The 144,179-nt window shown below is 40.4% G+C and overlaps 1 protein-coding gene across 1 annotated transcript; it reads left to right on the top strand.

Annotated features, from left to right (window-relative positions):
* The first annotated feature begins 34,948 nt into the window (after nt 1–34,948).
* On the top strand, nt 34,949–37,674 carry LOC148020517 (jasmonoyl--L-amino acid synthetase JAR4-like). The gene is made up of 4 exons (XM_087698280.1): nt 34,949–35,415; nt 35,516–35,620; nt 35,806–36,617; nt 36,762–37,674. The coding sequence occupies exons 1-4, from the start codon at nt 35,123–35,125 to the stop codon at nt 37,373–37,375; spliced, it is 1,824 nt and encodes a 607-aa protein (XP_087554406.1). The 5' UTR covers nt 34,949–35,122; the 3' UTR covers nt 37,376–37,674.
* The last annotated feature ends 106,505 nt before the right edge of the window (nt 37,675–144,179 follow it).

The following is a 144,179-nucleotide window of genomic DNA, read 5'->3' on the forward strand; positions in this document are numbered from 1 at the left end:
TAAAGTGTTGGGCCGCCATGAGAAGTATGGGTTCCAACGGAAAGGATATCCTGAACTTCCAATGACTTACCGATTCCTAAAGATCCATGACCCAAAACCTTACTATTACACAATTCCTGTAGATAAATGCAATACAACATTGTTCTCCCCAAACTAAATGTAACAATTGGCTTATCATCACGTAAAATGTTGTATTCGAAAGGGCTATGCCCATGTAAATACAAATAAAGACTTCTTTTTATGAATGTCTGGCTGTGCATAAGAGTTGATAAAAAGTTAAGTAGCTACATTGTTTACGAGATAGCTGAATTAAAGATAAGCTAACGTCGATTATCGTATAATAACGTTAAGAAAACCTTTATTCATGCATAACCCCATGTATAGGTTCCTAATTCGCCTCCTACATCAAGTATTGTTGTGATCCAGGAGAAGAAGTTCCTTCTCAAGCAGATTAAGCCACCCGAGTTTGACGGGAGAGGAAGATTCGTCTAAGTTGATGCTGAAATTTGGATTGAATCCATGGAGGATTACTTCGAAGCAGTCGGTACTGCACCCGCCAATCAAGCTACGCTCGCCAAGTTAAAAATCACCGGCGAAGCCAGACTTTGGTGGAAGCAATGGTGCAGGGATCAAGGGATCGCAGAGGGATCCGTTACCTGGGAGAAGCTGAAGAAAGCCATGCAGGGTAGATACTTACCACCTGCATATCGCACGCAAAAAATGAATGAGTTCTACAAGCTAAAACAGCTAGGACTCACTCTTGACGCATACTACTCTAAATTCGTCTCACTTTTAAAGTATGAGCCACAGATGGACATGACACAGCAGGTGTCCACATTTTGTGCGGGCTTAAATCCACCAATAAATACCCGTCTCAAATCTATGCATCCATCAGATCTTTAGGATGCACTCATTCGAGCAGCGCCTATAATTCAAGAGGTACAAGTTAGACCAAGGGGTAACAAAACTTGGTATTATAATGATCCGAACATAGGAGCATTCAGACCTCAAATGAAGAAAGTTCAAGGTCATAATCAGGGACAAAGAAAGAAAGCTAGGATGAATAATGTCAACAACTTTGTTCCTACTCAAAGTAATGGCCGAAACCTCCGTTGTTTCCACTGCAACGAACCCGGTCACTTCAAGAGGCAATGTCCCAAGCTTGGTGGAGGACATCGCCAAGCGCCTTTCCAAGGAATAGGCCGTGGTCAAGGAGCCGCTACCCGAGGAAGAGGAATAACCACCTGCATTGCCAATAGGCAAATGTGCAAAGAAGAAGAAGAGGAAGATCCGACCATGGAAGCAGAATTTGAAAGAGCAACAATCCATGCCGCTTTACACAAAAAAGGGCCGAATCGCCAGTTCTTGGTGATTCAGACACCATCGGACTATCAAGGTGAAGGTTTCAAGACCTTGATTTATTGTGGCAGTACACATTCCTTTATCTCACCAGCATGTGCAAAAAGATTAGGAATAACCACAGTAGAAGCACCTACCCTACTTGTGGAATTGGCAAATGGTCGTGAGGTTACTTGTACCAGGTAAACTGCTAAGGTGGAATTCTTTCTGGGAGGAAAGAAGACTTCGGTTAAATTCAGAGTCATGAATTTAGGTATCCATGAGTGTCTACTCGGAATGGATTGGCTTAAGCCCAACGACGCCCACATTCACTATGGAAAGGGTCAAGTTTCCTTTTGAAACTCTGAAAGGGAATTAGTCACAACTCAAGGTGAGGCAGGAGTGCCAAGAATCCAATTGGCCAAAGTATCTTGGATCATAAAAGGAGTCAGAAAAGGATTACCTATTTACTTGATCAAACTCAACAAGTTAGATCAAAAGCAAGAGTCTCATGAAGGATCTTCTTGGCTAAAGGAATACGTAGACGTATTCCCTGAAGAGTTGACTAAGCTTCCGCCTCAAAGAGAAGTGGATCATGAGATTAGGTTAGTGTCTGGAGCTGCACCAATTTCCAAGAGACCTTATAGAATGTCCTTACCAGAGGCAATTGAGCTGAAGGAACAACTCAAGCAACTGTTAGATCAGGGCTACATCCGGCCTAGCAATTCACAGTGGGGAGCTCCATTACTATTCCAGAAAAAGAAAGATGGGACACTTCGACTATGTATTGATTACCGAGGGTTGAATCAATCAACAGTCAAGAACAAGTATCTTATTCCTAGAATAGATGAGCTTCTTGAACGGGCAAAACTCCTTGTATTTCAAAGATAAATATAATGATATGTTAATAAAGAACTTGTTTGATATTGTTTTTCTATGTCACGTGATAAGATTACGTGAAGGAACCAGTGCCTAATGGTTTAATTAAAGAAGTTGATTGTTACATGTCCAACTAACATGTTAGATAATTACCTAACTAAAACAAACCGAGGAAAGTGCGGAGGATGGGCCATGGGTCTGTCCTACGGTTGGGTGGTCCTGGTTGGCTGAGAACTTTTCTCAAATCTCGAAGAACAGCAGGATGATCGTCAAAGGACACGAACAACGAAAGCGATGACCTAGAGTTATGTCTTACCCGATTTACACTGTTTTAGGGGAACGGAATGGGACTATGCCTTATGGCAGAGAGGTTGAGCTTTGCATCCCTCTCGTTTCCCATTCTCCTTGAACCAAGTGCAGCGTGAATCCGCTTCAGACCTGGCGTTTCTGCGTAAAGTAGTTCGCTTGGGTCTGACGCTAGTTGTTGTTAGGTTAGTTTTTCTTCTTCTTCTTCCTTCATACTCCACTGATACACCACAATTATCCTCTAAAGTGATAAATACCTTTTGACATATTTAGGACTCTTCACACACACTCTCTACTTCATTTATGCATACATAGGATATGACTTATCCTATGCTTTATTTCTCAACAATGCAACAATGTTTCCTATTAAGCAAATACTTTTCCAAAGATCCCTGATGTAAACCTAGCTACTAGGAGAGACTAGATCACAAAGTATTGATATGCATCTTCATAATGTATCTCTACCAATCCCCCTTACAATAAACAACATTAGATGTATGTGTGGCCTATGAAATCAATCACCTTTTAAATCATTTATATCCTAGCCCTAATTCAAAACTTGTTTTTGTAAAAAAGCTTAGGCCTTCGGTTGAAAAATGTCTAGATAAGAAACCTTTACAAAGGATCAACGTAGAAGACATATTATCTTTCTTTTGCATAGCACCTTGCTTTGGCATACCCATTGTAAAATATGATGGGCTATGCTTAGAACTTGACTGATAAAAATTTTGAATAAGTGTTGGAGTACTATAAATTTTAAGAGTATCTCTTTCATTGTGTTATGTTCAAGATTTGATTCTTATGGCTTTATCTAGTGAATAAATTATTAGAGACTTGTATTTTAAATTATTGATTATAACTTGTGCAATGATGTTTGTTGTGATGGTCTTAAGTTCAATCTAGTGCCTATAACATTAAGCCAATCATCTAAACATACTTCCTTCTCTTACTTCCATGCCTTGGATATGAGCTATAGTATTAAGCCAACCGTCTAAACATACATTCACAATCTTACACTTATAGCCCTAAACATCAAAAAGTAAATACAAGTGTGAAAAGTATATTTACAATCACATTTAATAAATCATTTATACAATTTATAATATCATATAAATGAATGCTTAAACCGTTCTACTCTTTACTAACAAACACTTTAAACCCATGTCTAGTCTCTACACACACACACACATGCACGCATGCACACACACACACACTTGTGTTGAAGCATTCAATTTGAACTTGAACTTGTGTTGAAGCTTGTGAGAACATAAGGAATCCATGCCTATAAAGTTATTTTTCTTATCGAAATGCTTTTTGATCGAAATGTAAGCAAGATTCGATCATTTTTGTAAATATTGATGTGTCATCGAGTAATATGATCAAATATATGGAGCCAACGTAAAATTTGGCCATTATTCACGTATAAATGTTTTTCAAATAACATAAAATGTAACCTATGACTAGCTTGAAGGGGATATTGTAGCTTTGGCTAAAGCACTAAGCAAAGTCTTGTATGTCCTGGCCACAAGGTATGGCCCTATTGAGCACACAAATAAGTTTACATTCTATAGGATAAGAGACGAGAAATACCAAATTTCCCTAAGCTTTATGGTGCTAATGGGTTGGAGTTGGTCATCAAAAATTTCTAATTCTCATCGTTTCCAAATGCTACTACATTTATAAGGCCTCAAGTCATCTCACCAAATCTTGTCCAAATGAGAAGAAAATTTCTCAAGAAGCCAAGCACGTCATCAAATTGCAGATAGTGGAGGTAATTTAGGGGATAAGAAGAAGGAAAATGCTCAAGAAGACAAGCATGTCATCAAGCTGTAGATAGTGGATGCAATGTAGGATCCCTTAAACAAATAGAGCAAGAACCTTCTAAAAAAATGAAGCTCAAGGGACTAGAAGTGGCAACGAAGTAGTAATAGTTGTAGTGGTGGAGAAAGTGCAACAAACAAGCAACCTCCATTAAGAAGTAGGTGATGGTGGTAAGGGCAAAGAGAATGAAAAACCAAGTTTCCAGCAATCTAGAAAATTCATGATGAAACCCTCCCTTAAAAAACTTGATCTCGATAGTAGCCACTCATGGAGAACAATATGTTAGTAGATTTGGATGTTGATTATGATTTTCTTTAGATGTGATGAAGAGTAAGGCAACAAGGAGGGTTTATCATAATTTCATGGAATGTTCAAGGTTTTTATAGTGAGAGGACAAAAGCACCCTATATTGTGTTGGTTAAACAATTAAGGCTGATGTGCTCACCTTATAAGAGGTGGAAGTAGGAGAAGATCTAAAGGAGAAATACAAATGCAAGGACACTAGCACATGGTGGCCACCACAGCAACAAAATGATAGGTTGATTGTGGGGGGGGGGGGGGGGGGGACCATCATGTACATCAACGTTGAACTCAAGCTAAGGAAGGAATTGCTTGAAGAGAAAACTATTGTTGAAGCCTAGATTACAATACAAGGGTAGCCCTACAGGAGTGCCTAGGAGAGATCTTGAACCATGAGCATGCCTTGCTGGCTCGTGATTGCAATATGTCAACAATCCAATAGGAGAGAACCTATGCAAGTGTTCACATGGCTGGGGTTGAAAGAACAGTGTGGGGGAGATTGTAGATGATGCATGAGCTCAAAGATGTGGCAACCATGATGCAAGGGAAACAACTAGTGTATAGATGGCACAATCACCATAGTGGTGTCACATGGAGGGCTACCTGACTTGACAAGTTTTACTTGAATGATGCTTGATGGTGGGCCGGAATGAGCATTAGGTATATCGCTCCAATGGATGAATTGGATTCATACCATGCAAAATAATCAAGAATAATGGATCCCATGCAAGCACTACACCCTTTAAGTCAAATGTGTCCTTCTTACTTTTAAATGATTACCTCGATAATTTTCACCATAGCTTAAATGCTATTATACATATGGTCCATCTACAATTTTCATATACCCTTTCACACAATTATAAATATGGAGTATATAGAAAAACCCAATGAGCACATGTTTGTAAAACTATGTCTTCAAAAATAGTTCTGCAATCACAATAACATAGTTTGAGGCAACAAGATGTTTAGAACATGAAGGACCAAGTGTGACTTGTATTAATAGAAATATGCAAAAAGTGTAAGAAATATAGTTACATGATTTTGAAGCCACCTATTGTGGCTTGTGATATTATCTAACATGCTATGTCTTATACTACATAGACTGCTAATCATATCACCTTTGAAGAGCTATCACCATCATCCCTAGCTCCCTCCTCATTTGCCTCTTTATCATCCCATTCAAAATGACAAGGAATACAATAGGGTGATTATATGGATATGGAAGAGAAACTCATAAAATGAAGTCCCACCTAAAATCAACTTGCAAGTGTACTTGGAGGAAGTTATAGCTTTTTTGAAGGTTTTGGGATAAATATGACTGAAGAGGATGACATGGCAAGCTACATGCAAAACTAGGGAGAACATTCTCCTCGATATAGTTGAGTAACTTAAGGACTTGATTCTTCATTGACTTGTCCAAGTCTTAGAAGATTATGCCATGATGAAAGATTAGAGCAAGTTTGATGTGGCAAAGGTGCAACTCAGACTCAAATAGGCGATTCATGGTGAAGTCCCAAACCAATCCAATTTCAAAGCATGAGATCTAAACAAAAGAATAGCATGGTCATGATAGAGGATGAAGAAGGCAAGCTATGCACTAATAATCATCAAATAGGCACCATATTTGATAAGTACATGTCTAGAATTGTAGGGTGGGCCACTAAAAATAGTGAATAAGTCAAGGAAAAGATGGAGACCAATTGAGCTATGTCCATACACAAATACCCACAGAGAAGAGGATGCTTCTTAACTAGCCTTTCATTGAAGAGGACTCTGGATTAGAAGGCTAAAGTAGCAAAAACCTTGGAGGCCTAACAAATTACTCGTAGAGTTTTACAATACCTTTTGGGAAACCCTAGGAAAACACTTGTGTACAATGCTAAACCAATTCAAGGAAAATGAGGAGTTCCCAACATATGTGAATAAAGTTCTCATTAAGGTGATTCTCAAGTTTTATACAAGAGCCAAGCCAAGTGATTGGCAATCATCGATTATGCGAAATACTTCCTACAAGATCATGGCAAAATCCCTAGCATGATAGATAATTGTTTTTCTTCTAGAAGTCCTACATCCATAACATCATGTATTTATACATAAGAGGAGGATACAAGACCCAATTTTAAATCTAATCACATCAATTGATTATGCATAGAATTTTAAACAAACATATGAACTAATCGATATGGATTTTCAAAAATATTATGAGAGGGTATCTTAGAGCTTTATGTTGAGAGAACTAGGGGCAATGGCTTTGAAGTTAACTTTTAAAAGATGATGAAGGCACTCTTCTCCCCACATGACTACTAAGGTGGCCATCAATGTATACATTTCAATTAGATTCAAACTTTAAAGGTCAATGAAATAGGGTTGCCCTCTAGCTCCCCTGTTATTTGTGATTGCCATAGAGCCCCTATTAAGGGCTATCTATAGGAGAATGGAGCACGGCTTTCATAAAAGGCATAAATCTCCCCAACTAGGATAAGTTCTTGATGCAAATATTTGCTTAAAATTTTTCAAAACTTCTCATGGCTAAGGAGAGGTCAATGAGAGCCCTAATTGAAGTCTATGAGGACTTCTCAATTGCATTTGGTTCCAAGGTCAGTCCTAATAAGAGCAAGGTCCTATATCTAGACTAAAAAGAGCCACCTCAATGGCTAACTGGCCCAATATTCAAGGTGATCATGCATGGTGCATTCATCATGTATCTTAGATGCCCCTTTGGGGTAGAAATCACCATGTTGAAATATTTGACTTGTCGTTGGCTTAAGTGAAACTAAAGCTTCAAGGGTGGAACAAACAAACAGGTAGTTAGATTGGGTATTCTTTGAAGTATCGTAGAATCATACAAAATGTTCATGGGATTAGTGCTAGCCTTCTCTAAAGCCTATTGGACAAAAGTAGAAGCCCTCCTTTGAGACTTGGTTTGGAACTATGGGGTTAAAAATAAAATGGTGGTTATCAGTTGTTGTTGGGACTAATTGACAACCTTGATGGAGGGGGGTCTTCGAGCTCTACCCCGAGACCTACAGACCACTTATTGCTCAAGTGTTTCGAACCAAGCGGCCATGGCTACCTCTCACATAGCGGACGTGCAATGCCTACCTTACGGGTGTAGTGAGCTTACCTTGATGCTCGATCGAGTACCCTCCTCTTTCTTGCACACCGGTAGCTCTACGATCCTTGAGGCAAGCTCAAGCAACCTCAATCCCTCTCCCATGAGCTTCATCCTCCATAGCCACACGTGAGACAAGAGAAGAGAAGAGAGGAGGGGAAAATAAAGAGAGGAGATGGAGAGCTTCTTCTCCAAGATCCCTCACTCCCACACAATCATTCCCTCACTCCCTCACACTCTCTCAATCCCTCTCTCAAGCACAAGCAAGACGGCAAGAAACAAGAGGAGAAGAAGAAGAAGAAGAAGCTTTGGCCCACACACAAGAATAATCTTCTCATTCACTTTTCAACTTTATATACATGCCCTACTTTTCATGGGCGATCATCCCCTTTTTTACATGGCCGGCCATTAGCCTAGGCCCATTTCTCATTTCCCACCGTTCTAGTCTATCCTACCCCCAACTAATGCATACAATTTGCACAGGACTGAGCCTGGCGCTCTCTTACAAGGATTTGGTATTTCCTTTTTTCCATTTCCCGCTCCTCTGTGCTGCAGTAAACATTACCCCCCTCCTAGATGATGCTGTCGCGAGGTGGAACTGGTGGGTAGATGACACTGACGCTTGTGAATGAGAAGTGATGGGGTTTGATGACAATGACCAGGAGAGATGCCATCGTGCTTTAGGCTCCATGAAGATACTCGGCATCTTTCACACTGTTGTGGCGCTCCTTTAGGTAGCCGGTTGTCCTTTGAGTATCCGAAGCGCTTGAAGCAATAAGCAATCCCTTAGGAGGATGGTATTGGAGGGATTTATTCTGGAAAAACCCCCCGAACACTATTTGCCTTGAAAATCCATGGCTGTGGTTGAAGATCCTTGTCTTGGAGTAAAAGGTCTTGAGTTTGGAGTTGAAGGTCTTTAGGCTTGTGGAGTTAATAAGCGATCCATAGATCTTGAGGCATTGGGCAGGGATCGCTGGATGATGAGGTTCCAAGATCTATGCCAATGGCAGATCCCTCACTGGGGTTTCCTTCTGCTTGATTTGGTTTAGTCATGGCAACCATCAGTAGACGGATGTTTGGCAACATGAAGTGTGTTGAGCCCTTTAGACCGTCGCAGTGAAGCTTCAAAGTTGTGGGAATGGAGTCATGTCCGACTCATGGAAAAATTCCTTGTCATTGGATGATGTAGTGGATGATCTTCTTCAGCCAAGCAGTCAGTTCTGTAAACACGAACATATCCCGCAAGAAAAGTTGTGTGCTTCCTAGGGAGTGTGTCTGTCGCACTGTGTAGTGCATGGTGCCTGTGCCAGTGGAACTGGGAGATGGGTCTAGCCCTTGGTAATGTCCCACTCTTGAGGACCCAGTTCGTGTGTCATTGGAGACGTGGTGCAAAACTTAGGGTGACAGGTCTGAAAGTCCTGCCCTTGATGCACCCTAAGTGTGACGTGGGGGAGGGGCTAGAGAGAACCCTAGATGCAATGAGTGTGGTGCATAATAACAGTGAAGGGAGACTGCAAGCACATGTGAAGTGTCCTCCTTGTCAACTTGCTTAGTAGTGAATTCACCTTTCAGCTTTGCTATTTTTGCTCTTGCTTTGCTCTCCAGTTTTTTTTTTTCGAATAAGAATGAGAGAGAGGGTACATTTGGCAAGGTATATGACACCTATTAATCACGGGGCAGTCGCAAGCATTGTGATAAGAATGCACAACTTTGTAGGTATTCTTTAATATCGGCTTTAGCTCTCAGGGGAGTGGTGGACAAGAAAGGGTGATTACACCTTGCAAAGCGGGTGTCACTCATATTTTCTAAGAGCTCTAAATAGAAGGAAGGGAGAAGAGTATCCCGCATCATTAACCTAGTCATAGCTCTACTATCTATTCCTAGGTTAATATCAAAGAAGAGTGGGGGGAGATGGTCTTCTTCCGCTGCAGGTTTCTGGAGTAGCAGGAATTTGATAAGTCGAAGGTAATTACAAGTGGTCAAAAATACGGGATCAAGGTTGGAAGAAAAGTCTACAAGAAAACGGTTTATAGAGGGGAGTATATCCTCTACCCTAAACACTAAGCACTCCTCAGGGCTCCTAGCATTTACATTATATATTTTCGGGAAGTCATAATCCCCATGTAAATCTCTATCATAGTCCACTCCATGCCTACAGGGGTAGGGCATGTATATAGGATCATTGCGCTCTTCGGGGAGTGGACTACAAAATGCGGTCCATGCATCAAAATTGGTGTCCCAAATCCTCCTCCGCCATTTCGGCTGTGCCTCGTAGCCTTGGACGGTTTTGGGAACCAGATTGACCTTATCTTCCCAGTACTCCTGTGGCTCTTGTCGCCACCTAGTCATTATCATGCTCCTCTCTTCTATCCATCTGTTTGCAAGTTCGTTAGCTAGATCTTTGATCTTGGCTACGACTCGTAGAGGTAGGGCCCGGTCCAGAGAGCATGGGAAAGAAAATGAAAGCTCAAACGGCCTTTTATATAACTCTCGCTGATGCCAGATGACCAACTCCCGGGGCCAGTCTACAGGATGTGTATCATTTCGCAGTGGCATGGGTTCCTCAGGGAGTTGTCGTGGAAGTGTGCATGCTCAGCGTTGGGCCTCCTCAGCTAACTCTTATCTCCTTCTCCTTGCTGCAACTATGTGCTCATGTAGATGGGCATCTGCAGGTTCTTTCTGTGGGATATCGGGTTGAGGCGGACTCGGCATCCTTTGTTGCTCTTCGTCATCATCTTGCTTGAAATCCGGACTCTCTTCGACATTTCGCTCAACCACGGGTGGGATGACTAGCGGTGGTGGTGGTGGGTGCTCCTGCTCCTGAAAACCTAACTCCTTGAGCTTAGCAGTGGAAAGGCCCGTACAGCATATGTAGTAGAATTGTTGCTCTTTAGTGATTCGTGTACTTGTTGGAAGCTCCCGCTCTTGAAGATCGTATCTTAGAGCTCGGGTGGTTAGCTCCAACTTTCTTTTCACCTTTTCCACTGGATTATCACCCTCAGCTTGTGTGACGTGGAGCACTGTGTTGAGGAAGGCCTGCCACTGTGTTTTAGTGGTTATTTCTGCAGCCTCAACCCTAGCTTCTGCAAGCATTCTTTTGCATTCTGCCACCGCCAGGCGTTTGGTCAAGTCCCTCACCCTGTCAAAGTTTTTCCTTTCCCACTCCATAGCTCTTTCCTCCAACCTTTTCCTTTCTTCCTCCAGTTGGCTCGCAAGGGTGGTTACTACCTGCTCATTTGTTAAAAACCATAACTGGTTTCTTTCTCTTAACTTCCGAGCCAGCTTCTCTTCAGCAATCCCTTTGGCTTGATCGACAATGCTGAGCCTTTGGTATACCTCGGCCAGTATTTCTGATTTTTCCTGCACCAGCTACTATTGGCTTTAGATTTCAGCGAGAGGAATAGCCTTTTTTGATTGAAAGCCACGGCCATGAGGGCCTCTACATCTTCCTGGGAGGTCTCCAGCACATCTTGTAATCTTTGCACTTCATCTTGTAACCATTTTGCTTCAGCTGCTGAGACTCCTGGCCCTTCACTCTTCAGGAACTCGATTTCGCTTATTAACATGTTATGTTCTTCTAGCTCATGCCACGACTGGGGCTCCGTGGCATGTTCTTGTGGTATACTGGCTTCGCCTTCCTGAGTCTCCTGGTTCAGCATTTCCACCTGAGCGACCCTTTGCTATAGATCATTGTATTGCTGCACTAGTAGCTTTAGACTCCTTTGTTCTGCCACCAGGTTTTGCTCCTCATCTTCCAGCCTTTGTCTAAGGCGGCTTTCATTGTCCTGGGCTTCCTTCGTTTTTGCAGCTAGTTGGTCCTGCAGGGCCTTTATTTCTCTTCGTCGGTCGGCTCCCTACCTTGAGACTTCTAGCCTAAGGGCCGCTGACATTTCTTTTTCTTTCTCTAGCTCCAACAAGGCCACTTTCTTCTCTTCTTTCGCCTTATCTAGTTGTGTCAATAGCTCGGCCACATATGCATCATAGTCAGTGTCGGCAAGCATGGGAGTATGGGGCGTGGTGGTCGATGCCTTCAGTCTTTGTCGTTTAGGGTCTTGCCGTGACTCTGCATCTGCGGCAGTGGGCCTTTTCAATCTGGTTTCTGGCACGATTTTGGCCACTTTGCTCACTAGCATTTGCACCATGTTCATGAGTTGTGCCATGTCGAGGGGAGATGTGGGTTGTGCGGTGGTTGCAGTTGTGGTTTCAGCCATTATCGGGACAAAGGAGGAAGGAAGTGGATGTAGTAGGGACTTGCCCTTGCCTACAACCACTGGAGCTGCTTCCACACTTGCATTGGCTTCGGCTTTATGGCGGGGGCTCATGGGTTCGAGCTCTCCACCCCCATGGGTCTCTTCCACATATCTTCGTGTAGCTTCTACCAACTCAGCCAGTTCCTTCAGTCGCTGCTCTTCAGCTTCTTCTTCCGCCCTTCTTTTCCTGTCCTCTTCTACCTTCTTCGACTCTTCTCTTATCCTTGCAAGCTCCTCTTCCTCTTTCCTCCTCCTTTCTTCCTCAGGCCTCCTAGACTCTCTTTGAGCCCTCTTGATTTCAGCTCGTTCTTCTTTACTTAATTTCTCTTTACTTTCCTTTTGTCTCCTGTCAATTTTCTTTTTTTCTTCGGGTTTGCTCGCTCGTGTAGGTGGCATCTCCTGTTCTCCCTTGTCACTTATTGTTCTTTTGCTTGATTCCCCTCCTTCGTGGTGAGGTGGGCTTTGATGCGGTGGGCTCTGATGCACAGCTTGCTCCTCCATGACACCAGCATCCTTTATTGCTTCATCTATGATGGCTATCAAAATACCACCGTATCTTATTGTAGCTGCCTTTGAGGCAGGTTTCTTCCTTGTGGAGCATGCGGTTGAGGCAGGGGATTCTCCTCCTGCTGGTGCTTCCGCTGGAGTGAGAATGGCAGCTGAACTTTGAATGGTTTTCTGCATGAACCCATTCCAGTCTACCTCTTCAGGGACTCCTGCTGCGATGCTTTCTAACAGCGCGACCCCGATCCTGTTCATCAATGCATTGTACTGTTGGCCCAAGAAGAGTGTACGGATCATTTTCGCTTGCAATTTCACTGTTGGGTCCGGGATGTTAGCCAAGCTAATTCCATCCATAGTGTGCACCTCTTCTTTCTTTACCCCCAGCATGGCGTAAACATCCCGTCTTGGTCGCCTCTCTTTCTTGGGTACAAGCCCCAGGGCCTTTTCTACAATTGCCGCATTGAGGGGCACTTCAATTCTTCTTTCATGCTCCCCTGTCCTTACTGTGATAGTGCCACAGTTCCTGCCCTTGTCGAAGTTCCTCAGGAAATCCGCACACATGCTGTAATCCACGGCCTGCCCTACCTTTTTCACATACTTTTGGAGGTGGCATCTGTCCACCAAGTCTTTGATCGCAGGTTCCTCCATGATGTCCTCATCCAGATTCAGTGTGTGCTTGAAAGTGAATCGACTGAATCCTCATGTCTCGACGTTGATGCCGAATTTGGTCATCTCTTCTTCAGAAAATGGGAGTTTGCCCCCTTTGTCTTGTCCTGCCATGGTGGTGACCTGTCAACACACCATGCCAACATTAATGCCTAAAAATCGTCTTATTTCTAATCAAAACTCAGTTTTGAGAGAAAAAATGTATGTGTCCAAAATTGGCATACTGAATTTTAGAGATCGGCCCACAGCAGCAATTGCTATTGTTTTCCCTTGCAGTATTCTTCCATTGAAACTTAATTAATCATAACATTCTGCTAGCTAGATAGCATAACTCTCATTTTGCTTTGCTCTTGCTCACATTGTTCCCCTCACATTGCTCCCCCCCTCGGTCTTGTATCTTTCAAGGAATCCTTCCTAGGATTAGCACCGGAGGGACATGGCAAATGCTGTTTCGCATGGGTTGACTTACTTGGCCAATAACCAATCATAGAAGCTTGGATTGTATTCGAGTTGGGCATGACAATCAAGAGCAGATGGTTGGATGGAGACTTGGGAAATGTAGGTCAAGACATCATGGAAGAGATCTCCAATATTAAGGCGGCTGGCAACATGTAATTCCTCTTCGGTGAGGAATTGATCAATGTAGGGGTGAGCGAGCACCTCGTCGTCTAAATGCTGGTTACGAGCGATGGCCAAAACCCTAAACGATATAGGTGCCACATAAGTAGGGTCATATTCGAGAGTTTTAACGGCCTTGTGTTGCTCAGCATTGGTCATTATCCGGTAACCTTTTGTCTCCCATTGGATTCTTAGAGTAAACCATTACTGCAAGAACGTGGAAGGCGAGCTTGCCATCTGCGTGAGCTCTTGCAACTCGTGTTCAGGAAAAGAACGAGGAGGCTTATGATATGAAGTGATGAGTCTTCTAAGGGCAGCTTGTTCCTTTGAGATTTCGTCGTTTGCTATCAGTTCGGCAGCAATTTTGGGGAATTTAGTGGTCATAAGTTCGTATTCTTCCCAAGTGCATGGTAATGCACGAACATCCGAAGCAAGTGTTTTGTCAAGAAGACCTAGGTCTAACCTCTCGTAACTTCTAGCGAAAGTAGTGAAAGTTTTGTCTAACATCTAAAAGCAGGTTTTAAGTCATCCCCAGAAGTCGCGGCGAGGTCTTTAGCCAAGGAAAGGAAAGGTCGTACCATGTAGGAAGGTTTAAGACCTGCTAGTGGTGACGATCCAAATGGACTGGATAGCGGCAACTCTGTCATTGGTGTCTCAAGTGTGGCTGCGCACTCCAAAGCACTGTGAGGTGCTGTAGAAAGCTCTGGGGGCATGGGAGTCGTGCTGGGTTCGGAGTGGGCACTCATGGGGGTGTTTAAGTTCTCCAATTTAGGTAGGTCTAAGGCTTGTGGCATTTGCTTTGGTCGATAGATGAGCTGGGGCTTACTAACCACAGTGGGCAATGGTTTGCTGACTATGTCTTGGGTACCATGTGTGCAAGCCTCCCTCGCTGGGGTGAGATTGCTTATAGATGAGCTTTTAAACTTGCCGTTTTTAGGCGTCCAAATCCAGGGATTGCCCTCGTAATATCCTTGTGCTCGCAAAAGATCTTTGGGGATCCAACGCGGCGTGATTGTGTGTCTACGTTGATATCGTTTAGACTGCCTCTTAGGCCGTGATGGTTGATAGTTTTGGCGTTTAGAATCACGCTTGGGTGGTCTACCCGGATGTGGTTTTTGCTGTTTTGGCACCCATATCAACTTGGACTCCTTGGCCTTGTGAGCACTCTTGGTGGGTTTGGTCCTAGGGTCAAGAGCCTGGCACGAGGCCATAGTTTTCTTCTGTTTAGACTCGGCCTAGAGTGTGATCGTAGGGGTTTCTACCGGTGGCGTCGTAATGGTGGAGGAATCAAGACAGCCCCTGCTGAAAGTCGTCACTATACACACATTGCCGATAGCAAGATGAATGCGGTTTAGGTTGTAATCCACATTACAATTTGTTTGCTTCTTAAAAGTGCGACCCAATAGTGACACATTACCGACTCTTGTAGTGTCAGACACATGGAAGAAAGCTGGTAAAATTTCAAACTCGATGGAAATGACTACCTTGCATTTGCCTAGGAGTGAATAAGCAGTACCCCCAAACGGGGTGAGTTTGGCATTAGTGGGCTGTAGTTTTGGTTGACCAATGCATGTCCAATGGTCATGCGTCAGGATGTTGTAGTCAGCACCTTCATCAATCAAGGCATCAAAAGAATACGTCACTCCTGCTGTGACTGTGATTCGCAGGTATGCCGGTGCCACTGCTTCTTCATCCAGATCTATAAGGTCAGTTACAGTAGCCATGCAGCCAGCCGTTCATTGGAGGTTCTAGCATGGGTGGCTCGTGTAATGGATGGGAAGGAGGATAGTACTTCTTCATGCGGCTGCCATTAAAAAAGCCTATTCCTTCGCCTTCAAGCATCTCCAACTCAACGTTCCCCGTTCTACCAATCATGCGTACCCTGAAAGGCCCTAGCCCCCGAAACTTCATCTTATGTTTTATTTCCTTTTACAGAGTATAGTAGAACAGGGTCCCCTTGTTCAAAGTCTCGTTGTTTGACATGCTTGTCAAACCACATCTTTCGTCAAGCCTTCTCACAAATCAGAGAGTGTGTGGCGAGGAGTCAGGTCTCCGTTAGGCGTTCTAGCTCCACTAAGCGGTTGGTCCAAGCCTCTCTTCCCTCCCAACGCTCCTGGACTACTAGTCTTAAGCTAGGGACGAAGAATTCTAAGGGAAAAATGGCTTCAGTTCCGTACGTCAGCCTAAAAGGTGTCTATCCTACTGCCGTTTTATAAGCTGTGCGATAGGCCCACAAGGTCGCCATTAGCTTGTTGTCCCAGTCACTTCTTGAAGTAGACACGACCTTTGTAAGCACGTTGACAAGGATTTTATTTGTGGATTCGGCTTGACCGTTAGCCTGAGGGTAATAGGGAGAGGACTTCCGATGCATTATTAGGAAGGTAGAGAGCAAGTGGGCAATCACTTCATTAATGAAGTGCGTGCCTTGGTCGCTTACAAGTTTGATTGGATAGCCAAATCGTGAAATGACCTGCTCTCACAAGAACTTTGCAGTGGTCCTAGCATCATTCTTCCTCGTGGCTCGTGCCTCTGTCCGCTTCGTTAGATAGTCGGTTGCCACTATGATGTAGCGAGCTTGGGAATATTGTGCCGCAGGACTGATCGGTCCAATAAAATAGATGCCCCATTTTTCAAAGGGTTGTCGGGCTATGATAGGGGTTAACTCCATCTTGTCTTTCCTCACAGGCACTTTTGTCCGTCGACACTCATCGTAGTGCTTCACGAATTTAGCTGCATCGCGGAAGAGGGTGGGCCACCATAGCTGGGATTGTAGCACTTTTCGGACTTTCGTGTCGCCGCTAAAGTGTCCTCTAGCCATTCCTCCATGTGCTTCGTTCAATGCATCATGCATCTCGTGCTCACACACGCACCTGCGCAATAAAGCGTCTTATCCCAACCTGTAGAGTTGGCCAGCTATCAGTTGGTATGGCTGAATTTTCAAGATAAGTCTTTTCAGCCTGGCCTTCTCAATGGGTCGCTCAGGTAGTCCATTTTCTAGCACTTGCACTATGTCATCAGCCCAATACGGCATCAGATCAACTTTAAATAATTCTCTCTCACTAGACAGGTTAAAGAGATGAGCATCCGGCAAATCGTCAGGCATGCCTTGTCCAGCGGCTTCTCCTGTGGGTATGCGGGACATGTGGTCAACCATGTAATGCTGCTTTCCTTTGCGTACAACCACAGAGAAATCAAACTCCAATAGAAGGAGTAACCATCTAGCTATGTGTCCCGTAGCGCAAGGCTTGTTCACAAGATACAGCAAGGCTTAATGGTCAACAAAGAAGACAAAGGGAGTGGCCAACAGGTAATGCCTAAATTTCTTTACCGCAAATACCATGGCCAACCCCTCCCTTTCTGTCGTGGAATAGTTCATCTCGGTCTCTGTGAGCTGCCTGCTGGCAAAACTCACCGTGTAATCCAAATTATGTTCACCAGGTTGGCATAGCACGGCTCCAATAGCGAACTTAGAGGCATCTATGTGTACATGAAATGTTATGTTCCTGTCTGGGGCTCGTAAGATTGGTGTAGTCGTAAGAGCCTTTTTCAACTCCTCATATGCGCACTGGCATTCCTCCGTCCACTCGAACACTACCAATAGCTTGTACAATGGTCTAGCAATTAGTGCGTAATTTAGTACAAAGCGTCTATAATATCCAGTGTGTCCTAAGAAGCACTGAACTCCCTTGTAGTTATCGGGTGGCAGTAAGTCAACAATGACTCTGACTTTGGAAAAGTCAGTAGCAATGCCGTTCCTTGACACTACGTGCCCTAAGATGCATCCGTGTTTCACCCAGAACTGGCACTTTAAGGGGTTCAAGGAGAGGTGGTACAACCTACACCTTTCAAAGACAACTCTCAATTTCTCCAAGTGTTCGGCCCAACTAGAGTGTAAACATAAGCCGTCTACAAACACTTCCAGTTCGCGCCTAAGCATGTCCTTAAAGATAGTGCACATTAGGCATTGAAAAGTTACAGGTGCGTTCATTAGCCCAAAAGGCATGACAATGTAGGCGAACACACCCCATTCTTTGGCAAAGGCAGTCTTGTGCCTGTCATCGGGGTGCACTTGCACTTGATTGTAGCTCGAGAAACCATCCAGAAAACTGTAGGTTTCTTTTCCTGCTACCCTCTCAAGCATGTGCTCGGTGTAAGGTAAAGGATAGGTATCCCTCTTCGTAGCGGCATTCACTTTCTTGTAGTTCATGCACACTCGGATTTTTCCATTTTTCTTCATGACAATCATGATAGGTGATACCCAATCTGTGTGCTCGATCTCATATATAAATCCTGCCCTCATGAGTTTATCAATCTCCTCTTTTACTGCATGGGCATGCTTGGGATTCATGGGGTAGGGTTGTTGTTTCATCGGCACTGCATCCAGGGCCATTGGGATATTATGAGTCACGACCCTAGGGTCGACCCCCTTAAGTTCGTCGTCCAATGTCCAGGCAAATACGTCAATGTACTCTTGCAGGAGCGCGACAAGTTTGGTCTCTTCATCCTCTGCCAAGTCATCTGCAATGAACACCGGTCTTGGCTTTTCACCTTCCCCAGCCAAGTTAACCTCCTTGACTTTGGCGGGTCCTTCGATCGGTTCATTAGTCTGACCTTGTCTTTTTGCACCTAACAGAATCACCACTCTGTCACCCTTTTTAAACTTTGTAAACCGTTTGGGCAGATCCTACGATTTCTTCTGCCTTTCTGCTTCTGAGTCCCTTGCTTGCTTTCTGGCCTCCTCTTTTAGCCTCTTGCGCCTCAGGTGGACTGGCAAGTCTCCCTTGGTGCGTTTGATCTTAGAGGGTTGCGGTATCTCGGGATCACTCTCAATGCTGACTTTCGACTCTGAGTTAAACTCGCATTCCTCACTTGAGGAAGGTGTTTCCCGAGGGGGTCATAGTTCCGTAGGTGCATCCGTCTTGAGCACTAGGATTACCCATGGTTGTGCTACTCTGGCTTGCTTGTAATCCACGGCTTCTATGCGTTCTAGCCAAGATCTGTCACACTCTATCCGCATGACTCATTTTTCGTTCCGACTGCTCCCTTCTTTCCTAGGCCTCGAGTCTGCCCTGATTTGTTCTATCACTTTTCCTTCCGTGTCGTACTCTATTGTGTCTATCTCTTCTTCACTCTCTTCTCCCGTAGAGTGACAGTCCTCATACTCCTCATCATCCGAGTACTATCCTTTTGACTGCTCATCATCCCCTAAGCTTCCCTCTTCAATCTCCTTGTCATTAGTAACTAAAGCCCAGTTATATAACAAATTCAGGTCGTGGACCTTGGTCCATTTCCATTCTGGTTTAGCTAAAAGATCACGTAGAGGTTTTAAGTTAGCAGCCAAATTGCCGTCCAATTTATTGGTCAGATACTCTACGACTTCCTGAAGCTCTAATTTGTTGTTGGGGATGTGGGATGAGGCTGGTTTGCCCGAGTTGAGAGAACTTCCTGCCATCATGCAAAGTGGCACAACTAGCTCCTCAATTGGCATGGTTGCGGCCTTAGCAGCCTGCCGATATGGTTCTTCCTCATCCGAGAATGGTAGGTCAATGGTCGCCAAAACGTGCATCCAATCCCTCTCATCCTCAAGGCAAGGAATATATTTAGCGAGCGATCCATAGGGTTTGGTCGTTTGAGTATCACTGTTCAGCATAGCCGAGATGGCAGCTAGGTCAACAGGTGTCATCTTCCAAGTGTCCATCTCTACCCTCACTGCACTGGTTCTATTCTCTAGGAAAATCAACCCATTGCCCCAGTCCTCTATGACACGTGCATTCCTCATCCAAGGTCGGCCTAATAGTATGTCGTAATCCACTCCCTTCATGGCAATGAAGTTTATCGAAAATTGCACACCGGAAATCTTTACTGGCCAATTCTTTAAGACCCCAAATGGTCTTAACCTCATTCAGTTTGCTAATGTGACATTAAACCTAGCAATCTCTATAGGAGGGTTTCCCCATGCCTCTAAGACTACATGGTTTAGCATGCTAACACCGCTGCCTATGTCTACAATTCCTTTTCGTGTCATGTCTCCTAAGGCTATGACGGGCAAAACTACGTGCATTTCAATGCCTTCCCAAAAAGCATTGATTGATGTGCAAAGACTTAGGATTTGAGTGTAGAGTTAGACTTGGGATCCATGTAACTGCATCATGATCTTGCGGATCGGCACCCGCAAGTCCTGTGTGTCCCTCGATCAAGTCTTTTAACTCCTGCCACAAGGAATGATTTTGCCTAAGCAGATCTTCCAAGCTTAGATTTACTGGAGTGGACAACAAGGTTGTGAGGAGGTTACTGGACTCTTGTCTTCCTCTGAGGCTAGCAGTTCTAGGCCATGCGTTCTGTCTGCCCTGGTAAGTCTCCCCCCGGCCTTGCTGTGCCGAGTCGCTCCCAGTGGTGCAAGTATGCTCCCAGCCTATGGTTTTGAGGGTGAGACTGGTGTGCTCACACTGGAGAAGTCGTCCATAGGATCTTCCAATATGGGTTTAGCATCCTCGAGGTGCTTTTGGGCATCCTTGACCCACTCCTTGACCTTGGCTATAGTCTCGAGTTGCCGTTTGGGGTGGGGATATTCCCCTACCTTGGCACTCCCTAGCTCAGCTGTCTTGGGAGCCGAGGTCTTTGCCTTTGCGTCTGTGACCTTCTTTCCCGTTACTAGCATAGTCGTTTCCTCGGTTTTAAGGGTTATCTTTGCATCGGTTCTCTTTTTCCGTCTCCTCCGGCTTTTCTTCCCCATTGAGGTTGCATCAAGGTTACTTGGCCCTGGCAAGGAGATACCTGCTTGTTTCGTTTGAGCTCGCATCATAGCATGTAGTGGGATGGGTGCGTCCCCACTACCAAACGTTTCCACTCCAAAGAGCCCCAAAGGCACCGATGGCATGTTGGCAGAGCTGGTTGATGGCTTCCGCCTAGGACAATCAGGAAACAGATGTGTGATTCCACACTTTGCGCATCGGAGATCCGCTTTGTCCTTGTTAGCTTGTTCTCGCTCTGGGCAGCGTGATGAAATGTGGCCTGGGTGGCCGCAAGTCCAGCATGTGACTGGATCCCAGCTGGGCCCTCCAAAGCCTTTGCCTCTTCCTCTTCCTAAAGTCATCACCGGCACTGTGGCCGATAGTCCATCAGGACTGGGTTGTCCTCCTCATCATAGGATATGTACGGGTTGACGTATGTTTCTTCCTCATTAGGCTCCTCCACAAAGTGAACAAGAGCATTGCTAGATGGGTGGGTTACAAAAGGCCCTGGTGGCTTGGGTATACCAGTTGGGTTCATCTCCAGCCTAGGCACGGCAGGTCTTGAGTCAGTCGGTGTTGGAAGAGCTAACTGGGCTCCCCTGCCAAAGAAATTAGGTGGCCTATTACCTAAGTATGGAGGGTTGTACTACTGCGTGTATGGGAATCTCCTCGGAATTCTGCAATGCACTGCATCATGCCCGAATCTACCACAATTTGAGCACGGCCGAGATCTAGGATCTTGGCACTCTGCTGGGAGGTGATTGCCGCCGCAGTATACACATTGCACATGCAATCTCACAGGCTTCCTCATGAGCTCTTGTAACCGTGCAATCTCCATTCTCATCTCTGCCATCCCTTGGTCGTGGTCTACACTCTTTCCCTTATCCTGCACACTAGCAGTTGCTTTTTCCCCCAAAGTGGTTGATCTCTCAAGGTCCCTCTGGCTTGCACTATCTCGGTTGGTAGTCCTCATGCTACGTTCCCTAAGTTGATCATCCATGTGTATTGCCTCCTCAAAGACTCGAGCTAGCACGTCTCGTTGCAAGGTGGAGTTACTGGCCAAAGCCTTGTAGAGCTCCTCACTCCGAATCCCGTTCATGAACACTGTAGACACTGCCCTCTCGGTAGGTCGCTCATTGGCAGGGATTCTCTTGTAGAGGCTGTGCACCTGCGTGACGTAATCCCTAACGTCCTCTTTCTCCCTTTGACTGATATTCATCAACCTAACAATGAGGTTATCTGAATACCCTGCCTCCGAAAACCTCTTGATGAAGAGGCCCATAAGACGAGCAAAGTTTGTACGTTCTGCGTCATCCAAACTAGAATACCAGGTCCTCCCCTTGTCGCCTAAGCACAGGCCGAAGGCTTGAGCTCACTGCGCAGGGTCAGTAAGACTGCTCGCCTCACATACTTGCTCGAACTGCTCCATGAAGCTGTACGGGTCACTGCTAGGTTCGTATTGAGCTAGTTGTTTTGCTACTATGGGGATTCTAGCCTGCCCTTTAGCCCCTTGCATGACTCCCAATCCTGATAGTAGCACGGTGGCTAGGGCAGTAGCGCTCTGTTCCACGGACGTATTGTCCATGAGTTTCTTTGCCACCAGTTCACTCAATGTCATACCAGCCTCTGCTGCCCGTTCCCTCTCTACGTCCTCGGTCCGGACTTGGCCGCCCCAGCTAGGTCTAGTACTCGTCTAGCCTCATACATATCTACGTCTTGCTGTAGCCTTCTAGCCCTTTGCTCATGGTTGTAGGCAATTATGCCTTCCAGCGCTCTCTTGATAGCTCTTCTCTCTTCTTCCAGGTTAGCTACCACTTCCTCTACATGTTTGCCTTGGATCACGGTCCTGGTGAGTAGATCGTAGTCGTGGACCAGTTCCTGGACCGAGGTTGGAAATTCTCATGAGTCTAATTGGTCTTCCCCTTGTTCACCTCTTGATCCCGACATTGTTTCTGCTTCCAGCTCCACGAGGTTGTCAATGAATCCAATCAGCTCCGGCAGCATCCACTCCTCTATCTTGTTGCTTCCCGTGTCTTCGTATCTTCTCCAGGTACTACTAGTAGGGCACTCATGCACCTGTCTAAGTCTTGGGGACTTCTCCTACTAGTGGGTTCCTTAATGTTATTAGATATCCTGGTGTGTTTCTTGTTATTCAAAAGCAACTGCGATCCTTATTCACACATTGTGCTTAGTGCTTTCGTGGTGCTTGGTGCGAAAACATGCTTTTCTCTTTTCTTGCTGTGCAGACTTAGTGGGGCACAAGAGTGAAGTGCCGATGCAGGAAGCGTTTAATGCGAACTCCACCTTGTTTCCACCCACATTTCCAGTCTAATTTGAGTTCTCAACTCGGTTCCCGGCTATTCTACAGTCTTTCTGCGGGTCTGTGCTGCATTTTCTATTCTGCCCTAAGTTCGATTGGTCTCTGAGGTTCTAATGGTCAAACTCGGTCTTGGGGGTGTTCAGGGTTGCGTCCTGGGGGTCAGGTCTGTGGCAGGGCCAACAAAAGATCCTTATCTTTTCCTTCTAGCAGGATGGTCCGATTCTAGGAATCGGACAGAGCTGGTCCGACTTTAGGAGTCGGACGGTCCGATTCTTGCAGTCGGACAGGTCTGGTTTGACTCTAGTAGTCGGACGGGGTTGGTTCGATTCTGGGACTCGTCCGACCCTGGTGGTCCAATTATGGGAATCGGACCAGGAGGGTGGTCCTATTTTCAAAGTGGTCCGATTATGGACTGGTCCGAGTCTGACTACAATGGTCCGACTCTAGTGGGCAGTCCGAGTGCCATGTGGCACGTCCGATCGGGGTGTCCGATTCTGGGAATCAGACAGGGCTGATCTGACTCCCTCAGTCGGATGGTCCGATTCTGGGAATCGGACAGCCCGACCCCAGGACTCTAGTGGTCCGATTCTGGGAATCGGACCACTGCGAGCTGGTCCGACTGCGTCGGCAACGGGCGCGATTCCGACGCGTTTGGATCCATCTTAATGTCTGTTGCACACAATCACTACAGACTTCCCATATTTGATTAGAGCACTATTGAAAAACACCAAACTCACCTGGAGCAGCACGAATCGATGGCACCCAGAATCATGGTAGCGCTCTCTCTTCCTGCCAACCAGAAGCTCTCTCTCTCTCTCTCTCTCTCTCTCACAAGGCTAACCAAAGAAATGAGGTTTGTCCTGGCCTCCCAAGCCTCTTAAGGTCCTTTCCTAGCACTACAAAACCTTACAGCCAGTTCCCTTCGCCTGTTTCACCCAGAAACTTAAATCTGGTCCCTTGTTGTCCCTGTTTCCAGTAGTAGCCAGAACCTCTGTTTTCTCTTTTCTTAACCTAATCTAACCTTAATCTAGTGCAGCCAACATGCAAAACAGAAATGCAGAATGGTAGTCCTAATCTACTACTTCCAACAAACCCAAATACTTACTTGTTTCATGGATTAAACCCTCCTAAATCTCCTAGTTATCTCGAGCACCGGTTCAGGCTGCAAAACCTACTTCTATGCTCGATTTGATGCGCGTGGTGCTCAAAGCTCGATTCCGTCTATCCCGACAATGGAACCAAAATGGAGGGGGGTCTTCGAGCTCTACCCCGAGACCTACGGACCACTTATTGCTCAAGTGTTTCGAACCGAGCGGCCATGGCTACCTCTCACATAGCCGACATGCAATGCCTACCTTACGAGTGTAGTGAGCTTACCTTGATGCTCGATCGAGTACCCTCCTCTTTCTTGCACACCGGTAGCTCCACGATCCTTGAGGCAAGCTCAAGCAACCTCAATCCCTCTCCCATGAGCTTCATCCTCCATAGCCACACGCGAGACAAGAGAAGAGAAGAGAGGAGGGGAAGATGAAGAGAGGAGATGGAGAGCTTCTTCTCCAAGATCCCTCACTCCCACACAATCACTCCCTCACTCCCTCACACTCTCTCAATCCCTCTCTCAAGCACAAGCAAGACGGCAAGAAACAAGAGGAGAAGAAGAAGAAGAAGAAGCTTTGGCCACACACAAGAATAATCTTCTCGTTCACTTTTCAACTTTATATACATGCCCTACTTTTCATGGGCAGTCATCCCCTTTTTTACATGGCCGGCCATTAGCCTAGGCCCATTTCTCATTTCCCACCGTTCTAGTCTATCCTACCCCCAACTAATGCATACAGTTTGCACAGGAGTGAGCCTGGAGCTCTCTTACAAGGATTTGGTAGCGTTTTCGCACTTAATGGTGCGCTTTTTACTCTTTTACTCTCCTTGGGCGACTCTAAGACTTCTTGAGGGTCGTGCTCGTGCTTTTAATTTCTTCCAGGGTCTGGTTACCAGTTAAGGCGCCTTTTTCTTCTTTTTGTCCTGCGCCTTTTGCTATTTCCTTTTTTCCATTTCCCGCTCCTTTGTGCTGCAGTAAACACTTGAAGAGGTTGCTTCAAGTCTTGGCTTAAAGATGATGAAGGAGAAAGCATATCATATACTATTCATTCTCCTTAAGAGGATAGAAGAAAATCAATACTAGATAGTGGTGGTTCGACGCCTACTTGAGGCGAGCCCAACCGTACCACAAGGGATAGTAGGTTTGAATTGGATAGATAAACTCTTTGCCACTAAGATCAAATTTTCTTTAAAAGGACATGATGCCATCAAAGCCCTTGTGAGCAGTTGGAGAGAAGTGATTAGGCAAGCTGATTGGTGTGGAGAGGCTAGAGCTGCGACCCCTCTCTTACCCAATCCATCTAGTATATGCATGAAGCCTATGAAGAAGATTAGCTCCCTTTTAGGATATGTCCGAGATGGCAACAAGAATTACCTGAAAAAGGAGTTAAGAGATGGAAGGACTTATAAGATTTTGAGGTGATGCAATTTAAGTCAGGAGATAGCATCAAGCAAGAATACAATCGGACAAATAAAGAAGTTGAACGGTGTTTTTATCCTAGAAGTAAGATGAGTGGCCCATAGCCAAGGTGATTGTAAAGAGAAGGATCCAATCATACTTGGAGACAAAGGGAGTTATCAAACTATAACCTGACAAATAAAGAAGTTGAATGGTCGCAAAAGTTTTTATCCTAGAAGTAAGATGAGTGGCCCACAACCAATGTGATTGTAAAGAGAAGGATCCAATCGTACTTGGAGACAAAGGGAGTTGTCAAACTACACATAATCAAAGGGAGAAGCTCCTTTAAGAAGCAAGATCAGAGCCATGTTTTGAGGGTGAAATTTAGATGGGATGATATGTTTCCTAATGAGACAATACAAGCCTACACCAAGAGATATAAGAGTGCGGGAGTCCATGCCCTCCAAGCCACTCAATACATTCCTTTAATGAGTGTTGTTCCAAAAATTTCCTACAAAAGGCAAGATCAGCAAGTTCAAGATGGTCAAGCCTATGTGCTTCTTCTATGCACAAAAGGATGAAGACATATTTCACTTGTTTTGGGGGGTGTAAGCATGCTCATAGGATTTGGAGAGAGTTTAAAAACTTATGGACAAAGCAAAATTTCATAGTATTGTTAGATGCAAGTAACCACTACTTGGTGACAAAGGCAATATGAACTTGGAGAGCTAGAAGCTCTGGGCCATCACATAAGGGACATGTAGACAACTACTTTGCCAGTTTCCCTAAGGAGGTTAAGCAAATAGAGGATAGCTTGTAAGGTTGTGGCAAATTTTTTTCCTTTTTTTTGAGAACAATCCAATTGGATGTTGTAATACTTTTTTTACTAGTTACTTCATATATAGCAGTTGCATTGTAAAGAAAAAAAAAACATTGTGCTTTGTCATGGATATCCTCTTTCCATCCATTGTCATACTTGTAGATCGTTTCCAAGGTAATATTTATCCTAATGAGATAACTTGTCACACTTGACATTTCCAAAAGTAGCCACAATTAAGAAATTCTCATATGTGGCATTCAAGCCATCATATAAAACCCATTGTACATTTATTTAAGGAAAGTTTAATACCTTTAACATAGGAAGTGTTGTTTTATTAGAGCTACCTCAATGAATAGTTTTTCCTTACATAGTTTAACTACCTTCTTTCTAGCATAATGTGTAACAATGTATCCCCTATGCATTAGGTCGACATATAAACAATTTATTATTAGTCGGTTCATAGTATAAGATCCATGTATGAACAATGATCTTTTAGAAGGGGCCTCTCCTTGTACTCACACCAAGAAAAGCAATAGGGGAAATTTGTACTCTCAAAGAGACTCTACATAGATGGAGATCCCCTCTTCTCCTCAAAATAGGGGCGTGGTGAAATTTTACAAACAAGCTCAAATTTTGCTTCTTCTTTGACTCTTAGAGTGTAGTCTTCTAGCCCTTCCTAGTAATATATATCATGCATTGGGATTCTTCACATATTAGAAGATTCCAAGTTGATGTGACATATCAATATGACATCCTTATAGAAAGAGCTTGAAGAGTACATTATAACTAGCAAAGAAATGGCAAACTTTTACCTTACTTTTGCAAAGTTTCACCATGCCCCCACTTTTTAGGAGAGACACGCAATGTATGTCATCATTGAACCCCTTTGAGAATCCAAACTTTCCCGAATGGGGCTCTCTTTCAATGATCCAATGCACTCAAGAGGGCTCACAAGCAATAGGGAGCAAAAGAGAGGAGCACTCAAGTACTAGTTACTTACGCAATGCACAAACCATAAGATGTTATTCCTTTCATTGTTTAGAAAAGGAGATATAGAATGTATGGCTAAGGTTTTCCTTTTCCACCATATTGGTAGTAGTTTATCAATCATAAGGATTTTCAATTTGTGGGATGCTTTTACGATATTGACTCTTGGTGTTAGCAAGAAGGTACAACAAGTTAGGCTATTATCTTTGTCTTGGTCTCACTTGCACCAAATAATGATTGGATTTTGAAGGTAGTTAGAAATATGCAAACGCATGGTATATGGATAGATTAAAGAGGAAAATGTGTGTTTTATTCATGAAAAACTCACATTAGTTCTTGTACACATATGATATAGTGGGTTTATATATAGTGTGTCCTTAAGGTTATATATTTATCCATACTGAACCCCTTGAGAGCTATTTACATTTGTGCTTATGTTTTAAAATGTAAGAGACAATTGTAGAACGAGCAACACAATGTCCTATACAAAAAAGTAATAGAAAGGGTACAATCTTGCCATTGAGATCTTCTTGATGATGTTTTGGGAATTGGGGCATCATAAAACTTAGAGAATTTTTGAATTTTCTACCCAATTCCAAAGACTTTACAATCTTCTAATTCTACCGACTCGATAGAACAATAAGAGTACTTGGTAGCTATTACTCCAAAATATGGTTTTATTTGCTAACATTCACCAATTGGTATTCCTAAACAAATTTAAACTTGGAACTTTAGTTGACTCAATGACAAGGATATTGAAACAAGATTCACCACACTTCAAGAAATCAAGGATTTACCAACTATTCCAAGAATATAATATAGTTTATAACAGATGTTTAGATGAATTAGACTAATCGATAATGTTTGTTTTGGACTTTTTTAAAAGAAAGATTTTGAGGATGTCACACAATAAATTAATCATTTTAAAACATATCAAATTGTTGAAATCATCTCGAGTTATTGCTACATCAAAATAAATTGATATACGAAGTACGAATCATTCAAGCTATAGAAACTAATCAAAAATCACTTTTAAAAATAATGGTTTGCAAAGGGATTCACATGGGAGGAGTGTAGGTTGTAGGATAGATAGGGGTAAAGAAGAGAGAAAGAAAGCTATGTGTAGACCCTACGATGTGAAAGTAGTTTAGGTGCAAGGAAGTGGTTCACATGGGGAAAGGGCAAGTTAGAGGATAAAGATAGGGAAAGGAAGAGAACCTTGGGAGAAATAATATAAATTGACACTTGTGTGACATGAAAAAAGAGTGTTAGTTATTGTGGACCCAAAGTTTTAGTTCCAACTCTGCTAAAAAGAGAATTTGGTCTATGATAAACCTCGTTTGAGATCACTAAATCTCAAGGGGGATAGATTGATGGGATGGATTCCTTGAATATTGTATAGGTCAATTGTCTCGTCGAGAGCTTATCAACTACCACTATATGTACATATTATGCTCTAGCCTTTTGAATCGTACTTTTAAATAGAATTTAAGGACCAAAGGGTTAAAGAAGCATATTTCAACCAATGTCTTGTTTTTACACCCTTGTTTGTCCATCCATGCGATATGTGTGTGTGGGTGACTAGGCAACCTTGCCATCGATAAAGACAAATTGTTGCACCTTGAGTGTAGTTCATATGTCTAGCTAAGGGCCTCATGCTACTTTGAGGTATATGCTTACTTTTTCAATTTGGACATACCCCTTTTGGGAGAATAATAAACTAGAATAAAGCTACACACATGCATTGGGTTTGTATGTCGAGTGAATTGGTTGAGAAAATGGACATAGCCCCACTAGTGTTCATAAAAAGGAGAGGTTTAGTGTCAAGTAAATTGGTAAACCTAAAGGAAAATCTTGAACGATATTTCAAATTTTTGTTGCAAGGTGTACGAAAAAAAGCTTCAATAATCTAGGAAAAAGTTTTGCACATCAAAGTAATTTTTGATATTCATAAACACTGCCACACAATTGACCACAAAAGTACACATCAACATGTTTGGAGTGGTGTTCATACGAAAAACAAGGTCTAGGGTCAAGGGATTGCTAAAATGTGGAAAAAAGCATCGGCTTTTTTTAAAACAGACCATTTCCTAAGTCTAGAATCTTATAAGGTATATGGTGATTGAAAAAGCTACAAAATCTAAGAAAATACTTGCAAATTGTAAAGGCCAAAAGTTATGTCAAATGTGGAAAGTATTCTTGATAAACAAATGGAGCTGCGAAGAGCCTTGAAATGTTTGGAGTGAAAGTTCGAGTTGCCTTTGAGGATGGACTATGAAAGTCTTTGGGCCAAGTGTCAAACCTAAGAGATCATGGCTTACAAAAGGCAATTTGACGTGTGTATTAGTAAAGGAAATCCACAATGGACTTAACAAGAATTCATGGCTTAGGCAAGACAATTTGAGGAGGAGTGGGAAGTCTCACGTGGACTTACAAGAATTTCAAGGATTGGGGAAATTTTCCTTCCGGTAAACAAAGGAGGAGGTTTGGACGGATCTTAGAATGGATGGGAGTGTTACTTGGAGGATGGACAAAAAACGCAAGTTTTCGGGCCAAAATGTCAAGCCTAAGAGATCATGGCTTACAAAATACAAAGTAACGTGTGAACGAGAAGAGGAAGGTCACTCTACAGACTTCACGGCTTACAGAAGCCAATATGACGTGCGGAACACTCCGGAGGGACGAGCAGAGGAAATTCGCAAATGGACCGACTTACAAGGTTTGCTGATTCGACTGGTAGAGCATATTCGGTTGTCGCTGTTGTTGTTGTTGTTGTTGTTGTTGTTGACGGCCGTCGCCTGCTGGTGCTGGTGCTGCTGCTGCACGTTGGGGAAAGAATGTAATGGTGTTTAGGTTGATTGGACCCCCCCCCCCCCCCCAAAATGCTTTATATCTTCAGACTTGCTACAGGCCCTCGGGATATATATTACATGGGTTGCCCACGTAATATACCTCATAAGTTATAGCATCCGGCCATGCTTCAAAGCACGTTTCACAAAAGTTCTCTTTTTCACAGGGAATAATAAACAGCCCTTCGCATTTCAAAAAGGACACAAAGGAAAGTAATAAATAATATGACTCAACCAATTCCATCAATCAGAAGGGGGAGAATGTTAGCGTTTGTACGACGCAGGTGGCTTTGGCTTGGCTTTTGCTTTATTTATAAATTTAAAAAAAAAACCCCCCCCCAAAGGCGAATCGATTTGTTATCAATGTTACTATCGGAAATCGATTTCTTCTTTCCAACGCGAATCAAACTTGCCTTGGCTTTTAGGAAGGTTTAGGTTGGATTCATACGCCCGTCGCCTACACATACTTCTATAATGTATACATGGTCTCTTTGTGGAGAGTTTGCTTGTAAGATGTGTAACAAAGATCTCACATTGTGTTGAGGGCGTCTAGGGGTTTTTGCGCGGTGTGTAACTCGCCTAAGTCAATGCTTGATAAAGGATTGACGACATGGATGGATCTATGGAACATTAAAATAAGTTTTTTTGATAACTTAGAAGGTCTCCAATACAAATGTTAGCTCACTGTCAAAAAACTATGTTGGTTGTCTCAAGTCATAAGAAAAAAGATTCCTGGCCCACCAACAAGATTGTTGTCAATAAGCATTTCAAAAAGTTTTTAAGGCTATCAGTTGGATTCAAGGTGGAAGGAAAGGTTCCTACTATGCACCTTAGGGCCAATCTGTGAGGATCTCACTTGATATCATGCATGTTGTCAGAAGTGCTTCCTAAGCAGTCAAATTCTAACCTGGAAAAAACATCTGAGTAAGGTTTGTTGAGCCACTACTTCAGCCAAGCTCAATTTCTTGTGATGGTATGTCCTGTTAGGCAAACTACCAACTTGTGACACATTGGCGAGGAAAATGCTATGTAGCCCAATGTGTGTCATGTGTGGAAGGAAGTGGGAATAAATTGTCCACTTGTTTTGGGCTTGTGTTAAAGCTGAGCTGCCATCAACTGCAGCTAGCAACATAGAAATAACCGTATCTTTTATAGGAAGAGGTATTATGAGCTTTTGGATTTACTCTTGAGCTGTATGAACGAATTGAAATTGCTCTTTTAGAAAATTAAAGAGCAATGCTCGTGTTCGTTATGCCACACACAAGTAGCAACTAGACTCTTCTAATGTCTTATAAGTAAAGCTAGTCCCTTTTATAGTGAGGAGGAGAGGTGCCACATGGAGTTTCCTTTATTTGCAATACTTCCGGGATAACAAGCCTCCGTGTGGCATGGACCTGAGTAACCTTGAATTTGGCTTTAGGGCCTGGGGGTTTGCTGTAGTCGCTTTACTCTGACGTGATATAACAACCGCATTATTGATGTCCTGCGCCCAACTTTCTGATTCGGCAGGCGGGACAATTTGTATTTGCCGTCTGCCTAAATAATAAACGCACCATAATCAATCGCTAAGTGGACTCGTGAGGCGTCACTCGGGAGTCGGGAGTCTTCTCGAGGCTAGGGCCCAGGACAGAGAGGAAGAAAGACATGACTCTTGACCGCCACGTGTTTGGGAGGGAGCATCGAGGGCACCAAGTCAAGCACGGGACTCTGCACTTTAGTCAAGGCGCACTTTTCAAGCCGTCAAGAGACACGGTCACGCACGCGCGCACGCATTCTGGGATTGAGCATGGTCATGTGAGTGAGTAAGACCTGGCCTACTACACCGAGAGCCTGAGAGCCTGAGGCGAGCGATGGTAACTTATAAGAAGTCTGCTGATGAATATGATCATCATGAGAGGCGCGAATCGCGACGAGAGAGCGCGCGCGCGCGCGCGTGTGTACACGTGTCTGTGGGGGTGCGGTCGGAACTTCCCAGTTCAGTCCATAAGCAAGTAGCAAGAATGGTTCTGTAGGGGGCAGGGAACCGCCAAGTTGCCAACCATACCTTCAAAGTGGGATAAATAATTGAGTGGGAGAATATTTAGACCTACGTTGAAATAGCAAGTTGCAACGCAAAAGGAGGCTTTAATTAGCTTCCCCAATCAATTTGCATATTGTTTTTCAATTTCTGATAAGCAATCTATGCATATCAGGGGAAGAAATTGCTAACTGATTTCTTAAACGAGTATTTTTATCATCATTGCGGAGAGTATATACTAAGCAAAGAAATGTACATCGCCCCCCAAAAAAAAAGGCTGACAGTATATTAAATAAAAGAAATGTACAGAGATTTTTTAATTTCAATAATGCAAGCTGACACTATATTAAAGTAAAGAAAGGTACCAAGTTGCCCTTACAACTACGTAAATTCACAAAAACTCCCAACTTCTCGAGGGTTATGATTTTCTTCGGCTAAAAGAAGGATGGAACAAGGTGTGTCCTTCAAAATGGGGATCTACCTCGGATAAGAATAGTTACTTACCCCTCCAGACTCCAGTCTTCACAAATTGGCTTGCCCTTTAAAATCTAGCACTCTTGTAGATCCTCTATGACTGCCTCAATGATTTGCAAGGTTACGTACGGCTTTGTGGATTTTGACCAATGCCTGGACCGAACGTTTGAAAACAGAAATTCTCTCTCCCCCAAAATTTCGAGAGTATTTTAAGAATTCAAAAAATCCAAAGATTTCCAGGAGTTTTAACTTTTGATCCTCATCCTAAGGGTAAAGAATGCTCTCAAATTTTCAAGGCTTTTTCAACATTATCCTATGAGGGCTAGTAAGATCATCTTAGTTTTTCATGATTATGTCAAATGAACTAAAGGTTGGAATATTGTTTGGTATTCTCAATACAACTCGAAGCATCCTATGTAGATGTGACATTGTTGATAAAACCTAATCAAATATATAAACTAGTTTCGTGGAAGCACAGCAATGGTCGTGTGGACTCGTAATATACCCTTCTTTTTCATTATTTTCTTCTACTTCTTGTTTCTATGGTGATTACTTTGACCCTTGCTAGGTTGATGAATCATCATCATCACCACCACCACCCCCCATGAGTTTTCACACCTTTATTTCTTGTCATAGTTTCTCATTCAACTCTTACCAAGTCCATTGATAAGTTAAATGATGGAGTGGATGAAGGGATAAAATGGCATAAAACGTTTGCAATCTAGGTTCATTATAGCAAAATGTGTGGAAAATTATCTAATATTTTCCAAGCTCTTTCTAAGTCCTCGATCAAATAATTAATACAAGAAAGTTAAACCTCGTAAACATGGTTACTATCGTCACAATATGTGACAATGTGAACTACGAAAAATGAGCCGATCAGATACTTATATTCACGACAAGTTACCTATTGCAAATCTCCTTTGTTTAACACTAAGATTTGTTAGTGTCTCACTTCACTTGGATTTTAGGCTAGTTCAAAGCTCCTTTTGCAACCAAAAGTGTTTTAGGTGGATGAACAAAGGCAATTCATGTGACATCATGTCCTTATCGCATAGGACACAAGGTGCATTGCAAATAGAGTAGTGATCTCAAGTGAAACTAAATGAGGCATCAAGATAATGTTGTTTTTTAAACAAATCAATTGCATTTTGGCTCACGATTACTATTTCCAAATGGTAAAGGACACTTGGATAAATGTGAAATCAAGGCACATAACTTCCTAGGGAATAATTAGAGATGCTAGCTTATTTGTTTCTATTTGTTCTCACCACGCCCTAGAACCTTGGTCATTGAGAGACATCGTCGCATCGCTGGTGTAAGGCATACTTGACCGATATTATGCATTCAAGTTTATCTCTGCCTTGCTTCTACATGAATTACTTTGGTCAAAAGTTATGATTTCCATCACTTCCCTTCTATCATGTGAATTAGTCTAGCCTAAAGTACTTCCATCACTTTCCCTTTAATCACAAGCATCCTAAATCCAAACTCTATGGTTGATCTATATGGTCTTATATGTAGTGGATCTTACTAACATCTTTGTTTATACTTCCTATTTGGGACATACTTCATCTTAAAAGGAGCATATATTATTTAATAAATATAGTTCTCTTACTCTTCAATGCATATTAATAATGTTATCTATACTGCTTAGCCTTCCTTAAGTTTTTTGTAACCTAGTAGAAGAACTAATTGTCATATAAGACGATGGAGTCCAAAACGTTTTTTTAAAATGTGGGAAGCAACATCATGCTATAAAAACATCGTTAGTCAGCTACAACACAGATTGCAAGACATTGTTATCGTTCCATTTTGAAAGACATTGTTAAGATAGATGCTATTCTCAAGTATATAAAGAGAGTCAATTTGATTGCTTGCATGAACATTAACATTGAAGAATTCCATAAGATCAATTTGGATTTCTAGAGGACCATAAACATTGTTTCTAATAAGCTAGAACCAAGCACACATAGCCATTTATGTACAAATATTATTCTTTTAAAGAGCATAGAAAACCTCCTAAACGACAAAGTGGTGTGTACATCCTTTGCATTGAGAGTGCCCTTGGCCTTCATCGCTACTTGATTTTTTTTAAAACCACAAGCATATATCACAATATTTGTTTGTTGTGTGCACTCTCGTGTCCTTTTAACAATTTACCTGACGCTAAGCTTGGATTTGACAAAAAGGCGGAGCATTGTTTATCGGTACGAGGCCTCGGGTGATTTTGATCTAAGGAAAGAAAGATTTGCAGCCGCCACCATATTATATTTTTATGTCCAAGTCCATGCGACGCCACGCCTGTTCCACACACACACGACTTGAGACTCGTTCACCCTCGCAAAGCAGGTTCTGGACTCGGGACTCCTTTTCCAGCTTTTCGTTGTTTTCCCTACCTGGTCTGCCACTCGCTCTGAAAGGGCCGCCCGAAGACATTCTCCTCTATAAAATACTACCTTCGCACCCTATCCCTCATCTACCATTCAAACATCTTCACACTCCTAAGTTCGACGCACCCCTGTTTATCATTAAAGCTCTTCCTTCTTAAGTCCATTCCATCTTTCATCGTCCCGCAGCCCGTTCAACATCCTCATCATCATTGTCATCTGTTAACAGTAGCACTCATCAATATGCCCAACTTCACTCAATTGGATCTGGTCGGCTCGGCCATAGCCCAGTTCGAGGAGATGACTCGCAAAGCAGAGCAAGTTCAAGAGGAGGTCTTACATGCAATTCTTGAGCGGAACGCCTGCACGGAGTATCTCAGGAGCTGTGGCCTCCATGGCCGCACAGACGCAGAGACCTTCAAGACGCTTGTACCCATAGTCACCCACTCAGATTTGAAGCCCTATTTCGACAGGATAGCCCAGGGCGACCGGTCTGCAATTCTGACGGCGGACCCTATTCAGACGCTCTCATTGAGGTATCAAGTACTGCAACCTTCGGTAATTAATTCTGATCTGCATATTAAGCGATTTGGTGTAAGAAGCATTGACATTAAGATTTCTGCTTTAAACTGACAGCTCGGGCACCACATCCGGCGGGCAACAGAAGTACCTGGTTTTGTACAAGGAGATACTGGAGGCGAGTGGGCTTTTTGCAAGGATTTCCGGCGCCTACAGAGCACGGTGAGTAATGGACACAATGCTGTATCTATCCATTTACGATTTGCACATCTACATATGTGTTTAATGCTTCTTAGGTTTCCCGACGCCAAGATATTTCCACGTCGAATAATCACAACAACACGAAGAATAACGATAGGGCTGCTAATAAGTCTTGTTCTTTTGTATTCTCGGTTCTGCGTATGCAGGGCATTCCCCGTCCGAGCTGGTGGCCGAGTGATGGAGTTCGTGTTTTCCGGGAAGCTGTCCAAGACGACCAACGGCCTGACGTGCGGGACGGCCACGACGCATCTGTTCCGGAGCAAGGAGTTCAAGCAGAAGCCCGGCCTGGTGAAGTCCTGCAGCCCCGAGGAGGTGGTCCGGGCGTCGGACCACCGCGAGGCCATGTACTGCCACCTGCTGTGTGGCCTCCTCCTGGCCGGCGACGTGGAGTACGTCTTCGCGGCCTTCGCCTACACCGTGGTGGAGGTGCTTCGCACCTTCGAGCAGCAGTGGCGGAGCCTCTGCCACGACATCCGCCTCGGACAGCTCAGCCCCTGCGCCGTCAAAGAGCCAGCCCTCCGCGCCGCCATGGCCAGGCTGCTGCCCACCTCGCCCGACCCCGCGCTGGCCGACCGCCTCGCCCTCACCTGCGAGGGCTTGGCCGCCTACGGCTGGCGCAACCTCATCCCGGCCATCTGGCCCAACTGCAAGTACATTCTCTCCATCATGACTGGATCCATGACGTCCTACCTCACCCGGCTGCGTCACTACGCCGGCGACCTGCCTCTCGTCAGCAGCGACTACGGGTCCACAGAGTCGTGGATTGGAGTGAATGCGAATCCCAAGGCGGAGCCCAACGATGTCACCTACACAATGGTGCCCAACGTTGCTTACTTTGAGTTCCTCCCGCTGCAGGGGAACGACCACGATGGTGGCGATGAGAGCACATTAGAGCCAGTTGGGATGACGGAGGTTGAGGTTGGGCAGGAGTACGAGCTTCTCTTGACGACATATGGAGGTAGGATTAACGTAACTGCTAAACATTCCCACCCCTCTCTAATCTCGTGATGGTCAGATCAGATGGCGATGCCGAATTTTCTTTTCTCTTTTTGGCTTTTTGGGGTGGCCTCGGCGACTAAATCTCCTAATTATGACGTTGCAGGGCTGTACCGTTACAAGCTCGGGGACGTCGTCCGGATCACGGGCTTCTTCAACTCCTCGCCTCAGCTGGCGTACGTGTGCAGGAAGAACGTCGTGCTCACGGTGCACATCGACAAGAACACAGAGAAGGACCTGCAGATGGCGGTGGACAAGGGCGTCCAGGTGCTGGAGCAGAGCATGGCCGGCCCCGAGGATCAGGAGACCGGGCTGGCGCAGCAGCAGCAGGAGGAGGACCAGATGAGAGTGGACTTGGTGGACTACACCAGCTACGCTGACCTGGCCACCACGCCGGGCCACTACGTCATCTTCTGGGAGTTGGGCTTCTCGAGCAATGCTGACGTGGCGGAGAGGGTGCTGCAGAGGTGCGCGACTGCCATGGATGCGGCCTTCGTGGACCCAGGCTATGTGGGGTCCAGGAAGGTGGGCACCATCGGGCCGCTGGAGCTGTGCCTGGTGAGGCCCGGGACCTTCCGCCTCCTCCTGGAGCGCTACATGAGCACCTCCGGCGCGGCCATCACGCAGTACAAGACCCCCCGCTGCACCACGTCGGACGACCAGCGCCGAATCCTGCGCAGCAGCGTCTGTACGGCCGTCTTCAGCTCCGCCTACCTGTAGCAGCAGCAGCCGCCCCCCACCGTCGGATGGAAAATTCTCCTGTCCTCCCCGCCCCCGTTCTGTAAATTTTTTTTTCCTTTTGGTTTTTCTTTTTTTGACCCCACGTCATAACTTAAGGGGTCTAAAAGGGAGGAAAAAGATATATTTTGGGGTCCTGTGAATGAGACACCATTGATCGTGGACCTTTTTTGTAAATGGAAATCCTCTCGCGACTCGCGACAGCGAGAAATGTAAACACCTGTGGTTTTCTTTATTTTCCTTGCGGGAATATATAAATATTTTTGTCCTTTTTGAGAGGCTTCGCTGTCGAGCCAGTAAAAAGGAGCGATTCTGCCGAAACATCACTAGTATTCGTGTGGGTCGGACGAGTGTGAGATTGGCGAGAACAGTAAACTTCAAAGGTGTGACGAGTAAATTTGGGGGGCCTGTAACTGTGCTTGCTGGTGCGTGTCCCATGAAATTATTTCCTTTCGCACACCAATTAAAATGCGAAAACGAAAACGTGCAAATGTTTTGGAATCCCAGGACAAAAGGTTGCAGCATGCAAGCTCATAACCTCCAACATGTCCTACGAAGAAAAAGGGAGGGTTAAACATGGTTTGTAAAGGAGAGGTGAATGACGTGGGCGAGGGTAGTGGGGTGGGACCTTAATTACTTACTCTCCCAATATTTATTTCATACAAGGCGGCAAATCAAGGGGCCAAATGGACACTTAGAGCTACTCCTCATGCAACTCTCCACATGGGATCTTGTCAAGGAGAACCTCCTCAAACCATGGAAGAGAATGTAGCCATGGACAAAGGGAGTGTATGAGAATGAAACACGGAATTTTGCTGCAATATCCCACAAACGAAAGAGGTGTGAAGAAATGAGAATGAAACACGGAATTTTGCTGCGATATCCCACAAACGAAAGAGGTGTGAAGAAGCAAATAATGGTGAAAGTTCTAGCTCTCGATAGAGCTACTAGTTGGAGCCATGGATGCATCAATATAAACGCAAGAGAGGAGAACAAGCTTTCACTTGATGCAAATCCCCAATCTGTGTTAGACTTGCTAGAATACGGAGGACATAGCAAAACAAACATAAAAAATGTTTATTTTGCCATGTCCTCCATATTCTTACAATGTTTATGTACTGTATGCACATAAAACATACTGCAACAAATGTTTATTTTGCCATGTCCTCCATATTCTAACAATGTTTATGTATTGGATGCACATAAAACATACTGACAATGTTTAAAAAAGTAGATTAAAGTTATATTGGGGGCAAAAGGTCCTTTGAAGTGGTATTTGATAATAAGAAGCTATGCAGAAGGTGCTCGTTCAAGGCATCTAGTTATGGGACCTCGAATTGTATACATCCCATGCAGCCGATTAAGACAAGCAAAGACTCTTAGAAACGAATGCCTCGGATGGGTTAAATTCATACAATGTCTAGCATACCTATGAAATTTATGGCCTTATTGCAAAGGGCTTGGCGAAGCCTTCATACATACAACATTTTGCATGTTCAATAATGGGGAAAGACAAGATGGAGTATTTTATCTAGCTATGGATGTATCATCAGTGGGAGAACTCAAATTTCGATTGGTATGGGGTAAATTTGTAGGAGCCTGGTACAAGTGAGGCATGTGGGGTTAGTATTTCCAAGGAATGTCTTGTAGTAGAGGAGAATGAAGTGGCAAGGCCATCTTACATTCAAGCCTCATGGACTAAAGTGGTTGGGAAAAAGCATCGATTGGGAAACAATGACATAAAGACAAAATCTCAATAAAATGATAATGAGGAGGGGGACATGTAGTTAAGAGTCCTAAAGATAATACGATTTTGCCTTTGAAGTAAGGAATGCTGATCCCAAAAATCATTATTGTTAGATTGCCTCAAGTTAGAAAATTTTTGGAGAAAGGTTTGCAATTCCCAAAAATAGTAGGGGGAGAGCAAAATTCGTGCAGCTCAACAAGAGTCCATTAGAGCAGTTGGACTTCATGGACAAATTCAAATGGCATTTGAATTTCATGGAAGCAGACAATCAAGTGCTAGAAATCATGAGTGCTTTGGTACTAAGATTAATGCAGATCAACCCCTAACCCTACTAGGCCGATAATGTTTTGGCCCTAGGGTTCCTAGCTTCCTTGCAGAAGTCTAGCTTTTGGTCATCCGATCATTAGGGTGAGAACCCTATATCATTCTTGCACGGCCGATCTGACAATCCTAACATTTTCAAGAATGTGGATAGGATCTTTGGGATTGAAAATATTAGATCGACAACCCGAGTGTGATACTAGGCAGAATTTTATCATAGATTAACCCTACCTAGCACATTGAGGTGATCGTCATACACTAACTAATCATACCTTTATGATTCTCATGTAAGCTATTCAACTATATGCGAATTACTTAGTTGATCTAGCTAACCCACGATTAGAGACGATCATTCCTTTTAAAGATGCAAATACTTTCTTCTAAATTAGCAAGCACTTTTCTAGAAGATAGGTGAGATGCATCATTCCATGCGAGTATGCAACTTCAAAGCATAGACGTTCTGCTTTTATGCAACTTAGAGATCATTCTTTTCCTTGCCCTATACTATAATAATTGACATTTAGAGCTAACTCTTACAAACCCTACGTTGATGCAATGAAGTCAAAGCTTTAATATTTTTAATGAAGATGCATTCAAACTTTGATAAAGAACTCCATGCGTGAGCGAATACCATGAGTCCATCATTTAATTAATCCTTCCTTTAGCACTTATCTTGACCCAAAATGTAACTATCTTCGCATGCAAATTTTCAAGGTACAAAAATCCTTTCCATGCATTGCAACTATTCGGACATCAATTAATGTCCGTCTATGATTACCTTAATCGCGAGACACAACCAATAATTAATTACATAAATGCATTACGAGTTCTATGTCCTATCCTTTGCAAAATGCCACAAGGACACCCTCGCACAATTTGTTCTTATAACTTATGCATCATACGATGAAATTTGTAGCTACTCTTGACCACGGAGGTGCAAGCAAAATACAAGTGCTCGATATGCCACTAAGCTTTATAAATTGAATGAGTAAATGCATTTAAATTTCCCTAAAAAAATAAACATGCTTAATGCATCATTTTCATGCGAGAATATTATCGGAACCTAGGCATTAAGATTCGGGGCGTTGTCCACTCTCGTACTCGGGGTGGAAGCTCCCGCGTGTGCGCCTCGCGACTTTTGCTTAGGAGTCATTGATGATGTAGATCTTGACTCAGCAAACTCTCATTGACCTTTATCCGATTTCCAAAACTCCCTTCTGCCCGCGAATTTACTCCTCTTCGCAGGAATCGGGCCTTACAAACTCGGTTTTAAAAACCTGATAGGTATGGGTGAATAAGGCTTATGGAAGCCTTAATGGAAGCTTCTAATAGAAGCTTCCAAACTTCTGTTTACTTACAGATGATGTGGAGAGAGGAAATGATTGGGAAGATGATAAGGATGGAGGTGGAGATGACGATGAGGACGAAGATGATAAGGATGGAGGTGGAGATGACGATGAGGACGAAGATGATGATGATGATGGTGATGCAGGTGGCGTGGCCAATGGTGGCGACAGTAGTCGATGGTGGCGGGCAGGTCCTCAGGCGGCATCAGCAGCACATCCTCTCTCCTCCCCCCCTCAAGCTTGGGGAGGGGGGAGGTCATATAGTGTGGAAGGGGGGGGGGGGGGGTAGCCACACAAGTGGCGGGTGGCATGTTCCCCTCTCCATGCTCCTCTCTTCTCCACACAACTCATACTCATGCTCATACTTCCTCTTCTCACCATGCAACGGCTAAAGGGGAGGGGAGTTTTAATTTAAAAAAAATTACCAAAAATTTATCCATTATCTCTTTTCCCCCTTGAAGGGGTGTTTTCGCGTGGAACTACAGCTTTTGAGCCACGGCCTCTTATGCACAATGCGAGCTGGAGTTCGTTGATGCACATAGAGGGAGCACTTAGCCATCAACTTTTATCGTTGTGGAGATTACTTTGGACTGCTTTTGCGCGAGATTTAGGGTCTTGAATGTTTCATAGTGAAAATATTACAGATTAATATAAATTAAATAATAAGAATAGAAATATATAGTTCTATAATAAACTTGTCAAACATAATCTTTATTTTGCTTATGAACTCCTTTACTTATTGAATTTTTATTATATTTATTTTATATTTAAACATAAGTTCATATGCATTATCTTTGATATATACTTTGAGGGTGGATATGACAGGCAACAAACAAAGAAAAATAGAGATGGACAAAGCGAGATCATAGTAGGAGCTTATATATTTTCTTGATTGATTTTATGCATGTTTGTGGGTGGATGTGGGGGACAATAGTACACAGAGAGAGAGAGAGAGAGAGAGAGAGAGAGAGAGAGAGAGAGAGAGAGAGAGAGAGAGAGAGAGTACATGTGTATGTGTGGAAAGGGAGGAAGTGTTCAATAGGTGAATGAAAAAGCATATAATTATACATTGGAAGACATTGCAAAAAAGACATTTGAAATTGAAATTGTACACACACATATTACACATTATGTTTATTATATATGACTTATCATTATCTACTACATTATTAAAAACTAATGGGTTTTCACAATGCCTTTATAGATTAAGGAAAAATCCAATTTTAGAAAACACAGCACTTGGTCATCCCTCCTTTCGGGCGGCTTTTGAAAGTTACTCTATTTCCCAACCAAAAGTCTAGACATGAGCCATACTCCATGTGAGTGCGGTAAGTATAGATGGTTTGTCTTAAACAAAGCTATCAATGTCTTACCCTTTTTGAATGTTCAAAAAGGCTCAATGGCAATCCCTAATGTGTCATTACCTTGTTCTCTCTCTCTCTCTCTCTCTCTCTCTCTCTCTCTACACACACACACACACACAAAATCTATTGTTGCAACATTTAAAAAAAGCACACATTTACCTTGATTAACTTTGCTTTCGCTTGAAACCCAACTTTTATCCTCTTTTTAAAGCTTTTGCATATTAATTACATAGCTTTGTTGCGATCAATTGTCGTATCACTTTAGTATGAATGTATTTATATATAATTTTTAACATTTTAATTAATATAGTTTTCATATATTCAATCTAAGAATTGTTGGATATTTTACACATAATACAATTTCCAATCACATGAATCAATAATCTCATGTAAGACTATATTCTAATATTAAATTGATAATTTATGTGATATAATTTTGATCCACATACACACATTTTTGTAATCTAAAAAGCTACCCATATAAAATGCCAATTATGGGTGTGTGTGTGTGTGTGTGTGTGTATGTCTCTCTCTCTCTTTCTAGAATTGATTTATCACTCATTTCATATAGATGTCTCTTTTTTTAATAATTATGAAACTAAGAAAGTAATGAATTATTCAATCTTGACAATTGACAATCATCTAAACTTCATAATATAACAAAAACAATTGGACTATTTGCAATGAGACTCTTAAAATTCCTTAGTTATCAATACAATATAGGCTAGCTTGATAAGTTGAATAAAAGTTCATATTCTAATTAAAATGACGTTTTCAATTTCTTTAGTTTGAAGATGTTCAATCAACAAGCAAGCTCTTTTTTTGAAAATAACAGATCAATGATTGTACACTTCAAAGAAGGAGGTGTCAAAAGGGAATTGTTTAGAAACATGGGCTAAAAGATCCTTCCTCAGCTGGTTAGTATTTTGTAATCGTGTAGGGGCTTTCAAGTGTCATTGATTCAATACAAAAAACTGTATCATGGAATGCCAAGAAACTTTAGGGCGTGCATCCACTTTGCAAGAATAACCTTGGAAAATCTCATCTATTTGCAACTCCAAATATCAGACATAAATAATAGCTTGTAAAATAATGTCCCCCACATACCAATACATATTCTCATCGTCCAAAATTAGAAGATCACCTCTAAGATACATGTAAGACATTAGCTTAGTGTCAGGTATAACTAAATCTACAAAGACCATTTGCACAACCTCTGCTAGGAGATATGAGGACCAAGCACCACTCCATCTGTCCTCCTCTGGATGATGCAAATCTAGAGTGGACAACATATAAAAGGCTAGTCTTTGCTATCGATATTACACAAAGAGAGAATGATCTTGTGGGGTGTATTCCATACATTGCTAAAAACAAAACCACAAAAGGTTAGATTGAAGCCTTTCCACCTTAGCTTGGAGTAAGGGGCACAAGGTTGCATTACACTGGAGAGTACCCAAGTTCGTAGCTGATAAAGAAGGTATTGATAGTACATTAGGACTTGGAGGAATGGATCGTTATTGAGCCAACTGTTCTTTAAACTCCTCAGTCTTGGTATTTTGATGCTCAACTGTACAATTTATTGATTGTAGCTCAATTTTTTGGGAAGCAATTAAATCTTTAAGTGTTACAATATAGGCATGGGAATTCACCCTAAGCAAGGGTCTATGAAGGAAGATGGATGTGAATGGCCTTAAGGGGTAGGGGAAACCCTAACCCTAGCTTGGAAGAGGCTATATAAATAGCCTATGGGTCACTATCAAGTGTGAGATAGAGTGTACCCAAGTTGTACTCCAAGCAACTTAGTAAGCAAGATTTTGTTCTTGTACTTTGAGCTCTCATATCCCTCTTGTGCACATTCTTCTTGTTGCAAACTCTGATTTTCCACATGGTATTAGAGCCTTCTTTGATCCTTTCAGCTTCCTCTATCCTCAGCTTCACTAAGTGCACATGATTTTCCATCATCTTCATCTTTTCCCTCTTACCTCCATAGCCAAACCTTGACCTCTTGACCTTAGAGGACTTGGGGAAGCCAAAGGAGAGCATTTCAGCTCCTGACTTCAACTGACGACTTCTTCCCCAACACAAGGTGACCTGGCATGGCACATTAGAGGAGGGAAACATTGGGTGTTGTGGAAGGCGGCATTGTGCAAATCGCGAAAATGACGCAGATCTGCATGCGTCATCTCCCAGAGCTCAGCATGGCCTATAGATGGAGAAATCCTCCTAGCCACCATGGGGCTTTTAAAGCTTCCCCTTTTTGCTATCTCCCTCTAAGAGGGTTTGGATAAATTCCTCCTATGGTGGTTGCAATTAATCAAACCCTAATTGCATGTTTCTTGGCAGCCATAGCTAGAAAGCTTCAACCTTTTCCATTCTTTAAAATTTTCAATTTTTGAGCTAACAGTGATTCTAATCAACTGATTGATATTCTCCAAAGTTAGCTGAAGATTTGAAAGCTCTATTTCAAAGTTTCTTACCCTTGGTGGACCTCTTTAGTTCATCAAATAATCCGCATGTCACATCTAAAGTGGCATAAAACTTTGAGATGAGTGCTTGTAAGCACTAATGTGGCATTTGACAATCATGTTGCTAGCTGGATGTTGACTCAATCTGGTGTTTTTTAGCAGAAAAATAAATCCATCAAGTGCTTTATGTCATTAACCTCTTCTTGCTTGGTTGTAAGGCAATGTGTACAACTATAAACACATAGATCATATCCCAATATCAGTTTGTTGCTCGTACATAAGAGATATGAGTGTTTTTGTACTCTCCTCTAATTAATCCAAGAGTATAGAGTTGATCGATAAGCCGTGCTCCACTAAGAACTCTTCAAATAGGCCACATTATTAGGAAGAGCTCGAAGTCCAGTCAAAGCTCACCTGGTTGAAAATTAGGAAAATAGTAATGCCTAAATCAAGGGTTGTTTGAAGAACAAGACCTCCTAAAACCTATATTGAGATATTGCATATGTATGATTTCCAACTGTTTTCAACTCTACAACTTTAAAACTTGGCTATTAGTTCTGCTTGGCCACCTATAAAGGACTAGACACTGCCATTGCTTAAGGCAATTGGTAAGGCCTTCCTTTAATGGCCATGGCCTATGAAGATGCAATGCCTCAAATTCACAAGTTAAATGGAAAAGATTTCCCATCCTTGGCAAGTGTTGGTAAAATACAAAATGATGGAAAGAGGCTACTTGCCCTTCATTAAAGGGACCAAAGTAATTGACCCATCCAATCCCCTTGATGTAGAAGATGATGAACGGGCTCAGGCCATCATCATGCTTCATTTAGATGAATCTTTAATTCATCATATTGACCAACTCTCCAATGCCAAGGAAAAGTGGGATGAGCTTGAAAGGCTCTACGGTGTTACAGGGAAGAACCCCAAGATATTTCTCAAGATTGAGTTTTTCAGCTTGGAATGTAAATAGGGAGAAGATCTAAGCAAGTTTATTTCACATATGAAGGGGCTTATAGCACAATTTGCCTCCGTTCAAGCACCCATCCATGATGAAGATGCCATTGCCATCCTGCTAAAGTCTGTGAAGAAGGTTTTTTCGACCCTTGTGACTACCCTAACTAATATCCCAAACCCAACCTTGGTAAGTACCATCTAGTCTTGCCTAGATGAAGAGAAGAGAAACCATACTGAAGAAACTTCAGCAGTCACTTCCCGTGAGCAAGTGTTAGTCCATACGCTTCTACTAAGTGCTCCTTCTGTCACAAAAAAATGCATATTGTAAGCAATTGCTGGAAGAAATACCCTGACAAAATGAAGTGTAACAAATGCAAAAAGGCTAAGCATATCACCAGTATGTGTCCTAGTGTTCCACCAGTATATAAGGAATTGGATGCCAACTTTGCCTCCCAATGCACAGATGACCGACTCTTTTGAGTCTTGTAACATCCTCTCGTAATGAATATCCTTGTAGCCTGATTTATAAAGGCATCCCATTTGATTGAGGGGGGGAACTTTAACATGTATTGTGATACAATGCCACCCTAGCATTGAGGGGGGGTGTTACAATATAGGCATGGGAATTCACCCTAAGCAAGGGTCTATGAGGGAAGATGGATGTGAATGGCCTTAATGGGCAAGGGAAACCCTAACCCTAGCTTGATAGAGGCTATATAGACAGCCTATGGGTCAATATCAAGTGTGAGATAGAGTGTATCCAAGTTGTACTCTAAGCAATTTAGTAAGCAAGATTTTGTTCTTGTACTTTGAGCTCACATCTCCCTCTTGTGCACATTCTTCTTGTTGCAAACTCTGAGTTTCCACATTCCATTTGTTTTAAAAGATCAAAAAGAGTTTCCTCAGCAGAGATAAGTTCAGTATGAGCCTTATGTAACTCCTCCTTAGATTGCTGCAGCTCCTCATAGAAAGAAGAGTACAATTGCTGAACACAAGTTGTAACTGATATTTCTATGGAACTTTGAATTTCCTTACATAGGAAAGAAATGGCTTCTCCTACCACTAGATAATGCAGAGAAGGAACTAATATGTCCAAACTACCATCTCTATGTGCCCTAAATAAATTTGTAGATGTTAGGCATGCAGGAAGGGTATTGTGCTTGATGTAGCAAGGATTGACATGGGAGGAACTAAAGTTGGAACTATTCCAACCACACGCTTTAAGTGCTTCCTCTGCAGGACTAGAGGAGAAGGGGAGTCATGATCTTTAGGGATAGGTTCAGAATCTTCAATAGAAGGAGAGGGAACCACTGGAGGATTTTTTGGAGGTGGTGGAATTTCCTTTGCAGGGGCAGAGTATGTTAGGAAAACATACAAGTAAAAACCATATGTGACATTAGTCACATTAGCCATAGTTACCCCATGATAAAGTATTGATCCATTTTGGCAAGGAGATAAGAACTCCAATCAATGGTCATGCATGTGAGCACCATTTTGGAAGCAATGAACAATTTCTTTGACATGTAATTAGATGGAGTTTTGGCAGGCATAAACATGTCCTGAAGGAACTGATACAATTGTTTCCAAAAGGGATTAGAGATCATAGAAACACAAGCATCGGATATAGTGATAAACCATTTAGCATCCAATCAGTCCTTGATCTGTCTTTGCAAGAGCTTCATGATGTTTGCATTGGAAAAGAGCTAGTGGTATGCTGCAAAGGTCTCCCCATGAATGACAGAGAAGAGACAAAGCATTTCCTAAGCCTTGAGGTGTTATCAAGACAATGGTACCACGAACAGAAGCAAACTGTTTGCTATAAGAAGTTTATAATTCACCACAGAAGGTAGGATCATTAGGAATGAGTGGCAATGAGAGAGCCACAAAATGGGATAGGACGGCCTTAGTAATAAGGTACGATTCTGAAAATTAAGAATAGTTGCGACGACTGACCAACGAAACATATTAGACTGGGGGGGGGTTTGAGGTGCCATTCAGCTAAAAACAAAATACACACTCTGCAGACAGATACAAAGGAGACTTGCAAAACAACATAATTAAAAAATAGATAATATTTTGTTAAAGTATCAACTCATACATAGTACAAAAGATCACTCCAAGAAAACCACTTCCTAGAAAAAAATTGGCATGACCTACCCACACATGTGACTGATAGCTTCGTGAGATGCAAACATACATGCACCCTGATCCCTATATCATGCAATATTTTTTTTATAAAAAATATACACATCGTACTCTAGACTACATCATCATGACCATCAAAAGACTATAAATATGACAAACTGCACCACATTGACACAATTGAACCAAGGTCGGGACTGCACTTGACAACATGGACTAATTAAGAGACTACGTCACCCTCATACCCATGTATTGCGTTCATTGATTAAATTATGGATGTGCAATGTAGATGGATTTAGATTTAATGGTAGGTGAATTTTACTAATTATTAGCAATTGGTGAATCTTTTAATTAGGTGATCAAACTTAAAAAGAAAACCATGGTTCATTTTATCTATTAAGAGAAATTACTACATATTCATGGTGCATTTAAACCAACCCTAGACTTCAAACTCGACTCTGAAGGTCTTTAAAAGATATTCATTTTTACAAATTATTGTGTGCGGAGTACTTTTTTTTCAAGTGCATGCAAGAGTGATAACTAGTTCATTTTATTACAAATTATGATGTGCGTGTTTAGCACATAGCACGTGCAATGTGAACGACATGTTTAGTTTATTTTATTTAAAATGATGTGTGATGAGTGTAGATGTTTGTGAAAAAGGTGATGATTGGTTTGTTTTAGTAACTAAATGTGATTTGTGGTGTATACAAAAAAAAGAAAAATTTAATACATATAGGGTGTGTGAATGCACCCTAATTTGAATGAGCACATGAAAAATCGATTAGTGGAGAGGAAATCACACCTATGAAGCAATCTAAAAATATAATCCAACCAAGTTGGAAATTTACAACGTGAGGGAAAAAATACCTAAAACACCACATATAGATTCTTTAATATATTTTGGATTTTCAAAGTTTTTTAAATTTTTATTTTATTTCATTGGTTGTTGGGTTTATTGTTGTGCAAACAACAATAAAAAGGTTGAAAATGGATCATGGAAAATTTTAGGTAACATTTCAACTATTTTTTTGAATTTTTAGAGATTTTTAATGGAAAATTTAGGTTTATATTATATTTTCTAAATTTTTAGTTGTCATTTTCAGCTTACATTTGGGATCAAAAGTTTCGGTGAATTTTGGTTTTTTCTTTACTTTTTGGTAAATTTTTGGATTTTATTTGAACTTTTTAATGCTTTTTGTTTTTTTAGCAATTTAAAATTACGATAAGGCATTTACCCGGATTTGCTACATTACGCTTGAAATAGCAACATCTCCATGGCATGGCTAAGATCCCTTGCTCGTCCTCGCACGTGAATGACAACGTAAATAGCACACTCGCGATCCAATAAAGTTCGTGCATGCGAACAACCCTTAAGGAATGAAAATAACACATCCATGTCCATGCCGGTGGAATCATGGGAAAGGTGGTCATGAGGGCTAGCGATGAGTGTTGGATGATGGGGCGGCCCTAGGCATGTAAATCAACAAGGGAATGGGGGGGTGGGTAGAAAAATGTGGAATGGGATAGTTCAGGTGGAAAACAAGAGACTGGGTGGGAAGGAGGCTATGGGCATAGGGAGGAGGAGAGGTTGGAAGTGGGAGGAGATGAGACAGGGAGGAGGTGGTGGAGGAGAGTGAGGAAGGGTGGGGTGGAGGTGGATGAGGAGGAGGAAGATGGAGATGGGGGAGGAGTAGGAGAAGGGGAAGAGGCATAGAAGAGAAGGAGGTGGGGTGAGGAGGCGAGTGGGGAGGTGGAAAGGCAGTGAAGGTGGGTTGGTGGGGATAAATGGTGATGCGGAAGCGAAGATCGGTTGGAGGCAGCCTCGAGGCAGCATTGTGGGTAGTTGCGGGCAGGACGGTGTGGAAAGGGTGGAGGTGGGGAGGAGAAGGGAGGTGGAGGTGGGGGTGGGGAAGGGAGATGGAGAGAGAAAAGGAAGAAGAAAAAGAGAGAAGAAGAAGAAGAAAAGGGGGGAGAAACTGAACAGGGGTAGGTTTGATTTTTTTTTGGGAGTTTTTTTTTAATTTTTAAAGAAAAATCAGAAAATCCCCTTTCCCCCCTGTCTCGTGCATAAACATGGGGCAAGGTAAAAAAAATTGTTGTGCTAGGAACAAATGGAAAGGGAGGAGCACGAGCTGGTTGGCCACAAGACATTAGACCCAAATGCATACATTTTGAGGCAAAACCAAATGTTCACGCAGACACCCAAGGCCACGAGATAAGAAATTCATGAAAATATTAATTCAAAAAGATCTAGGCCTAAGATTAACATGTGGTAAAAAGGAAAAGTACACAGGACGATAGGGGAAACATGATGGATAACATGAACAATATCTGGGGTGTGAAAAATAGGCATTCACATGGAAAAATGGTAAAAAACACACTAAAAAAGGGGATAAAAAATTAATAACAGAAAATTGGTTTGCCAAAATGAAGTGTAGTAAAAAGGAAAAGTATCTAGTTTGATCAAACGAACATGGCTGTCAAATCAAAACACGGGTCTAGTGAGAAATAGGGTTATCCACATGAAAAAATGGCAAAAATGCACATAAAAAGCTGAATAGAAATTAATTCAAAAAGATCCGACAATCGAAACAAAGTGCAAGAAAAAGAAAAAGTGTCAAGATAGTAGTGTATGGCACAACTGTCAAGTCAGAATGTGGTTCTAATAGCAAGAGGGCATGTTCACATGGAAAATATCAAAAATATATATGAAAATACAATAAAAATTTCATAACACAAAATCCATGTGCTAGAACGAAGGGGAGAAAAAATGAAAAATTTCCAATTGGATACACGACTCAAGACTATCTAGGTAATACACTATTTCTATAAGAAGAAAGTGTGTTCACATGGAAAAACATCAAAAATCACTTGAGAAAATACTCCATTACAAGGGTATGGGGGTATAGCGACAGGCCTTTGCGATGCAAATTAGCGGTGCCACAAATGCGACACAAATAGCGATGCAAATATCGATAGTACTCTAAGAAAAAAAGTAGACAAAACTCGAGCGCAGCATTTTGCCGCAAAGGGTTTGAGAGAGAGTGAAAGAGATGGTCGCTTTGGGAGGGAGAAGGAACTCACAAATAGGCCCTTAAAAATGAACTCACAAATGGGCCCTTAAAAATGAACTCACAAATGGGCTTCCAACATTGTCGACTTTTCGTCCTCGCAATTGTAGGTGTGTTTTCATCACTTTGCATTAGGAAAAAAATGAACTCACAACTGGGCCCTTAAAAATAATATAGTTTAAGATGTGTACCTTTTGGATTGTCCAAATAGGAAGGCTAGATGTTGACATCCATGGAGGGTGAATCTTCTCTCTTCAAATCTTGGGTTTTATATTAAAAAAAGGGTAGTGGGGGATTAAAAAAAAGGGAGAATGAATAGTACACAAAATTTGAGTTACTCTCACCTCGTCTTTCCCCCCTTTTTATGGAGAATTTTCAATTTTGATTTTTTTCCCTCTCACGAAATCAGTTTGATCCAAAAGTTGAGCAACAAACCACTTTCCCTCTCTTCTCTATACTCATGAATTTTTGTCTCCATTGAAGCTCCCTGGTGAGAGCAATTAGGGTTTTGAGTGTTCTACTTACCTCTGCACTTACTTCTTCATGTAGCTCCAGATTTTGGGCAAAATACAGGTGCCCATCTCTCTTTGCATTTTCTCTTGTTTGCTATTTTTCCAATAGGGTTTGATGTTGTTTCTTACTATTATTGTTGTTTTATTGCAGAGGTTGTTTTTGGCACATGTGCTCATCTCTCTCTCTCTCTCTCTCTCTCTCTCTCTCTCTTCTCCCCCCTCTCTATGTGTTGTTTCTCTTTTATGTTGTGTTTTCAATAGAATTTGATGTTGGTTCTAATTTTTGTTTTCTTACAGAGTTTATTTGGAGCAAGAGGCAAATGTGTTAATCTCTCTCTCTATGTTTAGTTTTTTTTTTTGCTACTATCTTTTCAATACAACAAGATGTTTGTTCTAACCCTTGTTGTTGTTTTATTGCAGAGATCATTTTGGGTGACATTGCATAAGTTCTCATCTCTCTCTCCCTCTCTCTTTCTCTCTCTATGTTTTCTTATTCTATTGTTTTTTAGCATGTAAATACTAACTCTTGCTATTGTCTTTTGTAGAGATCAATTTGGGCAAGATTGGATAGATTTCATTTCTCTCTCTCATGTGTACTCACACACACTCTCTCTTTCTTCCTCTTTGCATTTTTCCTTTTCTACTATCTTTACAATAGTGTTTGATGCTAGTTCTAACTTAAGGATCAATTGTTGTTGCATTACTTAACACAAGGTAGAGCAGAGATTCTGTAGCCCAATTTATAGGTAAATCTGCCATATTTGGTGGTGCCAAAATTTATTCATTTAATTAGTAACTTTTATGTTTGATGGAATTGATGTTTTATTTTGTCCATCATTTGCAATGGGTTTTGATCAACGCAAGGATTCAATCTTATCTTTAGCAGATCAGCTTATAGGTAAATTAACCCTATTTTTTGTTGCTTCTATTCATGCAATTATCTAGATATTTTTTGTTAAAAGGGATTCATGTAGGTATTTTTTTGTACATGCAAGTATTGTACAAGGTTTAGGTGAAGCATATAATTCTCGATCGACTATTTTGATGTGGTGAGTGATTTCTTTATGATGGATGATATGGATCTGATGGAAGTCGATGGTTCAAAAATCCTCTGCTTTATTGGTTATGTGTGTCCATTTTGATCTCCATGCCAATTGGCAATGATCCATGAAACTCTTGTATCATATCATCCATATAACGCACAATGTATTGAGTCATAGAATATCTCAGATGTCAATCCAATGTGCCTGTTAAGATTTGCATGCCATGTGGCTGCCATCCTTGTAACAACTACTCTATAATACCCATGTTTCATACAATGTATTGAGTCAGATCAGACTCCTATTCATTATAATGAAATTTATTTTGGCAAAATTCTCTGAGTATTCTTGTGCTATTCTTTCCATTATATTTCATGTAAATGATATGATTAAAGTGATGCCTTGAAATTGAATCTATACTTTGTGTGGATGTACATATCCACATGCGTTTCGGTATCGATGTTTCTGTCTCTTTACAAAAGTGTAAACATATCTTAATGCCATGTTGATTTGTATGGCATATTGGTAATTACTAGATAGACTTAAAATGCTTATTATTTAGGGGTTAATACATACTTCTTTACATCTAATGCCTAGGTTATAATGCCTGAGAGAAGAACAAGAATTTTCTCGATAAAAGTATGTAACAGAAAAGATGCCAAAGGGAATTGGATCACTGATGCATATCATTGCTCGTCTTGGGTACATATGCGTCCAAGTATGAAGGGAGCTTTCAAGCTGAAAGCATCTGCAATTGCAGATGTGTCAAAGCACTGAAAGGGTAAAATTTTAGCTCTCAAACAAAGGAATGTTGATTCTCACCATGTAATAGAGGCATTTGTACAACATGTATTCATGTAAAAACAATTATATATTGCTTCCACTGTGCCCTTTCAATGAAACATTGCAAACAGTAAGTATTTGCAACTCATTGAGAATGAGAAATTTCATGATATCTATGTAACTACTTGTCTCGTATTTACAGAAGTATACCCTTTGGATTGCTGTGAGTGGCAAAATGTCAAGAGTTTCACAGGTTCTTTTTCGCGACTACTAGAACTTAGAAACTTCACACCACATAGACTATACAGAGACATCACGAGTAAAGTCCGCAACAAGAAATGGTAAATTTTTGCATGCTTTTCCTATTGAAATTGGCAATATTAGCAAAAACTGTAAGCAAGAGTTGAAAATATAGCAAAGATACATAGCCAAAGTTGAGAGAGAAGGACAATAGTAAAAATTTAATTCATATTTTAAGGGCCTGTACAACAATTTTGTAGTGGGACATAATCATATGTCCAATGCACGAGGAGAGCACAATGCCAAAAAAGATAACATTACAAACTGTGATCATTCCATTGGAACGAATGCATCCTTCACTGCTTGAAGATTCCTTACAAGTTGGAAGTCATTGGGAGTTACAGTGATGTGCTTTGCATATATTGCACAATGCTGAGCATCAGTCATCATCAAGTCCACTAAAAATGCCTCTGTGGTACACTCTAGAGCATGAATACATTCTTTTGTGAAGTGATCAGGTCTATCTTGACCTTGTGCCAAAAACCACCTCTTTTTTTCTGTGTGGTAAAGGTCTTGCACAATCTCGTGAACAAGTCTCGAGAAGCTCACCTTCAAAATGATGAGATTAAAAGAGCGTTGATACCTCCTAATTGCTCTCAAGGCCACTGTACCTGGCTTGCACTTGCGTTTCTTGTGGGGATGCTGAGAAGGACCCTTGTGAGGGCAGCTTGAGGAAGCTAGGTTAGGTTGAGAAGGGGGTACAACTGAGCTAGTAGATGCTCTAAGGGGCTGAACATGATATGGGGCTCTGAGCGGAAGCTTATTTGCAACTATCTTAGGCCTAGCCATCTTTCTTGCATAAGAGATATGAGAACTCAATGAATAAGATAGAAAGTGAAACCCTATTTTATATAACCCTAAAATGTAAGACTCATTCACATAGATGCACACTCTCTCTTTCTCTCTTAAACTATGAATTGCATTCACAGTGAATACATTGTTCACCTTACTATCATAGCTCTCTTCCATTTACTGCCTTGTCGAAGCCTTGTTTCTAGCCACTTGGCATGGTTTTCTTTGGCACTTTGAGGCTTCATAACACACTCTTTTAGTGACACGAAGTGATTCCATAATGTTTGCATCTGATTCATTAGTACTTTCATTTGCTCTCTTTTGTGAGAGTTTAGCTTCATCCGCTACTATAATCCCATACCACAAAGATAGCAATTGGATCATTAGATTGCTACCATTCACCCCTCCACCATGATCGGTTTTTCTTTGGTATGCACCACATGCTATCCAATGTGAATTTTTCATCCCTTGTGTGGATCAAACTGCGATGCTTCCCTTTTCTACAAAGTATGGCTCTTGTGCCTCAAGGATATGCTACAAAGACACATATCACACATGAGTAAAACTATGCTCAATAGTTTATACAATTCATAAAATTTTAAAATATTAACTTATTACACACCATGTAATGTGTGATAGAGATTTTTTTCCCATGCTTCTACCATGTTTTCGTAGAAGGTGTGCACATCATCGATAAATTCTTGCTTATCTTCATTGTTAAACACCATCTTGCAAAGTAAGGGAGCCAATTTGTCAAGACTTATCCAAACCTTAGCTTTGGCTAACCTTGTTTTTTCTCCATTACTTTGATCAGGAACTGCAAAATGTAACTTTTTCCACCCATCATAGTCATGCGGCCTACGAACCATGACATTCCCTTCCTTGTTAATGGGTACTGAGAGAAACTTCCTAGCCTTTGCTCCTCCAAAGCAAGGCTTTTTTGGCAAGTTACCAGATTTTCCTGATCTCTTCTCATCTTTTTCAATCATCACTGATGCTTGTGTAGCCCAATTTTTGATAGCACTTGCTTCACATTCCTAAACGTTGCAATGGCTTCTTTTTTTGGTTGCATCCTATAAGCAAAGAAAATGGATTCATATACAAGTTTCTTCATGATTTTGACAAAAGTATACAATGAAAAAATATGAATACGATCCAGTGGAATGTTGAAGATGGGCTTCCAAGTGGGATCTTCTCTATTGCACGTCAGTGCAACACTTGTTACCCTTTGCGAGTTATTCTTTCCATCCTTTCCTTCCACCCTCTCTGTCAAGCAATATAGGCATGGATTATTTATACTTGCACCATTGGAGATTCCACACATATATTTTAAAGTTTTCAAGTCTCCTATAAGATGCCATTCAACCAAGTATTGACCATACCCTTCAACTGAGAGCATCTCACCATGTTCCTGATGATCGATGATGCTTGGAATGCTCATGTGTGTAAAGAACAGTTGCAGCACTTGAAATATTTCCTTAGAAACTTCAAATGCAACGAGCCACCACACATGGAGCTCGGATTGAACACTAAAGTTCCCTAGGTTTGTTCTTGTTGAGTTGTAAAGCTCTGTTCATCAAAGTTACACTAACTCTTTCAAGCTTTACTCCTTTGATGACCTCACTTTCATCCAATTTTATAAAAAACTATAATTTACCATTACATTCCTCAATAAACATATTGTAGTACATTACCATTGCTAACTGCACCTTTTACAAATCTAAATAGTAATTGTTGAGTTCGCTGAACTTCATCTAATATGCATTTTTGGTCCCAACCTTTAGTGTTTCCACACATTGAACATACATGTGATCTTCTATCAGCTCCAAAACCTTTGTATTAAGCTTTTGTCAGGCCTCTATTAACTTTGAAGGTTGAGGAAGAGGCACAATTCTATTTCTCTTCAGCGGATGACCAAACCCAGCCCCTTCACACCTTTGAATATCTTTGAGTAATTCGTTATGCTAATATCGGGCCTATTACAAATGGATTGTGCATTCACAGCTGAGAACTCATTTGACACATATTTTAATGTTCACTCAATCATCTTTTCCTTCACAGTCTTAAACTTAGGATTACTCAAAGCGTTTTCTAATGTACTTGCCTTCAGCAATCTACTAATACATGATCCAACCTCACCCTCACCTAGGTTCTCATTTTGAGCTACCTTACATGCTTTAATACGTCACTTCCACTGGCCGCTATTCACAATTAACTCATTGATTGATTTCTTCTTTTGTTTGCGCTCATGTGTTAGCTTCCTGTTGATCTTTCTCAAGTTGTCCAATTGTGCCTTTGCCTCCTCATATGAGATACCAATGTCATGGATAGTGTTTTGCATTGAAATAATTTGATTGTTTTATTGAATTCTAGTATCATTTAGTTGCACCACTCGTTCTATGAGTTGTTGTATATGAAGTTGATGTGCAGCGATTACATCATGATAATTTTTTTGGTTGCTTGGCAAGTTGTAAATACTTTGAACGCTTGATCATTGAGCCGCCTAGTGTAACCAAGCAACCCATTTTCACCCTCGCACACATACTTTAGCAAATTTTTGATTCTTGAGAAAGTTAGAGGTCTATTTTTTAAGGGGTCAATTGGGTAGATTCTCCCATCAACCCACAAGTCCACATGTTTCAATCCCATTTGCATGTAACTTTGTAGGTGACCTGAGGGTTGACACTAGTATGCTGGGTTCTTTTGAATAATGGGGCGTATTCAATATCTACCTCAATATATAGCTCCTTTTTTCATGTATTCATTTTACTATTAATAGAAATGGGGAGCTTACTGGGTCGTCACAGGAGGTAGAGTGGAAATACATAGAGAGGCACACAGAGGTGCCAAGGGAAAGGACGGTGTAAGTAATTCACTTTGTTAATGAAGGTTGCATAAACATAGAGAAGATGTCACAATAGAGCCATGAGAGAGTATACATATGGGGGAAAGTACTTAGAGAGTAGGGATATCCAAGAGTTTTCGTATTTTAGACATTTCTATTTTACCTCCAAAAACATTTCCAAAAAACACAAAATTTGACTAGTTGATTTGGTTTTTACCAAAAACTAGGATATAAAAAATCTCCAAAATATCTTAAAAGGAACTTTCAAAGTTTTATTTTCCTTGTTCTCGATTAAAAAATTAATTACATCGTATCTACTAATCATTTTGCATTGAAAACGAAGCACCACACTCCTATAACTAACTTCTTTTTTAATATAAAATTTGGTTGAAAAAGACTTCTTGAATGAGGAGAGAGAAGAAATCTAAGTATATCTTTGTAGATAATATAAAATAGAAAAAATGAGATTGCAAAGGTGGAGAGAGAAGAGGATTCCAAGATTGCACCGCAGATCAACCCGAAAAGGGCACTACTCGATTCATGGGCCGAAGGTCGAGTGTGGTGGAAAGGCCAACTATGGGAATGGTGTTTCACTCCTAGGCAGCTTGTGGGCCAGGTGGAGCTCTCGACACCCCTTGAATAGAGTTGAAGACTATCGTGGCCCCAACGTCTGTTACATCCTATTCTAGATAAAGGATGGAAATTGTGGTGCCATGTGATTTGGACCAGGTACTTTTGTTGGGTAGAAGGGATATATAATTTCTCCTATATGGCTAGGAGACAAAGATTAACTTTAAGATAAGTTAAGAAACTTTTTTGTCAAAATGACTGCTTGCCCTATTTTTGTGTCAGTGCTATAAGTTACGGGAATGAATCCTGTTCCCTAAAAGGCTTAATTAAAGAAGCTAATTTTTAAATGTCACACATAAATGTGATATGACCTAATTAGATAGCTAAAGAATGCCTATTGAGGAAAGTGGGTGGGCAAAACCCCCGACAGGTCCATCCTATGGTAGGGTGGTCCCAAAGAACTGGGAGACTTCTCACAACGACCCTTAGAAATTGTTAGGTAAGAACCCGATCCATATCGTTTTAGGGGACCGGAATGGGACTATGCCCTACGGGTAGAGAGGTTGAGCAGCGCATCCCTTTTGTTTACCATCCTCTTTGGACCAAGTGCGGTAGGGGTTTGCTTTAGTTTGGGAATCTCTACATAAAGTAGGATATCTAGGACCTGATGCTAGAATGTTGTCAAGAGACCTTGATCACTAGGGACCCAAGTTTCAGGTTGATCTTAGTGGGTTCAGCCGCGAACATTCCGTTGCAAGGCGGACTCAAGAAACCCTAGGCGATAAACCCCATGACATTCCATGGGAGTGCCGGGCAGCGTCTCTTAGACTCGTCTCTCGATGGACCGCTAAAAATGTGCCTGGACACAGTCGATAGGCGGGCACGTTACAAGAGCGCAGAGAGAGGTGGATAATTTGTGTTAGGTTAGTTAGAAAACTAAATCTACTCTTCGAGGGAAGGGGGTGTTTAAATTGCCCATGGGTTTTTTATATAGCAAAGTGGTCTTGGTTAGCCAAGAGAATTCCATTAAAAATCTAAAATGCTAGATTAGGTCAAGTTAGGAATGATCGAATGTCAACTATCCGAGTGTGTCATCCTAGATCCAAATTAATATTATTTTAGGGGGGTCTGAGTTGAGACTATACCTTATTAATAAAGTGGTTGATGCATATTAATCCCCCTCATTTCTCACTCTTTTTAACCAATGCAATGTTCTACTTAAGTTTGAGAGATGATAGTAAAGTAGTTATCTTAAGCTCATATTAGATAACCATGGTAGGAGACTATAGTCATGATTAAGGCTTGCTTTAGGTATCCTTGTGGGGTTGAGGTGGAACTTTCCCTTCGAGGTAAACTTAAGTAGTTTCAGGTAATGCAGTTTGATTATAACAAGGGAGTTTTGAGCGGAAGTTACATTGATTACCTCATGATAAATTTGTACCATTAGGATTCAGTGGATACACATGTTACAAATATAGATATGCACCTAGATATGACTATAGTATCTAGATTTGCAAGGCCATGCACTCTCTAGAATTTGGATGAAAAGAGATCAATTTGTGCACACCTTAGATTGACTTCATGATCTTTCTAGAATTACAAGGCCATGCACTCTCTAGAATTTGGATGAAAAGAGATCAATTTGTGCACACCTTAGATTGACTTCATGATCTTTCTACATTATGAAAGGTGTTGGATATGGAATGGCATGTATTGCTTTATCAATGCCGATCATCTTCCCTATATTAGAACCAACCTTAAGTAGATATAGTGGATGGAAAATCTAAAAGTTGTTTAATGTTTATTTTGAAGAAATCTATGGTTACCATACTATTAATGTATCTAATTTTCATGGATAAATCTTTATAATAGGATTCTTATCATGATGTAATATCTCTTAGCTATTGAAAAAACGTAAATAAAAGATGACTCTTTTCCTTCTACTTGTGTAAGCTCAATAGCTCCTAAAAATTTATGTTAAAATTTAAGAAGGTTTATATGGAATCTTTATAATGTATATTAAACTAGTTCCTTATGTGTTGTAGACCGAGATGTTTTAGTTGACGTTAATTCTATCTAGTTACAAGAGAAGAAATCCCTTCTCAAACAAATTAAATTAGAAAAAGAGAATGAGAACAAAAACCAGTGGTTTGTCATAACGCAGACAAAATGGAAAACGATGATGGTCATGATGTTCAAGATCGTGAGGCATATCTTAATTAGCGTGTCTCGTGTCCTTGCTCTCAATGCAAGCTAGAAATCAGACGAAAGTGTCGCTTGTCTATAGAACACATACGTAGCTTCGACGAGTTCCAATCGGAGATAATTGATAAGACGATCTCAGACTTTGAGCAAAAAATACGAAAAGTGTGTATTAATCATGCCTTACATTCACAAACTAATTGAATATAATATACAAACTCTTATGGGAGGTTCTATATGCCTAGAAGACCTCTATAAGTTGATTTTCCTAGTCACAATGATGTGTAGCAATTGTTCATGTTAAGATTAAACAAAGAATGCAATTGGTAGCTTTGACTTGGTTGTTGGCTCTAGGGTAGTAATGTGTGGACTTGCAATGGTAGATCTTGTAAAGTTCTGTCAGCTCTTTCATAATCTTATTCAAAAAGGAGTGTCTCTTTCATAATCTTATTCAAAAAGGAGTGCCTCTATCACTTATCAGCTCTAAGGGACTGCCAAATATGTAATAGTATTCTCATACATTAGTAGGGCCATGCTGTCATCATCTCATTTAGCTTCACACCACTTTGTCACATACCAAGATGTATATGTTTTGCTTGCTTTTGTTGGAGGGTCGATTGGACCCACGAAGTCAATCCCCCACTTCTCAAGCGACTTCAAGAGAAGGATGGGTTGTAGTGGCATGGCACTAGATTTGATAGGCTTTCCCATTGGTTGACACGTATCACATCACTTGCAGTAATCATAGACATCCTTATGTACCGTAGGCCACCAATAACTTGCGAGCAGCGCCTTCACGGCTGTTTCTTTTCTTGCAAAGTGTCTGCACCATAGGGCTCATCATGACATGATTTCAGCATGATTCCAATCTCTTCTCTCACAACGTATCTTTGTAGCACTTCATCTTTATCTCTCTTGTACAAAGAACCACCTAGTAGAGTGTAGGGGGATTGATTCCAATAGAAGCTTCTTCTTCTCTATGGTAGAGATGCCGAAAATTTTTGCATACCATGGGGTTGCTATTTTGACCATAAATAGGGAAGCATCAGGGAGGTCTGGATCATCTTGCTCCTCATCTTTAGTTTGAGGCATCTGCACAACAAATGATCGGCCAAAACATGGGAGCGATCGGGCTTTGTAACCACTTCAAAGTCAAACTCTTGGAATAGGATTAACCTTATCATAATTTGACCTTTAACATTTTCCTTATCCATCAGGAAGGATAGTGCTTCATGATCTACATAAAACTTGAAGTGTGTCGATCGTAGGTAGTGTCGAAACTTCTCCAAGGCAAACACCATTGTGAGGCGCTCTAACTCAATCACTGTGTAGTTTCTCTCCTGATTAGTGAACTTATGACTTGTGTAGTAGATAGACTGATCTAGCTTGGAGGAGCCTTATTGGCATAAGACTATGCTTGAACCTTCTACAGATGCATCACTATACACCTGGATTTTTTTGTCCAATCAAGAGGTTGTAAGATGGGTACTCTGATGAGGCATTGATTCAAGGTATTAAAGAATTCTTTGCAATTATCTTTCTAAATAAACTTAGCATATTTCCTCATGAGATTATGCAAGATGGAACTGCCTTTGTTGCAAGATGTGCGATGGGCTACCTATAATGGCCTACATGGCCAAGAAATCCCCTAACCTATTTGAGGTTAGTTGGTGTGATTAGAGCTACAATCTTCTCAATCTTGGCAAGGTCTGTTGCTATTCCTTGTGCATAGACAATGTGACCTAGAAGAACTCCAGAAGAGACTCAGAAGATGCATTTGTCAAGGTTGAGGGAAATATCATACTCCCAAAGCATTGCTCCAAGTGTCCTCAATGCCTATAGAGCGGACTGAAGACATAGAAATCATCTAGGTATACCTCAATGAAGTCATGCAAGTGATTTTGGAATGCGTCCACACAACTTTCTAGAATGTGGTAGGGGAATTACTACTACAGAGTCCAAACAACATCACTTTTTAAGTATAGGCTCCCCATTCTGTTATAAACATTGGTCCTCTTATGCTATCTGGACTTGGTTGTACTGCTGAATCTGTCCAGTAGTAGGGAATAGAGCTCATGTCCAGCCATTGTATCCAACAATTGGTGTATGAGAGGAATAGGGAAATGATCCTTCTTTGTCTTAGAGTTCAACTCCCAGAACTCCATATAGATCCATAGTTTTCAATTCTTCTTGGCTACTACCACGATGGGTGAGACCCATTCACTATTAGTCACTAGATAAATGAACTCAGCTTTTAGGAGCTTCAATAATTCTACTTTTACCAAGATTGAGTAATTTGGATTTATGCACCTCTGTTTTCCTTACATTACTCTAAATAATCCTCTCTTGGTCATAGATATCCCTCCTAAGAGGTATGCCTATTGATATAAAAAGTCACCAGAGCCACTATAATGTCCCTTGGAAGCTCATTAGTGTCATTGTTACTCCAGTATTCACTTCAAGTCTTCTTTAACTACTTCTACTTCTTCGAGCTATTTTGAGCTTGTATTATTCCTCTTCCAAGATTGAAAAACATTTCCCAAGATAAATATCCATCCATCAAAACACATATAAAAGTAAATAGAGGCTTACAGACCATAGATATACAAAAGCTCTATAGAAGACTATAGAAGGTATACAAACCATATAGCTCAAAACAAAACCACATCAAACAATTAAAAACCTTCTAGTCCACTCTCAATAATTCTTGAAAATATTCATTCACAATCTCATCCTCACAAATAGAAAGAAAAGAGACCAAAACAGACCCTATCAGAACCAAACAGACACATCAAGAATGTATCAGAACATCATATCTTTACCAAAACCATCATAAGATTCTTAAAACTACTCAACCCATCCAAATATCCAAAAAACTTTCAAACTCAATAAAAATTAATCATTACATCATAAAATTAACCATTTAGCTTATAAAAACAACAAAAATCAACCCAAAAAAAGTCAATTCAGCCCTCAACATCACCTCATGGGTATATTGGATAATTTTCTCTTCTTCCCATTGGTGGAAAATTCTTAAGATAATCCACTTGTGAGAAAATGAAAGGTTTTAATTGACTCACATGAAAAACATTAGGAAGCCACAACATGTGTGCCAAATCTTAAGGATCATATATGGTTCATAATAACAATGTGCCAATTTATTATTGGAGCCATCTTTCAAAAAATTATACTAGACTTGTGTATGGTCAAAATCACTAGCTCTCCCTCCTAAAAATTCATGGGTCTCCGTCTCTCATCAACATAGAAAGGTGGGGGAATACACACAAAGGTGGAGGCTGAAAACAGTTTTCCTCTTCTTAGTTGTGTAAGCCAAAAGAACTCAAGTACATATAAATAAAATAACCCTATATATGGGTCTCAAACCAAACTCAACTAACTATGGTGGCATACTAACTGAGCCACGAACTAGAGTAGATAAGGATAGCTGTCATCTAGCTATTATTCGTGGGCGGTGTACCCAACTGACAAGTTGGTGACATAAATGCACAATGGTCACCCTGGCATATCACAAGTGGAGCTCGATATCTCAACACTCCCCCTCGAGCTCAATCCCAATTCATGCACACCAAGTAGGTCTCTGAACCTACGCAGCTTCTCTGCGGCCAATGCCTTCGTAAATATGTCAGCTACCTGATCCTCTGTGCTGACATAAACTAGATCAATAAGACCTAGTAAAACCCTCTCCCGCACATAGTGATAATGCACCTCAATGTGCTTTGTTCTAGCATGATAGACTAGGTTATTTGCCAAGTGTATACTACTTATGTTGTCACAATAAATGACAACTGGCTCATCTGTAGGCTGATACATATCATAAAGTAGCTTATGCAACCAAGCTACCTCATATGCAGCCATTGCTGCACCCTTGTACTCAGCCTCTGTGCTCAACAAGGCAATTGTAGGATGTTTCTTGCTGCTCCAAGTGACTGCAGCACTCCCAAAAGAGAACACATATCCACTGGTAGATCGTCTATCAGAAATACTACCAGCCCAATCAGCATCATTGTATCCATGCAACTGTATCTAAACCCCAGTCTCATAAAGTAGTCCATACTGCAATGTGGACGTCACATACCTGAGTATGCGTCTAGCCGCATCCAAATGCGGTTTCCTTGGAGCCTGCATAAACTGACTTACCAATCCAACAACATAGCTCAAATCTGGCCTGGTAATAGTCATATAAATCAAACTTTCTACTATGCGTCTGTACATAGTAGGGTCTTCCAGAAGCTCACCTGCATCTGCGCTCAGCTTCACATTCTGCTCCAAAGGAACTGAAATAGGCTTATAGCCAGTCATCCCATATTTGGACAGCATGTCCAATCCATATTGCCTCTGCAAGAGCTGTATCCCACTTGGTGATCTAATCACCTCAATGCCCAAGAAATAACACAGCTCTCCCAAATCCTTCATCTCAAACTTCTGCTTCAATAGCATTTTCACATGAAGGATATCTTCATCACTGTCACCTGTCATAATCAAATCATCAACATAAATGACAAGTAGCATAATACCTTTCTCTATTTTTCTCACATAAAGTGAGAAATCTGCCTTGGAAATCTGAAAGCCAATAGTGACAAGATATTGTCCTAACTTGTCAGACCATGCTCTAGGTTCTTGCTTCAAGCCATACAAGGCTTTCTTCAACCTGCAAACAAACTCAGGATGTAACAGCATGCACATAACCTGGTGGCTTCTCCATATATACCTCTTCTTGCAAATCACCATGCAAGAAGGCATTCTTTACATCCATCTGATGTAAAGACCATTCCTTTGAAGCAGCCATAGCAATGACTGCTCTTATGGTTGCCATCCTTGCAATCGGACTGAATGTTTCTTCATAATCAATGCCATATGTTTGTGCATACCCCTTGACTACTAATCTTGCCTTGTATCTATTCACAGAACCATCTACATTGTGCTTCACCTTATAAGCCCACTTACAACCAATTGCATTCTTACGTTTAGGCAAAGGTACCAATTCCCATGTAGCATTTGCTTCCAAGGCATCCATTTCTTCATCCATGGCTTTCTCCCATTTTTCTTTTTTCATGGCTTGCTCAAAAGAAGGGGGTTCTGGTTCCTGTATCACTTTGACCATATAGGCATAGTGAATGGTTGTAAATCCATCATATTTCAGCCTGTCCACAGGATACTTAGCTCTGCTAGACCTGCGCAAAGTAGGTTTACTCCCAGGTGCTCTCAAAATATCCCTGGTCTTCCTTACTCTAGGTGTAACAATAGAAGGAATACCCAACTCATCATCAATGCTCTGTCCTAAGCCACTGGATTCACCATCCACATAAGAGTGATATGCATTCACATCAAACATGGGCTGATCTACCTTCTCCTTTCCTTTTCGTAAAACCTACATACCACTATCTGCATTGTTTTGAGGAGATTCTCCTGATCTCAATCTGCCTGTCCATGGTGAAGAATGTGAACCACTGCTAGAGGACACTCCAGGTCTACTAATATTTTGTGACTGCTGCTGTGAATTCTGTGCAGCATTACCATTTTGTGCATCTACATCATCAATCACATTTACTGGTTTATACTAGCTACTCATCTCATCAAAACAACATCTCTGCTCACTGTAAACTTACGAGTAGAAGGATTATAGCATCTATACCCTTTCTGCTCTACAGAGAGTAACCAGTAAAGATGCACTTCTCAGCTTTTGGATCCAACTTGGATCTCAACTCATCTGGCACATGAACATAGGCAATGCAACCAAAAATCTTCAAATGAGAAATATCTGGTTTCCTACCTGTATACCTCTCCTCTGGAGTCATCCCATGTATTGTTACAGTGGGAGTCCTGTTCATTATGTAGACTGCTGTAGCAACTGCTTCAGCCCAGTAAAAATCTGGCAAGTCTTTTTCGTTGAGCATGGCACGAGATACCTCTCCAATTTTTGGTCCAAGGAGGTTTTCCTCTAAAAGTTACAGAGGATGAGAGTCTGGAAATGGTTAAAGATTTGAGGTGGAATGTTATAGGTGTGGAGAAAAGGGCCATATCTCCTTGAATTGTCCAAACCCTAGATGATCTGTGGATTACAAGCCCTTATGCAACCGATGAAAAGGAGAAGGCCAAGGCCAACGCCACTGATAGCCAACAGAAGGTACAAGATCCTGCCTCCAATTTGGTAGAGTTGGAAGTTGCCGCTATCACACATGCCAAGAAGAAGGAACCAGTTGCCCAGAAAGAGAACAACTCTTGTGCTAAGACTGTGAAGTTCAACCTGCCAAAACAGAGGGATAGAGCAGTAAGGACAGAATAGTGCAGTACAAAGCATTGTAGTGCCACAGAGAGTCATAGAGATAGTCCCAAAAATAGGACAAGAGGTCCAAGAGATAGAAGATATAGAAGCACCTCCAGAAACAGAGGAAGTACGATGCTCCAATTACTAGAAGAAAAAGGAAAGATGAAAATGGGTGTAGCCCCATTCCCCAGCAGGCTGGAAAAGCCTGTAGATCCTATCAAAGAATATGACTTGGTAAAAGACCTAGACACTTTTAAACCTAACTTAACATTCCAGCAATTGCTGATGCTGTCTCTCAGCTGCCAAAAGAAATTCAAAAGGATATTGACAAGAAGATGATGACTAAGGATTGCTCCCCCAACAACAACAAAGTCCAACAGAGCCTCAAAACCTGTGAAGGAAGTGGATGTGGCTAACGCCTTCCTAGATCCTGGAACCCCAGAGATTAGTATATGGATAGAAAGATGTTTTATTTCATATGCATTGATTGATGGAGGCTCATCAATAAACATAATGATGGATGTGACAATGAAGGATCTAGGTTTGCAAGAAATTCAACCTACATAGTGGCTTATTAGATTGGCAGATCAAAGCAGAATTAAACCATTGGGCATCCTCCCATATGTAAAAACAACCCTTGCAGGAAGAGACTATTGGATGATGTATTTGGTGGTCAAATCAAATTCTTATGGGACCTCATACCCTCTGCTGTTGGGAAGACCTTGGCTTTTTGAAGCAAGAGCTAGGACGGATTGGTTCAAAGGAACCCTAACCCTAGGCAGAGGACCCAATAAAGTGGTGTTGAAATTGTATGGATCGCAAAAAGGCAATGGATCCACATCCATTGAAGACATCTGATTCCTCCAATGAAGTTACAGATGGTAGCTCAGGAGACAAAGAGACTGTTAAATAGATCTTTCCCAAGAAAACAAAGGCATAGTCTCTAATAGTGGGCACTGTAAGCCAACTACCAAGGGAAGCAAAGTCCTTGTCCATGGGAGAATACCTCCTGCCTCAACTAGAATTGACTTTTGAAATCACCTTTGATAGTGAAATAGAAGCATGGATGTATTGTTCTCCCTGTTACATTGCAGTTGTAGAGACAGTAGCAGAGACAGAGCCAGAGACAAAAGTAGAAGCAGAAGCAAAAACAGAGACAGAAGATTTGTTCTTCTCCTATAGAGCCTCTACAAAAGCAAAGACAGAGCCTCCAGAGGAAGAGGATGAAAATGATGAGGAAGAAAATGAAGCAGGTTATGAAAGTGCAGTTGAGAAAGATCCTCCGATAGTGGATGATCTTTTTGAAGTCCCTATAGAGACCTCAGAGGTCGAAGATCTGGGGGTGTTGGAGGGAATGACCATGGTTCCATTTGGGTTGGCCAATGGACCACAAAGTATGCAAAATTCGCATAAGAAATGGATCAAAGGCTTAAAAATTAAGTTCACTAATGGCTCTTGTCACCCAGACCATTCATTTTGGAGGAAAGATGATGATGATATCCCTTGCCAACAGAAGCCAGAGCTATCAAAGCCCCGGATTCTAGAAGGTCTGTGCTATGTGACATTCCTGGATGCATCCTCTGAAGATGAATCCCTAAGTCTAGAAGAAATCATCACTCACACAGAAGCAAACAAAGCTCTGATACCCTTCCAGCAATCTCAACAGACAAATGAGTCATCTGTTTAGAAGGATGACACTGGTTCTAGTGGAGCATCAGATGATGACACTACTCCCTTGAAAGAGTCAGACCTCTATCCAGAAGCAATCCATGGGACATTTATCCAGAAGCAATCCATGGGACATTTATCCTGCTAGACCTACTCAAAGAGAACTTAGACGTGTTTGCTTGGTCGTACAAAGACCTAAAGGGGATTGATCCCACAGTATGCCAACATCACAGTGACCTAGAGCCTAATGCCAAACCTGGAAGGCAAAGACAAAGGCGTATGAATCCTAATTATTCTGCTCTGGTGAAGGCTGAATTATTGAAACTTCTTGAAGTCGAGTTCATTTATCCTGTGGCTAACAGTGAATGGGTTTCACCCATTGTGGTAGTACCCAAGAAGAATGGGAAACTTCGAATATGTGTGGACTTTTGGAAGCTGAACTCGAAGACGAAGAAGGATCATTTCCCTATCCCTTTTACAGACCAACTGTTGGACACAGTGGCAGGCCATGAGTTGTATTCCCTCTTGGATGGATTCGGTGGATATAACCAAGTCCAAATTGTAGAAGAGGACCAATCCAAAACAACCTTCACCACAGAATGGGGGATCTATGCCTATAGAGTGATGCCATTTGGGCTTTGTAATGCTCTTACCACCTTCAAACAAGTAATGATGGCTGCCTTCCAGAACCATTTGCATGATTTCATTGAGGTGTATCTTGATGATTTTTGTGTCTATAATTTGATTTGTGAGCACTGGGGACACCTAGAGCAATGTTTTGACAGATACTAAGAGTATGGGATTCTCTCAACACCAACAAATGTGTCTTTGTAATCTCATCGAGAGTTCTTTTGGGCCATATTGTCTCTGCACAGGGGATTGCAACAGATCCAGCGAAGATTGAGAAGATTGCCACCTTGGCAGCACCAACAAACCTCAAGTAATTAAGAGGATTTCTTGGCCATGTGGGCTACTACAGAAGATTTATTTCACACTTTGCAACCAAGGCAACCCCTCTGCACAAGCTCCTAAGGAAAGATGCGGATTTCTTTTTGACTGATGACTGTGAAGGAGCCTTTAATACCCTAAAATAGTGCCTTATCCAAGCACCTATCTTGCAACCCTCTGACTGGACGAATGAGTTTTACGTGCACAGAGATGCATCAGTCGAAGGGCTAGGTGCTGTCCTATGTCAAAAGGCCCCCTCTATATTAGATCAACCAATATATTATGCAAGCCAAAAGGTCACTGATAGGGAATAGAACTACACAGTGAAAAAGCTTGAGTGCTTGGCAATAGTGTTTGCACTAGAGAAGTTTTGACACTATTTATTGTCAAGGCATTTCAAGTTCTACGTGGGTCATGAAGCCTTGTCCTTCCTGAAGAACAAAGAAGATGTTAAAGGATGACTGATGAGATGGTTGCTCCTATTCCAGGAGTTTGATTTTGAAGTGGTCATTAAGCCTTGTCCTTCCTGATGAACAAAGAAGATGTTAAAGGATGACTGATGAGATGTGATGAGATGGTTGCTCCTATTCCAGGAGTTTGATTTTGAAGTGGTCATTAAGCCTGGCCATTCCCATGTCCTAGTCGATAATCTTTCACGGATCCCTCAAACTGCAAGAGAGAAACATGATGATCTAGACCTTCCTGATGCTTCCTTGTTTCTAGTTGAGATAGTTACTCCCTGGTATGCAGGCATAGCCAAGCTCCTGGCAACTCAATAGTATCTCTTGGCATCTCAAGCCATAAGAAGAAGAACCTTCTATTAGAATCAGTTCCCCTACACCTTGCTTGGCGGTGCACTGTACAAGAGAGGCAAAGATGAAGTATTGCGAAGATGTGTTGGAGGAGATGAATTTGGCATAGCATGCCATGATGAACCATGTGGTGGACACTTCGCAAGAGAAGCAACAGCCAGGAAGGCTCTGTTAGCTGGATACTGGTGGCTGACCCTCCACAAGGATGCACATGCATACTATAAAAGATGTGATGCTTGTCAGGGAATGGGAAAACCCACCAAAAAAAGTGCCATGCCGCTGCAACCTATCCTTCCCCTAAAGCTGTTCGAGAAGTGGGGGATTGATTTTATGGGTCCCATTGATCCACCCACCAGACGGAAGCAGAACATATACAGCTTAGTTTGTACAGATTATGTCACGAAGTGGTATGAAACTAAAGTCCTGAAGCGGGACGATGGTGACAGCATAGCCTTGTTCATATACGAGAATATTGTCACCTGTTTTGGTAGTCCCCTCGAGCTGGTAAGTGACAGAGATACTCATTTCCTTAACAAAATCATGGAGGAGCTGATAGAGTTGTATAAGATCCACCATCGTAAGTCCACTCCTTACTACCCTAGAGCCAACAGCCAAGTTGAAGTCACAATCGCATCCTTTGCTCAATCCTGACAAGAACGATTGCCGCACATCGTCGCGACTAGGATGATTGAATTATAGAGGCCCTTTGGGCATACAAGACCTCCCATAAGGCAGCTATAGGACAGCCCCCTTTCCAATTAGTGTATGCTATAGAAGTCATCTTCCCTATTAAGTTGGAATTTCCCTCTTTGCGAGTGGCAGTTAAAGAACACTTGGGAGATGATGAGTCACTACAATGCCGCCTCCTACACTTGGAATGTTTAGATGAGATGTGGCGGATGGCTCTACAGTGTATGGAAACCACTTAGGCGCGACACAAGGCCTGTCATGACAGTTTCATCAAGCACAAGGAGTTCAAAGAAGGTGATCTTGTCCTAGCCTATGATTCAAGATTTGGCAAGTTTCCTGGCAAGCTTCAACAACAGTGGATGGGCCCGTACAAGGTACCTACTGTCAATCCTAATGGCTATGTTCAGGTGTAGACCGTTGATGCCTCTGATGATTCTTTCCTAATCAATGGCTATTGTCTGAAGAAGTAATTTCCTCCTTGGGGATCTTGACAATCACAATCGACCTACCCTCTCCCTTTTGGGTGTCGCAGTGTCATTCTCTTCGTGCTTTTGATAGCCCTTATGATCTTCCTCATGAGGCGGTCTTTTTCTGTTAGCCCCTCACGGATACCTCTCAACCCGACCTTGTTCTCTTCTTGTCTGGTCAACAATGATAGCGAGGTTGGTCCTGGCACATGGTATTTCTACCATTATCTTTATTAACGAAAAAAAACAAACAAAAAAAATTAAAAAAAAAACAAAACAAAATAGACAAAACTGTTATGGGAGAAAAGGAAGAAATTCCTTGTCATAACAGTTCTTGTTCCAAGAAAAGGTGAAAACACCCTTGGGCGGGAAGCTGACTGTGGAAAAGGTGGTAACACCTCCCACAGTGTAGGATAGCTGACTCACCAGCAGAACCTTTCCAGCAAGTAATTTGAAGCCAGCTCCCTTGGTGCACTGTCTTTGCAATATCAGTTCGTTTGCCCTTCTTAACAGACAACATTTCTTACAAATCATTGAAGTATCAGACTTGTTAGCTGCCTCCTAGGTACGCCTCGTCTTCAACATCCTGATGACAACAACAACTGACATGATCTTCATCACCAACCCCTTGAGTGATGTGAGCTTTCATCCTAACAGGTTGGGGACGTGAGCATAGGCTGCCCTCTGTATCTATCAGTTAGAGTGCGATAGAGGGTGGGTTGACTGACCAGTCTTTCCCTTCAAATCAAATGAGAGGTGAGATGTGTGAATGGAGTGTTGCACACATGGGTTGGGCCTCTCAATGCACAATGCATAATCTGTTCCTGTGCACTACACCATAAGGCTCCCTGGCCTTCCTTCTTGCACTGTATGCCGGCATAGGGCGGGATGCACAGTTGCACCATCAAAAGCGCACAAGGCATACAAGCTTTGCACAAGTGACAGTGAGGATTACATTAATGGGTTTCAGGAATGGGCTACCCTCTGTATATTTCAACAGAGCGTGAGACAGAGGGTGGGCTGAGTGTGATGGATGGTTCTTCAATCAAGTATTGAGAGGTAAGGATTGAGGGACGTTACGACAATTGGCGTTAGATACGTTTCTATTTCCCTCTGCACCCACGGAATGGGTCTCTACCATCAACACACAGGACATGTCACTCTGTTCTGTACACTGAACTGCAAGGCTCCCTGGCCTTCCTACTTGCACCTATGCTAGACGGGTTGGACACACTAATGCACCATCAATTGTGCACCCTGGCATACTCCCTCTGCACCCCCCCTTGTCGATTTCGAAACCGAGTGTGAGATTTGGGTTTTCATCAATATTAACTCGAGTGATGTAAGTTATGGGGCGAGCAACTGTTCTCTCATTCCATTTGAATGCCCGTGAGTTGCATGACTCTCCTTCATCACGACACCTACCCCGATGGGCTTTATCAACCAGCTACCTCCCTAGGTGCTGTTGCTCGGTCCCTGCCACACTAGCTGAACACTGAAGTGAGCCGTGATACCTCCTGTAGCCGAATCCAACTCTTCTGTAGTAGTGAGACGGTTCCTTCAACCATACGCGAAACGGGCCAAGTCTTTCTAACCTTCTCCTTATGCTTGCAAGTGTACGTTATGTTTTAAGTGTGGGGACGCCAGAGTCTAGTCGGTTGACGAGTCCTAGGTTATGTTGTTGCATCTAACCCTATTCGTTAAGGTTTTAAGTGTGCGGACGTGTCCTTGTACGTCTATGATGCATACTCCCTGTCTATGCCTCACTTTAATCTTGCATATATACCATGACCTGATTTTACCCTAATGGGGTCCCTTTCCGACCCCCTGTCCATGTTCAACCCACCCTTGGGGTTGTTCCTTCTCTTTTTCCCTTTATCCCTTGTTGTGATGTTTTTCCATGTGAATGCATCCTACGTTCATCGAAACTCATATCCCACCTTACAGCCCTGTTTTTCCCTTTGCCCTGACTATTTTTTCTTTTTACCAATCCCTAATCCGGTCGACGATTCTTGCGTTATTACTTTTTGACGCATTTCCCATACATTGGCCGATTTTCCCTGGGAATGCACATTTATGGCCCCCATACAACAATATGAAGTGATAACCCTGTCCTCCATCTTCTCCTCGACATTTTTCCTTTTTTCTCCTTGTCCTTCCGATGCATGGTTCATCCGATATTAATTTTAGCGCGTTTTCGGGCCATTTTTGTGCATATTTTTAATATTTTTCCATGTGAACATGCCCTATTTTCACCGGAATTCCAATTTCATTTGATTGTTGTGTCCGCCCACCTTTTCCCACATTTTTTCTTTTTTCTCCACCCTATTTCGCCTGTTGGATTTTCCGTTCTTAAAATTTCAATATATTTTTGATTCTGCTTTTTGTGTTTTTTCCATGTGAACACCCTACCCTGATTTTGTTCCGGCACCCGTAACGCAATTTTCTGTCATCTTCCCCTCGTCTCTTGGCACATTTTTCCTTTTTACAGTCTTTCAATCCGGTGTATGGCCTCCTGACGATCTCTCGCGTCGACTCCTGTCGGTGCATCATCCATAGGAGCTTATGACTCGCCACCTGACGATCTCGCGCGTTGACTCTTGTTGGCACATCATCCACATGAGCTTATGACTCACGTCACTCTGGATCCCTACATCTCAAGAAGGTAGATGCACGACCTATTCATGGCACTTTCCATATAAAGTTTCATACAGTAACAAAGCCATGGTGGCTGATCATGAAGCTCTAAAATGGTGAAGATTATGCGAGATAGCCCATGTAGGAAGGCGCTAGTTTAGCTCACTCCACATATACTTATGCTGACATCACGTTGACGCAGCCATGCTTTGGGAACTTGATTCGAAAGCCCCATTCAGTATAGGTTTCATAGCCTATTGCACTTTTTATTTTTAGAAGCTTCTCATCTTCTAACATGTTGCATGGGGATACAACTAGTAGGCAGGAGGTGGGTTGAAGCATTTTGTGTCCACTTCGACATCCTCAAGCTCGTCTGTGCTGGCAGTCTCATGGACATTAAGTTTCAAACAAACTAACACGACTTGAGCTCCAGCATGTCTTTGGATTTGCTAGGATTTTATCTATGGTGACAATCATGTTGGTCTCCCTATGTTACTTTGCAAAGAGTCCACCACCCATCCCCAGGCATACGCCAAGGGGGTTTCTTTTGTTTTCTGTTTCATCTATCATTCCATTCCCATCCTAGAGGACTTCGTTTACATGTTGCTATTCTTTCCCTCATAGTACTTGATGACGTGCATTTTCTAACTCGGTGGAGTATGACTCCTATGCAACATTTGTTTGGCGCTCTTGTGACATCAATTGATACCTTGATAGATTCACGAGTCCCTATTCCTTAGTTGCGCTACCTTTCACAATGTGACTTATATAACGAGTCCATTTCAATATTTAGACGGCTTCAAAAGTGAAAGTGTCCAACGTTTTCGCTACTTTTATGCTTAAGTCCCCCCTCTTTGATCGACCTTCGGTTAATAACGAGCTTGTTTGTCCTACATTGTTATCTTTGCCCTCAACTACCACATATTTTTGTGAAAAAAAAAAACAAACAAACAAAAAAAACCACACACCCAAACCCCACCAGGGACACAAATCAACCACAAAAAAATCATCATACTAACCTTAAAACCCAAAAAAAAAAACAAAAGAACCCTACACACACACACACACAAATAAACATGAATAAAACACAAACAAAGCAAAACAACCAAACACCAACAAGGAAACCATAAACACAAACAAAAAAAAAACAAAAACAAACAAAAAATAAATAAAAAAAAAAACAAAAAAAAAAAACAAATGAGACCACAAAAAAAAACAAAAAAAAAAACCAAAACAAAACCCCCCAACCCCTAAAACAAACAACAACTCACAAAATAATACTAAATTTAAGTTTTTAAAAAAACCAAACCCACACCCACATACCCCATCCATGTTATTTAAATTTTTAATTTAAAAAAACATTCACAAAAAAAGAAAAAAAGAAAAAAAAAGAAAAAACGACCAACTACTTACTTATCTTGCTTCTCGGCATCTCCCTTTCCCTTTCACCTTCTCCTTCATCGGCCCCTTCCTTCATTAGCCCCTCCCTCCATCGCCTTCTCCATCATCACCCCCTCCCTCCATCACCTTCTCCATCATCGGCCCCTCCTTCCATCGCCTCCTCTTCATCATCGCCCCCTCCCTTCCTCCTCTCCTATCATCGCCCTCTCCCTCCTCCTTCGCCATCGTTGCCTCATCATCTCCCTCCTTCCTCCTGCATCTTCGCCTCCCTCTCCCCCTTCACCACCTCTCACCTTCCACCTCCCCTTTTGCCTCCTCCTCCCCGTGCCCTTCGCCACCTTTCGTCTCCTCCACCACCTCTCGCCTCCTCCTCTGCCATCACCGCCCCCTCTTCTCCCTCTCCTCCTCCTCTCACCGCCTCCTCTATCCTTCTCACTAACCTAGTTAGTCACCTTGACCTAGCTAACTAACCTGACCTAGTTAACTCACCTACCCCTAATTCAACTAACCTACCCTGGTCACACTAACCTAACCTCCCTTTTCACCTAACCCCAGTTTTCCCCCTCTTCTAGCCCCCTTTCCTATCCCTTCTCCACTACCCCCCTTCTAGCCCCACGCAGGCCCCTTGCTGCCCGGTGGTTCCGTGTGTGCGTGTGTTCACCTGGGTGTCGCGGCTTATTCACTTGATCGGGAGCTGCCCGCGGGTGTTCACGCGCAGGACGCACATTTGGTCTTCTCCGTGCGGTGGTGCATGCCGTCCCCAAGCACACACAGCTAGTCACACGTAGCTCGGGTATCTTCTTTGATTTTCCACAAACCCAAGAAAAATACCTTAAAAATACCTAAAAACATTAAAAATTTTATAAAAATTCAATCAAAAAATAAAAAAATTATTGAAAAAATATTTACTAAATTGGGTAAATTTTTGGCCGATCTTGTTGATTATAATACAAAGAATTAATTGCAAAAAAGTAACAAAATTTCTAATTCTTTTTAAAATTCACTAAAAATTGAAAAAATTTCGTTAAAATCCTATAAAAATCAGAATTAAATTCAAACAAACCACAAAAAATGCCATCAATGCATTTGACTGCTTTTAGAATGTTTTATAAGCTGAAAATACCTTGGCACATGATCATCCTATTATTTTTAGACCCAAATGATAAACTTGTAATCTAAATTCATAAAAAATTTATTTTAAATTCCAAAAATAAGCTACCAAATTACAAAATAATTAAAAATTTTACAAATCCATTATTGAAGCCCGATGGTTTCATTTCCAATTAGGTTTAATTGATACTCTAATAAATCAAATATTTTAAAAATAAAAAATATACCTTAAAAAAGAAAAAATAATAAAAAATAAAAATACACCTAAATTACAATTTAAAAAATACTAATAATAATTTCACCCAAACGCTAATCAACATTACCTAAACCAAATGTGTCCCATTAACATTGCCTTGATATTTATTTTGTTTTTGTTTTTTATTCAAATACTAAGGTATTTTATTTTTTTCAGTCAGTGGTGTTTGCTTTTTTGATTGGATTCCTTGCATTTGGAACTACTCAGTGCGCCCTCAATCTCTTACATACACACCCCTACTAGGTATCCATTTTTCGTGCTTTATTTATTTTTTGACATCCCTTAACCAAAGTTAATTGTTAAACTGAACTTTATTCACCCACTTTTTTATGCGTGCTCGCACCAAACACACATTTTTCTAATAACTTAAAATCAATCTGCCGTTCACTTTACACACGCTACGTGCACTTGAGAGACACTTTCATTTTCAATACAAATAAACCATCCGTCACAAAAATGCACGCACTGAAAAAGAAGAGCGCTTCAGACACATTAAATTTTTAATAAATGAATATGCATTTAGAGATATAATTCTGGGAATGGCAGTTCGGGTTTCATTAAAAGCACAGTTTCACATTAATAAATTATAACTAACAATTTAAAAATGAATCGTCGTTTTCTTATTCAGGTTTATAATCTAATAAAATTTCAACCATTGTTAATAATTTATTGAAATGAACCCTTTACTAAAATCATTTCCCTCACTGCACTTTTTTTTCTTTTTAATAAATACGCTTCATGGGATGGGCATGTATAGTCCTTTAAGTTGATATTGTTTATCAAAGTTTTGGTTATGTCTTGATTAGGTTTTTGAGATATTATGGTTTGATTGTGTGATACGATTACAAATGCGGTTTGTAGTTTTCTTTTTTGCTTGATACGGGGTCTTAGTGGGTGACAACTTGTTGCATAGTATGAAGCTTTCGGTCGCATATATGCAGGGGTCATGCTGAATTTTTTCTAAGATGTGGGTTGTTTGGGGTGGTCAATTGGTTAGTTACGTCCGGGTGTGCTTATTTTGATTGATTTCTTTTTTATAGCTATTTTGTTGTTTTGTAGGCATTCTCTGTGATTATCTGTGTTTATGGTGTGTGTATGTTTCATCTCAATGGCACCTCAAGCTCCTCCTCCTGTTCAAGATGTCCCATTGATCAATAGGGATTATTCTTCCCTACTAACTTTTGAGCCTATCGCGACAGCTGGCCTTGCATCTTTTGTGGCTGCTTCACTCCCTATGTGATGAGTTTCTTGCGTCATACAGTAAGAAATCGGGCTTGGTTCATTGTACTTCCATGGTCTTGACACCTAGAGGGTTAGGCTTTGTCTCTTCCCTACAAAGGAGAACCCTTTGTTACAACCATACATTTATTCTCAAATGACAAGATTCTCAAGCTGTTACAGAAGCAGACTAAAGAGGCCCTCAATGTCAAGAAGGTGATTAACACTTAAGGAGTGTCTTTTTCAATGATCTCACTGATCCTCTTTGGAAGCCAGTCTGCCAATTTCTCTAAGACAGGTTCATGCCCGCCAAGACACCATCTCACTATTCGTCCAAGGAGCTCTTCACAGCTTCCAGGATGGTGTTAAAAGGGGTTGCCATTGACTGGAGGACTTACCTTCTTACGAAGATGGACCAACATTTTGTCAAAGTGACTAGAGAGAATGTTAGCAACGTAACTTATGGTTCATATTTATCTGCTTTCTTGACATATTCAGGCCTTAAGAAGTACCCCCTCCTCCACCTTCAGAAGATTCAGAACCCATTGACATAGAGGATCTTGATTCCCCTCCTCCATTGGTCATTCAACGGAAGTGTTTGAAGTGTGTAGCAAAGAAAATTCCACCAGTCATTCCTTTAGTAACAGTTCATGCTACCTCTAGAAGTGACCTCCCTGCCTACCTCACATGCAACAATTTATTCAGGGCACATCGAGAGGGTTCTTTGGAAATATCAGTTCCTTCGCTGATGAACAGTTTAGTGTCAGGGGATGCCATTCCTTTCCTTTGTAACGACATCTAGAGTTCTATTGAACTCTCAGTGACAGCTTGTGTTCAACAGTGATATGCTTCTTTTATGAAGAATTGATGCAATCCAAAGACCAGTTGCATAAGGCAACCACAGAGTTAGCCTCCTCTGCTAAAGACACTCTTGCCGATCTATTTAAATAGATGGAGCAGCAGATCGAAATGATTGAGACCCAGAGAGAAGAAATATCTTCTTTGAAAATTTAGTTAGCAGAGGCTCAATCAGAGGTCACTAGAGTTTTGGAAGAGAAATAGAAAATGTCTAAATAAGCTCAAGAGTTTAAAACTCTTTTATATACAAAACTGTTAGCTTTGCAGACTTCTCACAATATGTTGGAATCCCAAGCTTTCTAGATTAAGCAGTTGAAGGACCAACTGGCATAGTCGCCATCCATTTCTCCAAGTCCTAGTGTTCCTATGATTCATTCTATATCTCAGCAAGACTTGCCAGTTCTCCAGAGACAGGCCACATTATGTCCGTTGTTTCAAAAAAAAGTGGAAAGATTGCGGTCCAGGATGGATTTATTATGGTCTACATTTGAGCACTTTCAGGAGTATGTTCCTCCCGACCATTCCTTTTTTGTCCATTATCAACTGTAGAAGCTGGCCTTCTATATTAAGCTCTCAACAATGGATCTCTCTCTTCTAGAGGATGGTTCGAGTGAGGCTTGGTCTTTTGATTTGCTGACAAAAGTTATCCGTATGGTCTTTGAATATTTCGTGATGACGGATACCATGTTGTTGTCTTATATGTATCTACCAGGTGATCTGATAATTTCAGATGATGTAGATCTAGCATGGTATGTGGGGGATGTGGTCTTACAAGCTGCCTTATATGTTAACCATTTGGAGTTGAGGATAGATGACATGTTCGAGTGCTATTCTTCTAAAGTGGCTACTTGCCCTGACACTTTATGGCATTCAATGATTGATTCTGTGGTCCTGAATCAATGCCAGAATAAAGCTTCTACTTATGTGTAGAGCACTAACCAACTAAGGGTGGATATCCTAGCTTATCTTTCCAAGAACCATCCATTTAATTTATCCTTCTTTGATGCCTACCATCAATGATCTATTTTAGGTCCCTCTATTCCTAGCTTATTGTACTATCAACAAATGGCCCATCACTATGATGCTTATTTTTCCCTTTATCAATCCAACTCAGCAACTATCTTGCCTCTCCTTTTTCAACTCAGGGTTTTTCTCAAATTCCAATCTTTACCTATTGTTCTTTCATTGACGATCGCATCTTTTCCCCTTCTCCACCATGCCCTTCTCCATCTATCCATATACCTTTCTACTTTTCCTACTTATCAATTGACACATTTCCTAACTGATTCGCTTAAATTTTTAGCCACTCCTTCTTTAGCTTATTCCTCATTTTATGATTTTCCTTACCCATCTCTTCATCCTCTTTTACTTATTCATCTTCCATCTCCTGCCACATCTATTTCTCAACCCCCTTAGTTGGTTAGTGGGTACGAAGGATTTGATCAGTAGATTCCGAGAAGAAGAGGATGGAGCTCAACTGATTCTCTCACGGGACCACATATTAATTGTCCATTAATTCCAGGGGACTGGCTGTTAGGCAAGCATACCAAAATTACCTCCATTTTTCTCAACAATATTCACAATCTCTAGATCCTTCAGTGAGATTGACAGCCCATTTTGCTTGGTACTTAGCATATATGCATGGGCATTCCCATAACGATCAAAAGGCCACTCCAAAGCTTTGTATGAATATCAATGTGAACATTGATTTCCAACAGTTGGATGCCCTATATTTTCATGCCCTTTGTCTACATAGTAGATACCTTGTTTTGATAGAACTGATGTGCTGCCTTCAATTCTTTCAGAATCCTCCAAAATCTTTTGTAGATGAGTCTTTATCCCTGGATCTCTTTCGAAATCATCAAGCTTTTAAGAGGGATCATCTTCATTGATACCCCTGAATGTATCTTCTGTGCTTCTTAATGAGACATATTTTGGAGGTGCCATTCAGATGTATCTGTTTGTGTGTGTTGCATTAATTTGTATGTGATGAGTTCGTGCTGGTTGAATAATTTGTTCGAGAGCTCTCTTTTCAACTATTGATGGTGAATGGCAAGCCTACAATGGAAAGATGAAGAACCTCTTATATCCTTTACAAATTTATAATGACTTTTTATTGTTTATCAGATGTGTTAATGAATAACGAAGTTTTCCTTTAGTAGTATTCTTTTCTAGAAATAGGTGATAAGTTGGGGTCATGGTGGAGTGATTGTTAAAGATATTAAAGAAGATCAAATTGAGCTCTTTACTGAAATTACATTCTTCTTTTCCTTAGGTCGCGAGGACGCTTCCTTTCTAAGTGTGGGGATATGTTGAGAGTGGAAAACGACTGAATTTTTGTTGTTTTTGAGGTCTGAATGATTGATTTTTTATGGATTTAGAGTGATATATGGTTGTTAATGGAAGTGTTTGAGAGTGTTTTGGATGATATTGATTATGTTTTGGAAGTTCATGATGATTTATAGTAGACATATGAAGCTCTGTGATATTCTGATAGGTTCTTTTAAGGTTCTGATTGGTTATGTTACCTTCTATATAGCTTCTTTTTTGTGCTGATTTTCTTTTGTATGAAGCATGGATTGATGATTGATGAAGGTTGAAATCTTTTGAAAGCTTATTGAATAGTTTTTGATAGTTTGGAATGGTTTTAGTATGAGTTATGAGGATTTGATGTTCTCTGATGACCTTTTGTAACCCTTTGTAAATCTTCTGTAGAGCCTCTATCTTTGTTCTGTCTCTGCTCTGTTCCTGTTTTGTTCTGTTCTGTAGATCTCTTGTAAGTGTTTTGTAGAATGTATGTGTGACTTTGGAAAAGTTTTCTAACTTTTGGAAAGGATGAATCTAAGTTCAAAAGAGCTAAAAAAATGGAAGAAGCAACTGTTGAAGATTGAAAAGAAGGCTGGAGTGACAGAGACAGGAGTGAGATATGAAGAGACACTGTAGTGGCTCTAGTGCCTCTTTGACATAGACATACCTCTTGGGAGGTGTATCCAAGACCTAAGAAGGATTATTAAGTACCATTCTTGAGTATTGTATTGAGCAGATGATGTACTATTGAGAGAGAGAGAGAGAGAGGGAGAGAGAGAGAGAGAGAGAGAAAGAGAGAGAGAGAGAGAGTGCAAATTCTATCAAAACAATATATCTATATATGAGAGATTGAGAGAGAAAACTATGAAGAAATTGAAGATGAATACTATGCAATTGCTTTCCATTCAAAAATGGTGTATTCATTTATGTTCTTTGTTCTATTGATGGATTTTATGAAGATATTGAAGATTATGATTGATTCTATCAAATCCGTGGGAGATATCTACTATGATGCTGTGTGAAGATTTGATGTTTTCCTTGTTTTGGTCATCAAAAGAATGAAATAAGAGCTTGTTGATGTTACAAGATAGATTTTCTTGCAATAGAATCACCTTTTCCTTGGTGTCTCTTGGGGCTCCAGTATGGGAGCCTCCAAGGTAATCGAGAATGCATGGTGTCATGGCCAAACCTACCACAATTAGCACAAGGTCATGACACTTAGCTGGCAAGTGGTTTCCACCGCAATGCACACATTGGGCAAGTGGGCACGTCGGTCATCTCATCATCTCTTGTAATTTGGTTATATCCATCCTAATCTTTGCTAGCTCTTTTCTCGACTCAGTGTCCTTCCCTTTGTCTTGGGTGCTTGGGTCTACTCTCTCACTCAACGTTGAGGCTCTTTAGAAACTCCTAGCACTTAACTCTTCCTGATTCGAGCCTTGTTAGAAGAATGCATAGGAACCCACTATAAGCAAGGGAGTATAAGGGCAGATGAGTGTGAATAGCCCTAGGGGTAGGGGAAACCCTAACCCTAGCTTGGTAGAGGCTATATAAACAGCCTATGGGTCATTATCAAGTGTGGGAGAGTGTACCCAAGTTGTACTCTAAGCAACTTAGTAAGCAAGATTTTGTTCTTGTACTTTGAGCTCTCTTCTCCCTCTTGTGCACACATTCCAATGCTGCAACTTTGGTTTCCAACATGGTATCAGAGCCATCTCTGATCTCCTTAGCTTCCCTCAGCCTCAGCTATCACTAAGTGCACATGAGCTATCATCTCTTTCATCTTATCCTTCTTTTCTCCATAGCTACTTGCAACCTACCTCCATTGGAGGACTTGGGGAGGACAAATGAAGCCATATCTCCCTCTGATTTCTTCTGGGGACTTCTTGCCTATCCCAGGGCAAATCAGCATGGCACAATAAACCTCGAGATTAGTCGACATCGTGGGCAGCATTGTCAAAATCTCAGAAACGACGCAGTTTCTGATAGCGTGGTGTCTTCAGTCGTGGCATGGGCAACAGGCGACACAATCTCAGCCACCACCATAGGACTTCCATAGCCCCCCTAGTGGGCCATCTTCCCACAAGAGGGCTTCTAGAAATTCCACCCACAGAGAGAGATCTTTGCCAAACCCTAACTTTGTATCTTGTGAGCAGACATAGCCAACAAGCTCTAAGCTTGGCAATTTGTCACTTTTTTCACTCTGAGCTTCATTAACACTGATTCTTATCACTGAAGCATATTCTCTAAAGCTTATTCTAGATCTAAAAGCTCTTGGCATGCTCAATGGACATCACTAAGCGCATCGAGAAGCTGACTTCCAACCGGGTTTCATTTGAGCATTTTCGCTAATCTTGACATTAGTGTTTCTAAATACTAATAATTAATCATCTAATCATTTGTTTGCTGGGTATTTACTAAAACCTAGTGAGTGTTATTCCTCTTCGTATATTGTTGTAAGGTTATGTGTACAATTATAAACACATAGACCATCATACACTAGAAGTGTATTGCATACCTTGAGTGACTTTGTTTCAAGTACACTGGTCAATGAAATCAAAAGGATGAATGTCATTGTACTCTCCTCGGAATCATCAGCAAGCATTGAGATCATAGACTAGATCATAGACCAACCTTGTCCAACACAAGCTTTATCCACTAAGCCATACCACAAGGAGGAGCCTGAAGTTCAATCTAGGCTTACTTCATTAAAACCTAAAAAGATTATTAAACCTCGAAAGAAGTTTGCACATAAGAAAGGACCACCACAATCATACTTTGAAATATTACATTTATATGATTTTCAGCCTTTCTCTTCATTGCAACTTTGATTTCAAGTTGTCTGATCTTCTTCCGCATTTTGTGGAAAAATTGTAAGGGACTAGACACTGCCCTTGTCCTAACAAGTGGTAAGACCTTCCCAATGACCACAACATATGCTGATGTCCATCCTCAAATTTGAAAGTTTGATGGCAAAGATTTCCACCCATGGTAGGTACTTATAAAATACAAAATGATGGAGAGAGGATATTGGCCTCTCATTCAAGGCAGTAGAGTTGTAAACTCTACAAATCTAGTTGATATAGAGGATGACCAACGTGCTCAAGCAATCATAATGTTACACTTAGATGAATCCTTGATTCATCATGTTGATCAACTAAACTTTGCTAAAGAAAAATGGGATGAGCTTGAAAAGCTCTATGGAGCCACTGGTAAAAATACTAAAATCTTCCTTAAAATTTAATTCTTTAGCTTGGAATATCGATCAGGAGAAGATTTGGGAAAATTCATCTCTCACATGAAGGGACTTATGGCACAGCTTGCCTCTGTACAAGCTCCAATACATGAAGAAGATGCTATTGCTATTCTCGTAAAAGCTGTAAAATAGGTGTTTCCTACTCTTGTAACCACTCTCACCAACATTCCAGATCCTACATTGGCAAGTACCATTCAATCCTGTTTGGATGAAGAAAAGAGGAACCACAAAGATAGCAGCAACAGTCAGGCATCTTCAACTTCCCGTGATCAAGTATTGGTATATACAGCTCTCACTAGATGTTCTTTCTGTAAGAAAAAAGGACATATTGTAAACAACTATTGGAAGAAGTATCCCAAGAAGATGAAATGTGACAAATGCAAGAAGACAGGGCATATCACTAGTAAATGTCCCAGCACTCCTAATATACCTAAAGAATTGGTGGCCAACTATGCCTCCAATCCATCTGAAGATCGACTATTTTGACTCTTTAAAACATCTACCTAAAAACAACCTGGTAAGCTTGATTTATAAAGGCATCCCAAGAAGGGGGGGAACATCTTACAAGCCTTGTAATCCAATGCCACCCTGGCATTGAGGAGGGGTGTTAGAAGACAGGCATACGAACCTAGTATAAGCAAGGGAGTATAAGGGTGGCATATGAGTGTGAATAGTCGTAGGGGCAGGGGAAACCCTAACCCTAGCTTGGCAGAGGCTATATAAATAGCCGATGGGTCACTATCAAGTGTGAGAGAGTGTACCCAAGTTGTACTCTAAGCAACTTAGTAAGCAAGATTTTGTTCTTGTACTTTGAGCTCTCTTCTCCCTCTTGTGCACACATTCCAATGCTACAACTCTGGTTTCCAACAAGCCTCTGGAGCCTCTTTCCTTGAGTTGTTCATCCACTCTAATAGCTTCTTCAAAGACCCTTGCTAGTGCATCTCGCTGCAAGCTTGAGTTGTCGGCCAATACTTTCTAGAGCTCTTTGCCTCGTATTCCATTGATGAATACCATGGATACTACCCTTCGGTTGGTCTCTCATCCATGGGAATTCTCTTGAAGAGGCTCCTCACGTAGGTCACATAATCTCGAATGTCCTCTCTCTTTTTACTTGACGTTCATAAGTCGCACTAACAAGTTATTGGAATATCCTGGTTCAGAAAATCTCTTAATGAAGAAAATTTTCAAGCCATTGAAATCGGCACGCTCTACAACATCTAGACTTGTGTACCAAGTTTACTGACCCTTGTCGCATAAGCACACTCCAAACGATTGGGAGCATAGGATCAATGAGGCTGTTGGCCTCGCAGACTTGCTCAAACTGCTCCATGAAGATGTATGGGTTGTTGATAGCTTGGTATTTGTCCAGCTGCTTTGCTATCACAAGGATTTTTGAACGACTCTTGGAGCCTTGGTTGACTCCCAACCCCGTTAGTAGCGATGTTAGCAATGTTGCAACGCTTTGTTCTGCGGCCGTGTTATTTAGTAGTCGCTTTGTCAGGAGCTCTCTCAATGTGAGATCTCCCTCTAGTGCTCTCTCGCTCTCTGACCGATTCATGCTCACTAAGGCTAGCACTCTCTGGATCTCTCGTATTTCTAAGCTCTAGTGCAAGTTCCTAGTTTAACACAATATTAGTGAGTTTGGGAATCTCCCAATTTCCATTTTTTGAATACTAAAAAGGTGGCACCCGGATAACATGCCCATAAGTTTTTCAAAGCCATATGATGTGACCTATCATTGGAAAGCACTTGAAAAATGGATTCTATTGAGCTATAGAGTGCTCAATTTGGAGTTATAGTGTTCACGTTATGACAAATCCAAAGATTTGACCATGTGTCCCAAACTTATGGAAAATTCCCATATTCCCCAATATAGTGTTGTTTGCTAATCCTAGTTGTATGTAGTTAGGCCTTGTAGAGCTCTGTGGGCCAGTTTTCTTTTCTCCTCTAGGTCTGCCCCATGATGTCCTCGAGTGGTCTTCTGCAGTGTTCTAGCTAGGTTTGAGTGTCGTATTTGTACACTAGCTGTTGGACAACCTCAAGAAAGTCTCATAGGTTAAGCTCCCCGTTGCTTCTACGGCTTGAGCTACCTTCTTCCATATCTAGGACTTCCTGTTCTACCAAGTTGTCGATCAACTTGATAACGTCGAGTAGATCCACTCCCGCGGTATTGTCTGTCCTTCTTGCGTTCATATTTTTGCCATGTTCTCTGCTTGGTCCTACCTTTAGGGATTCGATATTCCTTCTATGTCTTTGGGTCTTCTCTTACTGGTGGATTCCTTGAAGTTCTTAAGTCCAAGTGTGTTTCTTGTTACTTATAATCAGTCCTCAACTTATCCTCGCTTTGTGCGTGGGTGCATGTGTGTGCTCTTTTCAGTGCACTGTACGAAATCACGCTTTTAGCTTTCCTTAATTGAGCTTCGAGTGATGGAAATTAGAGTGAGCGAAAAAAATAAAGTGCGCGTAGCTCCGGTGCTCTTGTTTACAAGTTGGCTTGATAGGGTCGTGTGTTTGGTTCCTAACTATTTCTGCCAGATTCTAGGGTTCTTTTTCTATGCTATCTTGGTCGGCTCGGTCTAGATCTGGGTCGAGTTGGGGTCTTGCAATCAGCCCACAAAACCAAACACTCTTTCAGACTATTTGACCACAATATCTAGGTTTGTAACTCTGTGTGAGGCATTCGGTGAGTTCTTCCAATGCTGCGGGTCACGCTTCTCCTTAGCTGAGGTTCATCAAATTCCCATGTTTTCCTTTCAGGCTATGTCCAATTTACCAGTGTTTGATTTTAAAAATCGGATGTCCAATTTACCAGTGTTTGATTCTGGGGATCGAACAGTTGGGTCGTCCGATTGTCACAATTGGACAGGTGTGTGTTTGATAGAATAGCTAGAGTTGGTCCAATTCTAGTAGTTCGATTTTCGTGTGTTTGATTATGGGAGTCCAATGCTAGGGATCGGACGTTCGATGAGATAATGTCTAATTTTAGAGTGTTCGATTCTGGATGGTCCAATTGGGGTATGTCTGATTGGATAAGGCTATTGGTTCAATTCTGTGGTCTGATCGTCACGATTGGACGGGTTGAGCATCCAATCAGACGGGTTGTGTGTCCAATTGGAGTTGGCCCAATTTTCAAAATCAAACAGGGTGTCCGATTGGACCAGGTGGGTTTTTCCAAGTCCGATTTTGGGAATCGGACAGTTCACTCGATCCGATTCGGGAATCAAACAGTGTGGCAGGCATCCGATTCCGTCGTCCAAAATGCGTGTATTTGCCAAACATCTAAACATAGATGTTGCCTTTACCCATAACAACAGTCAGAAATCAAGAAAAGGTTTGGGCTAAGGGCACCCTAAACCTGAATCTTGCCAGAAAGCCCTAATATTCTACAATCGATCTGGCATATACCTAGACTTGCAAGCTCTCTCTCTCTCTCTCAAAGCCAGATCTGTAAATGAGGTATTCCTTGGTCATTAAGGACCTTAAACCTTTGCTTGCCAGTTCGTTAGCCTTCTCAATCACCTCCCTGCTACTCTGAGACCTGTGAGCCCTCTCTTTTTACCATTTTGCCTTGTTATTGCCCTGTGCAAGGCTGTTTTACAGTAGTGAAATGTAAACTTCCCACTCTGATATCTCCTTCCTTTCCTACTCTAAATGCGACAAAGATCAAAAGTAGGGTACTGAATGGATTTCTCTTCCTCAACCAATGATCAAAAACTAGAAATGCTATTTGTAGCACGGATTAAAACCCAAAACCTTCTATCTATCTCAAGCTCTGATTCAGGGATGAAACCCTTACTTTGATGCTCGATTTGAAGCGCGCAAATGCTTAAGCTTGAATCAGTTGGTCCCAACAATGGAACCAAAATGTAGAGGCGAGCAAGAGCTCTACTACCAAGACCCACAAACAGCTTATTGTTCAAGCGTTTCAAGCGAGCACTAATGGCTAGCTCTCACATAGCCGACACTATCCAAAGACTTGTACATCCTTACCTGTCTCATAAAAAAGTCCATAATGTAAAGTGGAATTTACATATCTCAATATATGTCTAATTGTATTCAAATGAGGCTTTCTAGGCATTTGCATAAATTGACTGACAAGGCCAGTAACATAGCTCAAGTTTGGGCTTGTGATAGTCATGTAAATCAAACTCCCTACCATCCTCCTGAACATAGTAGGGTCTTCTATCTCATCCCCAACGTCAGCACTCAACTTCACATTTTTCTTCAATGGTATTGAAAGAGGCTTACATGCTGTCATACCATACTTGGATAACTGATCCAAGCCATACTGCCTTTGTGATAGCCATATACCATTATCACATCTGACCAGCTCAATACCAAGAAAGTATCTCAGCTCACCCAAATCCTTCATCTCAAACTTCTTCTTCAAGAAGTCCTTAACTTCAACAATCCCATTGTCATTGTCACCTGTAATAATCAAGTCATCCACATAGATGACTATGATGACCAAACCTGCATCTCCCTTTCTCACATAAAGTGAGTGATCAGCATCAGAAATACAAAATCCAATATTGACAAGATACTCTCCAATCTTGTCAAACCATGCTCTAGGTGCTTACTTTAGCCCATAGAACGCCTTCTTTAACCTGCACACATATGTGGAATGCTTTAAATCCTCATAATCTACTGGCTACTCTATATACACTTCTTCTTGCAATTTACCATGCAAGAAGAAATTCTTAACATCCATTTGTTGCAAACTTCAACCTTTGGTTGCTTCCAAGGCAATCAACACCTAACAATTTCCACCCTAGCAATTGGACTAAATGTCTCTTCATAATCTTTGACATATGTTTGATCATAGCCTTTTGCAACCAGCCTAGCCTTATACCTGCTAACTGAACCATCTGCATTATGCTTGACTTTGTAAACCCACTTACAGCTAATAGCTTTCTTATCATTAGGCAAGGGTACCAAATCCCAAGTATTATTAGCTTCTAATGCAATCATCTCCTCATCCATTGCTACATCCCAATGAGCATGACAAACAACATCCTCAAAACAAGTGTGCTCAACATCCTCAACTAGTTTCACCATATAAGCATAATGGTGAGTTGCATAACCTTCAAAGCCGAATCTTTTAACACAGTATCTGACCATGCTAAACCTGGGTACCACTGGATCACTCAATGGATCTTTTACATTAGTATGAGCTCTATGTACACCTAGTGTCATGATTGAAGGAATACCAAGCTCATCATCCAAACTCTTTGAACCAATAGAATCTTCATCAAATCCCAAATGACTAGTAGATACATCATTATCATCCAACACTTTCTTCTTTCCTTTATCTTTGCCTGGAACACTTATAGATACACCTGAAGATGTGGGGCTACTGCTTACTCTCCCAGACCAAGGGCTCATTGTAGGTGTAGTACTAGATGATGTTTTTGGTCCACCAAGACTCCATGATTCTTGCTTTTCTTTCTGCACATAGCTATCATGATCATTATATATATTTTGTGTAGGCCCCCAAATATCTATATGTACTAAAGCAAGTATATTTTTGCTCACTTCTCTGTCATACGAGAAGGGTTGTCTCGCCTGCTTACCAAACTAGCATGCTTCACACTTTATGAAATTTTGCAACTCTAAAAGAAGGCAACCCTCTAACCAATCCTCTGGACTGCATTAATTTCAGCCTTTGCACATTTGCATATTCAATAGGTTTATGCTATATTTCAATGTTTGCGACCACTTCTTTTCCTTTAGCATACATAGAAGCATCCATTGCAGGAATTCCAATATCTAAAGTGAACATGTTGCCAACTCTACTTCCTTTTGTGACCAACCTGCATTTATCATTAAAATATTCTAAAAATAACATTTTTCATTGAATCGAACCTACAACCCTTGCTCTACCATTTGGCCAATAGACACTAGATTCTTTGTGATTGATGGCACATGTAATACATCTATCAGACTTTTTATCTGGCCATCATACAAGGATAAGGAAATCTTTCCAATGTGTGAAACTGAGTGGCATGAATCATTACCCCTCTGCACATAACCTGGATTTTGTAAGTTTTGCATCTCTCCAAACCATTTAAGATGACTGATATGATTAGATGCGCCTGAATCGATATACCATACATCATCATGTGTCCCCTTTTCTATAACTGCATTCATCATATGCTGCATAACAAACAGACACTCATTTTTGTCTTCATTCTGTTGTGAAGATGATGCATAGTTTCCTTGTTGCAATTTACTACTGCGAATATCATTCTTCTTAGCATAACAATGGGTTGCAATATGACCTATCTTGCCATAATAATGGCAACAATAACATAATTTCCAGAACCTCTGTTTTGCCATCCACCTCTTCCTCTAGAGCTCCCCCTGCCTCTAAAGTTTTCTCGACCTCTTGAAACTTACATTTCACCAAATTGCTGATTGAACTTGTGTTATTGGTTATTGCCAGCATGTCCCATACCATGACCTCTCAAAGAGGATCTACCACATCCCCTTCTTGAACGTGAGTAAAATGCTTGGACCTGTTCACCATTTCTTTCAGATGAGTCACCCTGCATATTGATCTCTTTGGTAATCATGAGAGAGATCAGCTCATAAAAATCTAGAAATGGCTTCCGTATGTATATTGAAGTAACAAATGATTTCCATGCCTTCTCATTATTAAGGCCACTCAAAGTGGATGAAACCAAATCATCATCAGTAGGCATTGCATCAATTGCTACTAAAGCATCTGCAATGCTTCTCACCTTCAAAACATACTCATTGATAGACATTTTCCCTTTCTTCAAGGTATTCAACTCTTGCTTGAGTTGAATCTTCCATGCCTTTGTATTTATTAAAAGCATGTTCTAAAAAATTATCCAAGTTTCATGTGAAGTTTCTACATTCCTGATATGTCCCAACATCATATTATCAATGATTATATATAGCCAGTACATCACCTTTTTATCTTTTTCATTCCATTCTTTCCATGCTTTTAGTTCATTTGCAGTTGGAGGGAGCTCTGGCTCCTTTTCTTTACCTGAAACAAAATCATAAAGACCCTTTCCAATGAGGAAGTTTGTCATATGGAACTTCCATGAAGGGTAGTTGTTCTTGTCGAGCTTCTCAATAATGGGATTTCCACAGTTCTTTGCCATTATCACAAAAAAGGATACAACACAAAAAGCTAGTCTTTTGGAGTCTTTCACAACAAGTGCACATCAATACACCAAGCAACCTTTTTCACTACTTAATAGTATATGTAATCTGCAACCTGTTTGTAGATAAACCTTATGTTTGCTTCCTAGCAAACACCTCAAAAATTATAGATTCGAAATTTGTAACCTGTACACCCTCTTTCCGTCAATATAGTCGAAATCACAGTGTACCCTGAAACTGCAGTCCATAACCTTGTGGCTCTAAAACGGGGCTTAAAACGGCCTCAGATGCCCAAAACAACTACAGATAGCCTTGAAGAGTTGATCGGCAGACTATATAGCGCTCTTCTCCCACACCAAATCTCATAGTAATCTAATATTTTTACTCTACCCTGCTTCCGATGCCTCAACATGCACTATCCAAGAGAAAGAGTGGAAGAATGGGAGAGCTTCTTACCCATTAATTGCTTGCTCAAATCTTGCTTCTTTTCCTTTACTTCAGCCTTCAAACTCAGCCTGCATGGCTCTAATACCATGTCAAGAATCACGTGGTGGAGGGACTTGCTTGAGCTACTACGCCAAACACACATTGTATACACAAGAGGAAGCTCACTCAAGAACACAAGAAGAGAGATGAAGGCCAAAAAATTTTCTTGCTGATTTTTTCTTCTTCTTCCACACACTATACAATGTACACAAAGTATAGATAAGATACAACATAAAGGAAAGTGACCTACTAAGTCAAACAGTGCATAACAGACTACACTAATTGATTGGCGCTATATCTTTGCCAATTGTAGGTAGGTGTAACAAACTAAATATAATAAGTGATACGTTAGTGGCCATGTGAGTATCATAATGACCACCAACATGCTAAGTGTAGATGTGCGGACCCATCTAGCGAGGTGGTCCATCATTAATGTCCACACGTGTTGAGCTTGCCATTTCAACAACGAGGAGGAGGAGGGAAGAGAAGAAGACGGAGGAGAAGGAAGAAGAACAGGGGGAGCAAGAGATGGGAAAGGAGGGGAGAGGGAGAGGGGGGACGAGGAGTGAGAAAGAAAGAGAGAGAGAAAGTGTAAGAAGCTGGGAATAAGGACTTAGCGTAAAAATAATATTAATATTATACCATGTCACACTAACATTGGTATAAAAGGAGAGGACAAGTAAAATTTCACATCTTTTTGACACATTAATACAATTACTGTCCTTCTCTCCCATCTTGCTCACAGTTTCCATGGCTTCTCTCTCTTTTCTATCTTTCTCTCTCAAAATCTAGTCTTTCTCTCTCATCGTCACTCTCTTTCTCTCTCTTATGCAATCTTCTCTCTCCTCTTTCTCTCTCTCTAGTTCTCTCTTTGACAAGTGGTATCAAAGCATTGGTCTTTGATTCATTTTTTCCTTCTATTTTTCAATCCTATTTTCTTCCATCAAAATCAATTTCAGACAAGTATTGTACAAGACAATGACTAGTGGAGTCCTGCAGACCATGTACAGTTAGTAAGAGACTACATTTGGAAATCTCCAACGTCAAATATGGTAGAGGATGGCTAAAGTGGCAGGTCGTCATAAAATTTCATGCAAAATTGGAGGTAATTAGGATAAAGGAAAGTTAATGGGGCTTAGTTTGGGAACAAACTGTGGTTACTTTGAAAAGAGGGAGTTCTCTTTCCCCTTTCTTAGAGTTTCCTGCAGGTTTCATGGAAGTTCATCAGCAAGATGTGCTCATATCTCGCAGACCTCTAATCTTCTTGGCCAAGTACCACTTGGAATAGCTTCCCTGCTTCAATACCTATAGGATGACTACTCACTTGCTTCAAATGGCTCAACAATGGAGCCACGAACAGCCCTGAAAATTGCAGCACAATTTTTGGGTTGATTCCAACCTGTTTCTTTCATCTGATGCTTCGTCTCCAGCCCTTGGCACTCTCTCTGATCTTTGGCAAGTGAAAAAAATCAGTGAAATTGGAGGATTGAACTCTATTCAAGAACCTTTAGCTCTCTTGTAAACCCTAGATGAACAGTCCATGGTAGTCATGAAAGCTTCAGCCCAAGCTCTCATTCTTCAACATTTTCTTCAAGATTCTTCATCTTTTCAACCCGTGGGATCATTTTAGTAAGGATTATTCAACAAATTGCAAGGATTAAGCATGAATGGTCAAAGATTGAAGCTCAAGAGCTTCCATGGAGCCAAAATTTGGGGGAAACGGGTATAATGCTTCAATCTCAAGCATCTAAAGCTTCAAGATTATTCTTAAGCATTAAATACACAAGTATTGAAGATTATTTTGGCAACATTGGACCATCGAACGCTTTATCAAGCATATGAAGATTAATTAAGTCATCATCAACCATGTCAAAGGTACTCTGCTTCAATTCTTAATCTCTCTCATTAATCCATTTGCTAAGCTTAATCCATTTGATTGAGAGATTAAAGAATTGAATAATATCCATCAAATTTCAGCCAACCCTTGCTTGAATCAATCTATTCATGTAATGCAATGTTTTCTCTATGCATATTAGTTCTAATAAGTGAATTAGAGGCTTCAATCTGAAATTTCCAGCATAACACTTGAATCCAATTGATTGATGAATTTGCTCACTCTAATCCATTGATTGGTCGAATTCTTTTACCCAAGCTAAAATATTGTAAAATGATAAGTACTAGCAATCAGTGAGTCACTGAATTGCATTGGTAAGGCCCTTATTCTATCCAGTTTTGCAAAATTCTATACAATTGCATCTCATGAAAAGGGCTAAATGAATATATTAGAAATGCATTTCATGCTGATTGATTAGATTAGCAAGCTATTTCTATGTTGATATTGCCACCGAGGAAAAAGGTGGATGGGGGGGGAGATAGTGGTACAAAAGAGAGGTGACCCTCCCTCACTATCAAAGATCTTGAAGGGTGCAACCAATCGACCCGAAGGGAACTTTGCCCACCCCCCGGTGATTCGGAGCCCGTGTAGGGAGCCTGTCATGACATTTTATCCCTCACACAGGTACAACAAGTGGAGAATTGAAGATTGAAGAGTTTCCAAAGGCTCAAGTATCTTCAGGATCAAAATAGGGATTTTAAGGGCACTACAGGGCATTTACAAGTTGTTGTTGTTACAGATACACCCTTCATTACTAAAGTACAGGTGTAGGTACTACAGGGTACCAACAAGTCCTACTTAGCCTTCTACAGGGTTTGGTAACCATTTGGGGTTACTATTTTACCTTACATCGTCAAAACAGGCACTGACAGGTTAAAACAGGGTGCATGCCTGGACATTTCATACTTAGAAATTGAGTTGCAAAATTTTTTGTCCTAAATTTGTTATAGCATGCTATAGTTCATCTTGAAGAAGGTATTTTTGGCTTCCATTTGAACTAAAAAATTTTGAAATCGGAGTTCCCTAGCAAAAGTTATAGCCATTTTTCTGACGGGGGTATTGCAAGACTGCACTATTATGGCAGGACATAAGGGTAAAAATAAGGTCTAGGATGATTATGCTCATCAAATCAGAGATTCCATGTTGGATAATGCACCTCAAGAGAACCCTGAAGAGACTCAACAATAAGGGGAAGTTAGTATACTCAATAATACATTGTGCGTACACGAACAAAGACATAGAGAATGTCATGAGGCCCTATTATCAAGAATGGAGCAAATGGTTTTGTCTTCTCCTGATCAAACAAAGTCTTCCATTGAAAAGTTAGTAAATTCAAAAACTCAAAACAAGACTTCTATTGACAAGTTGGTGGAATCTAATGCTCAAATTATGGCACAATTCTCCCAATGGATGCAGATGCAAATGGGATCTAAAGAAGCTAAGGAGAAAGCCTATTCAAACAGTGAGCCTTCAGTTCCACTTCAGCCATCTAACCAAAATGGTCATGGTCATGGGATTATCGAAAGAACATGCATCCCAAATAGCCAATATGAAGTAGGTGAGGCTTCACAAATGCATGATGACTATTTTGGGCAGTTTGAATGGAGCTAACTCTCAAGCTTTTGGGTTGAATACTCAAATTCCTAGGGGTCCTCTACCAACATGAAGATTGCATAGTGGTTCTTAGCCACCTATTGGGAGATTTCCATCTCAATTTGGGGGTTCAATGCATGGTACTCATGATCAGCCTATTTTGAGACAGCAACCATTCCATGAAAGAGAGCTAAAGGACAAGATTGTTTCGCCAAATTTAATGGTCAGTCATCTTCACCATCCGATTTAGAGGAGTGGACCTCTAAGATGGAATCCTACTTTGACATATTCCCTAAAACTGATGACATGAAGATTCATTTTGCTTCTTTGCATTTGAAGGGATTTGCCCATACTTGGTGGAGGTATATTAAAACGAAAAACATACTTGTAGAGAATTGGGAAGCTTTCAAGGCACTTATGGCTGAAGTATTTATCTTCCCTCTTGAAAAAGAGAAATTGGCACGGAGATGGTATGGTTTGGAACAAAAAGGCCTAAGTGTAAGAGAGTACACTAACCAGTTTCTCAACCTAACCATGTATGTAGAAAGCATCAGTGATGAGGCTAAGCTCCACAAGTACATGTATGGTTTAGAGCCATCTTTATCAGCTGATGTCATGGCACAAAACCCTACTTCCCTCTTTAATGCTATTGAGCTTGTGGAGCACTATGGAAGAAAATATAGAAGAGAATCTTCATTTCAGCCTGGTTTTGGATAGCCAAGGACTATTTTTAAACAGGGGCAAGTTGGTAATACTTATGGCAGCAATCATCTACCAAATGGGAGCTTACGGGTGTCAACTTATCCACCATTCAATGCTTCTAGACCTCAAAGTAATTTCAGGACAGCAAGTAGTACTAGAGTTGACTTCAAACAAGGGGACAGCAAGCCTAAATCCAATTCGGCCAACATGAATCCTAAGTCCATTCCTATGGATCATTACAAAGAAACAAAGGAGAAAGGCTTATGTTTTAAGTGTGAGGAAAAGTATACACCTGATCATGCCTCAAAGTGTGTATATAAAAATGTCAAACCCAAGCTTCAAAGTATGTTAGTCTTTGAGGATCTTGACGATGAGATGGATGAAACCACAGCAATTGCACTCAATGCTGAAAATGAAGATCTTGAGGAAGAAGTTGGGAAAGAGTATTTCTATGATCCAGCGGACTCCTTTCCTTTTGATTTAGGTGGAAGTATTCCTTTTGACCTATGTGGGACTTATAAGAGAATTATGTATCCCTTCCATTCAACAGAAGTACATGGTCCAAACTCATGGCACTAAAATTTCCATCCTTTATCTAGAATAGGATCTTCCAACATCCCAGACATTGGGCTCACGGGGATCTCCAACTCCATTTTGAACAGGCAAGGGGTGTCCAAAGCTCCACCTGACCCACAAGCGGTCTAGGAGTGAGATGCCATTTCCATGGTTGGCCTTTTCACCACTCGACCATCGGCCTGTGAATTGAGCAGTGCCCTCTCGGGATAATCCGTGATGTGATCTTAGAGATGATCCACACTTGCAAAATATCATTCCTTAATTAATCCAATTAAAATTCAAGCACATTCAAAGCAATCAGCCCTAATATCATGTTCTAGAAAAGCATTCCTTTATTCCCATGGCAACTTGTCATTACAGACCCCTATCATTCATTTGCCATCAACACAAGCCTTGGAATATTTATCCAAACCACAATGCAACAATCCCTTGATTGAAAGAAAAACATTTAGAGTATTGTTCAATCAACCAATAAAACTAATTGTATTTTTCCCAAACAATACAATAATAGATGCGACAATAATTCCATCGCATATTCGCTCTCCCCCTTGGGGCCAAAGAGTAAAATTTACTTAATATTCCCTCCTTTATCTTAAGGCATATGCTAAAGGTTCCAATACTATACATGACGTAAGTCCTATCATTCCAATGCAAATTAATCAATCTAGCAAGAGCATTTATGCCTCTTCTCTAAGTGACAATTATCTTTTAGCATTTTCCTACTATGCAACATTTTTGCTCTCTTGTGCCTCCCCATGCCTCATATTTATAATGAATTAGAGAGGAGGGGATAAGTCTGAGAACAAGAGTGGAGGGGCTCTTAGAAGACTTAGTGATCTGATGCTGAGATCATAAATCTGATGGTTGCATTGGCTCCAAAAGGGGGAAAAAACTCCAAGACACTTGATTAGCTTATTAATTGACTAACTAACCAACTAACTTTTATTGCGTGGAAATATTACAAGGATCCACAAGTTAAGACAGACCTGAATATTCCTTTAGTGAATGCCCATATCTGTACACTTTATGCGCTTTGTAGGATAATTGAAAAGCTTGTTCATCTTTATATAGGATTTGCATGGAAGCTGAAGCCATTATCAGCAAGAACAAATGCTATAACAAAGATTGAAAAAATCTTATCTGCAATTGGTTTGTATGGTAAAAGCCAATGTTTGGGAAACAATAGACAAAGTATTCTTTTATTGTGATAAAACAGAGTGGAATGGTGATGATCTCAAAGACTTCAAAAACTAGTTGAACCTTTGTAAAAAGGAAATGACAGAAGCTTGGGGTAATCAACACTTCACTCACTATATGGTAAGAAGTTTGCATATGTATGTCTCTTTATTGTCTGAATTATATAGGATTTTCTAATTGAATTTCTTTATTTGTTAACTATGCAACATATTTTATACAACCATGCTCCATATTTTATCAAGAAATATAGATCTCTATCTATTTGGTCAACCCAAGGTATGGAAAAAACACACTATCAAGCAAGAACAAAATATTTTAGACACACAAGACATGGAGATGGAAGATACAAAGCAAACAGTTTATTAGAGGTCTTTCAATGGTCCTACTGACAAATTTGGTACAAATTCAAGCTCAAAGACACAATCACATCATGTAATACATCATCTTTGGCAAGGACTATATCCACTATTACCCAAAGAAGAAAAGAGGGATATTTAAACTCTTGTGCAAAGCAAAGATATTCTGAATGGTTATAAACTAGACAAAGAGATGGAAAAAGATGGGTTTCAAGAAACCCTTAACATCTTTTAGTTTGACTCTATTGCTGAAGATTCTTTCGTTTAAAAGAATTCACTGGGTCCTCTAAGGGAATCTTTTGTTTCATCCCACTCAATGAGACCTCTACATTTCAGGAACTCTTGTTTCCTATAGCCTGGAAGGAGCTTAAAATTCTTGGCATTTCCTACATGGGAGAGCAAATAGGAGGCAAGAACTCCAAAGTATCTTGCCCCACATCCACTATATCCAGGCATGAAGCCAAAAACTCTTACAGCTTCTTCTTTCTCCACCAAAATTATCTTGTATGAACCTCTATTGAGAGCTTGGGATCCAATCACCTTGGAGATAGCTTTCAAAGCCATTATTGGTAAGCTTTGAGAGCTTGACAACCTCCTATGATAAATTGCAATTGTTTGATTATTTAAGCTTCTATTATAATGACCAAGGCCTTGACTTTTGCCAAGCTTCAATGGCCTTGAGCCCTTGGCTCTTCCAAGAAAGTTGTCTGCGTCTTCAATTTCTATCTGCACAATAAACCACAATAGTATAAGATGTCAGTAGATAAATATCCAAAAATATTTGTGTATAATGCATAACATACTCTAATATAAATCACAATGGATATCTTAGAATTTTCTTTCATACCTTAGGGTTTTCATCTTCTTCAAGAAAACTATCATTATATAGATTTATTGAAATTTTTGGTTTCTCCTCTAATGGAGACTTCAGTTTCTCTTCATACCCCATGTTATCAATACCAAGTCTCTGTTGAATTTTTAAGTACTCTTCCTCTGAAGGTATCCCCCCTTTTCATATTCCACGATCTGATTAATACAAGAATGCAAGGCTACATAATTGTCTTGAAAATTCTCTCCCTCAACATCAAGAGTTGCTAGCAATTCCTCATCGTAACCTATAAAATTCTTATCATTTTGACACCATGCAGCAAGGATTGCCTAGCAGTAATCTTATCTAACATTAAAAAGGTGTTGAATATCATTTAGCAATACATATCTATTTTTGTTGATGAGATAACTAAGAAATGTTGGGACACATTCAAGAGGACTTGTTTCAATCTCTACACTCAACTCTATCTCTTTTTCTTCCACTTTTGTAATGTTCTCACTTTTAAACAAAGCAACATCAAATCTCTACACTAACTTTATAATTAATTGTATTGATTTGTGATGTTGATTTTGTTTAGGTCTCTTCTTCAATCAAATGCAAGTGAAAGAGATTCTTTCAAAGCATCTTAGTTTTATTATCATCTTCTTCCTTCAGTAGTTTCAAAAGATATTTTGGAGAAGAAAAAATTTAAAAATGCAAAGAAACTAGAGAGAGTCTCTATTACCTTGATAAATGTACAAAACTAGAGAGAGTCTCTATTACCTTGATAAATAGAGCACTTTCATAAGATCATTACAATCACTCAATGTCATTCAATGTTCAATCGAAACACAACATCTAGTAGCTAGGAGCATTTGAAGTAGATACATAGGATTTTGATATATTGTATTGGGTTTTTCATCAAACACTAATACCTGATGGTATTAAGAGACAACAAGAAAGAGAAGAGCTCTTTCTTGAAGAATTTGGGAACTATAAGATTGAGTGGCACATAGCTAGTGACTTAAGGACACTTAAATGTAGGTACAATGTTTCAAAGGGAGCCAACTCTAGATCTCCTTGCCTATATTGCATGTCCCCAGCCAGAGAGTTGAACTCAAGCAATTGGAATAGAGCTCCCTCTAGGCACAACAAGGATCCCTAGTCTAAGCCAGCAGACGTAGATATTCCTTTAGTGAATGCCCATATTTGTACACTTCATGTGCTTTGTAGGATAATTGAAAAGCTTGTTCATCTTTATATAGGATTTGCATGGAAGCTGAAGCCAATATCAGCTATAACAGATGCTATAACAAAGATTGAAAAAGTCTTATTTGCATTGGTTTGCATGGTGGTAATGTTGTTATTGAACCAGATCTTCAAAAGTCTTATTTACATTGGTTTGCATGGTGGTAATGTTGTTATTGAACCAGATCTTCAAAAGTCTAAGGATGGAAATTGTGTCCCCAAAAAGTCATCTATTGGTGGAGTGAAGGCTAGAAGGTTCCTAGACTTTCATGGGAGACTTGGTAAGATAAACTCTAGGAATGGTGGCTCAACTATTAGATACAATCAATGGAAGTGCCTACATAATGCAGTTAAGGATCATGCTGATAATGGACAAGCTCAAAATAGAAAAGCCAATGTTTGGGAAACACTAGACAAAGTGTTCTTTTACTGTGATAAAACAGAGTGGAATGATGATGATCTCAAAGACTTCAAAAACCAATTGAACCTTTTTAAAAAGGCAATGATGACAGAAGCTTGGGGTAATCGACATTTCACTCACTATATGGTAAGAAGTTTGCATATGTATGTCTCTTTATTGTCTGACTCAAATAGGGTTTTTAATTGAATTTCTTTATTTGTTAACTATGCAACATATTTTATACAACCATGCTCCATATTTTATCAAGAAATATGGATCTCTATCTATTTGGTCAACCCAAGGTATGGAAAAAACACATTATCAAGTAAGAACAAAATACTTTAGACACACAAGACATGGAGGTGGAAGATACAAAGCAAACAATTTATTAGAGGTCTTTCAATGGTTCTACCGAAAAATCTGGCATAAATTCAAGCTCAAAGACACAATCGCATCATGTAATACATCATCTTTGGCAAGGACTATATCCACTATTATCCAAAGAAGAAAAGATGGATATTTAAACTCTTGTGCAAAGCAAAGATAGTCTGAATGGTTACAAACTAGACAAAGAGATGGAAAAAGATGGGTTTCAAGAAACCCTTAACATCTTTTAGTCTAACTCTATTGCAGAACAGTCTTTGGTTTCAGGGAATTCATTGGGTCCTCTAAGGGAATCTTTTGTTTCATACCACTCGATGAAACCTCTACATTTGAGGAACTCTTGTTTCCTACAGCTTGGAAGGAGCTTCAAATTCTTGGCATCTCCTATATGGGAGAGCAAATAAAATGTAACGTTCTAATTCTATTTTCCTCCTTTCACGTGTGAAATACTCCTAATAGGGCATAGGGATAATTTTTTAATTAAATAAAGGCAAAAAAGAATTTACCCTTCCCTCCAGCAGACTGTCGAGCTAGAGGAAGAGGGGAATAGCAAGAGACGTAAGCTCCTTCCTGGAGCTTGCCTAATCTCCCAGCCGTGCGCGACGACACGCAAGGGAGGGAGGATCCCCCCTCCCCTCCCCTATTTAAACCATGGGGGCTACTGTCGCCTTGCAGAGGATAAGGGAGAGAGGACCGACATGATGCCGTCCTGAGGCTGTGAGTGAGAGAGAAAAGACCTTGAGAGAGGGGAGGACCACCGTGGAGCTGCTAGAGGAGGAGACGCCGTATCAATCAGTCGTTGCCTGTCGCCACTCAGCACTGCCATCCTCACATCATTGCCGCCATTTCATAGCTAAGGCCCCCCTGCCCCATGTGTCTTCAAAAGCTTCTAAGGGAGGGGGCTCTGTAAGCCCCCTTCCTGCCGCCCCCCCACCTATGTTTTAAATTTCCTTTAACCCCCCTTCCTTTATGGCATCTTGAAACCGCCCCCTAAAAATCACTCTCTAAGGCTCCCTTAGGGCCTTTTCCCCCATAAATGGGTTTTTACCTAAAGGTTTTTTTTTCTCTCCCAGTGTCCTTACATCCCTCTAAAGGACTCCCTAAGGCCTTTTTTTTTCTTTCCCCTCCTCGAAATTCCCCCTTGAACCCCCATTAGGCCCTTTTTCCCGTGTAAAAATGAGCCCTACTCGGGGAGGGTTTTCACAATACCCCCTTTCCCGATTTTAGAACCCTTTCCGTGGTTCTTTCCTCTTCCACACACCCATCCCTTCAAAGAGTCTCCACGAAGGGAAGCAAAAGAAACGTGGAAAGGACGGTGGAACTTAAGAAGGAAATTTGCAAAGTAGCATCTATGATGGAAAGGCTACACTTGAGATGCCTCCTAAGAAAGTCCAAGGCACAGCCCAAGAGGGTCGTCTCCTGGCATCCACGTGGACATCTCACCCCAAGCCCAGGTTTTCCTTCCTAATTTTTATTTGGTATTGTTGTAATTCAATCATGCAAGGTTAATTATTGGAAATAGGATATATTTTTGTCCTAAATGCTCACGATGAAGGAACTTAGTAATTAATACTTTCAATAAAACAAGCAAAAATAAAGGAAGCATAAATGCATTTCTAGCAAATAGCTTTATGCATTGAAATGAATTAAAAATTAGATTAATGCCCATTAAAATAGTATACTTCATTTAAGCCTGGAAGTATAAACTGCATATCACACTATTGACCCATATCCTGTTCGCAAGGAATCATCATGGAAAGTTCAAGGCATGAAATGATTCTTACAATGCATAAACTCTAGGAAATTATCATTTGTCAACTGCTTAAATTATTAAGAAAAAGGTTGCTTGTTTAGCATGAATTTTGTTCGCAAAGTTATAGGAAGATTAGTTGGAATTAACCTAACCTATGCCTGACATTAATCGATAAGTTAAGGTTGAAAAATCAATTTACGTGTAGACAACGAGTCATGTGTTTATGAAATGTTAACGTAACTATCTCCAAGAGATAAACAAATTGGCACAAACCTAAACACCTAAACCCCCGAATACTCGTTTAGAATGAGTTAAATTCCAAGGAAATTCACTAGGAATTAATACGTAACCTAATCGTTACGTATTGCTAAAATTGAAATGCCTATACCCTAAATACTTGCCCACTTTCACCGAAATGTAGGGACAGTGAAATGTAATTGGAAAGTGAACTAGGGTTTGTCCCTAAGACGAGATGGAACTTGGAACTCTAGGACTAACGACGTCAGCCTAACGTAATCAAGAACAGATTGCTTCGTGACTCCGTTCAATGAGGAGTAGAATAAGTCTCATAGTTCGATGCGACACTTGCGCAGCAAGTGTGGAGTCATATGATCTTGTGATTGGATCACAAGGGAATGGCCAAATTCTCGCAACGAGGTTGGCAAGTCCTTACGCAAGTTATCTTGCAAGAGGATGAATAATCATCCTAATTTAGTATCTTTCTTGAGTAAAGAAGATTGCTTGGAAGCAATAGACCAGCCGATAAACTGAAATAACCGATGAACTTAAGACATAGTTGGGTTAATAGGGTACACCCTAACCCAGGATATAGGGGATCTTGCCAAGTTGCAAGTCATCCCGGATCAAGTGCGGGATGCATTAGAAAGGAAGGATTCATTCGTTAGCAGTTTGCCAACAAAAACCATCAATGGTAATGTTTGTGCTTGCTACAGCTTTTAGAGTACTATTTGGCTTTGTTTGATCAATGAATTAAAAGATAAATGGATATCTATACTTCAAGTTGATGGCCTGAAGGGAGAGGCAGCTTCAGTTACCCCCGATTGCTTTTCTGACCCTAACCAAGGGGGTTGTTAAAACCACGTTGGGAAAGTGGACCGAACCCGCTGCGAGAGGTCTCTCCGTTGAGCGCTACTTGGAGCAGGAGGACGCTTAGGTGCCAGGGGGGATCTGGCCATAAATCCCTCGCCTTTCGGGCCCTACACAAGAGGGTAACGTGACTCGGGATTGGATCTCGAGGCCCGCATACTAGTCTACGGGTGGAAACTTGGATTGGTAATCCCTATGGATTGCTGCATAGCCTTCAGGCGGATTGTGGATAAGCCTACGGGCTGGACTTTTTGTATTTCAAAGATAAATATGGTAGCCTGTTAATAAGGAACTTGTCTGATATTGTTTTTCTATGTCAAGTGATATGATTACGTGAAAGAACTAGTGCCTAGCGGGTAAATTAAAGAAGCTGATTGTTACATGTCCAACTAATATGTTAGGTAATTAAATAACTAAAACAAACCGAGGAAAGTGCAGAGGATAGGCCATAGGTCCATCGTACGGATGGGTGGTCCCGGTTGGCCGGGAACTTTTCTCAAATCACGGGGGACATCAGGAAGATCATCAAAGAACATGAACAACAAAAGTGTTGACGTAGAGTTATGATTGAACCCGCTTCGGACTTGGCGTTTCTGCGTAAAGTAGTTCGCTTGGGTCCAATACTAGTTGCCGTTAGGAAATTACCAATAAGGAAAACCCTAATTTAGGTCGATCCTAAGTGGAAATGGCTGGAATACTTCCGCTACGTGGTAGACGCGGAAAGCCCTAGATCGCAAACCCCGCAACATTCCATGGGAGTGCCGAGCGGAGCTTTCTAGACATCCTTTCCGATGGACTGCTAAGACGTGTCCTAAAGATACAAGTAGACACATTACATAAAAAGCAAGGAATTCAAAGTATCTTGCCCTACATCCACTGTATCCAGGCATGAAGCCAAAAACTCTTATAGCTTCTTCCTTCCCCACCAAAATTATCTTGTCTAAACCTCTATTGAAAGCTTGGAATCCAATCACCTTGGAGATAGCTTTCAAAGCCATTATTGGTAAGCTTAGAGAGCTTGATAACTTGCTATGATAAATTGCAACTATTTGATTATTTAAGCTTCCAATATAGTAACCAAGGCCTTGACTTTTGCCAAGCATTAGGAGAAATATGGACTCTCTTTTTTGCCCCTTAAGGGGTTTCTCTCACCTCTCTCTCTCTAAAAAGAGATTCCAAAATAATATTATAAAAAGAGATATTCTACAATCAAGAAAATCTCGTTTTTGTGTTTTCAATAGATTTCACCTATTATTTTATTCCCAAACTGTAGGATAAGGTCACTTTTTCTCAAAATCCTCATAACTAAAAAAATACAATTCTATTTTTTCTGAAAACGCAGCCAATCATTCTTTAATGCCCTCATGACTCTTTAATGCCCTCTTTAGTGCCCTCATGACTTTTCAATCATTCTCATTCTCGCTTCTTAAAAGGGCGGAAGTTAAAAAACGATATAAAATGACGTACACATCATATTTTAAGATTATTTTTTACCCAGAGACACCTTTTTGACTCAAGAGTTTCCTTGTAAATTTTCATCTTTTTTGGACAAGTACATACCTATTTCTGGGCATTTTTTCATTCCCTCAGAAAGCTCTAGTTTTGTCCCAAATTTTGTGCATTCTTCTCTTTCCCTCTAGAATATGGTTTCTTGCATACGAGTTCTTTTGAAGCAGCATTGAGGAGTAGTTTTGATACCATTTGTTGAAATCAAGGAATCTCTATCTACAACACACTCTACCCTGCTACAAGCCATCTTCCTCTTCAAAAATATGCAGTAAGAAATCTCCGTCTTCAACAGTCTATACTACAAGCAATCCAGTGATAATGGAGGTATCTTTATTTTTTAAATCTTTGTGATGTTATTATTCTTCACAGTTGTTGTTCAGTCCTTAAGCATCAATTCATAGAGCGAGAGAGAGAGGGGGAGAGAAAGAGAGAGAGAGGAGGGGAGAAGGGGGGGGACAGAGAGGATTGTGTGAGATGAACAAAGAAAATAAGTGATAGAGTGACAGATAGTAAATTAGGGTAAAAGATAAGATGATGTTATTGTTTTCCACTAGTCAAGCTTCAGTATGAATGTGTTTAGGGTTTCCTTGATGAATTTTTGTTGAGAGAGAGAGAGAGAGAAAGAGAGAGAGAGAGAGAGAGAATATTTTGGATAGAACAGAAGATAAGATTTGATGCTAATTAGAGGTAGATTAAAAGCCAAGATTACAAGCTGATTAGGGGTTGATTAGGGTCTATCAAGACTGAAAGCAAGAGAAAGAGACAAGAACCAACTGGGTTTAAAAAAAAACACAGATATAGTGAATCAAAGGGGTGTAGTTCTGCTATTTGAATGTTAATCCAAGTTAACATTTGCATACTTTTTTTTTTGCAGAATGCAGGTGCAGGATGTACCAAGAGAAAGAGAGATATTCACTTTCAATTGGAGGATGAATATGCATCAATGTTCAAAAGAACTCTGGAAAGAGATGATGCAATAAGATGCAGGATGCAACAAGAAAGAAATGCAGGGAAAAAAAATGTGGACCTTTGGGTTGATGGGTGCATTTATCCACCCGATCCACTCACTCGAAGGCCATCACAATTTGAAGGGCTTACATCATTTGTAAAGTTTGCTTGTGAAGGCAATGAAGGATTGTATGGATACACATGTAGACTTGTCACACAAGGAATAGCAGGGGCTCATCAAACCTTGACAAATATGCAGACAAGATTACAAGGGAATATGTAGTCTTTGATGGAAAAGGATAGATTATTGGCTGAGAAGGATAGAGAGAACCAGAACCTACAACAAGCAATGTCTGTCATTGAAGATGCTATGCATACTACACACGTGCAGAATATGGAGTTACAGTCTAAAGTCAATGACTTGGAGAAGGAGAATCAAAACATAGAGAGAAAGCTCACAAAAAATTTGGAGATTAGGCCCACTTTAAACATCAAAGAGGCACGTCGGCGCATCCGATCCATTAAACCAATTGGCCAATTAGCCAAAGGAAGTGGACAATATCATAGACGGATATATGCTCAATCTACTACAATGAGAAATATGTTTCCTCATGCAGAGAATGATACTATTGCCAAAGTCCTTAGCAAGAATATGGTCAAAAATGCATTGGAAAATCGTAAATTTAGGGACATTATGGATGGTGTTGCTAGTGAACGTCTTAGGGATGTGAGCAACTTGTTTACTGCTACAGATGCTCAGGGATTATGTGACAAGGTGGGAATGAGTTCTGAGTCATATAGTATGATCTATCAACAATTGGATACAGGTTTTAAGCAAGTCTTCAATACTAAGCGAGTAATGCCTCTGCCAAAACCATTTCATGTGAAGAAGGCTCGAAAACAACTAAATGAGAAAGTTTTAGAACTAATTGGTGAGCCTACGCATCTGGAACACACACACATATTGAAGTATGGTTCCAAAGAAGTTGCCTTTGTATTGAATGCATCCAACAACTTTGTATTGGATATATGTAGGGTTCAGATTGCTATGGTCAAGTTTTACAATATGTCTATGGAAGAATGTAGAGGCAAGCTTAAGTTTGTCCTCAAACTTGATGAGAGTGAGATTATCAAGGGGCAAAAACTTGAGCGTGTGAGTATAACACTTATGAATCGAGCATTGGATCCCAACATCGATGAAAAACATCCTTTATACTTCAGTGTACAATCGGAGAATGAAATATTGTGGCTTGCAGCATTTGAAGTACCAAAGGAGGACCATGAAGTACTTAAAGTTTTTTTTAACCTCACTAATATACCCAGTGTTATTCAACAGCAAAATAATGGAGCAGTTTTACATGTTGAGGGGTTTGGGGACTATCAAGTTGAATGGCATCTTGCAGGTGATTTAAAAACATTGAAGTGTATGTTTGGTTTATCAAATGCAGCAAATGCAAAATTTTCGTGCATATACTGCATGCAAACTAGGAAGAAAGGGAAAGATGGAAAGAAAGAATGGCTTGCCAAGGCAGGACAACAGGGTGCTCCGACACGTGATCAGAAAGTCATGAGAAATGGAATGCTAATTCCAGTGGATCCAAACTGGCGCCCTATTTTGGAAATACCACTAACAAGGGTTCACTTTTGCACATTGCATTGTTTGGTTAGAATAATTGAGAAGCTAGTATATGAATATATATGCTTTGCATACAAGATGCAGCCCGTGTCAGAATCTGATGCTACATGCAAGAAGGTAGAACAAGTCCTCTCTGAAGTTGGATTGCACGGAGGCCAAGTAGAAATAAAAAAGGACGAGAAAAAATCGGGGAAGAGTGGAAATGTTCCTTGTAAACCATGCTTTGGTGGACCCAAGGCTAGGAAGTTTTTATCTCCACCTTGAGATGAGGAAGGCAATATACTAGTAAAACAACCAGAGAAGTACGAAGCATGGAAAAAGTTGCACCTTGCTGTTTCAGATTGGAGCAATGGGGGACGAATGAGGATTGCGAAGGCAGAAGTGTGGATACACCTAGATAGATTAGCAGCTCTCTTACAGAAGTTGGGGTTTATGGATGGTGATGCCAATGCATTTAAAGAGACAGCTGCTAAATTTCATAAGTCCATGGTGGAGGCATGGACTACAAATAGCATAACACACTACATGGTCAGTATTATCACCATTGCAAAAAAAAATCATCATTTCGAATTACTTTGTGTTTCTAATCTCTTTTCTTGTGCAGCATATACTTGAAGCACATGGTCCATACTTTGCAGATCAAGGAAGTTTGGCAATATGGTCAACTCAAGGCATGGAAATATCTCACTGGCAAGCTCGCTGTGCTTTTCAAAAGGCAACTGATCATGGAGGTGGCATCAATGATTCCAATTCTATGAGGCAATTATTCCAATGGTGGTATAGGAGACTAGAGATACGATACGAGGAAAAAGAAAAGAAGTCCAAAACATCTCAAGCAGAATCTATAAGTAGGGCAATATATGAAGTGAGAAAAGCAAGATATGAAAACAACACAGCTAGACAACGGCACGCAGAATGGTTGGCAACCCAAGAGAGAGATGGCAAAAAATGGAGACCTAGATAAAGATAATAATTTTGATGCATTTAGAGTCCATAAGAGAGCACAAGTCCCAAGGATATGACACATCAATACTCATATCTCTAACATGAGATGTCTTATAAATTTTCTTTAAAATTTCAAAGGTTTGTCACTATATTTTTCAAAGTCGATTTCGAACTTTGTTTTTTAATTATGAAAAGTCCATTTTGAAATCCTAAGACAAAGATATGAAAATTCTAAACATTGGAACATTCATTGGCCTAGAGAGAGAGGGGGGACATGAGGGGGGTGTCAGGAGATAGAGAGAGGTAGGGATGGGGTGGAGAAATGAAATGAAATGATAAATTTAAAATTCATTTACACCACAGTAAGTTTGAAAGTTTCGTATTTAAGTCGTCTCTCCTTTCATTTTTTCCCATTGCTCTCCACTCTACCCTCCACCTTTCTATCCTTCATCATCACAGCCATGGCACGTTCCAAGCTTCCTATCAAAAAGGCGCCTGCGAGAGCAAGAGCTCAACACTCTTCCGAATCTAGTGAGCATACTGTGAGTGACAAAGATCCCCTGGTGACCGATAACGGTGGCCCTACTGCAGCCAATAATGGTGGCGCTACTGTGGCCAACAATGGTGGCCCTAGTATGGTCGATAATGATGGTTCGCCATTGTCCAGAAATGGTGGTCCACATGCTCCAGCTGCTCCACCTCCCACTACTGCTCCAGCTCGTAATACACGCCCTCCAACACATAAAAAGCGAAGATGGAGACCAGGCACAGCTGCGCTACGCGAGATAAGGAAATTCCAGAAGAGTGCCGACTTGATTATTCCTAAGGCACCATTCTCCAGGTTGGTGCGAGAAATACTGCAAGATCTACAGTCAGGGCATCATCACAAGTTCTTTTCGAGGAACCAGGCAAGGAATGTGGGGCGATGGTCAAGCCAAGCCTTGCTTCCTCTCCAAGAAGCAGTTGAAAGCTACTTGATTGATCTAATGAGTGATGGTCAACTTTTAGCCATTCATGCCCGACGTATCACTATTAAGCCCATAGATCTGGTTCTTGTTCGCAGGATCCGCAATAACAAGGATGCATTTAATCTTAATGTCAACAATATGCTTTGAGAAGCTACCTTGTAATTGGATCTATGTTTTTAGCTCAGGTTTGGTTGTAGATTGTAAGGATCTTAGTTTTGGGTTATCTTTCCAATAGACCTTCAAGTATTTGATAGTAGTGGCCTGCAAAATGGAGCTAAATTTTCCCTAGCTCTAGTTGTACTTGGTGCGATGCACCATCTACCGTGTATTTCATAGTTTCGCAATGCTAAATCCAATATGTGATATTCTATTTTGACCATGTTTCGCATTGTGTGAATTTTCAAGTTTCCAATTTTGTAAGTAGTTTTGTTGAGGATAAATTCAATGTGCAACCACGTACACGTCGGTGATCAGTTGTACATGGGCCGATGCACTATATCCTTACTATATTTAGTGGTTTGGCAACAGTATATCTGATGCGATATTCCATTTTACCCATGATTTATTTTTTGTCAATTTTTAAGTTTCCAATGTTTCGCATTGCGAGGTTGACAATACATTTAATCTGCAGTTGCACACACTCATTATCAATACATTTAATCTACAGTTGCGAGGTTGACAATACATTATCAGTGCAGTATAATGCAGTTAACGCATTTTCAAAAAAAGATTGAACCGTCAAATTTATAAATCGGAATCTGGTGAAACTTCACCCTCATGCTGGGCATTAGAAAAACTCATTCATATTAAAAATTTGGCCCCATCAGAAGCCTCTGGGTCACCTGTCCGGAGACTCGCGTCTGGGGCCCTGAATCTGGGGATTCAGGGCCCCAGACACGAGCCTCCGGACAGGTGATCCAGAGGCTTCTGTTGGGGCCAAAATTTTTTTGGATGGTTGATGTGTCCTTGAGGAGCCTACAGGTAAAATTTCATGTGAATCGGAGCACTGGTGATATTTTTCCTAAGCGTGGATTCATTAATTGAAATTTTAGGGTTTTTGAAAAGTTTGGCTATAAGTTTAAAGTTTCACCTCATTTTACACATTTCACTTTTGAGTTCTGAGTTCTCTCTCCTAGAAGACATGGTACGCACCAAGCAAGCGGCCCGGAGATACCCCCCTGGAAATTCCATACGGCAGCCACGTCCTCCAGCTCCACCACCACCACCACCACGCCAGCATCGCAAGCGTCGATGGAAGCCAGGCACAGTGGCTCTTCGCGAGATCCGCCACTACTAGAAGACCACTCACCTCCTGATACCGAAGGCTCCATTCCAGAAGTTGGTGCGGGAGATCATGGAGGGCATACTGATCATGAACAACAGGAACCAGTTTCCAAACACATCACGCGCGAAACAACCGGATCGCTGGACTGCCCAGGCCCTCCTCACACTACAAGAAGCTGCTGAAGCCTACCTCATCGACTTATTTGGAGACTCAGTCTATGCAGCGGTGCATGCAAGGAGGGTAATTGTCACCGAGAGGGATCTGCGGATAGTCAGGTTCTTTCGGCGATGGAAAGATAGTCCTCGTGGAGGTTAGCAAGGATAGAGGTGTACAAACTCAAAAGCACATGGAATGTAGCTTCTGAAGACATTTTGTAAAGCCTTGGTTGTAATGGACCCCATGTAAAATTGTTATTAATACAAATACAAAGTTTTTGGCGCGTCTTATTTTTGTTTAGTCACTTGATATTTATTTTATTTACGTCGTTGAGTTATCGTTACATGCGTTCGAACAAATACATGTTGCGCACGAATTCGATAAAGCACTGTGTATTAAATTTAGGGTACGAATCGTGTTACGTATAAATTCGATAAATAAATGTAACATTCAAGTAAAAAAAAACAGTAAATGACACGTATCATAAACTACATTGCACGCGAATCCAACAAACATCAGTTTTCATTACTTGAAGAGAAGATTACAAAGTGCAGTACATCAGTGATGCGATATCAGTAGGCAATAAGTACATCTATTCTCTCCTAGGCTTCTTGGAGCTAGGCTCCCCATGGTCAGAGCTATTCTTGATCATAGGCAACAATACATTTTGCCCCAATAGTTCCTGTCTAATGACAGTGGGGTCTTCAACACCGGCAACCATGCCACGGGCCACCATGGAGAAAAGTGGGCCAGACCTAGTACTCGTGAATAAGTAGAGAAGCTTTGAACGTCGAAGCAACACTACTTTCTCCAGGCTAGAGTTGGTCGGGATGGTCTTGAAGGGCCCAGCCTTTGTTAGTGCCCTCAACTTCAAGAAGTTCTCTGCAAAAGCAGGGGAGCATGTCTTATGAAATACAATAATGTCGTTGACAAGCTGCCCAACATACTCCTTCAATGCCGAGTCTTGCACCCTTCCTTGGCTACCAGATCGGCCACCTTGCCTAGATGAAAACTCATCTATATAGACAATCTCCTGCAACACACAAGTTCAGTATCAGACTCACTATGCATGGAGTGTGCTGAAGATATATAAATCATATTCATATGAAACTTAACCAGTAGGGCCTCTAGGGCATCGGGAGCACACACATGTGTTTTTGTCGGGATCGGGCCCCCAGATGTGCCCTGGCCGGAGGCTCGCGTCTGGGGGACCTGAATCTGCAGGGCATCGGGAGCACACACATGTGTTTTTGTCGGGATCGGGCCCCCAGATGTGCCCTGGCCGGAGGCTCGCGTCTGGGGGACCTGAATCTGCAGATTCAGGTCCCCCAGACGCGAGCCTCCGGCCAGGGCACATCTGGGGGCCCGATCCCGACAAAAACACATGTGTGTGCTCCCGATGCCCTAGAGGCCCTACTGGTTAAGTTTCATATGAAACCGAGAACATTACCTTCTCTGCATCATCTATCTGCCGCTGTAATGGAGCATCCAGGTCTGCTCCTGCCACTGGGCTGCCCTCGTCTCTCTCCTGGGTAGGCACTGCATAGTCGGGTCGAGGACCAAAAAGGCTTTCCTGCAACCGCTCGAACTCCTCATCAGAGATCTGATACTGTGGTGCCGCATCCTCAATCTGCTCTTGGATGCTCACAATGGCAGAGATGTCATCGATGCTCGTGCCATCATAACGACCACCTCATCAACATGTGGTGGGGCATCCTGTAAATCAAAATCTATGAAATCACTAGGTGCATCACGCACCATGATACAGTATAGTTCTTCTTCCCTAAGCTCCAACAACTCTAGCACATCCTGCATGAGTAGATATTCCACCCCCTCGATGGTGATAGCATGGAGAGAAGAGAGGGGTGGCTCTTCGCTCGTGGGCATCTCATCAGGGCAGGGAGGTGCATGCACAATGGCCAAGCTCTGTGCTGCCTCAACACTCAGATCGAGAGTGATCTCCTCAGGCTCCCTCTCAAAGTACTCTAATAGTGGCCGAGAGGGTGCGTCACTGTCCTCTTGCACCTCAGTGCACATAACATATATGGCAAAGGCGGCATCCCTCTCAATGAGATCCATCGTGACATGGTCCTGTGACGAGGTGGGCACTACTCTAGCGCGGAGATGTTGCCCCACATGCACCAGGGCTCAACTTATCACCTTTGCATGGCTGGATCCGGCACACAAACTATACAAAAAATCCATGGGAACCCACCTGAGAGTGGAGTCAGGAATAGAGCAAGTGAGAGGGTTCACTGCATCACAAAACGATGCTAGTATACTAGAGTCAGGGTCTACAGCGGAAAGCGAGCTCTCTAGACTCAAGGTCACGCAAAACCTTGTATATTTGGTCCCCTATGTGCGCGTAGCATGTGGAACTGATCCATGCGGCGAAGGCGGGAGTGGTAGCCATGGCACACAAAGAGAGAAGGAATGAGAGCACAAGTGTAGGGAAGTGGAGAATGAAAGCAAAAATGAGTTTGGAGTTATAGCTTTTATGTGTCTAGGGTTTTAAATAAAGGTTCTTTATAAAGTTATTAATTCTAAAGTTTCAAATTAAAACTCTTACCTTAGTTTCTTTATTTCAATACTTTAAAGTCACTATTAAAATTACTCATACAGACAAACGCTTTGTTCTACATTATTATATCCTCGAATATGTTTGGGTCGCTGAGTATATTCAAGTCTAACGAGAGAAAATATATAATTTTTTAAAGAAAATAAATCTAAAAGGCCTTGAAATTCCCTTTGGATCCAATTTAATATTAAAATGTAATAAATGAGCAGCAGTGATGCGCTACAATATATCATTGTGCAAAGACAATATTCTCTAGATTATAGACCTCTAACCTGCAATTTAATTATGATTTTTAACTGCACGATTGAGTAATTACAGTATGTATTATCGCACGCTTGGATCACAGTAAACTAAAATTTAAAGTACTCAGAAGTTCAAAAAAGGTATGTATTCGCTCTTTATAAAGTTGTTTTACAAGGATTCCACTATCTCAAGGATATGTGGAGATGCACATTGTTTACATGTCATGGATTGCTCACTACGAGTCCTGACTTTTCTATTATCTAACTTGAAATAGAAGTTGTAGAGGGGCTCACTAGACATTAATTGGATTTCTTGTCTCAGAAAATAAATGGGCCAATGACTCTCTGCACTGACTACGAAAGGATTATGACCACTCCACAAGATTACCACATCTACGAGCGCTGTATGTGTGTCATCTCGGATATCTTGATCCAAGCTGATCCACTCCCCTCGCAAAAGTCGCCATCTTCTATATCGAAAGCGAACGCACAGAGTTTGTCTAGCAATGACATACCTGTAATAAAAACAAAAATAATGGTAAGTGATCAATGCGACTAACATAACAATTCATCTAAGCGAGACCTATGTCAATTAAATCAAGGTATGCAAAGTAGTAAAAAAGTTTTACCTGAATGTAATATCAGATTGGTTGACCCTGCACTCAATCGTCTCATCAAAATGTGTTCTTTTGACTTCCTAAGACTCACCCAATAGCTGACTCATCCATTCCTCGGATGGACACTTGCATTGATAAGTAATCTTTGTTTTCTTCAAAACATCACATGAACCAAACAAATGTGCAAACAATGAGAATGGAATAAACCAATTAAGATGCACATCTTTGGAGCCTGTGGTAGGTTTCATAGCGCTATTGATGTGAGATTTTATCTTCGACTTGCAAGCTCCTGACAACTCCAAGCTACCAATGAACCATTCACCACTAGACAGTGGCGGCAATGGGACATGCTGCAATCTCTGGCTTTCTACCACATACAATGAATTACAAAAAAAGATATTTTGAGTGGCAAGTTGACTTGTAGAGGCATTATCATAGATCAAAGAACCTATCTCTTCATGCCAAACATGTATCTTGCCGCTTAAACATTCCACATTCTGCCATTCATGCAAAGTCGATGGATATAGAGCTATCAATCAAACAAGACTGAATTAGAATACTGCAAAGACTTTTAAAAACAACTCTGATACAAAAGAATAATCAATGATAAAATTTAACAACTTACTGTTTTGTTTATAATTTGCAATGTTGTTCTCGTCATGTACAGAGATTTGTTTATGTGTATAAACATGTTGAATCAACACTTCTGTTACTGCACTTGTGCCATTAAACACTTTTCTGAACTCTAGAATTCTACCTTTCCAATGTTTGCTAGGGTTTGCAACATCCTTGCGCTTGACCTTGAAACCCCCTCGAGTACTTGGGTGCATCAAAATCCAATCCAACTTATAATACTTATCACAAATCCAATTACCGCCATTATCTTTCCTGTTGAAGACCTCCACTACAAGTATGCTACTGATATTTTTCCTCCGTGAAGACATCTGTAATAACCAAATACAAAAGTTACCTATCAACATGTGTATAATTTGCAAATGTTATCTCCAAATGAAATTAAATTTAAATGGATCAATTTAAAAAAGAAACATTGTACCTGTAATTTCTTTCACAAAGATCCCTAGATATGTTGAACAAGAAGTTGACTTATAGCAAAACCATTGTTCCTTCACTGACAGATTCCTGTAGTACAAAAACAAAAGAAATATTGGGTCAACACATACATATAACTTATATAGGCTTTGTCCAAATGCGTTGAAATTTAACCATGGAACAGTAGTAAAAAATGGCAATATACCTGTGGCTTTCTCTGCAAAAAATCCCAAAGATGTTGTAGAAGTTGAGTTCTTAATAAATCATTGTTCTTCACCCTCGGAGATTCTTGGAGTAAAAAAACAAAGGAAAGCTCAGTATGCATGTAACTTGTATACATTTTGTCTAAACGAGATAAAATTTAACAGTGGAGTAACAAAAAAACAAGACAATATACCTGTAACTTTGTTTACAGAGAAACCCTAAGATGTTGAAGAAGAAGTTGAGTGTTCAAAATCCCAAAGATGTTGTAGAAGTTGAGTTCTTAATAAATCATTGTTCTTCACTCTCGGAGATTCTTGGAGTAAAAAAACAAAGGAAATCTCAGTATGCATGTAACTTGTATACGTTTTGTCTAAACGAGATAAAATTTAACAGTGGAGCAACAAAAAAACAAGACAATATACCTGTAACTTTGTTTACAGAGAAACCCTAAGATGTTGAAGAAGAAGTTGAGTATTCAAAATATCACTATTATTGACTGTAAGAGACTCCTAGAGCATCAAAACAAAAGAAATTACATGTCAGAGAATGCACATAACTTGCACAGGTTTTCTCCAAACGAGATAAAACTTTACCATAGAACATCTATGGAAGAGAAAAATATACCTGTAGAGTTTTGTGAAGAGAATCTTAGGGCTTTGGTAAAACAAGCTCTGCTCTCATAAAACACATGAATCTCTCTCTGTGCTTGTGCAAAGCAAATGAAAATTTACAGGGTTACAGACATGGCAAGAAACAGTGAGGCTGTAAAATTTCGTCAGGAAAGAAAAAGCGGGGAAAGAGATATGACAAATTTGAGTTCCGCCTAAAAAAGAGGGGAAAACTGAAAAGGGGAGAAAAGAAAAGTCAAACATAAAAAATAAGAAAATGAAAATTCGAGGCACAAACTTCCAAGAAGTGACAGCTTTGTACTCCCCTTTTCCCTTATTTTATTGCTGAGGGAAGATTTGGTCCAAGATATGGCTAGAAGATTCATGTTACATGAATCTGGAATCCCAGCTCTCTCATTGGTTAGGCCTTTATTTGTTTATTCACTCCTTAAGGGGCAAAAAAGAGAGTCCATATTTCTCCTAATGCTTCAATGGCCTTGAGCCCTTGGCTCTTCCAAGAAAGTTGTTTGCATCTTCAATTTCTATCTGCACAATAAACCACAATAGTATAATATGTCAGTAGATAAATATCCAAAAATATTTGTGTATAATGTATAACATACTCTAATATAAATCACAATGGATATCTTAGAATTTTCTTTCATACCTTAGGGTTTTCATATTCTTCAAGAAAACTATCATCATATAGATTTATTGAAATTTTTGGTTTCTCCTCTAATGGAGACTTCAGTTTCTCTTCATACCCCATATTATCAATACCAAGTCTCTACTGAATTTGTAAGTATTCCTCTAAAGGTATCCCCCCCTTTTCATATTCCACGATCTGATTAATACAAGAATGCAAGGCTACAGAATTGTCTTGAAAATTCTCTCCCTCAACATCAAGAGTTGCTAGCAATTCCTCTTCATAACCTATAAAATTCTTATCATTTTAACCCCATGTAGCAAGGATTGCCAAGTAGTAATCTTCTCTAAGATCAAAAAGGTATTGAATATCATTTAGCAATACATATCAATTTTTATTGATGAGATAACTCGTAAATATTGGGACACATTCAAGAGGACATGTTTCAATCTCTGCACTCAACTCTATCTCATTTTCTTCCACTTTTGTAATGTTCTCACTTTTAAACAAAGCAACATCAAATCCCTGCACTAACTGGTTCTCAATATCCTCTTGAAACATTTCACCCTTCTCTTCAACTTCTTTGTCTTTGCATGCAATATCCTCCATCTTCTTCTCTTGCATTGTATCTGAAGAACAACTATCCATATATTGAAGATATACAAAAAATCCAACATCCTTCTATACAAGAAGACATTGTTGTTGATTCTGATGAAAAGGGTAATTCGCTTTCCATGTCTTGAATTCTTCATCAATAAGGCTAAACCTTGTTTGCAAAGTTGTTCTAGCAGCATTAGAAGCTTTTATTACATTGCTATAATGGACAAATCCCTCAATCTCTAGGCCTTCCACATGTCTATCATAAAACACCTTAAAATCCTTTATTTTATCTTCAAGATCCTTCAAAAGATCTTGCAAATCAAAGGCAACATTGAGCATATCTCTGATATAAATAAATCTAGATGAATTTCCAGTTGCATGAAGAAAATCAAACAGCTTTTCATCACAGGTGACTTTAAGATCCTCCTCCTCCATTTCCTCTAATGAAAATTTCATTTTAGTAATTCTGATTACTCACAAAAGAAAATCCAGAAAAAAAAAAAGGGTCATATTATACAAATCCACATTTACTCATATATAGTAGACTAAAGAAAGATTGCTAAGAAAATTAAGGAAATACAAGATGAAAGAAATGAATTAAAACTTTATGCAACAGAGAAATCATTAAATTCCAAGTCTCATCAATCAAAATTTGTTTAACATTTTTTACTCATGAAACGCAAAAACAATGATTCAATATTTCTAGAAAAATAAAGTAAAACAAAAACAAAATTTCTAAGTCCCTGATGTATCTTTCTCCTTTTAAACCAACTAACATCTTCAATGCCTCAAAATTCAAGATTGTAGATAAAAATTCTAAGAAAACTATGATACCTGATATTTGCAAGCCTTGCTTCTAAGAATAAATGGTTTCTTGTAAGCATATGCTTGGTTTGGCTTGTGATGCTTACAAGATAAAAAGTTGTTCGAAGACAAGACAAGATACATGAAAGAAATAGTAACTAAGACCCGAACCTAGGTGTTCATATATATATATATATATATTGAATAAGTAAAAGAAAAAAAAAATTCGCCTTTCATGGGGCACATGAGTTGAGCCGTGACACCGCAATCCAATAGGGGATAGAGGGGGGGGGGCAGCAAGCTCCTCGCTGGAGCTTGCCCCTCGCCATGCATGCTGACAGGCAAGGGGGGAAGGATTCCCTCCCCTCCCCTATTTAAAGAGGGAGGGCTGCACGGTTAACGAAGGAGGAGGAGGAGAAGAAGATACACGCCACCCTGCTCGATTGTTGCCGCCACCAGCCGGCCGCTGCCGCCTATCCCCTCTAGTCTCCCTCTCCACAGCGCCACCATTAGATTTCCCATCCCCCCCCCCCGCCAGATTGTTTTTCCCCCCTCCTGCCACGTGATAAAGGAAGTGGAAGCTTCCTAAGGGGGGGGCTAATCAAGCCCCCATTCACCCCCCTCATATCCCTTCCTGTGAATTTTCATTCCCCCTCCCCCGGGTTTTTAAACCCCCAAGCCTCCTTTCCCGTGGTGCATTAACCCCTTTTCCGGGGTAGACTTAAGTCTTTTTCGGGGTATGATTAACCCTTTTCCGGGGTGCTTTAAAGCCAAGTCCCTTAAAATTCACCTTACTCTAGGAGAAGAAAACCCTTAATCCCTGTGCCTAAAACCATAAGTCCCGTCTTGTGTTTGACCCCATGTTTTACCCTCATATGTTCCGTCTTGTGTTTGACCCCATGTTTTACCCTCATATGTTCTTTTTCTTTTGTACACTCCTAAGCCCTTTCTAAACCCCGTACACACCTTTTTCCCCAACTATAAACCCTTGTGTTATTTTTCAAATTTTCCTTTGGGTTTGAAAAATTCCCAAATCCTTCCATTCCATTGCTAAAGATATCCCAAGGGCTTTCATAGATGTTTCTGAAGCCATCCTCACACATAATCTTTCCACCGTGATTATATCCTATAGATCCTTTATCCCTTAAGCTTACAAACCTTTTTCTCTCTGAAGAAGCCAGGATTTTAGAGGACTTATTATCCCTTCCGGTGGTCAACTTTTTGATCGACTTCTTGCCTCGAAAGAGAGACGGTGGAAATCCGAAAAAAAGAGTAAAAGCTACCTTCACGATCGAACTGCGATGCCGCCTAAGAAAGTCCAAGGAGTAGCTACGGGAGGATCATCTCCTGGTATCCATGTGGATATCTCACTGCAAAACCAGGTTTTTCCTTCTTGGTTTTTTTTCGATTTTAAGTCAATCAGGAAAATAGAAATTGTTAGGGATAGGATATATTTTTCTGAGTTATTTACAATGAAGGAGTTTTGTTTAATTGAACAAATGATAATGTATAGAATGTAGTTTCATTCGAATAGCATCATGCATTTATAACGAATTACGAACAAGATTATCTACTTACTATAGTAGTATATTTCAATTTAAATTCCTGAAGGTATAAAAGCTGCATCTTGCACCATTAACCCTATTCTTTTTGCAACAAGTCATGATGAAATTCATGAAAGGTTTTTTTTACGTTGTTCAAATTACTAGGAAATTATCATTGCTAATTGCATATCTTGGCAAGGAAAAGAATGTTAATTGGCATAAGTTTCATTTGCAAGGAAAAATGAAGATTAAATTGAATTTACCTACCACAAAGCAATAAAATTTAGGACTGAAAAATCAAATTTCACAAGGATAACAAATCGTGCCGAGGTGATCAATATTTCCTTCCAAAAGATAGCCAAATCAATCTAAATTTAGAAATACCATGCTGCAAAACATGCCTTAAAGACCAAAGAAACGTTTATACCTTAAGCACTTGACTACCTTCCCTGATTGTAGGGTCAATTAATTTCTAAAGGTAAATGAACTAGAGTTGTCCCTAAGGTTCTTAAAAAGAGACCCTAGGTCTGACATACGTCAGCTTAAAGAATCTAAAACAGATTATTTCATCGCAGATCCTTACGTAAGTTATCTTGCAAAAGGACGTATTCTTGGATATCCTTCTAAATAAGGAAAGTTATAAACCGGAAACTAAAGTATCTAATGAACTTTAGGGTTGACCAAGTTGGGTTAATAAGGTACGCACTAAACCGGAATATAAAGGATCTCGCCAAGTTGCAAGACACCTTGGAACGAGTGCTGATACACTCACAAGGAAAGAATAATTCCTTAGCAGTTTGCCAAACAACACGGTCGATTAATGAAAATGTTTGTGCTTGCTAGAGATTTTAGAGCACTGTTTGATTTATGAATTACAAATTAAATGAATACCTATACTTCAGGATGAAGGCCTGAAGAGACATGCAATTTCAGTTACCCCCGACTGCTTGCCTGACCCTAACCAAGGGGGTTGTTGACCGCGCCGGGAACGTGGACTGAAACTGCCGCGAGAGGTCTCTCCGTTAACCTCTACTTGGAGCAGGAGGATGCTTGGGTGCCAGGGGGGGCTCTAGCCGTAAATCCCTTGCCTTCCGGGTCTTGCACAAGAGGCTAACGTGACTCGGGATTGGATCTCGAGGCTCACATACTAGTCTACGGGCAGAAGCTTGGAATAGTGATCATTGTGGATTACTAGATAGCCTTCGGCAGATTATGAACAAGCCTACGGGCGGAACTCCTTGTATTTCAAAGATAACAATGATGATATGTTAATAAAGAACTTGTTTGATATTGTTTTTCTATGTCACGTGATAAGATTACGTGAAGGAACCAGCGTTTAACGGATTAATGAAAGAAGCTGGTTGTTACATGTCAAATTAATGTGTTAGATAATTACATAACTAAAACAAACCGAGGAAAGTACGGAGGATGGGCCATAGGTCCGTCCTGCGGTTGGGTGGTCCCGGTTATTCGGGAACTTTTCTCAAAGAACAGTAGGATGATCGTAAAAGAAAATGAATAACGAAAGCGATGACCTAGAGTTATGTCTTAACCAATTTACGTTGTTTTAGGGGAACGGAATGGGACTATGCCTTATGGGGTGGCAGAGAGGTTGAGCTTTGCAACCCTCTCATTTCCCATTCTCCTTGAACGAAGTGCAGTATGAATCCGCTTCAGACATGGCATTTCTGCGTAAAGTAGTTCGCTTGGGTCCGACACTAGTTGCTGTTAGTTAATGACCAGTCAGGAAAACCCTAATTCCGGTCGATCCTAAGTGGGAACGGCCAGGATACTTCCGCTACGTGGCAGACGCGGAAAGCCCTAGATTGCAAATCCCGTAACATTCCATGGGAGTGCCGGGCGGAGCTTTCTAGACATCCTTTCCAATGGACTACTAAGACATGTCTTGGATGATACCAAGAGGACACGTTACTATATATATATATATATATATATATATATATATATATATATATATATATATATATATATATATATATATATATATATATATATATGCCAACAGTCACCGCACGTGTAACGGAGGACGTGCACTTAAAATGCAAAAGAAAAAGGAAAAAACTTGAAAATCGGAGCTATAAAAGCGCTATCATGCTGAAAAAGTAAGTGACATGTGGCATAACTTCTCAAGCAAAATAGTCTTCAGTCACACGTGTGAAATTAACTACACATTATAGCTGTCACACATGTAAACCAACATCATTATAAACCCAATTTCTGAACCACAAAAGAGTTTTCTCAAAGACAAAACCCTCTCTATGCTTAACCACACCAACACAACACTAATTTGATCGCAGTACAAAATTATTCTTCCACGCAAGGGTACCAAAGAAGGTTTCATCAACACCATATGCACTCAACACTCAAGAATGTAAGTTTTTTTCTAAAATATGAGTAAGTTCTGAATCACTTGAACACTTCTACTAAATCATCCCCAAAAATGCCAAATGTCTGAAATGCGATGGGTGCTAGGTTTCTCTTGTCCACATGAGGCCTCCTCATGTTTCATATGACTAAGGCCTACAAGTTTGTGTTGTAACATGGGTGCTAGATTTCTTTTGTCCATTAAAGCCATACTCGCGTTTCATGCCTTTTACTTGATGTAGGTTATAGAACTTTGAATCTCTTTTAAGTTTCATAAATTATAGAACTTCAAGCTTCAAGTAAATAACTAAGTTAAAATGAAAGAATCTCTTTTAATATTTCAAATGCATGTGTCTGTTGGAAAAACATATACTGCAAAGTCAAAATTTTAAAAAATGATCAATCAAGAAGGATCAAGATGTTTAGGGTAAATAAATTTTCCCAAAAAGTAGTCTAACGGATGAGTTGATTCTCCTAGAAGGTTAAAGGTGAAGATACCTCGTAGAATAGATGAGTTGAACACGATTAGGATTGCCATGTTGGTTATGTGATGTATGAAATGAGAACGGTGTTATGTTCTTTTTTGCAAGTAAGGCCATATCGTGTTTCATCTAACTTATTCCCGCATTGTCCCCTTGTGTCGTATGAAATGTGATATGATGTTGAGTTCCCTCTGTCTTCAAGACCTACTCGTGTTTCATATGCCCTTGTGCCATATGAAACGCGATATGATATTGAGTTCCCTTTGTCTTCAAGGCCTACTCGTGTTTCATACATCTTTGTACTATTTTATTGAGATTGTATTTAGACTTTGTGAAGATTGTTTGCCTGTTGCTTCGTAATTGTAGATATATTGATATGAGAGATTAGGAGATCTTTCCTAATTTGTTAGTATTATTTAGATTTTTGGATATTCAAATGGCTAGAACTAAGTCCACTGTAAGGAAGCAGAAAGTTGCTCCTAGAGGTCTTGCTTCAAAGATACATCAGTCATCCAAGCCTTCCAAACTTTCAAGGAAATCAAAGCCAAGAAAAAGGCTCTCACAACATGTTATGTTCCTTAAGGAGATTAGAAGTGCAATGAAGGCTCTGAATAATGCAATTCCAAAGCTGTATTTTCATAGGCTTGTCAGAGAAATCTGTGACAAGCATAGTCTATAGAGTTTTAGATGGACTAGGGCATGTCTCAATTGTATTCAAGAGGCTATAGAGGATTTTTTGATTGAGTTTTTCCAAGACTCTTATATCTATGCAGCTCATGCACATAGGCTTACGCTTATGGATAAATACATGATTATTCTCAAGAGATTGAGATACAGGTTTTCAAAGGTCCTTGAGCCAATCCCTCTTTCTGATGTTAAGGCTTTCAATATTTTAAATGTGCCTCCATATAGAAAGAAGAAAAATGATACTGGTCTGAAGGTTGAAGATGTTATGCATTAAAAGGACACAAGATAGCATGAGAAAGAGGAAAAGGCCACAGTAGAGCAGGGAGATAAATGGAGGGAGTTTAAAAGAAAGAAGGAAGAAGAAAATGAAGTAGAAAAACTCCAATCTTTTGAAGAGGAGTTATCTACCCTTCTTTAAGAGGCTAACCTAAGGGCTTCAATGTTTCTTGCTTTTTACCTGTTGATATTAAAAAGAGATCTAATATGATATTTTTGGACTCTGATTGTGTTCAAATTCTCCAAAATAAAGTGAGAGAAGTAAATGACTCAATTCTTCTTGTTGGGATGAGGTATAGTTTACCAAATTTTGTTTAAACTCATCGTATTTTTCTAGCAATAGACTTTCATGTTGATACTTACTATCTCCATTCCTTTACTAGGTGTGTAATGCATGAGCTCCCCTTCGATATACAACAAAAGATTGAGGTTCTTGATCTATTGATCTCATACTATATGAGGAGTGAGCTTGATACAAGTGCTTTTGACCATATGTTCAATTCAATTGACTTTGAATCTTTGGAGCTTCTTCTAATTCCATACAATGAAAAGTAAGTAATTTCATATTTTTAAAGATTTTATGAGATCTTGTTTTGGTAGATTATTGAAATATTTTTGTTTTCAATTCTCATTGGAGCCTAATTGGAATAGACTGTGTGGAGAGGCAATGTTTCCTCATCAATTCTATAAAAGGAAGCCATGGAAATGCCAAGTTGTAAGTTATATAATCTAGGGTCTCCTTGATATTTGATCTTTTTGTTGTAGGTAATCTAAATATTTTAATCTTTCTTTTGTAATAACTCTAAATTTTATTGCCTTTTTGGTACAAAACTTGCAAAAGATTGATTGAAGTGCTAGAGAAAAGGCCTCCCATGCCTTATGACTTACTTGCAACTATGCAATATAGACAAGTTGTGGTAAGTTCTTGATTAATATGGTTGGAACATACTAAGAAAATTTATTCTAAAAACTACCATAAACAAGTTACTCTTGTTGATTATTGCAGTGTCCTCATCAAGATGATAGTTACTCTTGTGGCTGGAGAGTAATTGTAAATGCCAGAAGATTGGTTCAATTTATTTATCTCAATGATGATAAACTTATAAAGATAATGTGAAACATACCAAACTTTAAGATAGAGTTTTTGTAATATTTCCACTACAAAATATTAACGACTCTTGATCCCGCGCAAGAGCAATTTCAAGTGATCTCTTGCAATAAAAAAACCTTGGGCTAAGTGCTCCATCTTTGGGCACTAACAAACTCCAGCCCGCATTGTACATAACGGAGCGTGGCAAAAAAGTAGTCCACCGTGGAAACACCCCCTTCACGGGAAAAAAAGGGATAATTTTTGCAACTTTTTTTATTAACTCCCTCTCCTTCACCCATTGCATGGCGGGGAGAGGGAGTATGTGTGGAGTAGGGAGGAGCATGGGGAGGGGAAACATGCTGCCTGCCACTTGTGTGGCTACCCCCCCCCCCCCCTTCAAGCTATATGAACCCCCCCTCCCCAAGCTTGAGGGGAGGGAGGAGGATTGTGCTCTCGTGCTGCCGCCGCCCTGTGGAAGTCGCCGCCTGCTGCTGCCGCTGCCTGCTGGTGCGCTCCGCCGCCTTCATCAACATCATCATCATCATTATCATCATCATCTTTGTCCTCATCGTCATCTTCACCTCCATCATCATCATCTCCCTCATCTTTTTCTCCATCCCACATCATCCGCCTATTTTCAGAGGCTTGGAAGCTTCTAATTTGGAAGCTTCTATTGGAGATTCTAAGCCAGGTTCACCCGTGTGCCCCTAGTTTTTAAAAACCGTGTCTGCAAGGCCCTATTCCTAAGTGCTAAAGGAAGGATGGACTCATGGCATTCGCTCATGCATGGAGTTCTTTTATCAAAGTTTGAATGCATCTTCATTAAAAATATTAAAACTTTGATTTCGTTGCATCAATGTAGGGTTTATAAGAGTTAGCTTTGAATTGTCAATCATTATAGTATAGGGTAAGAAAAAGAAAGACCTCTGTAGACCCTTAAGTTGCATAAAGGCAAAAAGGTCTATGGTCCCAAAATTGCATGGAATGATGCATCTCACCTATCTTGCAGTTACTCACATCTTTTAGGGGAAAATACTTGCAAATTTAGAAGAAAGTATTTGCACCTTTAAAAGGAAAGATCATCTTAAATCATGGGTTGGTTAGATCAACTAAGAATTTCATGTATAATTGAATAGCTAACATGAGAATCATAAAGGTACGATTAGTTAGTATATGATGATCCTCAATGTGCTAGGTAGGGTTAAGCTATGATAAAATTATGCCTAGTATCGCACTTGGGTTGTCAACTTAATACTTCCAATCTTAAGGGTCCTACCCATATTTACGAAATGTTAGGATTATTTAAACAAAGTGCAAGAACGATCTAGGGTTCTCACCCTAAGGATAAATTGACCAAATACTAGACCTCCGTATGAATTTAGGAACCCTAGGGCCAAAGCGTTATTGGCCTAGTAGGGTTAGGGGTTGGATTGGGTCAAGAGGACTCCCAAACCCTACATCTTGACCAAAGGTATTCTTGACCAAGGAATACCGTGTGATGGGAGAAATAATCCCACAAGTTAGGTATTGACACCTATCCCGTGCAACAAGTTGCAACATCGCATGGTTTTGTGTCTAAATCACAAAATAATATTGCCACTCCTTAGAACAAGTTTGACGAATTCTAAGTATAAGTCTAATTTTCTAAAGGATGAGTAGTCATCCTGCTACATCACCCTTCCTTGGGCTGATTTGCCAAGTTAGGGGAGTTACGAGTTGCAAAGAAAGCAGTTGACCAACCAAGTTAGGGCGACGAGGTTGCCCAAGATTTATTGACCTTAATATAAGGAAACCTAAGATATTGACAATTTGGGTTAACAGGGTATAAACCCTAACCCAAGGAAAAAGGATAAACAAGCAACTCAGCTTACGAAACCCTTGGGATCTTGCCAAGTCGCAATTGATCCCTGATTGAATGCTGGATGTATTCGGGAAGAAGGAATCATACCTTAGCAGTTGGCCGTACAAACGACCACTGGAATGCTCGTGATTGTATACTTAGGAGCACTGTTTGTACTTCTTTGCTCAAGGAACTAATACTGGAAAAATAACTAATGCTTCAGGTTAAAAGCCTGGAGGGAGAGGCAGTACCATTTACCTTCGACTGTATGCCTGACCCTATCCAAGGGGGTTGTTAGCCTCATTAGGTACGTGGACCGAACCCGCCACGAGAGGTCTCTCCGTGGGTGCTACTTGGAGCAGGAGGTCGCTTGGGTGCCAGTGGGGGCTTTGGCCGTAAATCCCTTGCCTCCGGACCCTACACAAGAGGCCGACGTGACTCGAGATGGGATCTCGAGGTCTGCATACTAGTCAACAGGCCGAACTTGGAATAGCGATCCCTGAGGATTGCTGGAATAGCCTTTGGGTGGATTATTTGATGTATTCCAAAGACTGATAAATAAAGATCAAATGTTGAAAATGAACTTTCTTGACATTGTTTTTCTATGTCAGTGCCTAAGTTACGTGAAGGAACTAGTGATTAATTGGTTAATTAAAGAAGTTATTTTTGCTTATCAAACTAAATGTGGTAGGTAATTAGATAACTAAAGCAACCCAAGGAAAGTGCGGTGGACGTGACTTTGGGCCATCCTACAGAAGGGTCGTCTCGGTTGGCCATGAACTTTCCTCAAAGGAATTGAGAGCGAGGTAACAATGACCTAGAATCTAGAGTGCTAGAGTCCCGATTTATATTGTTTTAGGGGAACAAAATGGGACTATTCCTTACGGGCAGAGAGGTCGAGCTTCGCATCCCTCTCATTTTCCATTCTCCTTGAACCAAGTGCCGTATAATTCCACTTCAACCCTGACATTTCTGCGCAAAGTAGTTTGTCTGGGGCTCGACGCTAGTTACCTCCTAGGAACTTGACCATTAGGAAAACCCTGATTCAGGTCGATCCTAAGTGGGAATGGCCGGAATGCTTCCGCTTCGTGGCAGAATCAGGAAGACCTAAATCGCAAACCCTGTGGCATTCCTTGGGAGTGTTGGGCAATGCTTTCTGGACTCTCTTCCCAATGGGCTGCTAAGACGTGTCCTTCAAGCAGATAGAGGGACACGTTACAGTTTTATTGCAAAATAGTCCATTATAAAAAATAACAATGAACTAAAAATATTTTTTTACAAATGTATGACTGTTTGCAAGGGATTGCTATACAAGTGAGCACGTTTGGTATATAAGAGCAAAGCTCTTGAAGTACATAATGACCAATTGTATACAACCGACAAGAAGTGGGGGCTTGGATATTGAAGGAGAGGAGGTGCATGTAGCTACAACAAGTGAAGCTATGCCTTCAACAATCAAAGAATCAAAGATAGGCAAAAGGACTCCTAGAAAGGATGTTCCTTCTCAAAAAAAGTAGCTTTGCCTCAGATTGTAAGCCCTTGTGGATAAGTCATGGAGATGGCTGACAAAAATTTGTACATGTATTTTATATTGATAGTAAAGAGATATTTTCTTCAATATCCTTGCATTGCATATTATTCTCTCTCCTCAATGATATCTATAAAAAAATATGTTACAAATGTTTCAGGAAGCGAAATCAGATATACACCTAAATGAATATAATATGAAATAAAAACTTACTCATTTGTTATTAAGTTCGAACACAAACGAGTATGGTAGTTCAATATCTTCATTCTATATATCCATCCTCACTTGATGTAGCATACATGATGATCTAACCTTTAGGATTGCAATAATGTCCTCATTGAACCAAACATCAAGATCCACTATAGGATCTTTGCTAAAATTATCAAGATTTTGAGCTAAAGCAACCAGACTACCGCCAACATAATGCCATCTACTGTAATAAAAGCTAAGGATGAAATTTTGAGTAGCAATCATATATTTACAAGCTATAGAGTCTTGATCTATCTTACATATAATTTTCCCTTCTATCCTAGTGTCCCATCCCTCATCAACAAATTGTATAACATGATCATGTGTTAGTCTCTTCATTGAAAGCATAGCCTTTGATTTTCTTATCTTAGCATTAAAAAAAAGTCAACAAGTATATTAATAGGCATGAACAAAGTAACTTTTCTTAGCCTACTTGAGATACTAGGTTTTAATGCTCCTTGTATCTCAGAAAATATTTTACATCTATAGCCCTCACTAGTAGTTGGACTTGGCAAAGGCCACTCAAAGCTTAAAAAATCTAGCAAAGGAAGGGGGGATATTGATTCCCATTGGCTAAGCTGCATGGGAACAATATAAGAATGGTCATAGAAGAATATTCCATTCTCTGCAAGATCTGTCTTCTTTCTACCTTTGTACATCTCTTCTCCAATCAAGCCATGCATCACATCAATCACATCAACAATAGACTAGACCAATTGCCATTCCTCAAGATTAGAGGGATACACATCTACAAGACAAATGAACAAATGTTATAATTAAAAACCTTAAACTAAGTTCAAGAAAAGAAAGACTTTAAGAATTAAATTCTTACAATTTGGTTTATGCATTGGAAGATTTGAGCTTCCACGTTCCAAATATAGCTCTCTATGCATAAACACATGTTGCACCAAAACCTCTTTTATGCTATTCTTATTTACTCCAAGCTTGAAATCTCAGATTCTACCCTTCCAAGCAGAGATGAACGAGCTGTCATATCTTCACTTTTTCCCATGTTTTGCATGTTGCATGGTGATCCAATTGTCTTTGCTAATGATTGTAGGAATCTATCTTCCATCTTTTTGGAATGATTTAAATAATGATATGGATGTGATTTGGGAGCTTGGATGCCTTGTTGAAGGTTGAATTTCTATATCCATAGCAGAGAGAGAGAGAGAGAGAACACTAGACTACCACGAGAGGTACAAAAGAAAGGAGGGAAAAAAATATGTGCCAAGCTTTTTACTAATTTGAATTTAGAGTAAACATGTCATTATCATTAATTTAGACATATCATTAAATAAAAGAGGCCAAGACCGTATATCATTAATGCAAAGAATGTCATTATCACGAATATAAGAGGCTAAAAATAGATATTTATAATACAATTTTGTAATATTATTATATATGTATCTTTTTGTAATATAATTTTTTGCATTTTTTAAAATAGAAGTTCCATTTTAGAGGCTTTGCTCCTATTGGTCTAGAGCACTCTCTTTCTATCTCCTAAAAGTATTTTTGAGACCTCAAAACTCCCCTAATGGTTGTTACATATTCTCTAGGTTGATGGATGGTTGTATATTGTTTCTGGATAGAGACTACATCGAGGCAAACCATGCCATCATACTAGAGGATAGAATAACCACTAAATGGTTACTTTCCACATCATAGGAATTATCGCTCATAGAGGATTCATGATCTACATAATTGATTAGGTCTATCAGTAGGTTTTATATATGGCACACCTAGTATTTTAATCCCTGGGCAATCCCCACTTTGCAAATATTTTAGTAAAAATGGTCAAGGTTATAAGATTTTAGATCTCTTTTTAGCCAAGCTTCATAAATTGCCACTTATAAGAAGCTCCTAGCAAATACACCACCTATCAGGACAAAAAATGGGCCTAAAAATGGCTCTAAGGCTCTAGCTAACGAGCTCCTACACACATCAAACATCCCACATGGCCTTGTAGCCAAGAGCGTCTAGATAATGCAAACTAATCTATCTAAATACTACATTTGTAGAGAAGAGTGTCAACATAGGTAACTAATTTACCTTGTAGCACACACACAGAGGGCACTGGCCAGTAGAACATTGTGGCCCCTATGGCTCTCCTATACCCTGGGGATTTGGCCCCATGATGTGCTATCTCACATATAAAGAACAACAAAACATGGTCCACTCTTTTGATATTGCATAATCTAGGAGATATATTTATTATCCTCACACAACTGCTCCCCAAGATAACTGATCTAGTATACAACAAAGGAAACCTCTTTCACTCAATCGTAGGTCAAATAATGTGAAAGGCAGGTGCTATGTATTTAGGAGTCGAGATTCATTGATACCATGTTTAATGCACATGTAGTGTGTAATGCCCTAGCGTGCTCAAACAATTTTTAAATAACAATTGGGCTCTTTAAATGGTCCATCTAATGAACTTTGATTGACAAACAGATGCTTCCAATGCATTCATGGTCATCTACTTTTGCTTAGAAAACTCTGGTGTCACTTTATTTTACTCACAAGTGCTTTTTTTTCTGCCTCATTTTTGGCCCCTAATTATAAGTCTCAAATGCATCACGGGCCATTTGCTTTTTCTTAGAAAAATCTGGCACCTCTTCATTTTTACCGCAAATGCTTCTTTTTCTACTTTGGTTTTGGTGCCTAGTCACACCTCTCACATGATCAGCCTATTATTGGATAGAAATCTTTCCATGAAGGAGAGCTAAGATACAAGATTGTGTTGGCAAAGTATAATGGGTAGTCATATTTACCTTTCAACTTAGAGGAGTGGATTGCAAAGTTGGAATCATACTTTAATATATTTCCTGGGAGTGATCATTAAAATTTTCACTTTACCATATTGCATTTGCGAGGTTTTTTCCATACTTGGTAGTGGTATATCAAAAGAGAACCAATCGATGGAATCATAGGAAGGCTTCAAGGCACTTATTGTTGACATTTTTTAATGCACAATTGAGAAAGAGAAGTTAGCTAGGCAATGGTATGGACTAGAGGAAAGAGGTCTTACCATAAGAAAATACAAGAATCAATTTCTCATTCTCATTATATACATGGAAAGCATAAGCAATGACACCAAGATCCATAAGTATATGTATGGCTTAGAGGATTCTCTATCGGCTGATATTATGGCCTAAAACCCCACCACCCTTTTCAAGGCTATTAAACTTGTGGAAAGGTATGGAAGAAAATATAGAAGAGAGCCTATAGTTCAGCCCACCACCCTTTTCAAGGATATTAAACTTGTGGAAAGGTATGGAAGAAAATATAGAAGAGAGCCTATAGTTCAGCCCACTTATGGATAGCCAAGAACCATTTTAAACTAGGGCCAAGTTGGCAATATTTATGGCACTAATAATGTACCTAGTTGAAGCTCTAGGGGACCTCATCTATCCACCATTCAATGCTTCATTTTTGCAAGATTTTTCCCATGCTTGATACTATATATCCAAAGAAAGAACCAATTGGTGGAATCTTGGGAAGCATTCAAGACACTTATGGCTAAAGTTTTTGTATCCTTGATTGAGAAAAAGATGTTAGCTAGGTGATAGTATGGACTGGAGAAAAGAGATCTTACCATAAGAGAGTAACAAATCAATTTCTCAATCTCACTATGTACATGAAGCATAAGCAATGACACCAAGCTCCATAAGTATATGGATGGTTTAGAGGCTTCTTTAACCCAGCTAATGTTATTGCCCAAAATCTCACCACCCTTTTCAAAGCTATTGAGCTTGCAAAAATGTATAGAAGAAAATATATAAGAGAGCCTACATTTCAACCCATTTATGGACAACCAAGGATTTTTTTAGAGAAGGGCCAAGTTGGCAACACATTTGGTAACAATAATGCACCTAGTTGAAGCTCTAGAGTACCATCTAGCCACCATTCAATGCTTCAAGGCCTCAAAATAATTTCAAATGAAAAAATAGTTTTAAAACAAAGAATAAGCATGTGGATAGCAAACCTAAATGATTGACATCTGAAGGTGATTAAAAGTTCATTCCCGTGGACCTATTTGAGAAAAGGAAGAAAAAAGGTGTGTGCTTTAAGTGTGGGGAGAAGTATAAAAGTAAACCATGACTCTAAATGTGGATACAAAAAGGCTGAAGTTGATAGTATGTTTTTTATTGCGGACTTTGAAGATGAAGATGAGGATCCAAACATTGTAAGTCATATTGAAATTGAGGATTATGATGAGGAAACTGGTCAATAACATTTTGTATGATCCATCTTACGGTTTTCCCTTTGACCCAAGTGGGCATGTGTTGTTTGATCCCAGTGGATTTGACTCTTCTCATGTTGCCACTTTAGCCACATACTCCATTTCAATGGATTCATAGACTAGTTCTAGGAGTCCATACACACTCATAATACAAGGGAGCGTCTATGGAAAAAATTCTTCATTCTAGTAGAAAATGGAGCACTCACAATATAATCAATAAATCAGCCATGGATTGATTGAAGTATTTACCCATTGAATTATTACAACATCCAATAAAGGTACAAATAGCCAATGGGGATGATGAAATTACTACTCAAATATGCTCATAGGTTCATATATGCTTGCTAAAAATTATGACCTATCAATGGACTTGATTGCAATAAATGGGCCCTATTGGTGTTCTTATAGGATGTGATTGGCTGAAGAATTTGGGCAAGATCACATTGGACTTCACTTAGCTATACATGGCATTTGTGAGTGATGGATAGCTAGTATACTCAAAGGGGACTCATCATACATCAGATTTTTAGCTTATCGCTACTAAGAAACTCAAGAAAGAGTTCAAGAAGTGGTCTTAGAACTTTGTATTTCATCTTAAAAGGAAATTAGAGATTAGCCTAATAATTTAGCAAGAGATATAGTCCTAAAATCCCTATTGAATTACAAGGATTTGTTTCATGTCTCCACAACTCTCCCTCCAAAAAGAGCCCAACTCAAAGGTTGTTAATGAACCCTCTTACAAGCTTTCAAAGCATGAAAGAGAAGAAGTGGTCAAGCAAATCAAAGACTTGCTGAAGATGGGATTCATAGAACCTAGTTCTTATCCATACATTTCTCCAATATTACTAGTAAAGAAGAAAGATATAAATTCTTCAAAAAAATAGACTTGAGACCAGATTGTCATTAGATCAAGATGAGAGAGTGTGATGAGATAAATACAACTTTTAGAACTAACATAGAGCTTTATCTCATTCTTGTGATGCCACTTGGCTTGACAAATACCCTAGCCACTTCTCAAAGTCTTATTAAGAAGATACTTCAGTCCTTTCTTTTCAAATTTGTGTTGGTATTCTTTGATGATATTCTCATTTACAATAAATCATTGGAGAACTATTTATCCCACATGAGAAATGTGTTTGATGTGTTAAGATATCATAGACTCTTTACTAAGGAGACAAATGTGCCTTCATTCTTAAAAGATAGAACTAGAGTACTTGGAATGCATTGTGAGTGAAAAGGGGATTGAGCCTGACCCAAAGAAAGTATAGTGTGTTTGTGAATGGTCAACATCCACTAATACCACTTTCCTTCATGGATTCCTAGGTTTGTCCTCTTTTTATCAAATATTTATCAAACACTATATGACTATTGCAACACCATTAATAGATAGGCTGAAAAAGGAGGCATTCTTTTGGGACTCCATTTCTAATAAAATTGTCAATCTATTGAAGGAATTCCTCACTTCAGCCCCTATTCTAATCTACCCTAAGTTCTCAAAGAAATTTACCATTTAGTGTGATGCTATTGGGGATGGAGTATTTGTGCTATTCTACATCAAGAGCATGGGGACATAGCTCTTGAAAGTCACAAGTTGAGTAAAAAAGAGATACAAATAAATGTATCTAACCAAGAGATATTGGCTATCTTGTTATGTTATTAAGAAATGGCACTATTGCCTTTGTGGCACAGCCAATTTAGAGTTAAGAGTGACCATAGGGTACTCAAGTACTTCCTTATGTAGTCCAATCTTACTCCAATAATGTGGTAGATTTACTATCAAGAATGTGGGCTTGTAAAGTATCTTCCATTACCAAACTTCATCATGATTCGATTGAAGAATTAAATGAGGCTTATCTTTTGGATGAAGAATTCAACCATGTTTTTTAAAAATTGCAGCAAGTTTAATGGAAGAAAATCCCCAATTTTAGCTCAAGAATGGTCTCATATGGTTTCATGGAAAGATTGTTATTCCTTACATTTCCCCATTAAAGTAGAATATGATGGAGGAAATGAATTCTTTGCCAACAATTGGTCACTTCGAAGTATTTAAAACCTATGATAGGGTTTCTGAAAGCTTTCATTATGTGAAACACTTTGTGTCACAATGCATTTCATGTCAATAAAACAACAATAACATGCATAAACTAGGAGGTCTAATGCAGCCATTGCCTATTCCAAAGGGTAAATGGATGCACATCATTATGGATTTCATAATTGTCTTTACTACAACAAAGGAAGCATGGAACAATATCTATGTGGTGATGGACAAGTTAACAAAAGTAGGCCACCTTATTCCTACAAAGACCCAATTTTTAACATCTCAAGTGGCAAGTCAATTTATAGAATACATGTTCAAATTACATGGCCTACCCTAAGTCATTGTTCATGATTGTGACTCCAAGTTCATAAGTATTTTTTGACAATGTATTTTCAATTCCATGGGGATTAAATTGGCTCCATCCATAGCTTATCATCCATAGAATACAGTTAGATAGAGTGGGTCAACAAATGGCTTGAGAATTTTCTTCACTACTAATGTTATAATGTAAAGCATGCATGGGATGCTTGGATTTATCTAGCTAATTTTTCTTATAATAACACCATACATGATAGTATTAAATTTTTCCCTTTTGAACCTTTGTATGGTTATAAAAAGCACCCCTCCCAATAGATATAGTCAATGAAAGGATTAATCCACAATGAAAGGAAGAGCGAGAAAGAATCCATACTCTACTTCATAATGCAAAGTGAACCTCAAGAAGGCATAAGAGCAAATGAAACTCTTGTTGAGGTATTGAGCTCCACTCGTGATATACCAGGGTGACCGTTGTGCATTTATGTCACCGACTTGTCAGTTGCAGATGCAGTTGGTACACCGCCCATGAATAATAGCTAGATGACAGCTATCCTTATCTACTCTAGTTCGTGGCTCAGTTAGTACGCCACCTTAGTTAGTTGAGTTTGGTTTGAGACCCATATATAGGGTTCTTCTATTTCTATGTACTTGAGTTCTTTTGGCTTACACAACTAAGAAGAGGAAAACTGTTTTCAGCCTCTACCTTTGTGTGTATTCCCCCATTGTGCAAGCAAGAAAGCTACAAGTGAGACTCCTTCCTTTTCTCCCACAATCTTGACATGGTATCAGAGCCTTGTTCGTGGTAAGGAGCTCAAGAAAGAAAACCAAATTCGCGGTGTTCTGGTAAGAGGACCAGTGTTGCTTTCATTTTTCTGTTTTGGGAGCAAGTCTCTGCCAGCAGGTAGCACAGTCGGAAAGTGCAAGAGTGCATTGTCTCAGATTGAGACGCCCTTCGCGGTGTAGCAAGAGGGCAATATATGCTATGGGAAAGGCCTTTAGCCCTGGTTTGCTCTATTTTTTTGATTTGAGGCCATTTCGAGGCCTGTTTTGGAGGCGGCAGTTTTCTGCACGCACTCAGGAAAAGGCCCTGTTTTATGCTGCGTGACTACTATTCTACAGGTCAGTGAAAAGTTACTATAGAAATTGCATCGTATGCCTGTGTGCAAAGACATTGGGAGTTACAGAATCATCCTTGTTGCCTGTTGATGCAAAATCGTCACTAGGAAGTGACTGTGTGGTCAAATACCACTTTCGTCAGTTTTGCAGATTTGCCCTTGTGAGGTTGAAGCTGTGTTCTTTGCAGTGACATAATTTTTTGCAGTGTTCTGTAATGGCGTCTGATTCTCTTTCAGAGATTGTCACTGAAAGCTTGACAAGAATAACTTCCAAGCATGGAAGTTTAGAATGACAAATTTCCTTATGGGAAAAGGATATTGGGAATTCGTTGCAGGAAATGAAGAAGAACCAATTCTTCATGATGTTCCCAATCAACAGCAAATGCAGGCATTTAAAGCATGGCATGAGAGAGCCAGAAAAGTTATGTATTGGCTGTCTATCAGCATTTCAGACTCTATGATTGTGCATATTCAAGATGCAAGTACACCAAAGGAGGCATGGGATACTTTGTCAAAAATGTATAGCAAAAATACGCAAGCCAGGAAAATGTAGCTCAAGCAAGAGTTTCACAATGTGCAAAGAGAAAGTATGAGCATCAATGATTACCACATGAAGGTGAAGAAGATTGTAGATGCACTTGCTTCCATTGGGTTGCCAGTGGAAGATGATGATTTAGTTTCTGTGACCTTGAATGGTCTAGGAAAGGATTATGCATAGTTCCGAACATCCATTTCCGTCCGTGAAAGATTTCCTGATTTTGAGGAGTTTATTGCTCTTCTAATTTCTAAGAAGCAGAGAAATGGTGGTGCATCTTCTTCAGAAGGAACTTCAAAAGAAGCTGTCTTCTACTCAAATGCTGGAAGAGGTAGAGGCAAAGGTAGAGGAGGCCGATCTGGAGGCCGTGGTAGAAATCAGAATATGCCGCAAACTCAAGAAAACCAGTCCTATGGAGGAGGACGTGGTAACTCTAGAGACAAGGGGAGTCAAAGAGGTCGTGGTGGATGACAAAGAGGCCAAAATGCAAACAGCAATGTTGAATGCTACTACTGTGGTAAAATGGGTCATATGACTAAAGACTGCTATAAAAAGTAGAATGACATCATGAATGGAAAATTGCAACAAGGGAATTATGCATATTCTAGTAGACAGGGTGATGACAGAAATGAGTATTTGTTTATAGTGCAGCACATGAATAATTCTGTGACAAGTGCAGAAGAAAGAAATGATGTGTGGTATGTTGACTTAGGTGCATCAAACCACATGACATGTCATGCAGAATGGATGCAGGATGCAAGGAAAATGGAAAAACTAGGATTTGTGGAGATTGGTGATGATACTACACATCCTATTGTGCAGATTGGAAAAATTTCTTTGTAATGCAAGATGGGAAAAAGAAATACCTGTCGGATGTATTTCATGTCCCGAATATCACCAAGAGCCTCGTTTCTGTTGGTCAAATGGTTGAGCAGGGCTTGTAGGTCAGATTTAATTCTTATGGATGCTTTGTTGAGGATATGAAAAATAAAGGTTGCTTGATAGCAAAATGAAAGAAGAAGGGTAGAATGTTTAGGTTGGATGCAAACATGCCTGAATTGAGTGCAGCAATGTTTGCACATGGGACCGGTGTAGTTGCAGATATTGATATCTGGCATAAACGCTTTGGTCATGTTAATGTACAGCGACTTAAATCAATGCAAGCCCAAAATATTGTTGTAGGATTGCCTAAATTCAAGGTTGCAGAAATGCATAAGGTATGTGAAGCCTGTCAATTTGGAAAACAGGAAAGGAAACCATTTCCTAGACATGTTCAAGAGAGTAAGAAGCCATTGGAATTAATCTAGTCTGATGTGTGGACTACTAAAGCTACATCTCTTGGAGGCTTTCATTATTTTGTCACTTTTGTTGATGACTATAGCAAAAAATTTTGGATGTATTTTATGAAAAAGAAAAGTGAAGTTTTTGGGCATTTCAAAACTCTTAAAGCTATGGTTGAAAAAGAAACAGGCCTGCAAATAAAATGCCTAAGGTTAGATGGAGGGGGAGAATACCTCTCAAATGAGTTTGCAAGGTTCCTGCAGGAGCATGGCATAAAGCAGCAATATTCATGCAGTCATACCCCACAACAAAATGGAATTGCAGAAAGAAAAAATTCCCTAGTCTTTGGTCCAATATCATGTGTTGTCATTTTGGATTCTAGCAAATTGAATCTTGCATTTTCATCTTTCTGTCTTCGTTCCGTATCTCTTTCATAGAGCAAATATCCTCTGTATGGTTCTTCCTCAAACAATAGGAACAAAAGGCTCCAGGAATGGTTGGTTTTCGGGTACATTCAGTGGCTAAATGTCCCGCTTGATGACACTTTTAGCACCATGTACTAAAACTCATCCCATCTCTTCCAGCTCCCATAGGAGTGGATATATTGGTGGTATTCACCTTCAATGTCTGTAGCTACTTTGTAATCACATCCATAAGCTCTTTCTTGATACTTGCAACTGAGTTGGATAAGTAGTCCTTCAAATTTTCACCTCCTGAAGTACTTGTAGTAGGGTTTTGTGAAGCATCTGTAATTAATGCATACACTCGTTGGGTCGATCCAGAGGGTCCTCTGTTCTGGTTATGATTTAGAGCTCCTATTGAGACTTACGGTTGTTGATTCCAGTTGGTAGGGTTCCACTGTTGTTGAGTCACCATTGGAGGCCGAACTATTTGAGGCCACTGTTGTTGTGGTTGAACCATCATTTGAGGCATTGTCGTCTGTGGTGACCACAGTGGATTAGGTGCACTATACTGCAGCACTGTTTGCATCTAGGGATAGGGATAGAGAACTGTCCCTGGAACTGCATTTGGTGGGTATACCATTCCTGGCATGGAAGGAGGTAAGACTCCTCTTCCTGGAGTCATTGACAGCCTTGCTTCAACTTCGTCACACAATCTTGCACTTTCCACTGCAGCTTGCAGATTGACTGGTCTTCTCAATTCCACGAACTTGCAAACTTCTGGTTGTAGGCCTCTGAGAAACACTCCTTTCTGGATACTTTCGTCTAAATGATGGTTAGTCAATCTCTTCAGAATGGATTCCATTCGCGAGACCTAAGCTTCTACTCTTCCTCTAGAGGATTGACTTAGCATTAGGGCCAAAAACGCTTCAAAAAATGCACTTTCATTAATCATGGAATTAAGAAAAGGGCCAAAGAGAGTTTGCCACGTGTGCAAGAATATGGTATTCTTGTCTCCTCTTTTTTGGAGATAGTAGAGTCCACTTCGTGATTCTCTCCTCCTTTTTAGCCAAAATCTCCAAATTCTGACATGCTTTGGTAGTCCCGAAGTCCTTATTTACTTATAAAATTTGACAAATGGCATAATAAAGTTGCTGTGAAGTTAATGATGATTTTTTTGAAAGTCAAAAACTTTTTGGCGCCCAATATATTTTCATTAGTCTTCTTAATATTCCTTTTTAGTTCATTCACCTTTCTCGGTGAGCTTATTTCTCTACTTTTTAGTTCATTCATCTTTCTCGATGAGCTTCTTTCTCTGCGAATTTAATTTAAGTGTGGCATCCAGAAGGCGCTCTTCTCGTTTAGTAAACTCTTGCATTGTCTATAGCCACAGAGTTGATGAAAATTGGGAGCTAAAGATCTTTAGTATAAACGATTAGGTTGCCATGCTACCCTCTTGCAAGGACTCTCACAAGGTGAAAAGAAAAAAACGAGAGGATATTAAACATTGCTGGAAGGGACGTATCATTTCTTTCAAAATTATGCATGAAGGGTGTTTATCATTTCTTTCAAAATTATGCACGAGTGGCACAACGAAATCTCCGTAGGAGGAGTCCTCGCTCCATATCATGGAGGAGTAAACATGCGCATGCAAATTACAACCCCCCTGTAATGACTTATTTTTTGTGAGACCTTAAACTATTGTTATAGATTTTTAATATAGCTTGATTTATAAATGCATTTTTTTGTGGATTAAGGGGGAGCATCTTGTCATTTTATTATAGCTTGATTTATAAAGGCATCTTTTTGTGGATTAAGGGGGAGCATCTTGTCATGCTTTGTAATCCAATATGGCATTGGGGCAAGGGGGGGGGGGGGGGGAAGGGAAGGGGACGAGGTATTGAGAGTGTATACATGTGAATCTTCCTAATGCTAGAGAGGATAAGAGGAGCTAAGTGGGAATGGTCTTGAGGGAAAGGGGAAACCCTAACCCAAAAAAATCACAAAGAAATCACAAAAACTAAAAATTGAATAATAAACGTTTTTAATCTATTACTAGGTAAATATTTTTGTCTCCTAGAAATCAACGTTGATATTATCCTTATCTTATCTGTTAGTGCTTGCTAAAAAGTTGATATTACAACAGTGTATAATGAAGATATTCTATTTTCAAGTGCCAAGATCAAGGTGAAAATTTTCACTTTCTATTCTGTTAGCTTAAGGATTATCCTTAGTATATCTATCCCTACCAATTTGTATCAACACCATGGGACTCTTTTACCCATTTTCTTATGAATCAAATTGAAGAGATTGAAGAAAAAGCTTGGATTTAGTTGAAACAAAATCGTACAGAATGGATGTCTTAGGGGTTGAAGTAAAGATGCGGCTTGGATGTCCCAACCTAGTTGGGTTTGCTGAAAACCAACAAGATGATCTCGTCTCAGGTCCATGGAGGACCATGAACTTGAGATATGGTCCATGGAGGACCATATCTCTATAGCTCAATCAACAAGTAAGTGGTATTGATCCTCTGTGTAGCGACTCTTTTGATTGTTGATCACCTTCTCAAGATTTTGTGAAAGGGGACAAAGGGAGACGAAGGGAGACCAATGCAGACTACTGGTAAGAACCGGACGTGATTTTGGTGAGAAATTTTACAATAGAGTAAAATCTGCTTTAAGAACTAAGAAACAAAGTAAAGAGGAGAGAACGATGATTCAAATGAATGCAGACGAAAAAAGAAGTGTGATTTTGGTGGGAAACGTGATAGTAGAATATTCAAAAAGAAAGAATAATGACCGAAAAGTGACCTCTGACATGAGTTAACGTCCTTAGGCATTTAATGGATGACCTCTTAAATGAATAATAAATTCTCTCATTAATCACGTCTGAATGGCCAAATTTGGAGGGTTCATTATTTTAAAACCTCAACTAATTAGTAACTTAATCATTTTCTTATAAGTGTCATTTTTGAAACGTTTTTGGCCCTAATGGTTTATGAACTCCTCTCGCATCCGCTCTTCAAAACCTTCATGCCTGAATTTAGTGAGAAGGGCCAACTTCAGGTCGTCCCATGTGCCAAAAGTTCCTGCTGCTTGTTTCTCATACCATTGAAATGCCGTGCCCTTGAAAGTGGTGGGGAATATCGCTAACTAGTGCTCAGGGGTTCTGGCATTGTTAGCCACACATGTTGCCACAAACTCTGCTACATGAAGATCAGGGTCTTCATTGTACTCTCCCTTAAAAATTGGCAATGGGACTACATTTGCTGGCCTGTCATCAATATTTCCAAGATGAACTTGACTAGGAAGGGGACCTTGAGTTTCCATGGGGACTTTTGTAAAGAGTGCTTTTAGGATGTCAAAGGAGGCTTCTCTTGTGAGCTCGTTCTCAACCTTGATTCTTATCTTCTCTCTTCTTATGTATCTCTTGACTCATTCTAATGCTTGCCTCTTGATTGCATCATTCATCAGGGGCTTGGCTCCAACCAGTTGTTCAGTACTCAATAGAATAGAATCAAAGAGGGGCTTCAGTCTTCTGGGAGATTCTCTGGCCAATATCTCCTCTACTTCCTTCTTTTCAACATCTCTGAATTCAGCTTTCAAACCACTACAGAGGGGGAGATATTCTATTTTGAAAGTATCAAAACTCATTCTTCTTAGGATCGTTGTTGTGTCATCATTATAATAATGCCAGCTTCTAAGGGTTTCAACATTGTATGTTGTGAAAAACACTCTGTCTACCAACTTCCAGTGGGTTGCTAATTGGACAAACAGAAGAGTTAGTGCACCAAGAATTCCATGTATATTGTTTGCAGCATCCACAAATAAATTTCAACTCTTTTCCTTCTTGTTTCCTGAACCTCCACTGACCATGACTCCTGAAGCTTCTTCACAATCTCCCACTTGATGATGCCTGGAAACTTCTCAATGAATACTAAATCTTCCATAGATAGTCATTCTCTCAGCTTCTACCCTTCAGTTTGTTCCCAAACAATTTGGCACCAAGATGCAAGTTTTTGTTGCTTCAACATGAAGAGGAAACAGTCCACCGCATAGAGCTTGCATCATGATGGTAATATGTTTCCGCCAATGTGGGATGAACTTCTTGTGGAAAGTGGCTTTGATAATAAGAATCTCCAACTCTTCAATGGAAGAAGGAACTTTGCAAACATCCATTGAATTCTTCTCTTCTTGATAATGCCATTTCCTTCATTTTCAGCCTCTTCTGATGCTTGTTGATGGCTCCCCGGTTGCGCACCAAAAACATGGAGCCCCAAGAGAGACACCAAGGAAAAGGGGATTCTACTGCAAGAAAACCTATCTTTTAACATCAACAAGATTTTATTTCATTCTTTTGATGACCAAAATAAGAAAAACAATAAATCTTCACGCAGCATCATAGTAGATATCTCCCACGGATTTGATAGAATCAATTTTAATCTTCAACATATTCATAAAATCCATCAATAGAACAAAGAACATAAAAGAATACACCATTTTTTGAATGGAAAGCAATCACATAGTATTCATCTTCAATGTCTTCATAGTTTTCTCTCTCAATCTCTCATACAAATGCATTGTTTTGATAGAATTGGCTATCTCTGGCGCGCTCTCTCTCTCTCTCTCTCTCTCTCTCTCTATAGTACATCATCTCCTCACTATAATACTCAAGAATGGTACTTAATAATCCTTCTTAGGTCGTGGATACACCTCCCAAGAGGTATGTCTATGTCAAAGAGGCACTAGAGCCACTACAGTGTCTCTTCATATCTCACTCCTGTCTCTGTCACTCTAGTCTTCTCTTCAGTCTTCAGCAGCTACTTCTTCCATTTGTTTTAGCTCTTTTGAACTTAGATTCATCCTTTCCAAAAGTTAGAAAACTTTTTCAAAGTCACACATACATTCTATAGAACACTTACAAAAGATCTACAGTTTAGAACCGAATAGGAACAGAGAGTAGAGAAAGAATAGAGACAGAGGCTCTACAGAAGATTTACAGAGGATTACAGAAGGTCATCAGAGAACATCAAATCCTCATAACTCATACTAAAACCATTCCAAACTATAAAAAACTATTCAATAATCTTTCAAAAGATTTCAACCTTCATCAATCATCAATCCATGCTTCATACAAAAGAAAATTAGCACAAAACAAAAGCTATACAAAAGGCATCAGAACCTTAATAGAACCTATCAGAACATCACAGAGCTTCATATGTCTACTAAAAATCATCATGAACTTCCAAAACATAATCAATATAATCCAAAATACCCTCAAACACTTCCATTAACAACCATGCATTACTCTAAATCTATTAAAAATCAATCATTTAGACCTCAAAAACAACAAAAATTAGTCAAAAAGTCAAAATTTTTCCACTCTCAACACATACCTGCAGCCTTACAATCAATTCCACCTTGCGAACATGCCACTAAATTTCTTTGGAAGGGGAGCCGCCCCGTTGGCTCTTCTGACACCAAATGACACTAAATTGACCATCCCTAGGATGAAAATCAATCCTACAGGTATCCCTAGACTGCCTAGACTATGCATTACCCATGCACCGAGTGATACTTTAGTCCACTATGTGGACGAGCCTAGCAAGAATAAGCCTTATGTAAACCCATGTGTGTTATACAATGAGGAAGGCAATGCTATCCTTATGGACTATTGATCAATACTACTGGTGATGGCATTGGGTAGAGAGAGAGGCAGAGGCCTAGGAGGGCAAGCCCAAGAGCCAATCATGTGTTCACTCAGGACATATTTCTTTGCGCTGCCCCAGAGGGAGCAAGAAAACAAAGATAAGGCTGAATTGAGACGCGTTGAGTGTGGAATCACTCATCTCTTTGTCGATTTCCCTAGACGAAGGCCATCCTCTAGTCTGGAAAACGAGCCATTGGTTCCATTGGGGTTGTTTGAGACACTCGATGGGGACACAACATCTATCCCATTATAGG

This window comes from Lygodium microphyllum, chromosome 18 (assembly GCF_053477565.2).
Source record: "Lygodium microphyllum isolate KBCC chromosome 18, Lygodium_microphyllum_v1.1.10, whole genome shotgun sequence".
NCBI classification, from domain to species: Eukaryota; Viridiplantae; Streptophyta; class Polypodiopsida; order Schizaeales; family Lygodiaceae; genus Lygodium; species Lygodium microphyllum.

What these genes read in the sequence shown, in the direction of transcription:
- LOC148020517 (XM_087698280.1), top strand. Translation starts at nt 35,123, where the DNA reads ATGCCCAACTTCACTCAATTGGATCTGGTCGGCTCGGCCATAGCCCAG. An exon ending in ATTCAGACGCTCTCATTGAG is followed by an intron (nt 35,416 to 35,515) that starts GTATCAAGTACT and finishes TTAAACTGACAG; the next exon opens with CTCGGGCACCACATCCGGCG. An exon ending in TCTCTTGACGACATATGGAG is followed by an intron (nt 36,618 to 36,761) that starts GTAGGATTAACG and finishes ATGACGTTGCAG; the next exon opens with GGCTGTACCGTTACAAGCTC.